The sequence below is a fragment of the Anabrus simplex genome, chromosome 7 (assembly GCF_040414725.1).
Source record: "Anabrus simplex isolate iqAnaSimp1 chromosome 7, ASM4041472v1, whole genome shotgun sequence".
In the NCBI taxonomy this organism is placed as follows: domain Eukaryota; kingdom Metazoa; phylum Arthropoda; class Insecta; order Orthoptera; family Tettigoniidae; genus Anabrus; species Anabrus simplex.
The window spans coordinates 33657170-33801348 of NC_090271.1; the positions used below are offsets into that span (position 1 = coordinate 33657170).

At 39.9% G+C, this 144179-nt stretch overlaps 1 protein-coding gene and 1 non-coding gene across 2 annotated transcripts; both read left to right on the forward strand.

The window, feature by feature from the left end:
- The first annotated feature begins 15250 nt into the window (after positions 1–15250).
- TRNAM-CAU (transfer RNA methionine (anticodon CAU)) lies at positions 15251–15323 on the forward strand. Its single transcript has one exon. It is a non-coding gene; the product is annotated as a tRNA-Met (tRNA).
- Positions 15324–25803: 10480 nt separating this feature from the next.
- LOC136876881 (uncharacterized) lies at positions 25804–119118 on the forward strand. Its single transcript, XM_068228478.1, has 5 exons — positions 25804–25926; positions 68832–69101; positions 98494–98829; positions 114619–114837; positions 117531–119118. The coding sequence occupies exons 1-5, from the start codon at positions 25834–25836 to the stop codon at positions 117816–117818; spliced, it is 1206 nt and encodes a 401-aa protein (XP_068084579.1). The 5' UTR covers positions 25804–25833; the 3' UTR covers positions 117819–119118.
- The last annotated feature ends 25061 nt before the right edge of the window (positions 119119–144179 follow it).

Here is a 144179-nt window from a genome sequence, read left to right on the forward strand (position 1 = left end):
AAGCAGCAATCTAGAAAGGAGTGAGGCAAGGTTACAGTTTGTCCACCCCCTTCTTCTTTTGAATGTTGGTATAGAACAGGCGGTAGAGGAAACCAATGAGGAATTTGTAAAGGGAATCACAATTCAAGGAGAGAAAATCAAAATCCTGATATTTGCCTGCAATGTAGTTATTTTATCTGAGACTGCAGAAGATGTGGAGAAATTGCTTAATAGTATGGACAGAGTCTTGGGGAAGGAATACAAGTTGAAAATAAATAAGTTCAAAACACACATAATGGAGTGCAGTCGAACGAAGTCAGGTGATGCAGGAAATATTAGATTAGGAATTGAAGTCTTAAAGGAAGTATATGAATATTGATACTTGGGTAGTATAATAACTAATGATGGCAGAAGTAAGGAGGACCTAAAATGCAGACTAGCACAAGCAAGGAAGGTCGTTCTTAAGAAAAGAAATTTGCTCATTTCGAATACCGGTAGTGAAAATGGAAGACTCCCTAGGCCTCCATTCACTGAACCATCGGGGTCGAAAAAGAACACGTGTTGACCAAGGAAGGTCAGATAGGAGAGATAAAAGTTAGGAGCCTGACACAAGTAAGGGCAAGTAATGTCTGGACCCACCTAAGGGCCCCGTGGTGGTCAACCAACGCTCTCAAGTTAAGAGCCCCTGAGGCCCCTTTTAGTCACCTCTTACGATGGGCACAGTATACCGTGGGTATTTTTCTACCTCCCCCACCCACAGGGGAAGCATTTGAAGTCCGTAAACTCAAACAAAAAGGAACCGAACTGAGAAACACTTCTAATAACAGTTAGAATATGCATTGTACTGATTGCAGTATCGTGGAACCATTGCTATCTGCTTTAATTCGTACCGACACAGACAGGCCTCAGGGCGGCGATAGCATAGGGCAGAGCTAGGACTGGAAAGGTAGTGACCGCGGCCTTAATTAAGCTACAGCCTGGTGTGAAAATGGGAAACCACGGGAAACCATCTTCAGGGCTGCCGAGAGTGGGGTTCGAACCCACTATCTCCCGAATACTGGATACTCGCCGCACTTAAGCGACTGCAGCTATCGAGCTCGGTGCCTAGTTTCTACGATGCCAGTTAGTGGGACAATATTGTTGGTGACAGTGGTCCTTTAATTATTGCGAGGAAATCGCTGGCCAGTCCAGTTGAACGACAACCCGTTCACACAAGCAAGCTATCACTACAGCAGCAGATGACAAGAAATGGCTAAGTGCGCAACGTCTGTAGTAGTGAGGAATTAAATTTATTTTGTAATTATATGTGCTGAAAATGCATTGCTGAGTCATGTAAAGTTTAGAACTCTAGCACACAGAATCAATGAATTAATTTTATCGGTAAACTCAGGAAGTGGCGCTTGACGAGCATTTTTGTCTTTGTACTGGTCTTCGTGCTGGTCCCACAAACACCGCCATTCCCTGTACAGCTCAACGAATTTTAAGTTAATATCGTCACCCTAGTTTGGAACCATGATTACCCGAACAGCATATAAATAATTTAAAAATTAAGGTATTTAAATTATGAAGATCACTCAGGCGGCTGAACCTCTTGGTTGGCACAAGCGAACAGGCACAAAATAAATGTACAGCTACTGGCCTGTCACGTTCACTGTCCCCGCAGTACTGAGCGCCGATTGTTGGAGGTTGCAGCTGGGCCCAGTTGGTTGTCCTCAGTCTACTCCTGGAGACGATCGATTGGCTGGACAATTGTGAGGGCAATCGCCCAGACAACTGGACCGAAGTGTTCACACGTAGCTAAACCTGTCCACTGTCTTCTGATAAATGTCTCCTAAACTGGCATCGATCGTGTGAACTAGCCATAAGCTTCCATAATTTCAGTTGACTGGTTACTTTTAGGTCGTTAACCTCATTAGCAGTTCGGCCCACCGATGAGTGAAGGTACTGAATAAATAAAAGACTACTGAATTGGACTCGCAAATCTATTCTTGTCGAGGTTAGAAGAACGTTAGACATGGCGAAAAGAGGTGAAATAGGGGAAGGAAGAGGGGGAAATCAAGAGACAAAATTGGGGCAAATAATCGTTTATACGAAGGGGAGTTAGGGATTGGAACTTACCAACGGAGATGTTCAAGAAATTTCCAGTTAATTTGAAATAATTCAAGAAAAGGCTAGAAAAACAACGGATAGGGAATCTAAAACCTGGGTGACTGCCCTAAATGCAGATCAGCATTGATTGATTGATTGATTGATTGATTGATTGATTGATTGATTGATTGATTGATTGATTGATTGATTGATTGATTGATTGATTGATTGATTGATTGATTGATTGATTGATTGATTGATTGATTGAGAAGAAACAATGCCAGATAGAGCTGATAAATGCCTTTTCAAAAAACACAATCCCTTCGAGTTCAGTCTCTGACTGTGAGCAAGTAGCCTCACAATCACAAACTGACATTTGCAAGAAAATTATGAGTTGGGACCATCCAACTTACCTTTTTTCTTTCTCTTTTCTGTATTTTATAAAATACTTTCTTCAGTAGATCTCGTTCACGTGCCTGAGGCAAAGTTCTATTTTATTTAAGATAACTACAGTCGAAATTGGTTATAACGACACATAGTGTTCCGCCAAATAACGGTCGTTGTAGGCTAAAGTTTCAAAAACCCGTTATAACAACTCCTAGGGTTCCACCAAATAACGGTCTTTATAGGCGATAGTTTCAAAAATCGGTTATAAAGATTCCTAGGGTTCCACCAAATAACGGTCGTTATAGGCGTTAGTTTCAAAAACCGGTTATAACGACTCCTAGGGTTCCGCCAAATAACGGTCGTTATAGGCGATAGTTTAAAAAATCGGTTATAAAGACTCCTAGGGTTCCGCCAAATAACGGTCGTTATAGGCGTTAGTTTCAAAAACCGGTTATAACGACTCCTAGGGTTCCGCCAAATAACGGTCGTTATAGGCGATAGTTGCAAAAAACGTTTATGAAGAATCTTAGGGTTCCGCCAAAAAAGGTCGTTATAGGCGATAGTTTCAAAACCGGTTATAGCGAAATCTAATGGACCGCCAATTAACGGTCGTTATAGGCGATAATTGAAAAAGTCGGTTATAGCGATTTCTAAGGGAACACCAATTAACGGTCGTTACAGGCATAGTTAATAAATCGGCTATAAGACTCCTAGAGTCCTCCAATTAACAGTCGTTATAGGCGATAGTTGCAAAAACCGGTTATAACTACTCTTAGGGGACCGCCGATTAACAGTCGTTATAGGTGATAGTTGCACAAACCGGTTATAATGACTCCTAAGGGACCACCAATTAACAGTCGTTATAGGCGATAGTTGAACAAACCAATTATAGTGACTTCTGAGGGACCACCAATTAACGGTCGTTATATGCGATAGTTGCACAAACCGGTTATAATGACTCCTAAGGGACCACCAATTAACAGTCGTTATAGGCGATAGTTGAACAAACCAGTTATAGTAACTTCTGAGGGACGGCCAATTAACAGTCGTTATAGGCGATAGTCACACAAACCTGTTATAAAGATTCCTGGGTGACCGCAAATTAACGGTCGTTTTAGGTGACAGTCGCACAAACAGGTTATAACGACTCCTAGAGGACAGCCAATTAACGCTCGTTACAGGTGATAGTACACAAACAGGTTATAACGACTCCTAACGGACCGCCAATAAACGGTCGTTATAGGCGATAGCGTCACAACCCGGTTATAAAGACTCCTTCAGGACCGCTAATTAACGGTTGTTATAGGCGATAGTGATACAAACCGGTTATAACAACTCCTAAGGGACCGCCAATTCACGCTCGTTATAGGCGATAGTGACACAAACCGGTTATATCGACTCCTAAGGGACGCCAATTAACGGTCGTTATAGGCGATAGTCACACAAACCGGTTATATCGACTCCTAAGGGGCCGTCAATTAACGGTCGTTATAGGCGATGATACAAACCGGTTATAACGACTCCTCAGGTACCGCCAACAAAAAAAACTGTTAAAATTAGTCTTTTGCCTTTCATTACATGTAATTAATAGTTTTACCATAAGCTTCGAATTGTGATATAATGCTAATTTATATATTTTGTCATCTATAAGCACTCAGTTTTCATAAATTGTGAGCAGTTGCAATGGCATTAAGAACAGACTATGACAACATTATCATCAATTTTTCAGAAAGTAGGCCCAATTTAGGGTACCAAAGCGTCAACAAAGTGATGAAATGATCTAAGAAGTGTGAACAGTTAAAATTAAATGATGACATGTAGGCTAAGGCCTAACACATCATTAGGCCTATTATAATAAGTATTAAAACTAGCAATTTAGGCTACATTTCTAGTAACAGGAATAAACGCGTATATTAGAGAACTGCCTTAGTAGTGTAACGGTTTATGTAATTAACTGCCATCCTGCCATTCCCGGTACTGCGGAAATTTAACAGTGGTAGGGCCTATGTGATCGAAATGATACATGCAGCTCACATCTATTACGGGTGTGCCTGAAAAAGAAAGAGCCCTACCGCCACGGGATGACGACACGAGAATACTGTTATAATGTAACACATTTTATTACAATTCGCTTTCGTCGCACCGACACAGATAGATCTTATGGCGACGATAGGAGAGGAAAGAGCTAGGAGTGGAAAGGAAACGACCGTGGCCTTAATTTATTAAAGGATATCCCCAGCTTTGCCTGGTGTTAAAAAGGGAAACCAAGGATTGCCGACAGTGTGTTCGAACCCACTATCTCCCGAATGGAAACTGATAACTACGTGACCCAGGACCCGCAGCTGCTTGTTCGGTGATATATATTTCACGTTATAATAATAATAAGAAGTTGAATAAGTTATACAAATTTTACCTTATTATTTTCTTTCTTTCTTTCTTTCCTAATCCGTTTGCCGTCCGGGGTTACTTTTCCCCTCGGAATCAGCTAGGAATCCCACCTCTACCGCCTCAAAGTTAATATCTTCGAGCGTGAGACTTGGGTCTGGGGGATAAAACTGGGGAGGAAGACCAGTACCTCGTCCAGACGGCCTCACCTGCTATGCTGAACAAGGGCCTTGTCGGGGTATGAGAAGATTGGAAGAGGTAGACTAGGAAGAGGAAAGAAGCGGCCGTGGTCTTAAGTTAGATACCAATCTGGCATTTGCCTGGAGGAGAAGTAAAAAACCACGGAAAACCACTTCGAGAATGGCTGAGGCGGGAATCGAACACCCTTTTTCCCCAGATAATTATTTATTTTTATTTTTATCTAGCAAAGGTTATACTAACCCCACACAGCTGCGAATGTTCTGTGGGCTGCCACCACGTCGGCAATTTTGAACCCACTTGCCCCCCAGTTCTTATCATTCTGGAATATAAATAACGTAGTCCATTTACACGAACGATTTCTACGATTTGGAGCGACAGAATAACCCTTGACAACTTAATCTCACTGCACTGTATAACACACAGTGGAGGCCTTCGTTCCCAATATGGTCGCTGCCGCAAAGAATTCTGGGAGCGTGACCTATATACTGTAGACCTTGAGGTTGTGGTGAGAGAGAAGCGACACCTATTCTGCTGAATATAAAGAACCTGTGGGAACTGGACGTTTTAAGGGTAGAAGATCCTATCTCTGAGACTAGATTTTCTTGAAACCGTACAGATGAAAGAAGATGGTAGATACGAAGTTCGACCTCTATGGCTGAAAGATCATCTGCCTTTGGAGCCAGCAAAAAAGTTGCTAGAAATTACGAAGAGAAAACTTGAAAGCAATGGGCACTTAGAAGAATATGATAAAGTGCTTCAAGGCTGGTTAGATGAAGGGATAACAGAAGAAATTCCGGGTGATCAAATTGGAACCTGTGAGCATTATCTCCCTCATCGAACTCTCATCAAGAATTCTGCAACATCACCTGTGAGACCAGTCGTTGATGCTTCTGCGAGAAGAAGCAAAAATTCGATTGTCTAGAAAAAGATCTCAATATCATCAAACGCATTCCTTCCCTCCTTCTACATTTCCAAAAGAAGTCAATTGGGATTATTGCTGATATTCGTAAAACGTTTCTACAAATTTCAATAGCACCAGAAGATAGAGGTTTTTTAGATTCATGTGGGGCAAAGAAGAAGTGAAAACATATAGGCAGAATCGAGTAGATTTCAGAGTGACATCGAGCCCTTTTCTTTACTGGCATCTGTGACTGAGCACATTTTAATTCAAGCCTTGCTAGATGCTCAAGATGAAAATAAAGTGGCAGTTGATATTATTAGACAGCTAATGGGCAATTTTTATGTTGATAATTGTGTGACAAGTAATTATCTCTCTCTTGCGCGCGGCTGTGAGCTTGCATCCGGGAGATAGTGGGTTCGAATCCCACTGTTGGCAGCCCTGAAGATGGTTTTCCGTGGTTTCCCATTTTCACACCAGGCAAATGCTGGGGCTGTACCTTAATTAAGGCCACGGCCGCTTCCTTCCAACTCCTAGGCCTTTTCTATCCTATCGTCGCTGTAAGACCTATCTGTGTCAGTGCGACGTAAAGCCACTAACAATAATAATAATAATTATTATTATTATTATTATTATTATTATTATTATTATTATTATTATTATTATTATTATTTTTGCTATTTGCTTTACGTCGCACTGACACAGATAGGTCTTATGGCGACGATGGGATAGGAAAGGCCTAAGAATTGGAAGGAAGCGGCCGTGGCCTTAATTATGGTACAGCCCCGGCATTTGCCTGGTGTGAAAATGGGAAACCACGGAAAACCATCTTCAAGGCTGCCGACAGTGGGACTCGAACTCACTATCTCCCGATTACTGGATACTGGCCGCACTTAAGCAACTGCAGCTATCGAGCTCGGTATTATTATTATTATTATTATTATTATTATTATTATTATTATTATTATTATTATTATTATTATTATTATTATTATTATTATTATTATTATTATCTCAATTAAGGAGCAGCTGGAACTATTTGTCAGAACTGATCAAGATGTTTTTTCCCAACACAAGTTTGAGCTCAGAGGTTGGGAGAAGACCGATACATTGCATCAAGATGATTTTAAGTTGTCACCCGTACTTGGAATAATGTAGAATCGCAAGTAGAATGATCTTCGTTTTAACTGTGAGCCCCTGGGAAATATTTCACGGAGAAGAGAACTAAAAGGATGGTGCTGACTACTGTCCATCGGATTTATGATCCAATTGGATTTTTGGTAGCCTTTATAATAATTTATTGCAGCCAGATGGCCATATAATGGGATACAACAATAGGTTTCAAGGTTACAAAGTAAGCATGAAATATTGTCACACAACATACTGCGATTTACAGATGCTCGAGGCGGTTTAGTCTTTGCTATAGTCAACTATGCTCTTTTCCCTTTTAGTACACAGTGTTATGTGGTATTTGTCGCACGGATTCTCACACAGAGAACATACACATTCTTTGTTCCCAAAGGTTTTCTTTCTTTCTTTCTTAACCTGGTTACGCTCCAGGGTCGATTTTCCCTCGGACTCAGCGAGGGATCCCGCCTCTGCCGCCTCAAGAGCAGTATCCTGGAGCGTGAGACATTGGGTCGGGGGATACAACTGGGGAGAATGACTAATACCTCGCGCAGGCGGCCTCACCTGCTATGCTGAACAGGGGCCTTGGTGGGGGATGGGAAGACTGGAAGGGATAGACAAGGAGGAAGGAAGGAAGGAAGGAACCGGCCGTGGTCTTAAGTTAGGTACCATCCCGGCATTTGCCTGGAGGAGAAATGGGAAACTACGGAAAACCACTTCCAGGATGGCTGCGGGGGGAATCAAACCCAACTCTACTCAGTTTACCTCCCGAGGCTGAGTGGACCCCGTTCCAACCCTCGTAACACTTTTCAAATTTCGTGGCAGAGCCGGAAATCAAACACGGGGGTGGCAGCTAATCACACTGACCACTACACCACAGAGGCGGACTCCAAATGTTTTACTGTAGAAAATATACGGAGTCTCTTGGGATACGGGTCACTCCATGTGAGATTTGTGCTGGACAAAGCGGAGACGGGACAGGTTTTTCTCCGGGTACTCCGGTTTTCCCTGTCATCTTTCATTCCAGCAACACTCTCCATTATCATTTCATAGCATTTATCACTCATTAATAAATCACCTTGGGAGTGGCGACCTCATTGTAATAACAGCCTATATATGTTTCATTCATTACATCCCTGACCCGGTCAATGACTGGAAAACAGGTTGTAGGTTTTCATTTTCTTGGGATACGGAAGTGCCTTTGGAAATGAAAACCACATTTGGGAAATGGGTTCGTGAACTTAAGCGTTTTAATTTGTACTTGTGAGTTGTCTGCTTTTGCAAGTGAATGATTCATATCGAATATCGTCCGGAACGAATAAAGCATATAGATGAGTATTTCAAAGGAGTGTGTACATTTTTAACGCTATTTACGAGGAGTAGCACATTCACAACGACTCAGCAACGGCGCTGATTTTACACAGATTAAGGCACTATACACATTTGTAGTCATTTTACACAGATACATCACTTAGATTGTCACAGCACGAACGTTTCTCCACTAGAGAGGCGGGTCCCAGGTGAAACTGAGATATTGAGGGATTACGACTGATGTAACGATGACAGACACTGAGCCTCGAGTTTGTCATATTCTTCCTGCACAACGAGAAAATGTGAGATAATAGTTAACAGATCTGGAAACAGCGAGAAAAAATATAACACCTACAGGATTTAAATTCTTTGAGAAGACTTGAGTCAGTTGACAAATAATGTTCACAATGCTAATCAGACTGAGCAGCATCTTCTATCATTTTCTAGCTTCTCGTACTAGGAAAATTATCGTATTGATTATTATTATTATTAGTGTACCGCCTGGTACACCTCTACGCCGCACATTTAAATTTTCCGTCTTAAAGTACTCCTCTATAGAAGAAAATCTGAACTTTAACTACCGTATCAACTCATAAGTTTTCTCAGAAGATGTCACTTCCATAAATTTTGTGATTACGAAGTTTTCTGTACTGTGTGGAGTTCAACTTGTTTTGTTTTCTATTGATCAAGAAGTGTGGACATGCTCTGATAGATATCTCTACATAAAACAATGACCATGCACCTGGTGCGAAGTGGAAGAACTTTCTTCTTCTTCTATCGATTTTGGCCAGCTGTGGACCACGTAAATAACTCCTCATGATTTCAACTTTCTTTGGCGCCAGTACTCCTTCATCCTCCTGCTTGCTGCTTCTTTTCTTTCAGCCGTCCATTGTTGTTTCTTCTTGGTCGCTGTTTCTGGCTCTAGGAAACCCTTAAATGTGTGTAACTTGTTTCTGAAGGTGGTTCTATTGTGGATGTCTTGATGTGAGATGTTCATTTCTTGCAAATCGTCCTTCGTGTTAACAAACCATTTTTCATAAGAGCTGCCTTTCCTATTGGGCTTATTGAAGTGGTTAAAGATTTTCTTGGCAAGTCTGTCATCAGGCATTCTTGAAGTATGTCCAAAAAATTTAACTCTTCGCTTTCGAATGACATCTGAAATCCTACTGCATGTTTTATATATTTCTTTGTTACTGTGTAATCGATATGTGTCAGTACATTTCTTTGGACCGAGGATTTTTCTTAGAATTTTTCTTTCCTTCTTCTCAATTTCTTCAATGCCTTTCCTAGTTGTTAAAGGCCCACCCCAGTGCTGTACTAACCCTCTTTCTTTTCCGTGCCACTGGTGTGTCAGAATGTGAAAGCTCCATACCTAAAAAAAAAAAAGGACGTGAAATTGCTTGTAAATATTATATACGGAAGATAATAACTATGTCAATAACTACTCCAATAACCTCTATTGGCTTTCCTAAGAGCAATGAATGTAGAAAGCAGATATCAGAAGGGTGGTACTCCTTAAACAACAATCTACGATCTGCGGGCAGCAACACTCTAGGCTTCATTCGCCGTAACCGCGCTAAGCGATTCCCGCAAAAAATATAGGTCAGACAACAATCGGGACTCAGGGTGACCCGAAGCGATATGAATAGAAAATGAAAAAAAACTTCCTTCGGGTCACCGATGGGCCGATCAAAACTAGCAATATGCCTCGATCCTTTGCTTCAATTGGAACACTATGTTGCCATTAGTTAACGGAAATTCGTAACTAGGACGTACTTACTTACTTCGCAATTCTGGGAAGTACGCACCGACGGATAAGAGTAAAATGTTTCGGGTCACATGGTGACCCGAACCGCACGGAACGTGTTAATCCCAGGCATTCTGAAGCATACAAGCACTCTGGTTGAATTACTGCCGGATAGTGGTGTAGTTTTGTCCTAATAGAGATCGCTTTCTTGTTGTATGTGTTTTTTGTAAGGTGGAATGCTAGCTCCATTTTTTTGGCTCTCTCGCGGTTTGCTTCTTTATCAAGCCCATTAGGTTGTATAATCTCACCAAGGTATTTGAATTTAACAACTTTATCTATCTTATCATTGTTTGTTGTTACTATGTATCTTGGGGCTTCTTTAATGTTGGTTATGAAATGTGTCTTTTCAAATGATATCTGCAGGCCAGTTTTCATTGCTACCTCTTTTAAAGTGTTAACTTGTATTACCGCCGATTCAGTATGTTCTGATAACAGTACAAGATCGTCAGCAAATGCTAAGTAGTTGATAGTGATGTTCTCTTTCTTGTATCCTATCCTTATTTGGTCTTTAATGCCTTTTTCTGCGAGTTCTTTTTCCCACTCTTTGATTACTTTATCCAGGACACAATTGAACAGCAGTGGGGATAGGCAATCTCCTTGTCTAACGCCTGTCTTGATTTCAAAGGGTTCAGATATCTCTCCCATAAACTTAACCTTTAAGTATGTGTTTGTTAAGGTCTCCTTTATTGGCTGTAATGTCTTGTTATCTGTACCCATTTCTCTAAGGATGTTAAACAATGTGCTCCTATCAACTCCTATCAACTGAATCATATGTTTTTCGAAAGTCAACAAAAACTGCTACATACTTCTTGCCCCTGGCAACTCTGTCCTTCAGTATTGCCTTGAGGTTCCAAATTTGTTCCACACATGATCGTCCCTTCCGAAAGCCTCCCTGGTATTCGCCGATTTTGTGTTCAACTTGTTGTTCTAATCTTGATAGCAATGCCATAGATAGTATCTTGTATGTCTCTTGAAGGACAGAGATGCCTCTGTAATTGCTGACATCTCTTCTGCCCCCTTTCTTGTGTAGTGGGTGTATTAAGGCTAATTCCCAATCATCAGGAATCTTACAAATGTTCCAGATTTCTTGCATTAACTGGCATCGGTTCTTGATCATTTGGGGGTTCACATGTTTCCATAGTTCACTCGTTATTGAGTCTTCACCAGCTGCTTAGTTGTTCTTAAGCTTCTTGATTAGATTTGTGATTTCTGTTTCATCTGGCGGTGTGGAGTCTGGGTTCTGCTGCATATGTTCTGTGGCGAGCTTCTCCTCTGGAAATGGGCAGTTAAGTAGCTGTTTAAAGTATTCTGCTAACAGTTGGCAATTTTCTTCATTGTTTGTTGCGATGGTGCCATCCTCTTTCTTGAAACACAAGCTCGGTGGTTGGTATTTAAAAAAAGGCTCCTCTTAAATGTCTTGTAAAAGTCCCTCGTGTTATTATTTTGGAAGTTTTGTTCTATTGCAGCCATTTTTTCTTTCTCGAATTTTCTTTTTTCTCCTCTTATGAATTTTGCGGTTGATTTTCTTTGTTCTTTGAAGCTGTTATAATCTTCCTCTTTCTTTGATGAGTACCACTTCTTCCATCTTTGTAGTCTGAGTGCTATTGCATGTTCACATCTTTCATTCCACCATGGATGTTTTCGTGATTTCTTGAGTAATGCTGTTTCTTTGGCTGCTCCTATCATGGTCTGCTGCATTTGCTTCCATTCAGTTGTTTCAATGTTCGTCAGTTCTTGGTACTTGTTGCTGTTCTGTTTTAGCTTTTGAGTGTCGAATCTTAGTACTCTGTTGTTTGTGCGTTTCTTCTTGCTGCTGGGAATAAACTTTATCTTTATGATTGTTAAATAGTGATCTGTTTCTATGTTGGCTCATTTCTTAACTTTAACATTCATGATTTCTTTTTGACTTCTATGGGAGATTGCAACGTGATCAATTTGATATTCTTCTAATAGTTTGTTTGGTGATGCCCACGTCGTTTGTTTCCTAGGAAGCTTCTTGAAATGAGTGGACATCAGTTTCAAATTAAAGTTCTTACAGAACTCCGTAAGTCTTTGCCCATTTCTGTTGGTTCTTCTATGAGCTGGGAAATTCCCCACTATTCTCTTGTAGACTTTTTCTCGTCCTACCTGTGCGTTGAAATCTCCAAGTAGTATTTTCACATGATTATCACGAATTTTTGATGTCACCAATTCTAATTCTTCCCAAAAGTCATCTACCTTTTGTGGGTTAGTTCGATTGTCATCATTAATTGGCGCATGAGCATTTATGAGGGTGTATATTTTCTTTGCACACTTAATGGTTAGTAGTGAGAGCTTTCCATTTGGAGACTGGAAGTCTATAACCGAATTTAGAATCTTTTTATTGATTACAAATGCTGTTCCTAAGTGTGGCATATTCTTCATGATCCTTATGCCAACCTTGCCTTTCAGAATTCTATAGTTGCTTGATTCCATCGCGATGTCGTCCGTGAATCTTGTTTCTAGAAGTGCCATGATCAGAATATTTTGCTGGTCCATTACGTATGTAAGTTGTTTAAGTTTTCCTGTTTTTAGGAGTGAATTTATGTTCAGCGTGCCAAAAAAGTGTTTCCGTTTAGGTCTTAATTTTGGTGTATTCAGTTTGGATGCGTGTGATGGCAATGGGTTTCCTAGATGCTCCGACTCATCTATGCATGGTGGTTTGGGCTCTCCAGAATCCGATGGCCCAAGTGCACTGCTTGTAGCAGTGGTGGATTTCCTCTTGAGGCTGCCACCTGGAGTAGTTTCCGTAAGAAATGTTTCCATCGTGCGAGTTAATGGGAGTTGTCGGGGGAGCCGACCGGGGTCAGCTCAAGATATCACTAAAGTTGTAAGCCTTAGGGTTGCTCCTTTCCAGCAGATGTGCCTGTATTGTAGCTCAACTGTAGGTGATAGATTATTCTTCACCTTCAACACCTTTGAGGTTATGTATTCTATTTCTGTGAAAGCTGTTGGTCGCCTTCTTCGTCTGTAACCCAGACAGGCGCCCTTACAGGGTGCTATCATCCGGAGCCAGATGAACCCTGGTTTTTTTACGAGGTGTTACCTTCCTCATCACATGCGAGATGAAACCCCGGGCTTGGGACCGGCACTGGCGGAGTTTGGAAGAACTTTATTTGAAGAAATTTTGTATTCATAAGTTTATTCTTTACTAAATTTCGTCTTTCATTTGTGGGTTGGCAATATAAATCTTTTCCTTCCGCCAGTTTTAAATTTAGCCAATCCAGAATTTCTGTAATTAATTTTTGACCAATCGTGTCTTTCTTCTTAAATTTTGATGTGTAACTTTTAGCCAGCCAATAAACGCCTGTGGGTGTGTCTTAATTATTCATGAAAGGTCTCGAATCTTCCACGATGGTATAAAAACTGCTGTTTTTCTTGTCTCTCGGTCACTTCTTCAACATCTAGCTCAGTGTATGGACGTGTAGCAGGGGGCGGGTAGCGCCTCTTCCTTCGGGCAGCAGTTCTTCAACAAGGTAATGGCCGTTTAACATCTTTATTTTCTTGCTAGCTCACCAGTTTAACCTTCGGGGAAGGTCCGAAAACTTTTGATGTAACCTATCTGTCCAAAAATGTAACTTTTGCTGTTTTGATGTAAAGTTTTCATATAACTTTAACTGTAAATTGGGGATAGAGAGTGTTTTACCCTCTCGAGCTCCCCTTCATTTTGCCTTGAGGTGCCTACGTTTTGGTGACCTTCTCTTCCTTAATGTGTTAAAATTTTTCTTATACAAGTCACCTCCCTAGGTTGGGAATAGCCCCTGCGTCATCGGCCTAGTGCCTCTTAGGTTTTAAAATGTATATTTAGGAGTGCTAATTCACGCCTCCATTCTTTTTGCATTTAGGGCCATTTAAGTTAACCAATTATTTTTCTATTAAGGCGCAGTAGGCTGGGTACAAGATACCCCTGTTTTCTTGTAAGTTGTGCCTTGAGGGCAATTTTTGGTAAAATCTGTTATGGCCTTTAGTAGGCTCAGAAAAACTGAGAGCGGGTCAGCTCGTTATTTGTGGTAAAAGCGCCTCTAGGAGGTCTGATATGGTTTTTGGAGCTAATGCTCCTCGTATGAAGGAGTATTCTGCCCTTTGAACAAATGTGTGTCTTGGTAAAGTTGGGCTAGTAGTTCAAGGATTGTGGAATTGGGACTCGAAGCCCAGAACTTGTTAAGACCCCGAAACTTGTGTTTTCGTTAGTAAAATTATACCTTGTACCTGATTATTGGATAGCTGTTAACTTGTTGTACTTGTTAAGCTTTCAAATTCTATTAAAAAAATTGTTAAATCTTGCTATGTTCGAAAATATAACCTTTATTGAAATTTTAATTCATCTTTCGGCCTTGTAGTTAGACCCATTCCAGCCCGCACCTTCTTTCACCTCTGCATTCCACGGGTATCCCCGTAACAATTATTATTATTATTATTATTATTATTATTATTATTATTATTATTATTATTATTATTATTATTATTATTATTATTATTCGTCGTTATCTGTGTACCCTCCAGGGTCGGTTTTTCCCTCAGACTCAGCGAAGGATCCCACCTCTACCGCCTCAAGGGCAGTGTCCTGGAGCTTCAGACTCTGGGTCGGGGGATACAACTGGAGAGGATGACCAGTACCTCGCCCAGCCGGCCTCCCCTGCTATGCTGAACAGGGGCCTTGTTGGGGGAATGGGGGACTGGAAGGGGTAGACAAGGGAGAGGGAAGGAAGAGGTTGTGGCCTTAACTTAGGTGCCATCCCTGAATTTGCCTGGAGGAGAAGTGGGAGACTACGAAAAACCACTTCGAGGCTGGCCGAGATGGGAATCGAAAACCTTCTACTCAGCTGATCTCCCGAGACTGAGTGGACCCCGTTCCAGTCCTCGTACCACGTTTCCAATTTCGTGGCAGAGCCGAAAATCGAACCCGGGCCTCCGGAGATTGCAGCTAATCACACTAACCACATCGCCTCTTCCATTTCCAAGCTTTAAAATTACAGCTCACGTGTAATCTGATAACGCATGATGTTAGATCTGGTTAACACTCTGTAGTTGTGCATAGCAAGCCCGTAGCCTCGGTAGCGCAGTAGGCAGCGCGTAAGTCTCATAATCTTAAGGTCGTGAGTTCGATCCTCACCCGGGGCATGAATTTATACTCTTTCAATATACTCTGTATTTTAAGGAAAATTTCCGAACCATTCGGAAACATCCCTGCTAGTAACATGACTTCTTTATTGGAACTCTAGATATAGACCTACTTTGGATTTTGTATAAGGCTTCGCCGAAATACATTGAAACCTTACGTACATAATAAGGGGCGATTTATCTACCAATTCAGTAGATCAGATCGAAACACTCTGTCGGCAGCCCTGAAGATGGTTTTCCGTGGTTTCCCATTTTCACACCAGGCCAATGCTGGGGCTGCACCTTAATTAAGGCCACGGCCTTTTCCTTCCAACTCCTAGGCCTTTCCTATACAGTCGTCGCCATAAGACGCATCTGTGTCGGTGCGACATAAAGCAACTAGAAAAAAAAAAGATCTGAACACAGAGATGTAAATACCAGTAGTTACTTTTGGGGGGTTTGGCGGCAACCGGTACCGGTGGCCCCCTGGGCTAGGCCTGAACCGGTGAGTGACGTCACAGCGCGGTGCGGGCTGCTAGCTAAGAACGCGCCCTTAACCTTACATGATGTTACACTGGCTATATGTCTAGGCTTAACTTTACAGACGCCGGGTTCGACCTTAGGCTGAAAGGCGTTAACCTTACAGATCCAACTTTGATGCCATAAAGTGCAAGCTGGACGCAACTGCTAACGTGATCATAGTCAAGAGTGTAAGCTTAATCTAACAGGTACGGATTCGACACCAAGCTTAACCTCACTGGTCCCGGATTCGACCCTAGGCTTAAGGACGTTAGCTTTACAGTCCCAAGTTTGATATCCAAGAATGCTAGCTTAACCTAACTGCCAACGTGATTATGGACAAGATTGCTAGCTTAACCTAACAGACTACAAGTTCAATACAATGGCTAACTGCAGGCCTAACGTTACGCTGACCACTCGTAAACATAGCGTAACCTAACCTCCGAGGACTTGGAGCTGAACTTGGAACAAGATGGTGGCTGTAAGGCTTAATACGTATGCTTTATTCATAGGGGCGTAACTCTGGAAAACGACTTAAGGGAGCTTGGAGGCGAACTTGGAACAAGATGGCGGCTATATGACTTAATACATATGCTTTATTCACAGGGGCGTAACATTGGAATGTGACTTAAGGGAGCTTGGATAAGAACTTTGAACAAGACGGTGGCTATAAGGCTCAATACGTATGTTTATTCATAGATTCGTAATATCGGAAGGTGACTTCGGGGGCTCAGAGCTGAACTAGGAATAAGATGACGGCTGCACATGGGACTAGGAAGACGGTGTAAGGCTTAATACATGTACTTTATTCATACGGGACGTAATATTTAGGAAGCATCTTTGGGGCTTGAAGCTGAACCTACCCTCCTAGGCTAACCGCAAAAAGAATGTAAGCTTAACTTAACAGAATTTAAGTTCTATACCTATACTAACCGCATAAAAAAGTGCAGGCTTAACCGTACGCTGACCAGGCATTAACCTAACTGAAAGCCTTCTCTATAAGAGCGTTGAACTAATAGGACTAATAGAACTAGTGAAATGATGTAAGACTTAATACATATGCTTTTTTTAATAGGAGGCGAAATGTTGAAAGACACCCTCAGGAGCTTGGAGCTGAACTCGGAACAAGATGGTAGCACGAGACTAGGGAGCTAGGCTTAATATATATGCTTTATTCATAAGGGGCGTAACGTTTGAAAGCGAGTTAAGGGAGCTTGGAGCTGATCTTGGAACAAGATGGTGCCCGTGCTGACGCGTAATGCGTTGTTCGTTTTTTAGTGTCTGGAACACTCAATGATTTATTTGAACTTTAGAGCTTATAGATTTGAACTCTAGAGACTTACGGTAGCTTACAATATTGTTGATATTAACCGGAGACTAAACCCTTGTGTTCAGATCCGAAAACTGTTTTGCGCTACTAGAGAATACATTATGTCCGCCTCTTGGTGTAGTGGTTAGTGTGATTCCTGGTTCTGCCAAGAAATTTGAAAAGTGTTAGGACGGAGGATGGGAAGATTGAAAGGGATAAACAAGGAAGCCTCGGAAGGTTAACTGAGTAGAGGGGTTCGATTCCCACTTCAGCCATCCTCAAAGTGGTTTTCCGTGGTTTTCCACTTCTCCTCCCGGCAAATGTCGCGATGGTGCTTAACTTAAGGTCACGGCCGCTTCCTTCCCTCTTCCTTGTCTATCCCTTCCAATCATCCCATCCCCCACAAGGTCTCTGTTCAGCATAGCAGGTGAGGCCACCTGGACGAGATACTGCGAGTGAAAAACCAACCCTGGGGGTTAAACGGATTAAGAAATAAAGATTAGGCTTAGTGAAAAGTTGACACGGTACTTAAATCTCTGTGTTCTTATCTGATCAAGTGAATTCGTAGATACATCGCCCCTTATTACGTATGAAAGGTTTCTTTTTTTTTTTTTTTTTTTTTTGCTTTACGTCGCACCGACACAGATAGGTCTTATGGCGACGATGGGACAGGAAATGGCTAGGAGTGGGAAGGAAGCGGCCGTGGCCTTAATTAAGGTACAGCCCCAGCATTTGCCTGGTGTGAAAATGGGAAACCACGGAAAACCACTTTCAGGGCTGCCGATAGTGGGGTTCGAACCTACTATCTCCCGAATACTGGATACTAGCCGCACTTAAGCGACTGCAGCTATCGAGCTCGGTGAAAGGTTTCATTGTATTTCGGGCGAAGGCTTATACAAAATGCAAAGTAGGCCTATATCTAGAGCTCCAAATAGAAGTCATGCCCCAGCAAGTATTTTTCGGAATTGTTCGGAAATTTTCCTTAAAATGCAGTATGCAGGGCTGAGTGGCTTAAAGGAACTCCTGCAGGACTAAACTTTCGGCACCTCACCGTCTCCGAAAACTACATTATTACCTTCAAAATACAGCGTTTATTGAAAGCATATTTCGATAGAAAAACTCATGCCCCGGGTGAGGGTCGAACACACGACCTTAAGATTATGAGACTTACCCGCTGCCTACTGCGCAACCGAGGCTGTGCGTTTGCGTTGCACTACTATGAGTGTTAACCAGATCTAACATTTTGCGTTATGAGATGACAAGTGAGCTGTAATTTTAAAGCTTTGGAAACGGAAGAAGTCCAGCTCTGTGGCGATGTGGTTAGTGTGATTAGCTGCAATCTTCGGAGCCCGGGGTCGATTTCCAGCTCTGGCATGAAGTTTGAAACGTGGTACGAGGACTGGAACGAGGTCCACTCAGCCTCGGGAGGTCAGCTGAGTAGAAGGTTTTTCGATTCCCACCTCGGCAAACCTCGAAGAAGTTTTCCGTGGTTTCCCCTCTTCTCCTCCGTGCAAATGCAGGGGTCGTACGTAACTTAAGTCCAAGACCGCTTCCTTCCCTCTTCCTTGTCTATTCCTTCCAATCTCCCGATCCCCTCACAAGGCCCCTGTTCAGCATAGCAGGTGAGCCCGCCTGGGGCGGTACTGTTCCTCCTCCCCAAAGTCTCATGCTCCAGGACACGGCCCTTGAGGTGGTAGAGGTGGGATCTCCTGCTGAGTCTGAGGGAGAAACCAACCCTGGATAGTAAATGGATTAAGAAAAAAGAAAATTGGAAACCAACAAAAGTCATCTTCAGTTGGAAATGAAAGAGTATTCCGAAAGAGCGAGGAAGACGGGCATTGTGTGTATCTTTCCCAGCCAGGCTATGTTGCTTAGAGACTTGCAGCGGGTTCTATAACAACGTGGCGTCACACTCGCACTCTACCAGTAGTAGTGATAGAGGATAATCTTCTTCTTCTCCTTCTTTGTCCGTTTACCCTCCAGGGTCGGTTTTTCCCTCGTACTCAGCGAGGGATCCCACTTCTTCCGCCTCAAGGGCAGTGTCCTGGAGCTTCAGACTCTGGTTCGGAGGATACAACGGCGGAGGATGATCAGGGGCCTTGCGGGGGGATGGGAAGATTGCAAGGGATAGACAAGAAAGAGGGAAGGAAGCGACCGCGGCCTTAAGTTAAGTACCATCCCGACATTTGCCTGGAGGATAAGTGGGAAACCGCGGAAAACCACTTCCAGGATGAGTGAGGTGGGAATCGAACCCACCTCTACTCAATTGACCTCCCGACTTTTCAAATTTCGTGGCAGATTCGGGAATCGAACCAGAGCTTCCGGGGGTGGCAGCTAATCGCACTAACCACACCACCACAGAGGCAGACGATAGAGGATGATCGAAATGAAGAATTGTGCTATGTTAAAGGAAGACATACGGTTTCCAAAGGCGTACTCTCGGAACACAATACATGAGCTTACATTTATATTGAGTTTCTTCATTCTACTGTAGGTACTATGTTAGGTAATTATCGTCCTAAGACTGACAGCACGTCAGCAGTTGGCACAGCTGTAGAAAGAATGGCTGCAGATAAGGAATAAAGCCAGACGGATAAGAATGTCCTCAAACTGGGCGTAATGCTGTATCTCGCCGAATGACCTGCCTATATCCAAAGAATGCAGAGAAGAGAAAAGAGGGAAAGATCAAAAATCTTCGGCAATAACGACATCCAGCCCATTGAAAAAGGCTCTCGAGAAAGATGAAATCAACCAGTGGCGGCCGAAGGTATCTGAAGCTGGGTGTTGCATCAAAATTTTCAATGTCACATTCTTATATATTGTCGCCTCTGTGGTGTAGTGGCTAGCGTGATTAGCTGCCACACCCCCCGCCGCGGAGGCCCGGGTTCGATTCCCCACTCTGCCACGAAATTTGAAAAGTGGTACGAGGGCTGGAACGGGGTCCACTCAGCCTCGGTAGGTCAACTGAGTAGAGGTGGGTTCGATTCCCACCTCACCCATCCTGGAAGTAGTTTTCCGGGAGAATATGTCCTCCTGCTTTTCTTTGATGCAAAATGTTGGTATTATTGTGGGTGGTAGAAATTACCGTTGCCACAGGAGAGAAAGCATGAATGAAGTCATAATACTTATTTGTCCAATCTAACGGGAACTTTAGGAATTGTTTCTCGATAGGGGGCTTGCTGGTCTCGCGCAACATCCATGGACCGACACTGGCGAGCGTGCTACCTAATGCTACGTACAGGCTTAGGTTCGTCCCTGCTGAAACTACATTGTGCCGCGCTGCCCGCTTGGGAGTTGCCGTAGGAAAACAAACCCCCTGAGTTTGTTTCGAAGCCGGCAGCCTTTATTGGTCCGTTGCGAAGCATTAGTACATGGAGCGACCAAATATTGTTGATTTTAACATATTTTAAAATACGTTAGGTTTTTTAAACTAAAAAATCAGAAGAAAAGACCACGAATGAAGTGTAACATGACTGGGAGTTGCGCAACACTGCGACAAAACCACGCGCATCCCACGGAATAAAAAAAACAGGAGGATGGCAGCAATAAAACGAAATTTTACTTTTGAAGAAGATGTTTAAGTGGAAGGTTTCAGCAATGGTGATGAAGACGACGTGGGCTTTATTTTTTGTAATAGTTTGTATTCTTCATAATTACGTGAATATCGAACTTAAAACCAAAGCATTGGACAATAGACTAATAACGAACGTGTTGAGATCGGTCGTCGAGAAAAACATACGTACATGAAATTTGCAACCAACAATGTCTACGCTGAATACATAGGCCTAAAAGCCTATTTTAATTAAATAATAATGTTTACAAAAGCATTCAGAAAGACAAAGGCAGCCACCATCCAGAAGCTTGGGGAGGCGGAAAACGCACCGACAAATTTAACTCCTTAAAGATGCATACAAGCTCCTCATTCATGACATCACAACACCGATGTCATCACTACCCCCAGAACAGAATGGCTCCCGTGCTGAACAAGTACTGACGCTCACGTCCCAAAACGAGACTGGATTCCGGAGAAAGCTGAAAACTGTTGCGTGATTTGCGGACTTCTCTACAACGTATGACACAGTGTGTCGGGAAAGACTTAAGCTCAAATTCGCGTGAATAGCCCCTGTATCATTTCACTAGCCTGCTGAGTAAAATGATCGCTATCCACTATTTTAAGGTCCACAGCAGAAATCAAGCTAACAGGTGGCGTACTCTTAAACACCTCCCACACGGATCTGTTCTATCTCCGATAATTTTTAACCTTTACACGGCAAATCTTCCCACAATAATTTGCTATAAGTTTATCTACGCCGGCAATCAGTCTATCACCAACACAATGCAAGACTTCTGAAGAATGCGAGATGACTCTAATAGTGGACCTGGAAGTTTTGAGAGGAATTTAATGAAAGGTCAGATGTTCACGAAACAGATCGAGGAAAATATAGCTGCAGTCCGCGCTAGTTATAAAGTTGATTAAGGCCACGGCCGCTTCCTTCCAACTCCTAGCCCTTTCCTATCCCATCGTCGCCATAAGACCTATCTGTGTCGGTGCGACGTAAAGCCCCTAGCAAAAGTTATAAAGTTGCACATTTATTAGCCGCGACAAGGAAACCATTTTCTGATGGGGAGTTTGTGGAGAACTGTATAGGTACTTTCTGTAATAGAAGAAATGTGTCCTGAAAGTAAACAACTGATAAATTCGGTCAGCTTATCGCGGAGCACAGTGACGAGAAGAACAAAAGAACTCGGGGCTAATTTGTGCTCACAACTACGCGAAAAATCTAAATTATTCGAGTGCTTTTCGTTGGCTTTGGATGAAAGTCGTGACGTCCGTGATACAGCACAACTTTTCATTTTTATTCGTGAGATTGAAAAGCGTGTGAAATAACTGAGGAGCTGGCAACTTCTTCACGAAGGTGCAGCCCGAGCATTTGCCTGGGGTGAAAATAGGAAACCACGGAGAACCACATTCAGGGCTGCCGACAGTGGGGTTTGAAACCGCTGTCTCCCGGATGCAAGGTCACAGCTGCGCGTCCCTAACCGCACGGCCAACTCGCTCAGTACAATTAAACAGAAGTACAGCATGATTATACAATTCAAAATCATTTGGTATTTGACTACACACTAACAAATTAACAGACACTAAAGAGACTGCAAGACTGACGAATGCGCGGAGCAAGCTGGTGAATCATACCTCAGTGCCCACTACCTTGGCAAAAAAAAAAAAAAGTACCCCAACTACCCTTCTTCACAGCACATGCAGTCTCCACTGCTTCCCATAGCGTTATACAACTCGGTTAGCCGCGACGAACTGCATTTTGTGCGTATTTTTGCCAATAATTTTGTTAATAATTAAAGAAAATAAAGGAAAGAATTGACAAATAAGACAACAAGGCTTGTACAAACAGCTTTTTTTTAATAATTCCCAGTTCCAGCTGGCTAAAGTGGAATAAAAATGGAATGTTTCCTCCACAAAGTGTGGGGACTTTCCCCCTCGCCCCCTCCCCAATCGCCGCTACTGCATCTAGCGGCAAGGATAGGAATTATGTCGACTGCTGAAGCTTCTCGCACTCTTCTAGGGCAATGATTAAATTATATTGGAGTGTGTTGCTGGAGTGAAAGATGACAGGGAAAACCAGAGTACCCGGAGAAAAACTGCCCTGCTTCCACTTTGTCCAACATAAATCTCAATTGGAGTGGCTGGAATTTGAACCATGGATCCCAGCGTTGAGAGGCTGGCGCGCTGCCGCTTGAGCCACGGAGGCTTTATTATTATTATTATTATTATTATTATTATTATTATTATTATTATTATTATTATTATTATTATTATTATTATTATTATTATTATTTACTATCATCGCAAAATATATGCTAACGGTCAAAACAGGCATTGTAGGCACTAATAAATGTGTATTTTGTAATTTTTATATGATTTTATTAATATTTCTTCTTTGTTATCAAACGAGTAGCTGCGTGGGTTGGATCACGTAGCTGTCAGCTTTCATGCGGGAAAGTGGGTTCGAGCCCGACGGTCGGCAGCCCTGAACATGGTTTTCCGTGCTTTCTCATTTTCACACCAAGTGAATGCTGTGGTTGTTTCTTTTACGTCGCACCGATACAGGCATATCTTATGGCTTAAGAGACTTAAGAGTGGGAAGGAAGCGGCCGTGGCCTTAATTAAGGCACTTGCCTGTTGTGAAAATGGGAAACCACGGAAAACCATCTTCAGGGCTGCCGACAGTGCGGTTCTAACCCACTATCTGCCAGATGCAAGCTCACGGGTGCACGGCCCTAATCGCACGGCCATCTCGCCCGGTGCTGTGGTTGTTCCGTATAAGGCCACGGCCGCTTCCTTCCCAACCCTAGTTATTTTCCAGTTCCACCGTCGCTATAGGTTTGACGTAAAAAAAAAATTAAAAAAAACTTTTATTCGTCATTACTTGAACTAAATGTTCCGTTTTTAAAACTTCACTCTACATGTTTAGCAGTTATAGAAACAAATAAGCGTTTTGGGAAATATCGTCAGCTTGGTCACAACCAGGTATCGGGTTTGTATGCAAGTGCATATTTTGTTTGCGATTATGTAGACCTCCAAAACCAACGAGGAAGTGCATTTGAAGGTGAAATTGGACGAATGATTAAGTTCAGTAGTGCCTGTGTACATATAATTGCATGTATTTGAAATTAGTCGTACAGGAAAGATCTTCATTGGGGAAATCACATAAATATGATTGTAAATAAAGGGTACAGATCTCTGCACATGTGTTTTTTGTTTTGTTTTTTGCTATTTACTTTACGTCGCACCGACACAGATATGTCTTACGGCGACGATGGGATAGGAAAGGCCTAGGAATTGGAAGGAAGTAGCCGTGGCCTTAATCAAGGTACAGCCCCGGTTTTTGCCTGGTGGACATGGTTATGAGGGTGTTCAGAGGTTGTAGTAAGGATGTAAAGGAGAGGGCATATAAGTCTCTGGTAAGACCCCCAACTAGAGTATGGTTCCAGTGTATGGGACCTCGCCAGGATACTTGATTCAAGAAATGGAAAAAAATCCAAAGAAAAGCAGCTCTATTTGTTCTGGGTAATTTCCAATAAGAGTAGTGTTACAAAAATTTTGCAAAGTTTGGGTTGGGAAGACTTGGAAGTAAGGAGAAGAGCTGCTCAACTAAGTGGTATGTTCCAAACTGTCAGTGGAGATATCGGTACCGTGGAATGACATTAGTAGACGAATAAGTTTGAGTGTTATGTTTAAAAGAAAGAAAGATCACAACATGAAGATAAAGTCGGAATTCAAGAGGACAAATTGGGGCAAACATTCGTTGTTAGGAAGGGGAGTTAGGGATTGGAATAACTTACCAAGGGAGATGTTCAATAAATTTCCAATTTCTTTGCAATCATTTAAGAAAAGGCTAGGAAAAACAGCCGACAGGGAATCTGCCACCTGGGCGACTGTCCTAAATGCAGATCAGTAGTGATTGACTGGTAGTGATTAATTGATTTCAAATTCGAATTTATTGTGCATGTTTTCAACTTTTATTGTGCATGTTTTAACATGTTTTACAAACAGTCTTCAACAGAATGTTCAGTAATTAATGCCGTCAACACTTTCGGCAATGAAACGGTTCCAAGGGAATTGGCACTTATCAAGACACATTTCCAAATCACACCTGAGTCAGTCAGGAAGCTAGAAACACGTGGTTTGCGTCTTGGAGATTCGTTGGACAACATGGAGAACGTGAAGCGTGAGATGGAAGGTGTCCCAGGAAACCTCGGACTTCGTCTGCAAACAGACCTTAAAGGACATCATGGTAGCTATACACAAATATTTGGCTGGTACTGATAATGTGGATCTAACACAATGTTTAACATCTACACTCGCTACCGAATTCAACTAGTGTCCTGTCACATCCGTAGATGTAGAAAGAACTTTCTCCACAATGAAGCTAGTTTTTAACAAACAAACGCCACAGATTTAAACCAGTAAACTTCGAGAAGACTGTTGTAGTGTACTGCGAAGCAAATTATGGACAGGAAAAGGAGGGTATGCAATGTAAAATGAAAGAAGAATGTGTGTTTAAGTGTGTTTTCTCACGTTTGTGTTTTGTAATTATTTTCTTACAACCTTACTACTTAAATTACCATGTGTATTAATACACTGTGTCTTATCCAGGAGACGTGTGCATATTGTTTTAACAGTGAACACTAATAAACTGATACGTCTTACAAACTATGCATGGATTGTTTGTACTAGCAGAACAGTCGCAGCTGTAAGAAGTGTACTTCGAAAACCGTTAATAGTTAGTGGAACGTAAAACAAATAATATTATTTATTAATTAGTGTGATTTTGTTTTGTTTTCCATTCAATTGTTTATTCCTGATCATTGGTGTTGGTGAATCGCGTGGGTCTAGTAAAGGAATGTTACGTTTGCATTTCATGCAAGTGTTTAATAGCATGATATTACGTGCATACTTCTTTCACCACATTTTGCAGCATAGCCGCATGCTCGCATTGGTGATTTATACAGCAATGTCTAGTCATAACACATCGAAACTTAGGTTTTCGGCCTTGCCAATAACATACGACTGTCTGCGAGGTGTTACGTAGCCGGTAGAGTGCACTGACACTGAATCCACAGCGTGCAGAAAGTTCGACGCTGAGACAGGGTTCATTCTGGAGTATCTGTTTAGACACGTCGAACATGGAGAAGCAGCTCTCAGGACAACAATCAGCAAGGAGGAAGTTCTTCAATTGGATGATGAACTGGTACTCCGCAAAGGAGGATTCTTTACAGGTGAGATCTTCATTATTATTGTTAATAATGGTGAATTAAGTTCGTCCGTGCTTTACGAATTTTATTGTTATTTCAGGAGTTAAATCTACCTGAGCCTTGCACATAGATAAATATTTCTGATTTTTTTTTTCTTCCAAGACATCTTAACCAATCACAGAAAATAATATGCCTTTTATTACAATCCTGTTTAGTTGAATGGGGGACACAGTCGTCGTACCTTGGAAGTTATGTTTGGGGCGTCCAGGTGCTTGAATACTTGTTCTAATGAACACCCTGGTATTTAACAAGGGAATTCGTTACGGGATTGCTGTTCAGAATTCAGAGATAACAGGTTGTTCTCTTTGTCCACATGCAAAGTTCATATACGTGCAGGCCTACGATGTCGATAACGGTTTTTTTTTTGTTTTTTAACTGTTACGTCGCACCGACTCAAAGACGTCTTATGGCGACGATGGGATGGGATGGGATGGGATTATATAGGGCAGCCTACACTAAATGTCCCTTCAAATATTAAGACAAACATTTACTTAGCATGTGTCAGGCCCATCCTGCTGTATGGCTGTGAGGCCTGGGGTATATTTTTAAAACACCTCTTTCCAAATTAAAACTTTGCAAAACAAAACATTACGAATAATAAGAAGAAGAACCCCGTTACTGAAATATAAAAAAGGGCCCTTTAAACAACAAGCATCATCATCAGAAATGTAAAAAGATACAAACCGAACTTCGTATTCCGCTTATTACATGTAATCAAAAAGTAAAGGTAACCAAATCTAGAATCCTCCTTAGTCAATCTACCAGTTCGGGCACCTTACTCTTAAAAGCAGGTCGTAAGGCCCAAAAAGCCGAATACTCGTCGCCTTAAACACCGCGGCCCTTGGTTAACGTACGACCTGTTTTAACTGGTTATCTCCCCATTTTTCGGCCTATTCCAAATTTGACATACTTTTAATTAACATCAAAATTAAACCCCAGAAGAGGCCTTTGTTACGAAGTTGAGTTCCCCACCCCCCTCTCTTCAGTCACTAAATTCAGCAACGTTATTTGACTTTCAAAATTATTAGCGTTGAGGGGGATGGGGGGGAAATACCGCCACCATGACAGACCGCTTTATTCCCCAGCCAGTGCAGTACAATGGAGATTTTACGATTCGTCAGGTATTTCTAGGAGACAGGACATAGTTTCTCCGCATTTATGTAAGTCCAAGTTCAGCCCGCCCCCTTTGTCATATAGGAGAAGAGTGAAACAATAAAATGCCAAAAATGAGAGATTATGAATGTATGTGTGTTCCAGTGTTGCTATCAACCAAAACTGATAAAAGTATGACTTACTATCTAGAAAAAAATACTGTGGGGTGAGAGACCTATAGACACCTGGGGTAGGGGTGAAATGTAAAAATAATCGAAAACGACCAATATTTGTGTCATATCCATAGTTTTCGGGATCGCTGAAATGAACTGTGACACTCCGGATGCCGTTTAAGACAAAGTTCAGGCCCCATCGGCATGGGCCACGAACTTACTGTACTACGCTGGCGTAGCAGGGGGAGAGGTGATACTCCCAAGTGGCGCGTGGGATCCTAACCGGCTTGCCGGTGGACTTGGGGGAAATAAAATACATCTAGCGGACCACACACACAACCCCCTGTGGGTGGGGGACGCAGACTAATAATACACCCACGGTATCCCCTGCCTGTCGTAAGAGGCGACTAAAAGGGGCGACCAAGGGATAATTATATTAGAACCATGAAACTACTTGTGATTAGTACCACCACGCGGAGAACACCATGGGTCGCTTTTACTTGCGCGCAGTACCACTATGTTCGGTACACAATAGGTTTGTAATTAGTAGCAAAAAGGAGTGCGCGACGGCTTTTACAGTACCTGTGATTAGTGCCACTATATGAGCGACACCATGGGATGAGGGGAAACCATGGTTCTGGCTTACCTATGATTAGTACCCACTATATAAGGAACACCACGAGATAGTACGAGTCCCTGTGGTTAGTACCCTTATGTGATGAACACCATAGGTTTGCGTTGCCTGTAAATGGCGCCACAATGTGCGAAACACCGTAGGTCTGTAATACATGTGAGAATTTCATTACCTGTGAATAGTACCATAATGTATGGAATACCGCGAGTCTACACTACTTTTGATTAGTACCGCAACATAACAAAACGCCATGGTTCTACTTTTCTGGCGGTAAGTACCATTATAAGGGGCCGACGACTTGTATTTTGGACCCCTTTCGACTACAAGCATAATCGATTCAGTATCCTGCTATAGAAGCAATCCCTTGGTCAGTAATACTATTGTTTTACGCCAGCTTCTGTGCATCTAAGAAACTATGGGTCGGTCCCACTGATTGTTTTAAATTCATATCCATCCATCCATCCATCCATCCATCCATTCTTCGTCCTCACGTTTTCAATTCTGGTCGGTGGAGGATTTTGGACTTTCAGTTTGTCATTTCATTTCGTCTCATTTCGTACCATTAGGGGCCGATGACCCATTTAAACAAGCATCATCATCATCATCATCATCAATCTGCATGGGGGTTAGAACGGGTGAAGAATAGAAAATGTCCAATGTGAACGAGTTTAAGGACGTATGTGTGTATGTTCTAGCAGACCTCTTAACCAAACTTGGTACACATATGACTTACTATCTGGAAGAAATTTCCATGTGGTAAGATACCCGTAGCACCCGTACAGGTGGGAGTGAATTATAAAAATACAGAAAGAGGGGTGACACAGACAACGACAAATATTATTGGACAGACCATACTTTCCGGGTTCACTGAGGTGAATGACAATCCGGATGTCGCTGAAGTCCATATTCTGTCCCCATCAGCAATGAGAGGAGAAGGGATGGAAAATAAAATATCCAAAGTTTCCAAAATTACGGATGTGTGAATGTTTTTCTTCCAGCATAACTCTCATTAAAAATTGGTACACGTATAACTTACTATCTGAAAAACATAGGCCTACTGTTGGGGTAAAATTAGGGCAAAACACACCTAGCACTCCTAGGGGTGCGGGTGAAGTGTAAAAATAAATGAAATTGACTGATATAAATGTCTAATACATTGTTTACGAGGTCGCTTAGTTGAACTGTGACACTCTGGATGGTTAAGTCATACTTCAGCCGCAATCAGTATGAAGGTTGAGAAGGGGTGGAAATGAATGTATGTGGGCAAGTTCCAGAATAGCGCTAAACGAAACTTGGTACACATACGACTGAACCACCAGGGGAAAAAAATCTTGTAGAGGAAAACATAATGGGAGGGGATGACTTGCAAGTAATAAACTTCATTTTCCGTATCAGAATTTGATCACTAAATTTTATAATATTTAAAATTCTTCCACCGTTTTGATGACTTGTAAAGAAAATATAAAATAACCAATATTAATGTCGAATCCATTGTTTGTGTCGCTGAGACGAATTGTGACTCTCTGGATACCGCTTAAGTCCACGTTCAGCCTCCACTGATAGGAGGAGAGGGCTGATAGGGGCTTACAAGTAAATAGTGTAAAATGACCGATATTAGAGTTGAATCCACTGTTTTGGGGGTGCAAGGCATATTGGTGCCAGTTTCAATGACAGATGAAATCGTGAACGTCATGTCTATAGCACGACGGGTAACACACTTATTAGCTTGAACGAATCAAATACTTCCCAGTCAATTCGAGCTTCCACATGGACGAAGTTCTACTCTAAAATTTAATTATCTAAGACATGGAATCAAATACATCAAAATAACTTTAAAACTACATAATAGATAGTAAAACATCAATAAGCACCTCAAAAAGGAATTCTATAAAAATTCACTTCATACATAACTGACTGGTAATACAAATTTTAAAGAAACTATCCGGGCAACCCGGATACTACAGCTAATTCTTTTATATATATATATATATATATATATATATATATATATATATATATATACCGAGACGATAGCTGCAGTCGCTTAAGTGCGGCCAATATCCAGTATTCGGGAGATAGTGGGTTCGAACCCCAAAGTCGGCAGCCCTGAAGATGGTTTCCCGTGGTTTCCCATTTTCACACGAGGCAAATGCTGGGGCCTTAAGTGTACCTTAAAGCCAAGGCCGCTTCCTTCCCACTCCTAGCCCTTTCCTATCCCATCGTCGCCATAAGACCTATCTGTGTCGGTGCGACATAAAACAAGTTGTAAAATAAATATACCAGTGGCAAAACTCTCTCATGACAAATTTAAATGGTGTGTATTTGTTGTGACGTTGTTTACATTATGTTTATTTCATAAAATAGTATATTTCATAAAATCGTCCTTGATTACGATTTCTCCGCCTCTGTGATGTAGAGGTTAGTGTGATTAGCTGCCATCCCCGGCCTCCCGGGTTCGATTCCCGGCTCCGGCACAAAATTTGAAAAGTTGTAAGAGGGCTGGAACGGGGTCCACTCAGCCTCGAGAGGTCAACTGAGTAGAGGGAGTTCGATTCCCACCTCAGCCATCCTGGAAGTGGTTTTCCGTGTTTTCCCACTTTTCCTCCAGGCAAATGCCGGGATGGTACCTAACTTAAGACCACGGCCGCTTCCTTCCCTCTTCCTTGTAGAAAATAAAAATAAGGAGCAGCCTCAGCTTTTTCCTTGTGTTAAAATGGCGAAACAGCAGGAAACAGATCTTCAGACTGCCGACAGTTGGGTTGAAATCCACCATCTGCCGATTGCAAGCTAAGGGCCACATGTCCCAAATCGCGCAGACAACTCGTTCGGTCGAAAAGTATAGATATTAAATAGAGCTTATTTGAGCTACATCTCAACTACAAAAATGTACGTATTTCAACAAATGTTAAATTGTCAGATGAAAATTAAACCTTTTTACTCTCGAGTACAATAAACTGGTATTACGAAAAAGAATATACCGGGAAACTTACTGTAAAATATATCTTACGGATGAAGTGAGTCACGGTTCATTATTTATAGAACAACTAGCTGGTGAACGCTGCTTCTCTACGGAATTATACATTGTATACAAAATTCTAGATTAAGTCTTGTACATGTTGTGAATAAGATTTTATTAAATTGCGTAATAACATAGTATTCAAAAAATTAAATTTTTAGGTGCCTTCCCCTAAACTATCATTTCATCCGGCGTTAATAAAGTTATTTATATCCTAGAATATAGTGCATTATTCTCCAACTTTACGTAATGATTTTCATTAAATTCTGTTCACTCTTTTCCTCGTGTCTCGGCATTGATATGGACTTAACAAGAAAAAGAAAAATACATGAATATGTTATCATAGCAGGTATGGTAACAGCCCGCCTGGTGATCATGATCATTGAGGCGTTAAAGTGTAAATGGTCTGGCACCATTGTTACCCGGTTCGAGTCCCATGGATCAAAAATATTTTCACCATCAGAATGTTGGCCGGTGGTATACAGTTTCTATCACTAGATTGCGTGCCAAATGCCTGTATTAAATTCCAAACCTCTCCGCAGCTCATGACGCTGTTGATGGTGATTCGTCCGTCCGACTTGAGCTGACCCACTGCCTTCGTGAAATACAGGCCATACTGTAGCAAGCGCGGGAAAGCAATCAGCTGATCGTTAGGGGGGAAGTTTAGCACGTGAGTTGGTTGAGTTATGTGAATTCTTCGCTGTTTTATTGCAATGTTTAATGTTGGCCGCATGTTTACTCCAATACAAATCAGACGGAAGCGTCGTCGACTGCATTATTAAGTGAAAAGTCCTCGATTAGTGAAGAAAACCTAGTGTGAGCGTGTATTCATGTGAGGCTATAGGTTAAGAATATCGCTCTGCCGTGTTTTAATTTTGTAGTTTATTTGTGTAATGTTATATCCCTAGTGTAAAATGAATTGATTTAGTGCATTCAGCGTTTTATTATCAACCACGATGTGTATATAATTGAATTAAGGTTATCAGTGAGAGAAATCACCATGCTAAGAGTTGCTGTGTGCATGGCTGCAAAGCAAATTATAAACGAGGAGAGTACACTCCAGTATTTGTGTTTTCTTATGATGAATAAAGAGTTAGGTTATGGAAGAAGGCTATTCCTAGGGAAAAATTTCTAGTGAATCACCACACAGTTGTGTGTATCAAGCAATTTCCCGAATACTAAATCCTGAGGGAAATAGTAGTGTCTCGTCCAGATGGTGAGTTAAAATGTCTCATTATATTAAGAACATGGGTAACATTAAATATATTTTTATGGAATCAGACTTACGGCTTATTTGAATTCGGTGTATCTGTATATTTAAGTCCAATTTATGCATTTTACCATTTTAGGTAGAAATGTATTGTGAAATACCTCTGCTGAGATTTTTCCCATTAAATTTCATATCATAGGCTATGGAACAGGGTTATTCCATGAAAATTTAATATGAAAATAATTGCATAGGCATTATTTGCTGTTTAAAAATCTATTTTTTTGAAACAGTAACTGAATTTCATGACAGTGACCGTAAATGTTTTGTTATTGTTGGAGGTTAGCTTACTCGTAACCTTTCTTGTACCCTAGGTACTGAATTGGTGGTACAGAAATAATTTACATTTGTAGTATATCATATTGGTAATTGGTTGCTTGTTTTCTATCAGTGTGTACGATGTGAATGTTCCAGTTGACTAGAAAATGGATAGAAACGCAAGAATATGCCCCAAAGTATTAGGCTGTACTCACGGAAACGAACGGATATACGCGAGAAGTATGCATTGTATGTCAGAACTAACAAATATTTATGAATAGTTTTTGGTTTTATAAGGTATTAATAGTTTCTTAAGTAATTTAAACGAGTGTGTAATTCAAGCGGAGCGGATGTGTATCGCCTCTAAGTCCCACACAAAGCGTGACGTCATCAGTGCTACAGTACGGCCTGGAGATCACGAAGGCAGTGGCAGACCCCTTGGGTGCTATTCGACAAGAGTAGGCCATATGCCGGCACCGGTTTTCACCCCATCTTCCTGCTATCATATATCACTTCATTCATTTCATCTCATTAACTCCCCTGATAAGGTTGACGTCAGGTCGTAAAAACCCGCCACGACAGATTCATCTCGTCTCATACCTGACCCATCGTTAGACATAAATGATCAGAAATTTAATTCTATATAACTTTCGTTATGTGCTATTATCGATAGGACCACTAAAAGATTTTTGAGAATTGAATTTTACGCCTTCCCCTGAACTACCATTTCACTCAGCGTGAATAAAATTATTTATAGCCTTGATTTTATTGCCTTATTTCCCGACTTTACATTTTTCGTGATGTGCGGTTCAGACAGACATGACTGAAATTTAAAAGTGCATTTCCTTGTTACTGTGGACATGACCGATACGGAAACGTCATCCTTTCTTAATTGTGACCAATAACCCCATGGCACTACATCCCTGAAGGGCCTTGGCTTACCAAGCGACCGCTGCTCAGCCCGAAGGCCTGCAGATTACGAGGTGTCGTGTGGTCAGCACGACGAATCCACTCGGCTGTTATTCTCGGCTTTCTAGACCGGGTAATTGTAACCAATGTTCAGACAAAACTCTTATATTAAAGACATGCCACTATAACGTACATTTTTAGTGTCATTTTAAATCCTGAGAAGACTCTGCCCTGCCATCGTTGCCATCCAAGCGTCAGTATACGTGATTGTGAGGACAACTGACAAAGAAGTTGGGATCCGTGATTCTGCAGATACATAAAAAGAAAACGATACTTTTTCAGTGTCGACTTTATGTAACGTATAAGCTTTTTATGTTCTAACTAGTGCTTTCGACAGATGTTGCATAAATTGGCCAATATGCCAATCCCTCAGAGTAAACCAACAACTATTCTGTTCCCCACGTCGAAGGATAGCGACCTGCAGTGGCGGCGCTAAGGACTGTCCCAGTCTTCACTTTTCAGATTATATTCAACAATGTCATCGATATGTTTCTTGCTCTCCTCATGTTCAATGCTTAAAAGCGACAGATCACGAAGGCGCACTTGACCCATCGTACTTCGTAAGAGTTCTTATTCATTTCAGTGTGGAGAAACTCCTTTCCGCGGTCGCTGTGGTGACAGGGACAGTGTTAATGTCTGACAAGCCACTTACAGGGTTTGTTTTAGGTCCGCTGTGTCTTTGATGCTTTTCTTGCTACTTATATTCTCAGATAATAATGATCTAAAGGACTGGGCTTGACTGAGGCTTTCTGTCCCTGAGAGATCTTAAGGGTATTTGTCAGCAAATCTTTGTATTTTCTCATCTCCTCTAGTTAATACTCATTAAATTCAGGGGCAAGAGAAATAAAAAAAACTCTCCAGAAGTGTTCGCAGGCTTGAAAATTAATCTTGTAATTGAGGAGCGTCGGAAAAAACTGATAAATCCAGAAAAAGCATTTATGAGAGAATGTAATAAACACTTATAAATGTTTCAAAAATAAGGAAACCATAATTTGATTTCATCGATTGTAAATGTTAAAAACATTAAGCTCTTTAGACTTTTTCAATCGTGAAATTACCAGCGTTTCACCCCAGTGTAGCAGTGGGCTCATCAGTTGGATTGCCACACCTTTCCAAGACGCTGTCGGCTAATGCGCCCTTGAGACACCACTGCAAGCCTCTTATGTGGGACAATGCAGTGACGGTGCACTAGGGGAAGCATGTGCCTCCACTTGTATAAATGCCTGCCTTTGGTCTATATACAAAAAATAACGTTCCTAGATGGAAACTTATAAAAGTTGTCTGTTCAAGTTATGAAAAAGAGAAAAACAGACTATACTAAACAGAGAACAGGAAATAGTATTCCGAGAGTTAAATCAAACGTGAAATATTAATTTTCAGCACCCTGATTTTCAACTCAAGAAAATGGATAGGTACCTACCTGGTTTTGATCAGACTGGCTGGAGTTATCGGATTTATTCAAGTAACGAATACATAAGCATTAACTCTTTAGAAAACCATTAGTTTATTGCAAACACATGTAGGTTTTTTTATAGGTAGGCCTGCACAAGAACCTCGTTTATCCGGATTAAATGGGACCGTAACTGATCCGGATTATCGAAAATACGGATAATCCGGAAAACTAAAAGACAAATAAAACTGAGCTCGATAGCTGCAGTCGCTTAAGTGCGGCCAGTATCCAGTAATCGGGAGATAGTGGGTTCGAGTCCCATTGACGGCAGCCCTGAAGATAGTTTTCCGTGGTTTCCCATTTTCACACCAGGCAAATGCTGGGGCTGTACGTTAATTAAGGCCACGGCCACTTCCTTCCCATTCCTAGGCCGTTCCTATCCCATCGTCGCCATAAGACCTATCTGTGTCGGTGCGACGTAAAGCAAATAGAAAAAAATAAAGTACATGTTACATATTCTATTAACATAAGTCGTACAGTAATACCTTTCTTCAATTATACAAAAAAATAACACTTTTCGTACATTTACGACTCTGTTTTATGCACTAAAGTAATGTCTGTTTTACGTTCGCATAGCGTTTGCGCGCAGCACGATCACGAAGACGTTTTACTAACAACAGTTCTGCCGGTGTGGTTTCAGTCGAGGATCTAAATAGGCCATCAGTTTGTCCAACTGCATTGTTACCTCTCCATGAGTCATTGTTTCTTCTGATGGAGCGCCGGTTTCATTTTCGAATTCACCATCAGTGAATTAATAGTGCGTTGCATTCAGAAGAGCGTGCGTTCGAATCCCACCCCGGCCGTCCTGGGAATGGTTTTCCACGGTTACCAATTCTCAATTCCAGACGAACGCCGGGACGGTACCTTCGATAGACTGTGGCCGAATTACTTCCAATTCCTGTCCTTAACTATCTTTGGTGGAAGAGGCATTCAAGAAGTTTCAATGCCGTAAAAGAAATGCTGTACAAGTAAAAATACATTTTTATAATTTTCGGTCCGGGTAAAAGAGGTTCTTGTGTATTAATGGTGAAATGCCATATTGCAAACTATAACATTCGCCATCGTCGTATCCATCCCTAAAGCAGGTTCCTGTAGTACAATTACCATCATTCGTCCAGTCATTTCCAAATTTCTTCACCATGAAAGCTATTACATTCTATTTATTTGAGCTATTACACTATTTAATGCCTCCAAATATTGAGGATTTCCTACTTACTTTAAAATACAAAACAAATTTCCTTTCATGAACGACGTCATTCCTACAAAGTATTTTACTTGAATAATGTTCGTCTCCTGTCCTTCCTTTGAAATATTCTGTATTTATTTAAATTACATAGTCTGACGTCTACTATACCAAGCACGTTTTTGTATGACTCCCCGGGAGGTTTATTGTTCCGTAATACATAGTTCTTTCCTAAAGGTAGCACAATGCTATGTTCTTTATATACAGAGTTATTCAGCTAAGTCATCCACCTCGAATATATTCTGATCCGTTAAAGATATAGGCATTCTGTTTTAAAATTATGTAATTCTATTAAGATCCTCATAAAAGACTGTACAATTAGTCTCCATAATAATAATAATAATAATAATAATAATTATTATTATTATTATTATTATTATTATTATTTTCTTTAGTACCACTAACTATTTTATATGGTTTTCGGAAACGCCGAGGTGCCGGAATTTAGTCCCGCGAGAGTTCTTACGTGCCAGTAAATCTAACACAAGTCTGACGTATTTGAGCACCTTCAAATACCACCGGACTGACCTGCCAGGTTGGGGTCAGAAGGCCAGCGCCTCAACCGTCTGAGCCACTCAGCCCTGCTGGCAATTCATCTCAATCACGTACTAATTACAGAGAAACCGAAAGCAACTGTTTTTAATGGGACTGTACTAATTTCACCCAGTATAACTAAGATTCGAGCGACGAGTTCAGTGATGTGTTCATTTTGCAAATCTGGTGAGTACTTTGGAGATTTTTCATATGAGTAGGCATTACCCAGAAAGCGATGAGCCACTTGCTCTGATGCTGTGACTCACACCTTGTTGATACATACATACCTCGCCATTATCTCGAGAGGGTCCCGAGAAACTGCAGTATGATGTACAGCATTTTGGGGTTACGAAACTTCTGTTTCGTTGATGTTAAATCGGAAAGTGACGAAATAACACTGTGAAACTGTGATAATTAAAGTGTTTATTGTCCTCATGAGTACACAGTATACGAAATGAAATCAACAACTTCAAAATACAGTACAATTAATGGCATGTGTCATTGGAAAAGTCCGGCTCCATGGCTAAATGGTTAACGTGCTGTCCTTTGGTCTAGTGTTGGCTACAGAATGCATGATTCGAAGCAGTGTATCGATTCATTCAAGTGTCCGAGTGAATCGATTCACAGGAACGGTGAGCTCACGGCACACGATTCAGCTTACTCCCAGCGGAGAGTGCTGGCGGGGAGCCGAGCTTCCGCTGCAGCGAGACAGTGATTTATGGCACACCGAAAGAATCGTGCGCACAGCACGGCTCAGTGAGACACAAGGTACACACGGCTCCTTATCGCCACACTGGACATTGGCGGGGAGCCGAGCTTCCGCTGCGAGACATACAGTGAAGTTCATTGCATTCACTGTCCTCTTCTTACAGGGAGGTTTAAATAATAGATGGATTTATTTGCAGTGTTAAAAAGTAAGTAGGTAGGTAGGCTATTAGGTTATACCATTTATTAGTTTAATGAATCTTAGTATTATAACTTAGTTGACATTTGGCAATTAATTAAACTCGACTCTAGCCTGCCGTATGGCTATGAGTTATGCTCATGACCACTCAAATGTACCTGTTTTATACTGGGGAGAACGACTCGGTAATCTCAGTTCGTATGTCACATCGTTGCACAAGACTTCAATAATATGTGGTCAGTAAGTGAACCGACTGACGCAATAACTTAATCAACAGTGTGTTGAATCAGAAAACCAGTGGGCTACTGTACATCTCGGGTAGCCTATACAAAATATGACGATTTAAAGAAATCCTCTGCTGATAGAAAATACATATTTTAAAAAATGACTGAGCGAGTTGGACGTGCGGTTAGTATCGCGTAGCTATGCGCTTGCATTCGGGGGATAGTGGGTTCGAATCCCACCGTCGGCAGCCGTTAAGATGGTTTTCCGTAGTATCGCCATTTTTACACCAGGAAATCTTAGGACTGTACCTTAAGGCCATGGCTGCTACCTTCCTAATCCCAGACCTTTCCCATCCTACGTCGCCGGAAACCTTCGATGTATTAGAGTGACTAGCTTTTTTTTTTTTTTTTTTTTTTTTTTTTTTTTTTTTTTTTTTTTTTTTTTTTTTTTAAAGAAAGGAGTTCAGATAGCAGCAGCGAACACTGAATGATGTTGCTGCTGTCTTACCAGTACCGTTGCCTACGAGATATGCAAGGCCGGGACATAGCTACTAATTTGTCGCTGAAAAAGCGGCTCGACCGTGTTCACGGTTTGGCCGCTAGATGTCAGGTTTCCGTTCTGTTCTTGGCGGACATTGTGATATGCGGAGTAATTGTGATGCTGTGTTGATTTTGTGCAATTTATTGTGAATATTGTTTCCGTCGGTGAGTGTCTGTGAAGTTGAGAAAAGGTGCACTCTGTACCTGTCTGTATTTCGGATGACACTATAAAAGCATGAAAATTGACGTTCCATAGTTTCCCTTCCGAGTGCGGTTTAAGGGAGAAATGGAAGCAAACTATTTCTTGGCAAGGTGATATAGTAGGAACTCTTTAGGTACCTAGCAATTCTTCTCATAAAACAGATTTCAGTGTAAGCACATCAATCAAATTTCCTTCTGTTTTCATTGTGTATCCTGTTCACAAACAGGAAAATGTCAAACGCAGGAAGCGTCCAGCTCCAAAAAATGATGTATTGCCATCAGAACTTAGTAAAAGTTCCGATTCAGATAACGATGAACATACCATATCTTCATACGTCAGCCACAAACGAAAAAGGAGTATAAGTCTAGTTTCTACAGGTATCTCTGTTAAATCTATAAAAAAAAATATACGGATGAGAAAATTAAATGCCAGATTACAGAAAATAATCTGTAAATTGAGAAGTAATATACGGGTAATGAAATCAGAAAAATGTTTTAGGGTACGGTATCTGAACTTGACCAAAAAGTAAACCAAATTGAAAAGCATGCTAAAATTGGTCATTTAGGAGCTTTATTCCTGTTAGGGTCGGTTTTTTCCTCGGACTCAACCTCTACCGCTCAAGGGTAGTGTCCTGGAGCACCAGACTTTGGGTTGGGGGATACAGCTGGGCAGGATGACCAGTACCTCGCCCAGGCTGCCTCACCTGCTCTGCTGAACAGGGGCCTTATGAAGGGGTGGGAAGATTGGAAAGGACAGGCAGGGAAGAGGGAAGGAAGCGGCCGTGGCCTTAAGTACTATCCTGGCATTTGCCTGGAGGAGAAGTGGAAAACCACGGAAAACCACTTCCAGGATGGCTGAGGTGGGAATCGAACCTACCTCTCCTCAGTTGACCTCCCGAGGCTGAGTGGACCCCGTTCCAGCACTCGTACCACTTTTCAAATTTCGTGGCAGGGCCGGGAATCGAACCCGGACCTCGGGGGTGACAGCTAATCACACTAACTACTACACCACAGAGGCGAACATAAATTTAATTTTACGGGAAGAAAAAAGAGAATACAGTGAAACGACGCTAAATATTTGCGTAACGGGCATAACATCGCTCTCCAAACAGCTGCTTCAATACGAATGCCAAAATATCAGATGTGCGGAGGAAAAGATTGGGTCGCTGATAATTGGTGAAAGGGCGATTAAACCCAAAGTTATTTATGACCACAATCTCTATACTCTGAAGCATAATTAAAGGAATCGGTAAGAAGTGACAAACTCGCTATCAGATTTCTCTGCTTCTTTCGTGAATTACTTATTTCGTTTAAGCATATTGTAAGAAATACGTTGTAGAAAATAAGTCAAACAATTGCTCTTGGTCTATCTTTGATCTCATATCCGTTTGCTGCCTTCTGAAATTACTAGTTTTAATGAATTTTTATAGTTTTTCATATTCGAACGTGTTGCAATGAACGGGCGAGACAGATCAGTAAAGAGAACTCTAGCGGCACTTGCCAGAAGTATCTCGAGGACGAGTCTAGTGTGCTGTATTTCCCGGCCTTGTGTATCTCGTAGGCAACGCCAGTACATACTACACAAATGCAGTAGGAGCGGTGACTCTAATGTGCCATGAATCGGATCACTGTATCGATTCAGTAACGTGAACGGAATTAAATGAATCGAATGTTCCATCACTACGGTTTGGTCACAGGGGTCCCGGGTTCGACTCGCGGCAGCGGCGGGAATTTTAACCATAATCTTGGTTAAGTCCTCTGGCACGGGGACTGAGTGTATGCGTCTTAATCATCATTTCGTCCTCATAACGACACGCAGGTCGCCTACGGGTGTCAAGTCAAAAGACACCTGGCAAGCCGAAGTCCTCGGACACAACCGGCACTAAAAGCCTTACGCCACTTCTTTTTTTTTTGAAAAAGTAACGGAGAACGTTGTTTTTGTTGTTTCTGTTCTCTTTGGTACTCCTTAAAGCCAACACGTAAAATCGATGTGCTTAAAACAGCCAGTAGTCGGAATGAGAATATCATAGGTCTACACAGCTGTTTAAACAATATGATTCGGGTATTTCCATTTTTCTTTTAGTAGTGTTTCATTCTCACCCTTTTCAACCACTTACATCGCTCATGAAAATGTACAGCCACTCAAAAAGTGGTCGAGGTATGTGTTTTATCAACAAGCCGTGAGTCATGCAGCAAACCCTCTACATCAGAGCGAGTGGCACATCGCTTTCTCTCCAAACTTTCACATACGAAACGCGTTAATATCTCAACATACTCGTCAGATTTGCAAAACAAGCACATCACTGAATTTGTCGCTCAATTCTTAGTTGTTCTATTGTGTGAAATCAGTATATTGCGATTTAAAAAACAAAGCTGCTACAGGTTTCTCGGTAATTGCGTCGAGATGGAGATGAATTGGACGGTGCTTTGAGCCTCTTAATACATTTTAGGAATTTGAAATTAGAATGTCTATATCTTTAAAGAATCAGACGATATTTGAGGTGGGCAGCTTAGCTGAATAACACTATTTTTTTCTCGTTTCGATCTTCTATGGACCATGCTATTTCAACTGCTTTCCACTGTCTTTCACATTTGCCCAATGTTCCCACATTCTTCTTCGGTGAGCATCCCTCCGTTCTTCGGTTCACTTCTTGCCGGTTTTCATTTTTGGTTATGGCTGAAAACTCAAGTTTCTTCTTCAAAGAGTCACGTTCCAAGATGTCCTCATGTGAGATCCCCAGTTCTTGTAGGTCTTTTTCCACCTCTATAAACCAGATCCCTTTGAAATCGAAATCGACTTTCAACCTATTAGGTCGTGTTACGTACATTTAGTACGTGCTGAAGAGATATTAAGTACAGAACAAAAATGGCCAAGCAGACACCAGTGGGATGCGAACCCACATCGAACCTGCCAAGTTGGGCTAAGAAGGCCAGCGCTCTACTATGGTCGGTCGCTTGCTTTCTTGGCTTACGCTGCCTGAACCGTCAAGTGCAAGCGTACGAATTGTAGAGCATAAAAACTTCTACAAAAAAGTCCGGGGTGGTATGTACTTATTTCGAACCGGCTGCCCACTAGAAGCGACTTTATGTTCTAGTCCGCGGTAAAAAGACATAACTCCTTAAGATTAAATACATATTTCGATATTATCCTCGAACTCCTCATCGAAATAAATTGTTTGATCTCCTCCACTATTTCATAAGTATTACAATAACCTTGTCAGGACATTATTTGCATGAATGGTTCAGAAGTTATGACCATTTTAGACTGTAGTGGTAATTCGGTCCCTGTTGTCTGCTAGCAAGTTGCCTCTACCTCGCCGCTAGAGGTGCTAGTGTCGCTCCAGCTATCAAGTGGATGAACCTTTCTCTTATTAGAGCTTCGCGACTGTATATATTCGACTGTGGTAGTACGGTAGGTGTAACACAACCTCTGGTCTTTTTCCAGCCCACATCCTTGCATGTGCTATCAAAAGATGTCAGGTTTTACATGTAGGCTCTTTCTTCTTTCTGCTTATGTGGTTTTTCCCTGACCCTTCAATACCATACCTTAACACCACCTAACCAATACAAACTCTTACCGTGGTAGCGAGTCTAACTCGGAAACCGGCAGATACTCCTTTATCACCTCCCACTCTCCCTACTATCTCTTTTCTACTCAGAAACTAATAGCATGTCGGAGGCAATGTAGATTTTGTCGGTTGCCACGCCGGGGGAGCGGGCTACGCCCCCCCCCCCCCGTAAAAAAAAAACAAAAAAACGGTAGGTGTGCGCATTGAGCTTGACCTTGCAAGGAGCACGCACGTGTTCCGCCTAGTATCAGTCGCCAGTCTGATGGCCGGTTTCTGGTACACCACAGTTACCTGTGAGTAGTGGTGGGCAAAACTCTCGTTCGAGATACTCGAGCCTGACGTCATTTTCTCGATGCATCTCGAGGCACGCTCCAATTGGACCTCAGCCAGGACGAATATGGTAGAAACAGAAATGATTAGCAAACATTGAACTCGAGCTGTTAGTATGGCTCAGTTGGCTAAACAGCATCGTTGGGTATTATCCTCCGCTACGTTTTGTGGTGGTTCGAATCTTCTCTTCAAATATTTTTGTTTGTTTTTATTTTGCAATCGGAGTTTCGGCTACCAAACACGCGCCTGTTCGTGCAGAAACAACCAAATCGCTAATAGAAGTAATTGTAACGTTACTGAACATACAAAATAACCAATATATAATAAAATCTCTTCCACTTGAACACATGCAATATACACCAATCATAATGTAAACAAACCTGATTACCTCGTGGCCATGTCATCAGATCAGTTAGCTTTGTATCTGTATTGCACTGAAAATAGTAGGCCTACTCATAATGTTATTTGTTTTACGTCCGTCCTAAATGCTAGTTCTTGACAGATGCCGGGGTGTGGGAATTATGTCCTGCAGGAGTTCTTTAACGTGCTGGAAGCCAACGACATGGAATTGTTACCTTTAAAACAGTACACTGACAGAAAATATTGAACACACTGTGATAAAAGTGTACGTGTTTCTACAGAGGGTTATCGCATTACTTTGTTTTGTGTTGTGCGTTTTGGTTATTACATATTACAGGCTTTGTTACTCTGGGTTTTGTGTTGTACGTTTTGGTTATTGAATATTGTAGGCCTTTTCTCTGTTGTGAAGATATTTCCACAGAAATAAGGTTGTTTGCGGTAATAAAACCGAATCAATCATAATTTAATTACCGGTTCTACTCGATAACGAGCCACCGGAGACCACGGGTACCTTCTACCAATATACACAGAAGGTTTCCCTCAACAGTTTCCGAAAGTTTGCCGACGGAGTTCGGCTTCATCCTGTGTATGTGCCTTCAGGTTGGATAATATTGTGGCTGGTCTTGAATGATCCTTTTCATGGAAACTATCAATTTGTTATCATACTTATATAAAAGTATCGATAGTCTAGAATGAGACTTAACCCGAGAACGAATCCCTTTTCAGATACATGCACACATACACCAGTATCTTTATGCCATTACCGGTATATTTTCCTTTCTGTTCAAATTATTACACAACTCGATGCGTCGTAAAAGAAATGGTTTCAATAATATGTTAAAAATATGTCACACTCATTACTATTTATTTCACAAACCCAGTCCCCGAACCATAGGAACTAATCAATGAAGAATAAAATGTTTTACCTAGCCGAGAATTGAACCCGGAAGCCCTTGGACCAAGCCCCAGCACGCTAACCATCTCACCGTGGAAGCGGACAGTGCATAAGTAAAATACAGGAAGTACAGGTAGTAAGTTGACTGCGAGTAGATTAAAAAGAACTGGGCGTATCGTCATTAATTGTTATAATGATGGTATTTGCTTTACATCCCACTAACTACTTATTAAGATTTTCGGAGACGTCATTAGTTGATCAGCAGGCGTAGTATAGTCGAGGAATAACATGCGCTTGATGTCCCGATTCAAACTTCGAGATAGGATTACCGGTACGAGTCATGGACTGCATCACTTGCTCGAAATGCATCGAGAGCTCTCGTTACGTTTCCCAGCACTGCCTCGAGACAAAGGACTCATGCGCCTGACGTCACTATACGGCATCGAGATAGCATCATGAGGCACGTACTGCATCGCTTGCTCAGAATGCATCGGGAGCTTTGCATCACGCGACCCATCACTACCTGTGAGTTACCTAAAAGCGCTTGTAACTTTAACTGTGCTGTTAACTTTAATGAGTTTTCGTAAACTTAAATCCAGATTTATAAGCCCTGGTAATAAACAGTACAGTTATCGTCATGTTTAGTACCTCTCGTCCTCCCATAGATGTCTCTACGCAAATATTTTTAGGGTTATTTTGGTAATATCTAGTTACTTTTACTAGCAGAAGTTTTCTACAATGAAAAATGGTTGGCAAATACGTACACAGTCATGTCAATCAGTCTGATTCAGCATGTAATAATCTCTCATAATATGAAAATACGTACAATCTAATGATGCAAAAATTAGGTACCGGTATATATCATTTCCTCTTCTTTCTTATTGACAGTATGCAGACATCGTCTTAAATTTCACCTTGAACCTTGTCGTCAATCAGATCACTTTTCATTGATCCAGAACAGAACAAGCGTAAACGAAAATCACATAAATGAAAACGTGCCGCACACTTTGGAACATATCATTCCGACACTGAAGTTCTGCACTGATAGTGCTATATCCATCTGTTCTCGCTGCAACTGTTGCCGGGTTTTTTATTCTTTTATTTTTATTTTTTACACTGACCACGCAACATGCATTGACAAAAATACTCTCGTAACTGCTGACGTGAAGTCCACTTGAGAACTTCAATCGAACGTAGCGAGCTAACCCTGACTCAGGGTGTGAAGTGTGTTGAAACAGATAAGATGATGACAAACTAAAGCTCCCTGCAAGACTTTTAATTAAAGAAGTCCAGATGTTTTATGTTTATTAGGAGTCTATGAGACCTCACGTCACCGGTTAAAGGATATAATAGCATTTAAAAAACAATGAAAAATCGATATTTATTATTCAGCGGGTTAATATTAAATGCATACAGGTACCTAAGATATTTATTATTTGGTACAAATGTAAATATTAATGGTAAATCCTCCATGATTTCAGATTGTGTTCACTACGGTAACTATTGGTGGTACTCATGATTCAAAGCATAACGAAAGAGATCTTAAACATTATAGCTGCACTGAAAGATCAGTTAGAGCCTGATGAAAATCCGTTCGACTCGAGTTCTATTTTATTTGAAAATTCATTGCCCGTATTGGAAGATATATCTACAGTAGAGGCGTCATGCTCCGAGGAGATTATAACCTAAACACCAGACACGTGTAATCAGTGACTAGAGCCAGTGATAACATGGAAGTAAACGTACTAACCGAAATATTGTCGAGTCTAGCACACCCAAGCACGTTAAAACTACAATGAATGGCTGTAAATATATTATAACCACTTCATTATCACTTACTAATGTTTACGAAAGTAATATAAGACCTTGTATGAAACGGTGCAATATTAATTGTTCAGCAATTTCCCAGTGAAGTCCCACGTTCACAAGTACTGATTCACGTACCTAATTGTAAATAAATTTGAAATTACTGGCTCAGTGCTCAATAAGACATGCGCGCACGGGAGTAGTTTTAACAGAGGAAAAGCTAGATGACATTGGAGCGAATCCTGAACGGTCACCGAATAAATTAGCACAAGTAGAGGTTTCGGTTTCTTCTGCACACAGAGCTACAAAACTGTTACACATTAAAACGTACAGGTTTACACGGACCCGTTGTTTAAAACCTGCTGATCCACCCATAAGAGTGAGATATTGTAAGTGGTATCTTGCATCATTGAATGATCGTTTATTTGACCCACAGCTTGTGTTAATTTCGTGTGAACACTTCGCTATTAGCGAGCCGAAAATCCTAATGTTGTTTATGAAGTCTCTCATTATGAAGGATGACACTTCCAGCATCTTTTAAAAGGTAAGATTCCATATAAGTTTGTATCACTGTCGTCTCGATCCTCCTATACTGCCTGCTCTATGCGAGGTTTTTTATGACTAGGCTCCGACAAAATTTCTCCGCTAGATGGCAGGCATAGACGCACGATGTTCCAAACTTATTCTAATGACGACAGCCTACAAAACACTATGCAGTATGGTCATATGTTCACTGAAGCTCGTAAATTACATCAGTAATATTAAATATCGGCAATATTACCTGTATGAAGTCACAGTTGGCCTCTTCATGCACAATTTAAAGATTTTCCTGGACGAAGGCTTGGAGTGGCACCGTGATTTTTGTGTTCTTGCCTACGCAATATCAGTTAATAAAGGGTCTTACGAACTTGGTTAGGATAATATCACTAAGAGTTTGCTGATGTTCTTTGACCTCAGACTGTAACAAAACACATTCTGAAAGGGAAGACGTCACAAGGGCTCGTACAAATACTTTAATATGATAATACCGGACAGCTAGCTGTTTTCAGTGAGAAAGTCGATAGTGCTGCTACCTACATGGCTTGGTGTGACCAACTCTTCAATAACGTATTGTCATCTGTATGATTCTTGGCGCACTCCAGTGTTGTTTATAATGTATCTGTGTTTGTCACTAAATAATCTTATATTGTAGTTATATTCCAAGAAAAGTGTTATGCGCTGAACAAATTACCCACAAGCTAATGGGCATGGGAACTGATAAGGACAGCAAGTATTAAAAAAGTTATGACCTGTTATCTGTGTTGAGGTTACATTCTATGAGCCTTATATTAAGAAAATCAATCAAATAATCTACTGAAATGTTAGTGGGACGTAAAAACAATAATATTAACATATACGGAACTCTAGTATATTCAAACTTGAGGGTCCACATTGTTAAACAGTACCATACATTTCACAAACGATAACTTGTGGGCCTGTAGCGTAATGGTTATCGCGGTAGTCTTGAAATTGAAAATTGAAGGCCATGAGTTTCGAATCCAGTCATTTTTTACTATAATAATAATAATAATAATAATAATAATAATAATAATAATAATAATAATAATAATAATAATAATTTTCTTTACGTCCCACTAAGTACTTTTACGGTTTTCGGAGACGCCGAGGTGCCGGAATATAGTCCCCCAGGAATTCTTTTACATGCCAGTAAATCTACCTACACGAGGCTGACGTATTTGAGCACCTTCAAATACCACCGGACTGAGCCAGGATCGAACCTGCCAAAATTGGATCAGAAGGCCATCGCATCAACCGTCTGAGCCACTCAGCCCGGCGTAAGAAAATTCTTCTTCTTTATCTGTTTACCCTCCAGGGTCGGTTTTTCCCTCGGACTCAGCCATGGATCCCACCTCTACCGCCTCAAGGGCAGTGTCCTGGAGCTTCAGAATCTGGGTCGGGGGATATAACTGGGGAGGATGACCAGTACCTCGCCCAGGCGGCCTCACCTGCTATGGTGAACAGGGGCCTTGCGGGGGCATAGTAAGATTGGAAGGGATAGACAAGGAAGAGGGAAGGAAGCGGCCGTGGCCTTAAGTTAGGTACCATCCCGGCATTTGCCTGGAGAAGGATGGCCACTTCCAGGATGGCTGAGGTGGGAATCGAACCCACCTCTATTCAGTTGATCTCCCGAGGCTGAGAGGACCCCGTTCCAGCCCTCGTACCACTTTTCATTTTCGTGGCAGAGCCTGGAATCGAACCCGGGCCTCCGGGGGTATTAGCTAATGACATGAACCACTACACCACAGAAGCGGGCAAGACAATTATTTCAGTGTATTACAGGCATAGGCTTGAGTACCAGTCCAACTAATTTAATACGTGTGTATGGTAATGCTTCATGCATAAATTTGTGAAATAGACTTAGGAAATTCTGAACACTTCTTCCTTGTCAAGAACATCCTAGTTCACTCACCGTAACCCCAATGTATTATACATATTATGTATTTCTGTCTTCAGAGGTAAAACAGAAAATTCAAAGTACAGCAAAAACGAGAGAGCAGCGTGAGCTGAGTTCTCCTGTAGCATTCGGGAAGATCGGCCGTATCGAAGAAGAAGAAAAAGAAGTCAAAATAATGGATCAGAACTCCTGTTCCTTAATTACAGCTTCTCTTTCCAAAAATTGTAATAAATCATGGATGTTGTTAAGTTATCTGCCCGCTCTGGCGCTTTGGCTGAATGGTTAGCGCTTCGTGCCCCCGTTTTTATGATGCCTTCATTCTTCGGAGTGTTGGATCTCTTCCATTTCCCTACTGATAAGTGTTAATAGAGGATGACTGGCCAGTTGTACTTCCTCTTAAAAATAATCACCACCACGGAAAGGTCAGCGTACTGGCCTTCAGTTCAGAGGACCCTGGTACGATTCCCGACTGAGTCGGAGATTTTATTCGCGTCTGTTAATTCCTGTAGATCGGGGGCTACGGGTTTGTGTTCGTATTCATACGCATCTTCAAATATATACAACACATCACACGAGAAACAACCACAGAAACACGAGGTAGTGAATATATATCCCTCCACATACGATTGGTGGTAGGAAAGGCATCCGGCCGCAAAACTAGGCTAAGTCCATACAACGTCCTTCGTCAGGCTAGAAAAAACTGGAGAGAGTAGGTAGTTGTTAAATATTTCCCCCAGAGGATGGTTGGATCCTCAAACAAATGCTGCTTTTAATTTTCAAGACATAACGAAAGGCACGGCTAACATAATGCTCGTTTAGAGGTTTATGAAAGAGGCATTTCATATTTTAAAATGTCATTCTTAATTATCATGATTATTCAATTTATTATTTTAACAAAAATATTTCCAATGAGTGTTGTGCATTCCTCTCAACTGTAGCATAGACGAGTATGCAGTTCACACCAACACGCTAGATGTCACCACCATCGCTGTTCGCACTCGACTCAATGGTGTTGAGATAGAGCTGTCCGGTATTGGTGTATTAAAGTATTTGGCTCGTATTACGCTCGTACGTTTGAAGGACTTCGACAATAGGGCACAGCAGCTTAAACGAACTCCTGCAGATACTTCACCGGAGCAACAAAACAAGGTTTTGGTCATCAAACTCCTCCTCTGTCCTGGTGCATGATCGGTTCCATTTAGCGGTGTCGAAGCTCTAGGCAGTGAGATGTTGCTGACGCAAATGTCACACTCCATCCTCTCCTCAAAAATAGAACCAAATTCCGGTACCCGCAAATTACGATTTGATTTCCTGCTTCTAGTTTGATTGAGATGTTATCGTCTAGATATTTGAGGTTGTTCAAAAAGTCTAAACATGAAGACGTTTGTTTCGTGATTGTCCGTCACAATTCTTATCACAAGGAATCCACTATCCTCCACGGCTTTAATCACCTTCTGAAAAAAATTCGACAGCCTGTTTCCAGTCATTCGACCGGGTCAGGAATGGAATGAATGAAGCCCCATCTAGCGGCGAGGATAGGAATCGTGCCGGCTGCCAAAGCCTGTCGCGCTCCTCTAGGGCAATGATTAATGAATGACAGATGAAATGATACAAAGAGTGTTGCTGGAATGAAATATGACAGTGAAAACCGGAGTACCCGGAGAAAAACCTGTCCCGCCTCCGCTTTGCCCAGCACAAATCTCGCATGGAGTGACCGGGATTTGAACCACGGAACCCAGCGGTGAGAGGCCAGCGCGCTGCCGCCTGAACCACGGAGGCTGCATCACCTTCTGAAATAAGGTGTAAAGGCACAGATGCGGGAGTAATCTGAGGATATCCAATTACTTCATTTATTAGGTCCTTGCCTAGATAAAGTCAACAGCCGCTTTTCTCTTAATTCCCTTCTGGACGGTATTTCATGGAGTCGTACCTTTTCTGGCTGCGAACCACCTTGCCGAGATTGACAAAATGGTACACAACAGTTGAATATTTCGGGGAAAGAATCTGAAGTTTCAGCTCTACAAAAAAAAATATTCCTTGCACAAACGGAAAGAAACCAGTACACCTTAAAATCACTTTTGAAATATCTATGAGCATAACATGATTAATTCACTTCACAGTTCTATACAAAATATATCTTGTACGAACGGAAGTGACCAGACACGTTTACTAATTGTACGAAAAAAAATCGGCTTATCACACACATTCATGCACCAGTAACACAGTGCTACACCCACACTGACAGCAAAGATTGTGCGTCTACTACTGCACTCTTGCGGCGACTTGAAGGAATATTGGTACCCACGCCATCCTGCGTTAAACTAGTGGCATAGAGCAGGCAGTATAAGAGGATCGAGACAGCGGTGGTTTGTATACACGCTTAAAGCAGGGTGGCCGCGCGCGACGTTAAGTTAGGCTGAGGCGCAGTCAGTTCGTTTCGCACAGTGGTAGAATGCGGTTCTACGTTCCTGATTGTCTCGTGTGCGACGAGTGCAGTGGACTATAGTGCAAGCCTTACGGAACATGTATGGCTCTTTTCGATAGTGGGGGTGGCGGTACTAACCGTTCACCGGACATGGACGTTTCTAGTAATATTGACCATGAAGAAACAGTGCAGTCAACCAATAATAGTGACATCACACCAGCTCTCGATGGTGAACAACCTTCATCCAATATACCATCTGAAAAGACCGTTCTACCCAATCCGTTTTACTACTATCCAGGACATCGCCGTCCGTATGTAATCTATGTGGAATCGGCTGATGAGAAAAATACCGGAAATATTCACTCCATGGCGCTTGGTAGACTATTCTACGATAATCAAATTGTAGGTATAACATCTATCAAACCGAAAGGTGCAAAGCGCATTCAAATTCTATTCGACTCAGTTGCCAAAGCCAACATTTTTCTAACACGCCCCATTTTGGCTTCTCATCACCTTAAAGCTCTCATCCCAGAATCCAGCTTGTCTTCTTCGCTAGGGGCTTTACGTCGCACCGACACAGATAGGTCTTATGGCGACGATGGGATAGGAAAGGCCTAGGAGTTGGAAGGAAGCGGCCGTGGCCTTAATTAAGGTACAGCCCCAGCATTTGCCTGGTGTGAAAATGGGAAACCACGGAAAACCATTTTCAGGCCTGCCGATAGTGGGATTCGAACCTACTATCTCCCGGATGCAAGCTCACAGCCGCGCACCTCTACGCGCACGGCCAACTCGCCCGGTCAAATCCAGCTTGTTTCGCATTAGATTAATTAGGGGAGTCGATAACCATTTAACTGAGGACATTATCAAATCCATCAAATCCGTTCCCATAGTTAAGGCACAACGGCTCCGCGGACGTGTCAGTTGATGTACAGACTGACTTTGTTCCCACGGGAACGATAAAATTAACCTGCAAATGCCAAACTTTACCTGAATTCGTTGCTATTTTCTACGTAATGCTAGAGGTCCAGACATTCATTTTCCGCCCTATTATCTGTGGGAAGTGTCAACGCTAATGGCACAAAGCCAAAAACTGGAGAACAAAACTACCGAGATGCGGTAACTGCTCCATGTCTCACGAAACTCATACATGCTCTGATGTAAGAGTACATTGTGGGCTGAATCACAGTGTAAGATCCGATAGATGTGAAGTTCATCAGCAACAAATCTCAATCAAACGCATGATGTGTGTGGACAATATTTCCTTCCAGGAAGCCCAAGACAAACTCCACCCGACAGGGTTTTCCCCCTCTTAGCGTCCCACATCTCTTTCCACAGCTTAGTGCAAGCAATTCGCCGTCTCCACGTGAGACTCTCCGCAAACGAAAATTCACTGAAGTGATCTACAGACCAATTCGACCAACTCCCCTGCCAGGCTATCACGGCGATATTACTAAATCCTATCTTGGAGCATGCTCCACGGGTATCTAGTTCACAGCCCCAACAGCCAAAGGTGTTAGTGGACAAGTCAACTAGCACAGCTTTCCATTCCGAGTGTCATCAGACTCCATCTGATCGCCCTACACTCCCGCGATTAACAAAGAATGTTCAAGCAGAAATACTACACGATTTCAAGCGCTTAGCAGAAGTTCTGGTTGAACAACCTCAATGGGCTCATTTATTAAAAGTCCTCTTCACCGAGATTAGTCAGTTGTTCGTAGAGGAGCATGGGAATACTGCAATGGAACAGTAGAAATATTACTCCAAAAAAGCACGAATTAATACTTCTCATTCAATAATATAATCCCCATATTATTATATTACAAGAGTCACCGCAAAAACCTGACTCCATTTTTTCAGTAAAGGGTTATAATGTTGAACGCCTGGATGATTGTTGGTATGGAGGGGTACTCACTTTAATTGCATCGCATATACAATATGCTAACGTCTTTCTATCTTATGATTCCTAAAACATACTCCTTGGCTGTGAGAGTACATTTCCTTATCGTGAACCTCTACTGTCCACCTTCCATACAAGGCAATGCCCTTCAATGGCATCAATATTTTTCCCAGTCTTCATCCCAAGACCGTTTAATAATAGCAAGTGATCTCAACGGGCATCACACTGACTGGGAATGTATCAATACTACAACAAAAGGTCGTAATATTTTAATGCAGTCTTAAATAACCACCTGTTTATTTTAAATTATGATTCCCCTACGCGGCTATCTCCACCCGGGCACCCTAATAGTGCAGTAGATCTATCAATTTGTTGCGAAAATGTAGTCTATAAATCAATGTGGTATACGCACAAAGATACTCATTCTCAGTGATCATTTTCCAATCATTATTGACATTACTACACAACTTCATCCTCAGAACAAAGCTTTAACACCTCAGCATAGAACACGGAATCTGCAAGATTTTGATTTCGGCCTATTTCATGATTATATTTTAAACCACATTAAATTCGCATCACAAACAGCCTCCGCCTATACTTGCTTATATCAACATATTCAAAACTACCTAGATATATATCACCCTTTTCATTTTCGCAACTATAGCAATACTACTAGACGTCTTAACAATCACTGGTGGAATAAGCAATGCGCCGCTATGGTGAAACGAAGAAGCAGCCTGCTCAAAAGTTCAAATCAAAATTTCACACCTGCCAATTATGTGCAATATAAAAAGTACACTGCCCACTTGAGAACATTTTTCAACGAAAGACGAAGAGAATCTTGGAAATGTTTTATTAACTCCCTCAATAGAAACACCTGTATTAAGGATATTTGGGCCACTATCAAAAAACTAGCTCATACGGGATGCATTAAACTCGACCAACCACACTTCGAAAGCATCTTCCAATTTTGACACCTTAACACCGGATTTTGTTGTCCAAGAATATAGGCAGAATACTACAATTCCACTTCCTGATAAATTTCTCACGCTCTCTCAACCTATATGTAACCTAGATTTCTTTAACATACTCCACAAGAAACCTACTTCTGCTTCTGGACCCGACTATATTAAAAAAAATGCTCTCCCATCTTCTTTACCATGTATACGAAATAATCGTAGCGTATTACAATCAAATACTAAACTCCGCTGTCCCTCCTTCTGCATGGAATATATTTACGCTCGTACCCATACAGAAACCAAAACTCTCGACCACAAATCTCATCGAAGGTAGAGGAATCTGTTTGTCATCTTTAAGGAAGGTCTTCCTCCAGTATTATGTTGTCTCGCTTATTGCAATTTGCTACCCGCATATCAATATGCCTTTATAAAAGGGAGAAGCACAACGGACCCTACTAATATATTAACGGATCTATTGCTAACAAAACAACGCAAACACGGAACAATTGCTGCTTTTCTTGATATCAAAGCTGCCTATGACATCGTGCCCATACACATGTTACTGTCACAACTTCATAACTTACACCTCCCTGATAACTTTCTCAAAATGCGCAAACATCTGTTATATTTTCGGCGAATGGAAATCACGTGCCAGACCTATACATCTAATGTACGATACGCGTCAAATGGGTTGTCTCAGAGCGACATTTTTAAGTGGTGGTGGTGGTGATTATTGTTTTAAGAGGAAGTACAACTAGGCAACCATCCTCTATATAACACTAATCAGAGTGAAATAATGGAAGGGGTCCGACACTTCGAAAAATGAAGATATCGGCCAAAGGAAGACAAGGGCCACGAAGGGCATGAAAATGAAAGACTCCCTAGCCCTCGCAAACCTAATAGCGTCGGGGTCTGAAAAGAACAAGAGTTGACCAAGGGAGGTCGGATAGGATAGATAAAAGTGAGGAGCCTGGCACAAGTAAGTGGAAGCAATGCCAGGACTCAGCTGAGGGCCCCGTGGTCGCCAACCCACGCTCCAAAGTTCAGAGTCCCTGAGGCCCCTTTTAGTCGCCTCGTACGACAGGCAGGGGATACCGTGGGTGTTATTCTACCGCCCCCACCCACAGGGGGCATTTTTAAGTGGCCTATTATTCGCTCTATACTTAAAGGATTTAGAATGTAGCGTAACAGGCGATGCAAGAATATTTATTACTTTATGCAGATGATAGTCATTTGTTCTTCTAATGAAAGTCTGGAAGTCTGCAGAAATATTATGACTAGAGCAATAATTAATGCTAAGGCATGGTTAAATGAGCACGGCTTGGAATTATCCTCTACCAAAAATGTGGCCATGATTTTTACGCATAAACGCAACTATAATACAGACTCTTTCAGAATTGCAAATATTACACTTCCGATCGTAAGGGTGCACAAATATTTAGGTACCGTATTTATTTACATAATAGACTATGTCCTGGAAACCCCATTTTGAGTACCTTTCGTGGAAGACTCAAAAAATTTACCAATATATTGAAATTGACAGTTCGGTGGAACTGGGGTGCTGTTCCCGTAACGGCTTTATTACTTTACCGGCATACAATACGCTCGCTTTTAGATTATGGCTCCCTTTAATTTTGATATTGCTTCCTCCACTCTTATGCATAAGTTCAGTGTAATTCAACATCGAGCACTACGATTATGTATAGGCGCTTTAACCTCTACCCCGACTAAATGCGTTACTTGTTGAAACATGTGATATGCCTCTACACTTGTATTTAGCTTCTAAATTTTTACTGCAAAGAATGGCGCTAGCTAGACATCCTATCCTACCCAAACTACAATTACTGGCGGAATATCGGCAACGTTCTCACCAGCAATCACGAACTCCTGCTTTGTTGGACGCTTTCCACTTGACGCGACAAAAATATTCAAAATATTTCGCTTCCACACAATACAATGCCATATAATATTATGCACTACAAACCTAATATTATAGCGTCTCAGCACATTTCCTTTAACAACAGCACAACGCAACCTTCCGGTATACCTAACCCAACACTTAAAATGGCGATAAATGATCTCAACCCTACTCTCATAATATATACAGATGGATCCAAACAAAATGTAGGCACGGGGGCCGCATATTAGGCTACATTCCACAGTTACAAATCAGTGAGCAGTATATTCTTCCAAACCATGCCTCAATATTTACTGATCAGGTTTTCGCTGTCCGACAAGCTTTGCTATACCAAAAACATCACATCACCAAAGCGATCATTTTTACAGATTCCTTAAGTGTGCTTCAAAGTTTAATGCCACACAAGTCCTATAAAAATTGGTACATCTGCAACATTCGACGCCTATTATTTGAACTCGATGACACTGGAGCTGATGTAACTTTAATATGGATAAATGGGCATTCGAACAACGCCGGTAATGACCAGGCTAATAAAATGGCAAAACAAGCTGCATCCGGAACAGGCATCAACGCTTCCATTGCCCTCCCCAAATACAGTAGAGAGCTAGAGACAATACGCGACACTTAGGGATTTAGCCTTGCTAAAATGGGAGATAATTCGACGGTGGCGCTCCTAGTGACTTGACCTGAACAAATCGCGCTAAATTCAAATATCAATGGAAATGTATATACGGAAATGGATAAATAAATTACGTCTAGAAAGAAAGTATTATTGAGATATTAACTTCGAAGTTGCTAAAGCAATTCTGGATAAATGAATGAAGAATTATTTAAAAGGTTGTTATTCAAAGACTGAAATTAGACACATAAACAAGATATGAAATGGGCTGCTGTGAAATGGCTTGATCTTTCATTTATGCATTACTTTTTTAGCTTTAGCATTCCTGCCTGAACTTTTACGGATGGATTTGTCTTTTTTCTCATTTAAAAAAAATTGTATAATCACATTAAGACACTTGTCAATAAAAATATCGGCACATTCCTTGCACACATGATGCAATGAATTAACATTTAAAAGCTGGACAATTTTCCTCTTAACATGAAGCCTACTAACAGAAAGAAAATCTATAAAATTCCTTCTTTAATCTGAGAAGAGGGATTAAAGAAAAGTATGAAAATGTTGTCGATAGTGATGCTTTGAGGAATATTTATGTACAATTAGAGTAAAAATGTAATATACACTTGGCTGTATAGTCAAGGATTTTTAAAGTCGCTGGCCCAGAAATGATCTGAACAGATCTTATAATTCTTATATAAGCGTCACGTCCCTTCTTTCTTGTACACCTTATCCAAATCACTTCTGTGACATTTCAAAACCCACAGATCACACCTACAACAACACATCAGTATTGAAGGTTAACTGCTGCACTATAGGCCTACAATAAAATATGCGTATTACATTTTATGCCAGTTAAAATATGGGTCGAGCAGGTCAGAAGATTATGAAGTGCTATAAAAATCTGTCACTGGAAAAATATATATGCAAACACAATATTACTTACATGTTCTTGTCACGAGGGAACCTGAAGAACGACCGCGCATTTTTCTCTACTTCGTAATTACTGCAGCCAGACACAGCTCATATCTTTCCCCTCATGTTGAGAGGAGATATCAAGGAATGACACACGCTACTATTTATGTCAACTCACTGAAAATGCACAAATAACACCAAAAACTTCACACAAAAATACACGTGCTCTTATGAGAGAATCAGTACTGTTCAGGTCTATCCGCTAGAGTGAGTTCCAATAGCTGTCCCTCGATATCTCGCTCATTGTCGCGTATTGTCTCTACTGTATTTGCCCTCCCCTACACAGATTTCACTAGCTATTCAACACAAATGGCTGGCAGCACAACTGGATACAATCGGCGAAACTAAATGGAAAATATTATCAGCTGCAACTGAGCATTGCTAGTCACCCATGGTTTTCAAAAACAAAATATTCACGCAGACGAAGTATTAGATTACACTTCAATCATGCTTTGACTCCGGCTTATAAATTCAAATTTAAAATGACGGATTCACTCATGTGTTCATGTAATAATAGCATGGCCGACGTTAATCATATTTTCTTTCAATGTTTCCCTTTCACCCTACATAGAAAACGTTTTTTCCACAATTTACACTCGCAAAAAATCAGAGTACGCACAACAGTAACTAGACTCGTTCATCAACCTACACCGTCAATTGTTCTTGCTATTCAAGAATTTTTGGATAACTGTAACATTCAACTCTAACTTCCTTTGACTAGTGAGTCTTATGCGCTTCTTAACTCGCATCCTCCTCTACATAACTGTAACCTATGACGTCGTCACATACTGTATATGAGTTGACCAGTGGCAGCTCGTGACAAAATTTTTAGGGGGTTCACAACAACATTTTTGTTCATGTCTCAAATCAGCAGAAAAGTAACATACTGTAGGTACATAAATCACTTCACCAAAAGTTCCTTGTACGGTTCCTTTTTCACAAAAAATATGGTAGAACCCCTGTAACCGAGGATAAATTTTATACTAGACTAATCTGTTAGTGTAGAACAAAGGTAAAATTCATAATAACTTTAGTACACTGCGGATATTGAAGGATGCGAGCACTATTCTTGGTTTTTAAATAGCACGAAGTTCACCTAGGCACGACGAGAAGCATGGAAATAATGTGCCGCATTTACCGGTCGATTTTTTAAAAATTGTTTCCGAATTGACCGCACTAGTCTCCACATTATCTCGGTTAATCAGGGTTCTGCTCTATCACATGTTAATTTTTTCTCGTCTTGGAAATTACAGACAACACTAGCAAAGGGAATTCAATACTCGCGTTTTTGTGTGCATGAAACTTTTCATGTTAATTTATTTTTGCACTCAAATGAGCAAGGTCTGTGCACCCAGCTAAATTCCATACACTTCTTTCTTTGTTGAACAATAAACAGGGCAAACAAAAATGCGCACTCCTAGACCACCATCCACAGAGCCACTTGCATGTTTCGTACATTTCTCAAACTTACGCCTATAGCCGCGTTTGTCAGTTTTTGTAAGGTTCTCAATAATCAAATCTGGTCTGACCGGTCCAAGCCTTATAATTTCTAAGTTACCCTGATAGGTTAATATTTCTTTCTTAATCTGCTTACCCTCCAGGGTTGGTTTTTCCCTCGGATTCGGCGAGCGATCCCACCTCTACCGCATTCAAGGGCAGTGTTCTGGAGCGTGAGACATTAGGTCGGGGGATACAACTGGGGAGGATGACCAGTACCTAGCCCAGGCGGCCTCACCTACTATGCTGAACAGGGGCCTTGGTGGGCGATGGGAAAATTGGAAGGGATAGACAAGGAAGACGGAAGGAAGCGGCCGTGGCCTTAAGTTAGGTACCATCCCGGCATTTGCCTGGAGAAGTGGAAAACTACTTTGAGGATGGCTGAGGTGGAAATCGAACCCACCTCTACCCAGTTGACCTCCAGAAGCTGAGTGGACCCAGTTCCAGCCCTCGTACCACTCTTCAAATTTCGTGGCAGAGCCGGGAATCGAACCGGGCCTCCGGCGGTAGCAGCTAATCACACTAACCACTAGAGCCTACACCACAGAGGCGGACGGTTAATATTTCGCTGGTTAAAATTAACTGAACTGAATTAATTTCCTCTTACACAAAGAATACCATGGTTACAAACCATACAAACAGAGAAGCAAAACACAACACTCAAATAAATTTCAATTGAGAAGATTTTCGAGTCACAAGGTAAAGCAAACTTCTTCCCGCAATTGCGAACACCTGTTCACGAGCTAGAAAATGCCTATTCAGAACTACTAGCGAAATCTGCCGGTAATGTAATGCAATAGTATCTCCTGCGGGGCTGTGGCTAACAGTAATAGGGGAGGTGGCGGACCCTTGTGGTCAACTGTAATACTGCCACTGGTTTGAGGATTGCTCAAGATGGCAAAGCACGTACCTTACCGTGCTCCTTGCTAATGGGAATATCAGTGCATAAACCATGACGTCATCTGCTTTGCGCATGCGTATAGTCTTCAGCACAATAGCGCATTACACAGTGTGCCCGCTGCACTGTCAGTCAAAACGAACAACTGTCGGTGTAACGGAGCTTCGATATAAGTCGAATGCTTTCGATCGATTGTTGAAATCAGGTCGAAAGAAAGGAAAGTTTTAAATTATCCATGAATGCGTAAAGTTGTATTAAAACTGGGTGTTCGCGTGCTCCTGTGCTCCTAAGAGCCCACCGCCACTGGAGTTGACTATGTTTGTAAGTATAGGAGATATTATAAGTAGAATTTTGTAAACAATATAAATTTATTAAGAATGATCTGTTTGTTTAATAGAAAAAAATTGTTAGCATAAATTGTATATTATTGTATTCTAGAAAAAAAAAAATTTCTTCTGTTGTTAATTTAAAATTTAGTGCTTGACAATAATGTATTTTAGTGTACCATTTGCCACCGAGGTAGACACCTCATTTGCAAATAAAGATTTTGATTGATTGATTGATTGATTGATTGATTGATTGATTGATTGATTGATTGATAAATGAACATACATCCTCGTCCGGTAACCCTAGTGTTTCTACAAGTGTTGAACAACTCTATCCATCACCAGTAAAACTCAAAGGTATGTTTCTCACACGTGTTGTGACTGGGTAATGGCTGTTCTGCAGCACCCAAAAAGAGAAGGCTGAGGAAGCTGCTGTAGCGCACGAGTACAAACATCGTGCGGTCGGTCTGAATTTATAAGAGACTGTAAGTATTTTGGGCAGCCACATTCTTTGCTATTGGCTTTACGTCGCACCGACACAGATATGTCTTACGGCAACGATGGGACAGGAAAGGGCTAGGACTGGGAAAGAATCGGCCATGGCCTTAAGGTACAGCCCCAGCTTTTGCCTGGTGTGAAAATAGGAAACCATGGAAAACCTATCTTCAGGGCTGCCAACAGTGTGGTTCGAACCCACTATCTCCCAAATACTGGATACTGACCGCACTTAAGCGACTGCACCTATTGAGCTCAGTACCACATTCTTTGGGGTGATGAACATGACTAATAATAAAAGATCCATACGGTACACTTACATAGAAATACCTGCAAGTGGTGTAAGAAATAAAATGTGGTAATTTCCAGGGCTTTGAGCTGGTACGGAACGGGTCGCTGTATCTGGGCGGGGGGGAGGGGGAGTTTTTGTTTAGCGACCTGGGGAAAGAATAATATGCACACATACCCTATAGGCCTACCATCTCCCGAAATATTCTGAATATAGGCCTACTTGTTCCAGAGATTAGGTTCACTAAGGAAAATGTTTTCGGAAATATTCAAAATACTCTTTCAGAGCGATCTTATTTCTTTCTGCTACATCATTTTTATTTACAGTATGTTGAGGAACGGAGAGGTAATCAATTTGGGCGGAATTCTTCTTCTTTGGACGCCGTCACCCTACGATGGTTGGCGATCAGATTATAACTTGCGAAACAACGGCTCTAAAGATTTCAAGGGAAGTTTGCCCATCCAAAGTTGCAAGTGTTCAGCCAGGAATTTCTCAGTCTGGCCACCACAGAGCGTTTTCCTTAAATTTTCCCCTCGATGGGTTAAGTTCATAATGTTCACTTCTCATGATGTACTTAACCTTTCGTTCCTTGATGAATGTTAGCTCTTTTTTCTTGTTTAACAAGTTGAGGACTTCCTCATTGGTCTTTCTTTCTATCCAGAATATTTGAAGCATTCTTCTGTACAAGTATGTTTCGAAAGCTTCAATCTGCCTCTCCAGCAAAGAGCTGAGTGTCCAACCTTCAAAACCATACAGAAGGGCAGCCACGTTCAAATTGTAGGCCTACATATCTAGAATTTCCACAGCTAGTATTGTGTTCCCCTGCCGGTGGGGCGGTAGAATAACACCCATGGTATCCCCTGCCTGTCGTAAAAGACAACTAAAAGGGCCCCCAGTGGCTCTTAACTTTGGAGAGTGGGTTGGCGACCACGAGGCTTTTAGCTGAGTCCTGGCATTTTTTCCACTTGTGCCAGGCTCCTCACTTTCATCTATACTATTCGACCTTCCTTGGTTAACTCTCGTTCTTTTCCGACTCGACGTTATTTGGTTCCCGAGGCCTAGGGAGTCTTTCATTTTCACGCCCTTCGTGGCCCTTCTCTTTCTTTGAACGATACCTCCATTTTTTAAATGACCGATCCCTTCCCTATATTCCCTCTGATTAGTGTTATATAGAGGATGGTCGCCTAATTGTATTTCCTCTTAAAACATAATCACCACCAGCTGGTATTGTGTCCTTTATAAAGTTGTAAATCAACTTTTACATCACTAGACCCAGAATGCCCCCCACCCCCACCCCCCACCCCAAATTTAATTTTCCTTACTAATTTAATTGGGTACTAGCTCCTTACATATAAAAACTCGCCGAAAAATTGAGTTCCAGTTACCCCAGAACTTCTTTGTAAACTATGTTTGTGGTATTGCATTTTGGGGCTAAGATGACGAGGCTGCTGGAATATGTGACTGTACATGTGAGAAACAGTCCTGTCATGTCGAAAAAAAAAATTTGGTTCCTTTATTTTTAAAGAAGATTCCAAGTACCTATTTTCACATCTGAAATATCTAAGTGGATTTTCCAAAAATAATAAAAATACATAGCGGTATTTCTTTATTTTTAAAGGAGATTTCAAATGCCAATTTCTTCTTCTGTAACATCTCCAGTTTTGGAGATATTTGTATCGTCATAAAAAGAATTCAACTCGGTCTTCACTTCTTTTCAAACTCCACCCCCTTAATTGAATTTTCCGAAAACAAAAACTCATGTTTCTTTATTTAAAAGAGATTACAAATACGGCACCAATTTTTATGTCTGGTACATGTTAAGTGTTTGAGATATACTCATTTAAAAATCTTCCCAATTTTTCAATTCTTTCTACACCTTTACGTGGATTTTTTTTTAAATACGTGTTTCTTTATTTTTAAAGGAGATTCCAAAAACCAATTTTCACATCTGTAGCATCTTCAGATTTTGAGAAATACAAATCCTCATAAGAAAATTCAAACACTTGTTTGGTCCTTTTCACCCTCCCCCTCCCCCCCCCCCCCACCTTAAATCGATTTTACAAAAACAAAACAAAATACGTGCTTCTTTATTTTTAAAGGAGATTCCAAATACTAGTTTTCACATCTTTAACTGTTAAGGTTTTGCAACTGAATATCCATAAATCCTCCCTTACACTGGAATATAAATGTATCCCCAGAATTTCATTTCTTTATGTCCAGTAGTTTTGGTTCGGTAATGAGTTGGTTAGTCGGGACATGTTATATAACTTAAACATGACATATTTCCTGGCATTGTGGTTTTAAGTTAAGACAGAGATTTAAAAGTGAATTAGAAGTATAACCAGCAATATGTTTTATGTTAATACAAACAAAGCTTAGTTGAGGAGGAAATAAACTGCATAGCATAAACACCTCATACATGACAGCTATGTCAGTTGCTTACCTATTTAAAATTTTCCCACATTGTCACACAAAGCTGTTACAAACGCGTATAAAATTAATGAAGCGCCAAAGCAACACTGCTCACTGATGATACGCTAGCAACAAGAATGCGATATGTAAGCAGCGTTGAATGATGCGAGGATCTGACCACAGCCCCACCCTATTATTGGAACTATTAAGCAAAATTCCATCATTAATGCAGTGTTTCCAGGGAGGGTCCACATCGGTTTGGGGCCCCCTAACGTTGGGCCCACTTGCATTGCTGTGTCTGTGGGGCAGTTATTTACGCCATTAACTCCTCTATATCTGAGTGATGAATGTATCAGGATATGTTGGTAAACTTTGTGGTATACGGTATGAGCATATTGCAACATGCTTTAAATATGTAATTTTGTTCAGATCCACTTAAATTTACCAGCATTTACGGTATTCCTGTCGATGTATAAAGTATCAATCAATCACTATTGATCTGCATTTAGACCAGTTGTCCAGGTGGCAGATTACCTATCCATTGTTTTCCTAGCATTTTCTTAAATAATTTCAGGGAAATTGGAAATAAATTGAACATCTCCCTTGGTAAGTTATTTCAAGCCCTAATTCCCCTTTGATTCAATGAATATTTGCCCCAATTTGTCCTCTTAGACACCACTCAAACTTATTTGTCTACTAATGTCATTCCATGCCATCTCTCCACTGACAGCACGGAACATACCGTTTAGTTGAGCAGCTCATTTCTGCAAAATTTCTGCAATGCTACTTGTTTGTCGGAAATCAACCAGAACAAATCGAGCTGCTTTTCTTTGGATTTTTTCCAGTTCTTGAATTAAGTAATCCTGGTGGGGTCCCATACACTGGAACCAACTCTGTCTTACCAGAGACTGATATGCCCTCTCCTTTACATCCTTACTACAACCCCTAAACACCCTCATGACCATAACCATGGGCAGAGATCTGTACCATTTATTTACAATCTTTCCTTATTTTAACACCTGGGTACTTACAATGATTCTCATAAGGAACTTTCACCCCATCAACACAGTAATTAAAACTAAGAGGACTTTTCCTATTTGTGAAACTCACAACCTGACTTTTAAACCCAGTTATTCATCATACTATTGCGTACTATCTATCTCACAACATTAGAGAGGTAATTTTGCAGTTGCTCACAATCTTGTAACTTATTTGTTACTCAGTACAGAATAACATTGTAGTGAAGTACACAACACACTAAATCTGCTTTAACTACACTTTATTTTACAACACAATTATCACTACACAAATGTACAAAAACAGCTCACTCCATCTTTACTTTTTTCTGCCGCTTTCCTCTCGGCAAAGATGAGTTATCTCCGGTTTTTAGTTCACTCAAAGTCCACTAGGGGCGGCCTACACCGCTCCCCCTCCAGTAACCAAGTTACGATACAAAGACAATATAAACATAAACAAAATATACCATAATCACAAGAATATTAAATATATGCAACATCATCTAAATAGCGAGTGGGGAACCTGACAGTCCTTCCACTACGTGATTTTGTTAACACTTTCTCCTTGCTGGGTTTGTCCGGGGAATCCGCGGTTGATCCATCAGGGGGGCAGAGTCCTTGCAAGACACCTGGTCGTTCTTCATGACGAGCTGTAGAAGTTTCATCATCTGCTGCTATGAAGTAGGCTGGTTTCAGGCGATCAATGGAGACATTCACAGATTTATTTTTTATGGTAACCGTGAAATATTTATCAGTTTTGGCAGTTACCAGGAAAGGACCTTCATATGGGGGTTGCAAAGGTTTTTTCACTCTATCGATTCTCAGAAATACATGAGTACATTTACTCAAGTCTTTATGGATGAACACAGTTCGGGAAGTTTTGTGCTTAACTTCCACAGGCCTGAGTTGCTGCATGTGCTGCTGAAGTTTGGAGACAAAAGTTTCTGGTTCGGTATGAGATGGAGGGTTATCAAAGAATTCACCTGGAAGCCTAATATGCGTGCCATACACCATTTGTGCAACTGAACTGTTCGAGTCCTCCCGGAGTGATGCGCGTAGACCTAGCAACACAGTTGGAAGGGTGTCTGTCCACTTTATAGAGTTGTGGGCTTTGATAGCAGTTTTTATTGTTCGATGCAGACGTTCAACTTTACCATTGCTCTGCGGATGATAGGGTGTCGTACGTTTAAGCTTCACACCACACAATTCGGAAAGATTCTTAAAGAGCTGACTTTCAAACTGTCGGCCTTGGTCAGTGACTAGATTTGCTGGGACTCCAAACCGCGTCACCCAATGATCATAAAATGATTTTGCTACCGTCTCTGCTGTTATATTTTGCAATGGTATTGCTTCCATCCAGTTGGTGAAGCGATCTATACATGTGAGGCAGTAGATATAGCCATCAGAAGGTGAAAGGGGGCCAACAATGTCTATGTGAACAGTGCTGAACCTCTCATCAGGTTCTTGAAAATGGCTGACTGGCGATTTGGTATGTCTTGTTATTTTGCTTTTTTGACATCCCATGCAAGCTTGCGTCCATTTTGTGACGTCATTCTTGATACCAGGCCAGATAAACTTGGAAGTCATCAGCCTAACAGTAGTCTTTTTCCCTGGATGCGCCATGTTGTGGATCTGAAGAAAGAATTGTTTGCGAAATTCTTTTGGAATGTATGGCCTTATGTTGTTTGTGGAGGTATCACACCACAGTAACTTTCCAGAAGGCAGTGGGTAGCTCTTGAACACGAGTGACTGACTTTCCTCTTGAAGTTGTTTAAGTTCACTGTCTTGACGTTGGCTTTCAGCGACTGTGTCGTAATCGATGACAGTCATAGATTCAATCCGTGACAGGTTATCCGCAACAATATTGTCCTTGCCACTAATGTGTTGGATGTTCGTTGTAAACTGGGAGATATACTGAAGATGTCGCAGCTGCCGTGGAGATGCCTTCTCATTTTTCTGATTAAATACAAAAGTGAGTGGTTTGTGGTCCGTATATATTATGAAGTCTCTTCCTTCAAGAAAATGTTTGAACTGCTTGACAGAGAGGTAGATTCCTAACAGTTCACGGTCATAGGTGCTATACGCTCTCTGTGTATCGCTTAACTTCTTCGAAAAGAATCCAATAGGTTTCCATCCTTTCTCTTCATACTGTTGCAGGACACTTCCTACTGCGAAGTCACTTGCATCTACTGCCAGGGCCAGCTGGTATGTTGGGTCTGGAAATGTAAGCAGTGCTGCATTTGCCAAGTCCTGCTTACATTTTTCAAATTTTGTGATAGCTTCTGGTGTCCAGTTAATTTGTCGCTTATCTTTCTTTTTAGCACCTTTGAGATAAGCATGCAAAAGAGACTGCGTTTCTGCTGCATCCTTGAGGTAACGTCTGTAGAAATTAACGGTACCTAAGAATACACGAAGGTCATGAACTGTCTGTGGTAGTTTGTAGTCAACAATCGCTTTCACTTTATCTGGTAAGGGTCTGGAGCCTTCTGTGGTGATTAAGTGTCCCAAGAATTCCACTTGCTCTACACCAAGTACAGACTTTGAGACATTGATTCGGAGGCCAAATTCATGTAGCTTCTCAAACACAATCTTAAGATGCTCACGATGTTCCTCTACTGATTCTGAAGCAATTAGGCAGTCATCAAGATATGGAAAAATAAAGTCTAGGCCTCTAAATACCTCATTAATGAAACGTTGGAAGGTGCTTGGTGCATTACGGAGTCCAAACGGCATCACATTAAATTCATATAAGCCAAATGGAGTGATAATAGCGGTTTTAGGTTTGTCTTCCTCTGCTACAGGGATTTGGAAATATGCCTTGAAGAGGTCGAGCTTGCTAAATATTTTCTTACCCCTCAAAATATGTTGAAAATCTTCAATCCGAGGAATTGGATATCGGTCTGGGATAGTTTGTGCGTTCAGTCGTCTGTAATCACCGCATGGTCGAAAAGTTCCATCCTTTTTGAGGACCAGTTGGAGAGGACTAGCCCATTGCGACTTTGATGGTCGAATAATTCCACTGTTTTGCATAAACTGGAATTCCTGTTTAGCAATGTGTAGCTTCCGAGGATCCAGCTGTCTGGGCTTGCAATAAACTGGTTGGCCTTCAGTTGGGATGAAGTGTTGAATGTCGTGTTTGATTTGATTAGGTAGTAAATTAGGTTTCGTTAAATCTGGGTAACTGGATAAGAGATCGGCAAACGTTTGTGCATTTGACATTGTGCTAACAACATTATCAGCTGTGATGGCTGTTACTTCACCCATGACAGAGAGTTTAGTCTCGCCAACAATTAACTGCTTTTTATTTAGGTCAATTAGTAAGTTGAACTTCTTCAGAAAATCAGCACCTAATATGCCCTTGCCAATTTTAGCTACTATGAAAGGCCACTGGAATTGTCGACGGAGTCCCAAATCAATATTCAGTGTTCTAAGTCCATAAGTTGGGATTTCTGTGCCATTAGCTGCAAACAGTTTAAAATCTGGGTCACAGTTTCTGTTACTGGAAGTGACAGGGATTATTGAAACATCGGCTCCACTATCCACTAGGAAGTGCAAACCCGTATTTTTGTCACGTACAAATAAACGGGGTTTACAGCAATCCTTAATACTTTCAGTAGTGGAGCTTGCTGCCAACTCTACTACTGTTTGGTGTTTTCCGAATTTTTCCACGAGCATGGAGGCTTGCATTTGTCAGGGAAGCACTTATTACCAAATCTGAAGTGGTAGTAACAGTACTTTCCGTTTGGGTCGTACTTCTTTTTGCTTCGGTTTCGGCTCGAACTTCGACTGCGGGGCCTAAAAGTGCGCATTGAAGCTATCTGTTGCTCTAGGGCGGCTATCTGTGCAGAGAGTTTCGAGATAGCGTCGTTACTTACGGACGCATCAGTACCGCTATTTTCCACACTGTAAAGTTTACTGCAGGGATTCATTTCAATGATTTTGTCGGCCATAATTGCGATTTTTTCCAAGTTTTCGTCCGATACGATTAGAACATGTTTGATAGAGTCCGGTAATTTCTCAAGCCACAAGGTACGAAGCACTTTTTCGGAAACATTCACGCCTGCTAAGGACTGCATTTTCCTTAAAAGCTGACTAGGTTTCAGATCGCCTAATTCTAGGCCTGTTACCAACCGTTTTATTTGTTTATCTTCGCTTTCCTTGAAGATATTTAGAAGGCGTTCTTTAGCCGCGGAATATTTATTCAGTTCCGAACTTTTGATAATGTCCCAAATGTTTTCGAGATATTTAGGTTCGAGCTGAGACACGAGGTAGTTAAATTTAGTGTCCTCTTGGGTAATTCTTGAGATAGAAAACTGAGCTTCCACTTGAAAGAACCATATTTCAGGTTTTTCTATCCAGAAAGGAGGGATCTTGATGCTTACCTTGTTAGCTTCACCCACCATGTGTCCTGAATGAGATTCGTTTGCCGTTGGCGTACCCGTTGTGTTGTTTTCATCCATTGTTCTTCACGCTTACACTACACTTATGCACTTCGCGATGTTTACTGCGCACTTCCGTCACTGAATCACGTCGGGGTCACCAATTATGTAGTGAAGTACACAACACACTAAATCTGCTTTAACTACACTTTATTTTACAACACAATTATCACTACACAAATGTACAAAAACAGCTCACTCCATCTTTACTTTTTTCTGCCGCTTTCCTCTCGGCAAAGATGAGTTATCTCCGGTTTTTAGTTCACTCAAAGTCCACTAGGGGCGGCCTACAACATCATCCTCAAAATGCCTTCTCCAATTCCACTTCTTTACTCATATCTTTTATATTTATAAGAAAACATAAAGGTCCAATAATACTGCCTTGAAGAATTCCCCTCAGGGCCAGAAAGCTTCGCCTGCCCTAATGCTCTGAAATACTGAGCAAGCTGGCTATACAGTTGAGGTTGCTTGGCTATGAGCTTGCATTTGGGAAATGGTATGTTCAAATCCCACTACTGTCAGCTCTGAAAATGGATTTCCATGGTTTTCTATTTTCACATGCCTTAAGGCCACAGTCACTTCCTTCAGTCTTAATCCTGTCCTATCACATCTGGTCATATGACTTGTCTGAGCAGATGTGACATAAAGACAAAATATGAAGTACTAGCCTAAGATTTTATCTATTCAAAGTGTGATCTGCCACAGCGTTCCATCCATTGTATGGCAAAATGTCGAGACAAAAGTTTTATCAGTATGGTATAGTAATATTATTGGCTCTGTATTCCAGGTTTGTGATGTTCTTGAGGTGACTGATATTGTCCAACTACTTACATCCACTGGCTTCAAACTGAGACATGTGGATACTATAGCTGCCTTGGATCAGAAACCTGTTGCAGGGGAAACTCAGGATTATAGTTGCCGAGTGGTTGTTTCTTGTGCCCATTCTGGCTTGCGTGCTGTACTGGAGTCTGGAGGTACATCTTGTCGTTGCCCACTGGTTGACAAATCTGATGGTCACTTTTGGGAAGTCAGGAGTTCAGGACCCACAAGTAGTAAGGTAAATTTCCTTATTCTCCCAAGTTCTGATATTGTACTATAAGAGTGAAAAAATTACTATATCACCTTTTTAAATAATATTTAAAATACTGATATTCTTCATACATTGCCCCCTGTGGGTAGCAGCATAGAGTAACACCCATGTATCTCCTACCTGAATAAGAATAAGATGGTAGAAGTATAGGAAATAGGTTACAGTAGTGTGTATGTTCAGTCCTCAACCCGAAGGCTGGTTGGATCCTCAACAGCTCCACCATCAGCTATCACAGATGGCCTAGACATCACTGAAGAGGCATACTAGGGAAATGAGGAGTGATGTAGTTTCCCATTGCTTTCCTCACCGAGCCAGAATTTGCTATTACATATCAGTCTATCAAGCCCACTGAAATGCATGTACCAACCGACCCTATGAGCAACATTTTCATACCGTTCATAGCAGGGACTGGCTGCATAAGGAATGGCATCACTAGCACCGCTGATACCTCAGTCACTTTCATATTGTCGAAGCCAATCAGTCAATCAAGCAATCAATCAATCGCAATCAATTGCTACTGATCTGCATTTAGGACAGTCGCCCAGGTGGCAGATTCCCTGTCTGTTGTTTTCCTAGCCTTTTCTTAAATGATCTCAAAGAAATTGGAAAATTATTGAACATTTACCTTGGTAAGTTATTCCAATCCCTAACTCCCCTTCCTATAAATGAATATTTGCCCCAATTTGTCCTCTTGAATTCCAACTTTATCTTCATATTGTGATCTTTCCTACTTTTAAAGACACCACTCAAACTTATTCGTCTACTGATGTCCTCCCATGCCATCTCTCCACTGACAGCTCAGAACATGCCACTTAATTAAGCAGCTTGTCTCCTTTCTCCCAAGTCTTCCCAGCCCAAGAACAAGACAGAGACATATCAATGAAAGTAACAAAACTCCTCTAGCCTATACCAGAAGACATAGTGCACTGTAAACACTAGGTCCTGCGAGCAAAGGCATATTACAGTAGAATGGAACAAATTTCATTCTCTAAAATCATTCAGTTAGAAATATAGACATACTGGTACCCTTTCTGAGGAAGTTACTGTCTTCTATGGTCATTGTTTATAGGAAACTGCAGACACAGTGGGTTGGGGAGGCAAAGTTTGTACGAAGCCAGAGAAGGTAGCATCATCCACTAATACTGGGAGGGCATCCTCCTACCTGTCGAAAATGGAAAAACCAGTAGGAAGGAGATCTGCATCAGGGCATGGTCCTTCCTGACATAGAAATAAGTTGTGGGAAACTTCAGTGATTCATTCTGGCTTGGAATTTTAATCTTCTAATGAGGAAATGAAAGTAGATGTGTCACTTCTGTCTTCAAATGCAGGTAGAAGTAATGTTTATGGTATAAGCAGGTTACTGCTGAAGTCTTACACTTCCACAAAACAGTCCACAGTGTTACAAAGGAACTGTAGGAGCTACGAAAAGCATATTCTTGCAGTTTGCTTTTAGCATAGCTTATCATCCCAGGACTAACCTAAATTACCTGACTGTCTTTAGATGCTTTAAGCTATTTTCAACAGAGCAGGCCAATTTCAACTGAGCATCTGATGGCATTTGTACTCTAGTTAGCTCTAATATTTTCAGCAAACTGATAATCTTTTGAGAACAGGGGCGGCTTTTCAGGTAAAGTAGGTGAAGTGCCACTTCACCACTTATTTTTACCATAATGAATTACTTAAATTTATTTTTCTTATGATATTTGTTGGTTTTACGGAAATAAAATGTTTTATTGTACGGCGTTTGGAGCACCTCATCACCTGATGAGAACCAGGACAACTCACAAAAGCGCCTGCTGTCGGCCACAGTACAGCACGTGAGAATGAGTGAAGACGAGAGATTCCGCAGCTGATTCTACCTTCCAAGTGCTCCCTCCTAGCTCTTGGCCTTGGCAGTTGCCATGACAACCATGATGTCACCCGCGTACTTCCTACATAGGGGAATGTGCTAGTGAAGTTGTCGGAAGAGCGGAATGTTTCGTCTTCCCTGCATCATCCTGTGTGAAGTAAGAGTACTTACCCATCGTGGTTCATTCGTAGTGTTGTGCTGTTTTATTTAAATATGTATCCTATTTATGACATAGTGTGCATTTTATTATAAACACCATTTTCACGTTGAAGAAACAAAGATCAGAATGAAGTTCTACGTTTTGATCGCCCTACTGAATCACTGCAAATTTGTGATACACAAGAAGTGAAACATTCCAGTAAATCTTACAATCTTAGTTTCAAACGATCGTGGTTTAAGGAATTTCCATGGTTGTGCTCCTCTCCAGCTCTACAGAAGTTGTTTTGTAGGGCCTGATTGCCTTTTATCAATAAAAATAACGTTTGGAATAAAGAAGGATTTTCAGCCCTTTGAACATTACACGTTTCTTACATAAGCACTCAGACTCTGTAGAACATAAAATACGGCAGCTAGATTTCAAGACATTGGAAACAAACCAAAATACGATCTCTGATGTCCTGAAGGAAAATGCCAGACTGTATATTGTAATTGTACAGTTCAGTGAAAATATACATTTAAATAGGCTTTTCCTTCAGTTTGTAATTGATGCAGTGCTCTTTAAGTAAGCAAGAATTAGCTTTTCGTGGTCATGACGAAACATTAAATTCAATAAATCGTGGTCACGTGCTGGACCCTCCGCCAGTCACAGGTACAAGGTATGAGTACAAAACAACCAAAAACAACACGTAGTTCCTAAATCTTGTCCTCCTCTGTGGTGTAGGGGTTAGTGTGATTAGTTGCCACCCTGGAGGCCTGGGTTCGATTCCCGGCTCTGCCACGAAATTTGAAAAGTGGTACGAGGGCTGGAACGGGGTCCACTCAGCCTCGGGAGATCAACTGAGTAGAGGTGGGCTTGATTCCCACCTCAGCCATCCTCGAAGTGGTTTTCCTTGGTTTCCCACTTCTCCTCCAGGCAAATGCCGGGATGGTACCTAACTTAAGGCCACGGCCACTTCCTTCCCTCTTCCTTGTCTATCCCTTCCAATCTTCCCATCCCCCACCAAGGCCCCTGTTCAGCATAGCAGGTGAGGCCGCCTGGGCGAGATACTGGTCATCCTCCCCAGTTGTATCCCCCGACCCAGAGTCTGAAGCTCCAGGACACTGTCCTTGAGGTGGTAGAGGTGGAATCCCTCGCAGAGTCCGAGGGGGGGGAAAACCAACCCTGGAGGGTAAGCAGATTAAGAAACAAACAAGTTCCTAAATCTGTCACTCGAAACCGAATGGGTAATAGCTCTTCACCATACTTTACAGCCACGAGCTGCCACTGTTTGAGAACCAAGCTTAAAACAGTCAACTGTTCTTGTTACGACCACAGTTTATAACTTGTATTCCTTGGATGTTTCTGGTTCCACGAACTACAATTATGGATTTATTGCCCTGAGGTGTGAGGCATTTGAGTGGGAAGCCCTGAGCACTTTTAAGGACGTGGCTCTCAAAGTAATCAGATCAAAATTAGATGTATGGCTTTTCAGGCGTTTGCTCTATTAACCAGCATTTCGTCTTAGGCCTGACACTAGACTCGTCAGAGTAGAATTACCATCCCAGAGTAATATCCAAAAGCAGATGTTGAAGTACCTTAGTGAGGAGAGCTTATGCACCTAAGATCTAGCTGGAGTACTTTCCAACTCACTGGTGAGGGAGAATAATAGTCCATTCTTAAGCCTGACAAAGATCATAAATTTGCTAAGAGATTTGTCTTGTAAATTTCATATGTATGATTTTTGAGAGGACTGAGGAACATATCTGCATTAAAGAGCAGCGGTCGGACAAATCTCACAATAAAAGATAAAATAGTTGAGCAAGTGTAGTCAAGATGGCAGCTAGAGGAGACACGCACAAGCTTAGTGCTGCTGCAGTTTGTGTTTGTGTGGTAATAATCGGAGTTGTTGCGCTTTACGGTTCTCTGCACGGGTCTATTCTAGTTAAGAAATCGGTGTGTGCAAGTGAAAAAGCGAGTTCTCCTTTTGCATGGCTACTAGCAGAGAGAAACTACTACATTCCGGCATTCTCTGACTGGATGCGCCATTTTCCAGACTTATAGGCGCCTCCCCACTAGCTCGGAGCTGAACAAGCCTAGGCCTGGTCGCTCAGTGATTAGGGGCTTGCTTTGCCTCCTACTACTGGCTGGAGATGTTCACTTAAACCCCGGTCCCACCACTTGTGAAATGAAAACAGACATAAACATCTATTGTCAGAATGTGCAAAGCCTAAACAATAAGTTATCTGTGAACTATCCCTGCCAGACTTAAGAGAAGTTGACTTGATTGGACTTACTGAAACATGGCTCTCTTGGGCTAGTGACAGTGAACTACCACTCAATGCTAATTACAGCATATTCCGTCGTGATCGCGCTACTCTAGGTGGTGGAGTGATGCTAGCAGTAAACAGTGCGTTACCATGTAAACGAAGGACAGATCTCGAACGGAACTGTGAGTTAGTGTGGGTGGAGCTACTCTTTCCTCGATGCCCTGTACTTGTGGGATGTTGCTACAGACCACCAAACAGCCCATTCTGTGACCTTGAACAGTGCCTGGACTCAGTCATTGCAGCGCTCCCTCATGGTGAAGTAATTTTAATGGGCGACTTTAACCTGTCTATAAAGTGGTCTTCTCCAACTACCGGACAGTCAGCTAACCACTGTGACACATACTTTATAGACAGTTTTATTAATGGCCTCGGACTGAAACAGTTTAACATGTACCCAACCCGTGGACCCAACACCCTGGACTTCATACTCTCCTCATTAGAACTTAAAACAATAACCCCAGCCAGAAACCTTTTCCTGTGCGACCACCAGTCCTTCGATGCTACATTCCTCCTTCCCCACCCCTTCTCAAAGCCTCACAGCAGGACATCCTACCGCCCTACCTACATCTGGTGCCATGCCGACTGGCCTGCAATGTGTCGTGCCCTGGAATGCCTTCCCTGGAGTCTTCTTGACCTGCTGTACGACTGGCTGCAAGCTGCAATTAAAGACTTCGTACCTGCACAACGGGATACTACTAGCAAACATCAACACTAGATATCACAAGAGACCAGACTGATACTATTTAATAAGAAGAGAGCTTGGCGCCTGTGGAAAGACTTCCCTAACCCACACACTCACAATACCTTCGTTAAAATCTGCCGCCACGCGAGGTTTATGGTCAGAAGAGACGACAAAACACACGCAGACACTGTCACTGAAAACGTCCGCTGCAATCCCAAGCGCTACTGGAGTCTCATCAACACACGGAGAAGGACGGAGCGGATTCCTATCAGCGTGAACCACAACGATGCAACAGCAGATGGCGCCAATCGCAATGAACTGTTCAACAGGTATTTCTTCTCCAACTTCTCCCCTCCCTTACAAAACCAACCACTCCCTCCCGTTGGTACAGCTTCAAACAGAACCTTATCAAGCATAACTACCACACCAAGTGAAGTTCATAACCTTCTTCAAACTCTTCGTACTAACAAAGCTACCCGTGCCGACACTATAGGTCCTCTTTTCCTAAAAAATACTGCCAGCACTCTTTGCGTCCCTCTCTCTAAATTATTTAACAGATGTTTTGCTGCGGGCTATTTTCCTATTACCTGGAAACTTCTCAAATCAGGCAACAAATTTAATGTTTCATCTTACCGACCAATCTCTATTCTCCCCACACTATCCTTTATCTTTGAAAAGATTATACACCAGCGTCTCCTCGCATTCACTTTGCCGTATATCTCAACCAAGCAGCATGGTTTTCTACCAGGTGGCTCTTGTCTAACAAACCTGGCCACTCTGCATAGCTTTGCATCACACGCCATTGCAGCTAAATCACAGCTGGATATCTGCTATGTAGATATTTCAAAAGCTTTCGATTCTGTAGACCATACTCTGTTGCTCCATAAACTCTCCGAACGATTTAATATACATGGCAGTCTTCTGACCCTTCTTGCTGACTTCCTACATAACCGTTGGCAGAGAGTGGTAATATCAGGCATTTCATCCTCATGGTTACCAGTCATCTCCGGTGTCCCACAAGGCAGTACTCTTGGCCCCTTGCTGTTTTCTTTGTTTATGGACGATCTGCCATCCGAACTCAACGAAACAGCGAATACCCTACTCTTTGCCGATGACTGCAAGATATTTAGGGAGATCAGGAATCCAGCAGATGCAGCTCTGCTACAGTCCTCACTTAATGCCCTCTCGAACTGGTGCCGTACTTGGAAACTTATCCCCAATCCACAAAAATGCAGCCACATGACCATAACACTACGTAAATCTCCTCTACAGACATCATATTACCTACTTGACAAGCCCATCACCGTGGTTACGCAACAGCATCACCTAGGTGTAATATTCGATACAAAATTACAATTTAAGACCCATGTAGAAACATATACAACCAAGGCTATGAAATTACTAGGCATTCTCTTATCGCTTCACAGAAATTTCTGACCCCATTGCTCTTCGTCACTTCTTCCTCACAATCATTCAACCTCTCTTAAACTACTGCACTCAGATTTGGATAACAGCCGCCCCCTCCAGTACTAAGCAGTTAGACAGAGCAGTGTCCTTCTTTGCTGCAATTGTAAGGAACAGAAACCCCAAGCTCAGAAATCTGCCTACGCAGCAGGTATTAATGGCAATTAACGTGTCACCGCTGCACATCAGGCGACAGGTAGCTGACCTGAGTTTCCTCCATGGGATCTTAAATGGATACTACCGCTCGGAACATCTTGTCTCACTCTTCTCTCTCCGCGTTCCTTCCTGCTCCACCAGAACCAAAGACCTTCCCCACACTCAGCACTCAATACTTCAACGATCTTTCCTAATCCACCTCCCAACACTCTTTAACAATATTAATAGGAGACAAGAGCTTGATATAGCATCAAATAAAAGTGTATTCGAGAGGTGTGTAAATAGTATCTTAAAGATAAGTTGATGTGAAGGGATTATACCGCCATCTTGACCCACGACGACTTGGCTATAAACATGGACATTCTCATGGTTTTCGATTTAGACAGTTATTAGTAGGCTGTGTACCTGATCTTGTTATATTTTGTTATGTTTGTTATATTTTATTATGAAAGTTTACATTTGTTAAATAGTCTGTTGACAGTGCAAGTGAAATTTGTTCAGTGTAGCTGTATCTTGTGCTTCGTGAATAAATAAATAAATAAATAAAATTAAAATTAAAATAAATAAAATTAAAATAAATAAAATTAAATAAAAATAAATAAAAATAAATATAAATAAAAATCAAATCAAATCAATAGTGTCTTCTCTCAAATATCTGGGTACCATCTTGGATGACCAATGTAACTCCAAAGGGAGATAATATCTAGAATTGAGCAGGCCAGGAAACAATTCATTACCATAAATAAATTCTTTGTGAGGTCAGATCTCAGTCTCCAATTACGAATTCGTATGATCCGCTGCTATATATTTTCTGTTCTCCTATATGGACGTGAAAGCTGGACTCTGGATCCAATCATAGAAAAACGTCTTGATGCCTTCGAAATGTTCCTGTATAGCCGTCTCTTGCGGATATCCTGGGTAATGAAAATCTCAAATGCCGAGGTCCTTCGTCGGATGAAAACGCAAAAAGAACTACTGCTCACCATAAAACAGAGGAAAACGCAATACCTAGGACATATCATGAGAGGTGAGAGGTATCAGTTATTACAGCTTATTATCAAAGCGAAGATACAGGGGAAGAGATCTGTTGGGAGAAGAAGAAATTCATGGCTGAAAGACCTTCGAAGATGGCACTGCTTTACTTCAGAAATGGCATTCCATTCTGCGCTGTCAAGATCAGAGCTAGTTACGTGGATCGCCCACCTCCGCTTGGAGACGGCGTCTTAAGAAGATCCAGCTGCATACGTCAATTTGGGTTCTCAGTAGATTGAGTATAATACTTTCTTACATTTTTCAGGACATCTTAGTTCCACAAAATACCCCTTACACTCTGGTTTGTATTCTTTTCCAAATTTCTTCAGTTATCTTTCCATCTTCTGTGATCACACTTCCCAAGTACTTGAAACTTTTAACCACTTCCAGAATTTTACCATTCAGTTTTATCTTTCTTCTCCCTTCCTCCCTTTGGCTGGTCATCACTATTGTTTTACTTTTCTCTGTGCTTACTTTCTCCCCTAATTTTTCTATGTCTTCATTTCATACGATCCGGCCCCATGGTGTAGGGGTAGCGTGCCTGCCTCTTACCCGGAGGCCCCGGGTTCAATTCCCGGCCAGGTCAGGGATTTTTACCTGGACCTGAGGGCTGGTTCGAGGTCCACTCAGCCTACGTGATTAGAATGACGGTGAGATGGCGGCCCCGGTCTAGAAAGCCAAGAATAACGGCCAAGAGGATTTGTCGTGCTGACCACACGACACCTCATAATCTGCAGGCCTTCGAGCTGAGCAGCGGTCGCTTTAGTAGGCCAAGGTCCTTCAAGGGCTGTAGTGCCATGGGGTTTGTTTGGTTTGTGTGTTTGTCTAGATTTCATGTACTTGTTTTTGCACTTCTGCTTCATCCTCACTGCATATCACTGTATCACCTGCAAACATGGCTTTGGTTGTCTGTCTTTCCAATCTCTGTTTAATATTCTTATGAATTTCATCAATGACTATGATGCATAGTATGGGGGATAGTACACTTCCCTGTTGGACACCAGTTTCAACTTTAAACCATTTTGTTTTTCCTGTACTAGTCTTCACACTATTAACACAATTATCGTACATAGCTTTTATCATTTGCAGTTCCACTCTGTTAACTTGTTTTCTCCTTAATGTTTCCCATACCAACTGTCTCGACACACTGTCATAAGCCTTCTCAAAGTCAGTGTCATCACTGTCTTTTCCAAACTCCCATCCCATCTCCATCATATGTCTTAATGTAAAGATCAGGTCAAATGTTCATCTGTCTTTCCTAAAACCATACTGTTCTTTTTACATTTCTCCTTCTAGCTTCCTCCTGAGTCTTCCTTCCAATACTCTCAAATATCTTGGCTATATGGGCAATAAGGGTGATCCCTCTGTAGTTATTGCCTTTTTTTAATCACCTTTTTTAAATATGGGGATAATTAAACCCTTTCCCCTTTCTTTTTGGATCTTTCTTCCTCCAAAGCCACTGTAGCCCTATTGGTCCTGCTGCTTTTACATTTCTGTAGTTGCCTCATCCACACCGGTTGCTTTACCGCTTGGCAGGTTCGATCCTAGCTCAGTCCGGTGGTATTTGAAGGTGCTCAAATACGACAGCCCCGTGTCGGTAGATTTACTGGCACGTTAAAGAACTCCTGCGGGACTAAATTCCGGCACCTCGGCATCTCCGAAGACCTTAAAAAGTAGTTAGTGGGACGTAAAGCAAATAACATTATTATTAAAAGTAGGAAAGATCACAATATGAAGATAAAGTTGGAATTCAAGAGGACAAATTGTGGCAAATATTCATTTATAAGAACGGGAGTTATGGATTGGAATAAGTTACCAAGGGAGATATTCAGTACATTTCCAATTTCTTTGCAATCATTTAAGAAAAGGCTAGGAAAACAACAGATAGGGAATCTGCCACCTGGGCGACTGCCCTAAATGCAGATCTGTATTGATTGAATTGAAAAATTCTTCTTTCCCCATTGTTTCTTCTTGCTCCTTCTCATCTACCAGTTCACTGTATTTAATATTTAGCAATTCTGAGAAGTATTCTTCCCATCTTTTTAGTATGTCATCTCTTTGCATCAACATCTGGCCTGGAGATGGCCATGCGGTTAGGAGCATGTAGCTGTGAGCTTGCATCCGGGAGATAGTGGGTTCGAACGCCACTGTCGGTCGCCCTGAAGATGGTTTTCCATGGTTTCCCATTTTCACACCTTAAGGCCACGGCCACTTACTTCCCATTCCTAGGCCTTTCCTGTCCCATCGTCGCCATAAGACCTATCTGTTGGTGCGACATAAAACAACTAGGAAAAAAAAGTTATCTGGCCTGTTTCAGTTTTTACAAATTTTGTTTCTTCCCTATTTCATAAACTATTCTTCACCAAACCATGCAAAACCTTTTTACTTCCCCCTTATATCCTCCTGTAAAGTTTCTCTGAAACTTTCCCAGCTCTTCAGTTTCTCTTCTTGTACTATTTTCTTACATTTTTGGCTTCTTTATATTTATGCCAATTCTCTGTACTATTGCTGCCTATCCACTTCCTCCAAGCCATTTGTTTCTCTTCAACTTTCTACTGCTTCCTTTACCCTGCTGTTCCACCAAAGTGTCTCCTTTTTCTTTTTCCTCCCTGATAGTCTTCCACAGGCGTTTACTGCACGCATTACAAATCCATTTCTGAAACATGTCCATTCCCCTTCCACACTGTTCAAGTCATCTTTGGGAATGTCTTTCTTCAGATCCTCTTGAAACTTTTCCCTTATTTCTTTCTCTTTTAACTTCTATCCCTTTATTTTTATTTTCCTTTTTTCTATTAGCTTTGTTATTTTACAAAGTCTGAATTTGGCTACCACCACTTTATGGTCTCCTTTGAAATCTACTCTTGGCATTGCTGTCACATCTTCCAGTTTTCTATATTTCTCCCTCTCCACCAATATCTTTTCTCCTAAACCACTTATTCCCAACAATTAATCCATTCCTTCTACAAAAATCTATTACCAAATCTCCTTCATCTTGGTTTCCATAACTATAGGGGCCAATTATCTCTTCTTTTCCCTGTCCCAACATGTGCATTCATGTCTCCCATTATTATAACCTCTTTGTCTTCAATACAACTTTCCAGTTCTTCTAGAAACCCGTCTAAACATTCATCTGCATTCCCCGATTGGAGTGCATAAACCTGTATAAAATCCTTCATTCCACTCTGAAGTCCAACTTTAATTATCCTGTCACTGATCTGGTCAATTTTGTCCACATATTGTGTTAGGTCTTCTCTCAATATAACACCACCACCATTTGTTGCCATCTTTTCCTCCACTCCAATATAATCTATACCCTTTCTCCAATTCTTTTTGACTTTTCCCCTTCCATTTTGTCTCACTTATTCCGATCATTGCTATGTCTTTCTTCTCCATATACGCTATCAGTTCTTCTACCTTGCCATTCAAAGTTGTGACACTGATGACACCAATTCTTGTGATGCCTGGTAGACCACTTTTCACAGTTCTCCCAGAGTACCGGGAACTGCACATCACTTCAGGGTGACGCCCTAGCATTTTTCGAGGCCTCGATTCACTCACACTCGTGTTATAGGCTGTTTGTACGATGGGTTCGCCATTCCCAAAGGCATTTTATTACCTTATGCAAGGTTCAAGTTAGGCCGTCCGTAACATGGAGTCAGATGCCTTTATTTTTTAAGCCACTCGTCTGGAGTACAGACGCTAGGGGTTTGCCCCTTCTGCCATCTCCACTGTACCGAAGTCTATCTTCTCCGCCATAGATGCTGTTGAGGTCTTCATCCATAACCTAAGGCAAGGACTTTCCATATTTATGACCCCTGGACAGACGGTGTCCCAGTATTTTAAAGCCCCCAGGAATTGGGCTACCTGTTGGTCCATGGGTTGTATTGGATATTTCAACCAGTCCTACGTACTGTAGGACCCCCTGTCCACCACCTGGGGACACGCTCTGTGGGGGTCAGGTTCCCCTGGTTACTTATTGGAAGTTAACTCCACCCACAAAGGCTGAGGTTATTTGCAGAGTTGAATAGTGATGTATATTGTGAAAATGAATGTACCATCCACCATAGCTGAGGTTTCAATGTTGCACGTTTTTCAGCATTAGGTTGTAGTAAATCTTCAATTTTCAACAGAGAAGTTGGAAATTTTATTGTGAATTCTTATGCATATGATATTGTCTAATTCTTTAGCAGTTGGGTTGTGGTAATGAAATAAATTATTATTATTATTATTATTATTATTATTATTATTATTATTATTATTATTATTATTATTATTATTATTATTATTATTATTATTATTATTATTATTATTAAGGCTCAAGTAATACATTTGGATAAGACAATAGGAAGTATTTTTCAATGTATATACTGTAGTAAATATAATATGCAAGTTTGCATCTATAAAACATGCCATTATCCTTCAGTTTTCCAGTTTAGTTTAAATTTAATCTCAATTGTTATCTCAACTTAATAACTTGAATTAGAATAGCTTTAAACCTAATTTTATTTATTTGATAATTTTATTTAGAACTAGCATGTCATCATGGCTTTGCCCGTTTTTATTAATTCAATCGTCAGATGTTTTTAAATCATTTAATTTAAAGCAAAATAGAAAGTAAAGATATTTATGAACACATCACTTTTACATAACTTGTATGAAATCAATCCTTTTATTTTTAATATTGTTGCTTTTAATATTTAAGATACCGGGTTGGCAGTTGGTACAAGTAATATCAAAACAATATAAAATACCATATTATATAAAAAGCAAACTTATTTTTCCATATAGAGCTTCTGGATAAATTAGATTATGTGTTCTTCCATTTGGAGCCAAGATGGATAGTGTTTGCCTTTCTTACTCTTGAACAACCCACATACAGTTGACAATGGTGGAACAGTTTTCGAAGATGGAGTCTTACAACTTCAAGTGATTGTCCTTGTAACTTTTTGATGCATGTAGCAAAATTCAAACAACTGGGGAATTGCAGACGTTTAAATTAAAATGGTATAAATAAACAGGATTTTTAAAAAAGTGTTATGAGGGTATTTAGGGGTTGTAGTAAGGATGTAAAGGAGAGGGTATGTTAGTCTCTGGTAAGACCCCAACTAGAGTATATTCCAGTATATGGGAACCTCACCAGGATTACTTGATTCAAGAAATGGAAAAAATCCAAAGAAAAACAGCTCTATTTGTTCTGGGTGATTTCCGATAAGACTAGCGTTACAAAAATTTTGCAAAGTGTGGGTTGGGAAAACTTGGAAGAAAAGAGACGAGCTGCTCAACTAAGTGGTATGTTCCAAGTTGTCAGTGAAGATATAGGCATCGTGGAATGACATTAGTAAACAAATAAGTTTGAGTGTTATCTTTAAAAGTAGGAGTGTTATCTTTAAAAGTAGGAAAGATCACAATATGAAGATAAAGATGGAATTCAAGAGGACAAATTGGTGCAAATATTCATTTATAGGAATTGAGTTATAGATTGGAATAACTTACCAAGGGAGATGTTCAATAGATTTCCAATTACTTTGCAATCATTTAAGAAAAGGCTAGGAAAACAACAGATAGGGAATCTGCCACCTGGGCAACTGCCCTAAGTGCAGATCAGAAGTGAATGATGGTACATCCAAAGGGGTGACTTGAATTGGAGGAATGAATACTACTTCACCCGCAGCATGTCCAGTCATGATTGGGACTTCAATAATATTCGGCGTCAGTTTCTTGACTGAGAGTAGTGTTCCGTTGCAGAGGGAAGGAGGATTCCTGAAAAGGATAATCAGTGCCACAATTGTCTGCTCAAAGATGTTTGAGGGTAGACCAGTGACTCAGTTGTTCAAAAGATCTGTCGTGTATTTGACAGCCTCACCTTTATTACATGTTGTGTTGATAGACTTGTAAATTGGCAGAACATTGAATAACTCTTGTAAATGTAGCTTGTTGATGTTGTTGACAGCTTCATTTCTTGGAGCAGGAGTTGCTCTTCGACACAACCATACTTGATCTGTGAAATGCTGTCTCTAATTGGTTCATTGAGATACAACTGCCTTTTAAATTGTGGTATAATATGTGAATTTTCTTCTTGCTGTAGTTTCTTAGGTATAATGATTTTGTTTGTTTGTTTGTTTGTTTGTTTGTTTGTTTGTTTGTTTGTTTGTTTGAGCACCAAACTCAAACCATATACAACAAAGAATAAGTTCAGCTTTTAACACTTGACAACTTTTCCTTTCTCAAAACTTCATTCTGGACGATCTTGCAGCCTGTTCTTCTGCAGATATAACATACTGCTTACGCTGCGATATTTTATTGATAGTCTTGTGCAGTTGTTATTTAGAATCCGTTTCTCTTCTCTATGTGCCGGCCCCATCGTGTAGGGGTAGCGTGTCTGCCTCTTACCCGGAGGCCCTGGGTTCAATTCCCAGCCAGGTGAGGGATTTTTACCTGGACCTGAGGGCTGGTTCGAGGTCCACTCAGCCTACGTGATTACAATTGAGGAGCTATCTGACGGTGGGGTAGCAGCCTCGGTCTAGAAAGCCAAGAACAATGGCAGAGAGGATTCGTCGTGCTGACCACAAGACACCTCGTAATCTGCAGGCCTTCGGGCTGAGCAGCGGTCCCTTGGTAGGCCAAGGCCCTTCAAGGGCTGTAGTGCCATGGGGTTTGGTTTGGTTCTCTTCTCTATTTTCAATTTGATCTTTTGTAAGTTTGAATTCAACTAAATCCATTTGTATTTCTTTAAACCATGTGTTTTTTGTTTTACTATTCCAAATGAAATCTAAAAGTAATTTCAGGAGTCTAGTATTTGGTAGCGGTATGTGTCCAAAGAATGCAACCCTCTATTTTTGCATCATGTTGGTGATCAATTCACTTTCCTTGTAAAGTACTGAATTTGGCAAAAGTCTCCACTGGCCATCAAACTGGTGCTTTTTTTTTTTTTTTTTTTTTTTTTTTTTTTTTTTTTTTTTTTTCATGAATAATTGTCTGAAGAATTCTTCTATCAACTTTCTGCAGTTTGTCTGTTGTTGATTGGGCATTCAGTTTAAATAATGTTTCACAAGCATATGTTGCTTCTGGCTTAACGATGGAGTAATAATGTTAAAATTTAGCATTAATCGAAAGAGACTATTGCTTGTAACTCGGCCAGTTAATTTGTTGTGCTCGTCGCAATTTTTGAGTTCTACTATCTATGGATGCTTTTTCGTTAGCATTCTAAGTTATATTCTCACCAAGATATTTTAAATTTGTCTACAACCTTTATTTTCTGAGTATTATGATAATATGTGAAGTGTCAACTTGAAAAGATGGCATCATTTCTGTTTTCTCAAAAGAAATTTTCATTCCAACTCCTCTACTTGAAATTTAGTTTCTTCAGTACTATTTTCTAATGGTAGATCAGCAAATGCGAGACAATTTAGTCTTATATTTCTTCCAATTTTAACAGTCAGTGGACATACCTTATTCTATTCACGCATACATTTTTCCAGCACACAATTAAACAACAGGGATAATCCATCTCCCTGTCGAAGACCAGTATGAATTTCAAATGGCTCAGTGATTTAATTTCTGAACCTAACTCTAGCTTTTGTATTTCTAAGAGTGAGCGAAATAAAGTTAACAAGTTTCCAATGTAAACAAAATTCAGTAAGGATATGCAATAATGATGCACAATGGATACTATCACAAGCTTTTTGAAAATCAACAAAAGTGATCACTAATTTTTTGCTCCTAATCCTTTGATGTTTTATAATCCATTTAAGACTAATAATTTGATCAGGACAGCTTTGTCCTGGATGAAAACCACCCTGATATTCACTAAATTCACTGTAAAGTTCATGAATTCTGGATTGTAAAATCTTAGAGAAAATCTTATAAGTGATATCCAGCAAAGAAATTCCTTGATAATTACTAGGATCTGATCTATTACCTTTTATGTGTAGTGGGTGTATAATTGCAACATTCCATTCTTCAGGCAATTTTTCAGTATTCCATATGTCAGATGTTTATGTAAATTCCAAACAGTCTGTACATTTGCATTCTTCCAAAGTTCTGCTACTAGTCAATTCTCACCCGCCGCTTTAAAATTTTTAAGTGAATCAATAGCTACACACACTTCATTGTAAACTGGTGGTATGATCTTTTCCAGAAGTGTTTTTATTTCTGGAATACAGATCAAATTCAAAATAATCTTCAGGTTCATCACTATTAAGTAGTGTTTTAAAGTATTCAGCCAAAATTATTGCATTGTCATAATCATTATGGGCCACCTTTCTGTCTGTATCTTTCATCAGAAGAGTAGGGGAAGTATAATTTGTTTGATATTGTTTAAATGTTCTATAATAGTCTCTTATGGTGATTGAAAATTTCATCAATAGATTTTAATGTTTCCTTCTGATGGTTCCTTTTAACCCTCCTGATTTCTTTGGCCGTTAATAGTCTAGCACCGTCCCTAGGACTTTGTTTTTTGTTGTTGGTCATTCAACCAAGCTTTATGCTGGCATAGTATTGCTAAAGCTTTAAATTTAAGTGGTCCCCAAATTGTCACTTAAAAGTGTTATGGATTTCTCAATGTATACTGGATTATTAATTACTGAACTAGGATCATAGATTCTTTTCCTAATGAATTTTTGCAGTTTATTTTTCCTTTTAGGAGTAAATTTGATTTTAATCTTTGAGATGTAATGATCTAAATCGACATAGACACTACAAAGAACCTTTACATTATAAATTTCTTTATGAAATTTACGATCCATAGCCACATGATCCAGGACTCGCCTAATTTAACATCAGGACATTTCAAAGTCATTAATTTAAGTGGTTTTCTTTTAAACCTTGACATCTCCAAAATTAGTCCATGGTTAATACAAAACTCAATTAACCCTTCACCATTCTTGTTTGTCAATTTGTGCTAGCTATCGCCCCAACACTACACGGAATCTCTCTCACGTCCAATCTTTGCAATGAAATCTCCAAGTAAAATATTAATATTAGTATCAGGTATATTCATTACTAATTGGTGAAGTTCATCCCAAAATTGATCCGTTCTCTCCTTATCAGCTCAGTTATTTTCATTTGTTGGTGCATGAACATGTATAAATGTGTATATCTTGTTCCCACTCTAATTGTTAACAATGCTACTCATGGGGATTTTGAGGGAAAATTGGTAATGAAATCTAGAATTCTATAGTGTACCAAGAAACAAACTTCAAATTGAGGAACATTCCTCATAACTCTTTCACCTGGAGGTCCTTTATAGAGATGATACCCACCTGATTCAATTGGGTTCTGATCAGTATTACATAATTCTTGAAGAGCTTGATCACAATTTTGTATTGATCCAAAATATAAATTAGATGCTTTAACTTGCCAACCTTCACCAATGAATTGATATTTAATGTTGCCAAATATGAGAACTTTCTTGGCTTGTTGAATTTAACTACATTCTTAGTTTGATTAGTCTGAATGATTGTTCATTATGTCCCTAGGCGCTCCGACTTGCCTTAATCTTCTGACACCCCACTGTATCTGAATGGTGTCTTCGCTTGGATGATTATATAATAGGTGTCCAAACTGGTGGATACTTTCAATAGAAGACTCGCCATATTAGGCTGATTGATCAATGATCAAGAGCCTGACCATGGTCAGGGTTTAAAATTCCAGATGTGATATGGAAAGGTGATGAATGAAATATGATATGATGAAAAATGAAATTGTGGAGTGTTTGATCAGCAGAGCTATTTTATTTCACTCAAGTCTCCCAGTAAACCAGCGAGGACCTCCCTATCTGCCATCTGGGATGCACCACATCGGAGTATCACCTCTCTGCCTGCTATGACACTGTAGTAGGTTTGTAGCTAATGCTTTTAATTACTTATGTTTGTAATTGTTGTTGCCTACTGAGAGTACTTGTGCAACAAATAGAAGATATCTGTTGGTTGGGGCATAGGATATTTCTATGGTACCCCCTGCCTGTCATAAGAAGTCACTAATAGGGATAACCCTGGACACTAAACTTGAGGCCTTGGAACCCCTAGTCATGTCTCACATTGCTTCCACGTACTTTCATCTTTATCAGACGTCACATAGTCAACCCTTGTAGTTTTCCATTCCCAACAGTATCTGGCTTCAGAGACCTAGCAAAACTTTCAAGAATATAGAATACATGCATGATATCTCCAAATCTTGCTCTGAGATGACCCAAACGTTAATAGGTTTGCGAGACCAAGGAAGTGGACTTGGCCTGTTTTTATGACAGAATGTCCTTCATGACATGAACCCTGTGTAGAAGAGTGTATTGAATAATTGCATATTTCTGCAGTGGTTGGCAGTGTGCTGTGCTGTGTGTAATTCGAATATATGAAACAGAACCCTATAAACTAAATAATACTATTACTGATTCTATGTACCAATAACTACTTTTAAAATCTTCAGAGACACCAAAGTGGCTTAATTTTGTCCCGCATAGTTGTTCTACATGCCAGTAAATTTACTACCTCGAGGCTTCGTGCCTGACCACATAGAAATATTGCTTCTACTGTCTGGGGTAATCGGGTCTACACACAGCTGAAGGCCGTTAAGCTGGTTTCTCAGTCATCAAGAGCCCATCTCTACAGTATTATTGAATTCTACATCTAATTATTATTATTATTATTATTATTATTATTAATAATAATAATGATGTATGGTATAATGTTTTTATATGATTGAACTATGCTGATGTATAAGTTGTTGATCAAGAGAATTGGGCACTGATGAAACCTTTAAACAAGGCAAAAAATGCCTGGTTGAATAAATAAGTAGGTATTTAACAGTTCTGATTAGCTGAGAGTCTAATCTTGGGATTATATAACATAATCCCCCAAAAAACTTTTTTTAAACCTGTTTACATTTCACCTTATGCCTTCTCTCAAACTGTGCCTTCCCCTTGTGGTATTTTTGAATTACTTTGTGAATGCTGAGCATCTCCTTCTGCATTCTGTGTACAGTCTTATACCATGCAAATTTGTATTTGTATTTCTCGCTACCATGAACTTTTTGCCTTAAACACTATTGTAAAATTATAAATGTTATAAAATAGTCCCAGGCCTCTGTTTGTGCAGACAAATATAAAGAACCACCAAAGTCGATTTTTATACAGTTTTATGTGTTGTATAGAATATTTATCAAAAAACATTTAGACATGTGAAATCTTAATCTATAATAAAATGGAGCAGAGTTGTAGTAAATTGATTGAAGGAAGTCTAATAAAGAAGAGTCGTAGGTGTGCTTTCTAGGTTTATCCTATGTAAACTGTCAATGATACACCCAGTACATGTGGAAGAATTGAGCACAAAAAGTTCTACAAAGAAGTCCTGAATGGTAAACTGAGTGGCCTAAAGTCATGAGAAGACTCTGAATGTCACATTAATGAGTTGTTCCTCCCTGAACCCTCAAAACGGCAGCAATACAGTGGGGCATACACTCTACAAGATGTTGGAATCGTTCTGGAGGGTTCTGGACCCATGCATCTTGCACTGCTACCCGCAATTGGTCTTACTCCCTGTGGGTGGGGAACGCAGACAAAGAATACACCCATGGAATCCCCTGCCCATCGTAAGAGGCGACTAAAAGGTGTGACCAAGGGATGATTGTATTTGAACCATGAAACTACTTGTGATTAGTACCATCATGCGGGGAACACCATGGGTCGCCTTTACTTGCGAGTAATTCCACTATGTTAGGTACACAATAGGTTTGTGATTAATAGCAACAGAGCGTGAATCAGTTTGGGTTTTACAGTACCTGAGATTGGCAACATCGTGAGAAACACCATGGGTGTAGGCATTGCCTGTGATTATTACCACTATATGAGCAACACCGTGGGTCTGCGATACCTGTCATTAGTACCCACTATGTGGGGAACACCATGGGAATACCAGCGCCCGTGATTAGATTAGTACACCTAGGTGAGGAACACCAAGAATTTGCGTTGCCTATGAGTGGCGCCATTATGCGAGAAACACCATAGGTCTGCGTTACCTGTGAGACGTACAATATTTGTGAATAGCACCATAATGTGTGGAATAGAGTATGCTACTTTTTGATTAGTACCGCAATATGACAAATACTATGGTTCTACATTACTAGTGATAAGTACCATTATGAGGGGCCGTTGAACTGGATTTTGAACCCCTTTAGAAAACAAGCATCTTCAATTCAGGATTATGCTTCAGAAGCAGTCTCTTGGTCAGTAATATGATAGTTTCTGTGAAAGTGGGGCATTACGGGTCGGATCCACTGATTGTTTGAAATTCATATCCATACATTCATTCTTCATCATCACGTTTTTTATTCTTGTCGGTGGATGATTTTGAACTTTTAAATTGTCATTACATTTAGTCTCATTTCATACCATTAGGGATCGATGACCTAGATGTTAGGCCCCTTTAATAATAATAATCATCATCATAATTGGTCTTGTATAGTTGGTGCAGGGTTCATGGAGCGTACACCAGCATTGACAGCATCCCATAAGGGCTCGATTGGATTAAGATCAGGGAATTCAGAGGATCAAACCATGGTCGTAACTTCACTGGAATACTCCTTCAGCCACCTGTGTCCCACCGCAGAGTGGAGGCGTGGCGCATTGTCCTGTCAAAACATGGCATCTCCATTGTGGCAGTATAAAGACAGCAGTGGGAATTCATTGAAATTTCTTAATTTATTGTTTTAAAAATTACTTTTTGTTGTATAAGATTTTGTTCTGTTTGGACCTTTGGACTTGGAAGAATTGCTTTGATCTTGTAAACCTGGATCTATCTAGATAATTTTAATTCTGTTTTAGAAACTCTTATTTATGTGTTGTATAAAAATTATCATTTATCTGTGAACTTTAATATTTTCGTTTTTGTCAAAATTTCTGCAACGTCCTATACTGCACGTGCAATTCGAGAAGTGTGTTCCCTGTTGCATAAACTAAAACTTTTCTGGAACATTTATTATCACTGTGTCAGCAAGAATTAAGAGACTTTTGAATGCAGAAAATAAGATTAATTGTAATTGGTGAATGTGAAAGTCGAAGGTAAATGCTATATTCTGATTGGTTCTCTTTGGTGGTTGCACCATTTCCTGTTGGTTGATCTTACCCCGCTCCTTCGGTGGAAGCAAGGTAGGATCTGTCTCTTTGATCATCTGACCATTTCAGCGAGCTCCTTCTTTGGTCCCCCTTGTGGAAAACCTGGCCTCAGGGTAAGCACTGTTTCTACATTTATTTCGGTTTTTAACTTCATTCAAATGTGAATTTTTTTTTTTTTTTTTATTTTTTTTTTTTATTATTTTTTTTTTTTTTTTTTTGGAGGAGTTTATCCTCTAGTTTCACGTTTACCACTAACTTTGTCTAAATGACTTAGATTTTCAGCTAAGATCTTATACTTTGTTTTGGAGGCAATACCTTTTCTTTCTTCCATAAGTATAGAAAATCTATGCACATTACCTGAAGTGTTTTAGATAGTGATGCAAGTTGTCTGTACCTCTGTGTTTGGTTTTATTTCTACTTTTGTGCAGACTGGGATTAGCCCTCATTTTAATTGACATGTATCATGGAACAGTGTTTCTTGTCATTCAAATTCAGTGATTAAATTTCTTTTAGTGCACTGCACATGTCTGCAGACATGGTTAAATCTTTAATTTCCCTTTATAAAATTCCTTCCATTTTGAGTTTTGATTTGTTTCCTATTTTAAAATAAATAAATAAATGTGTGTAATCCAAGGGGAATTACACTCTGTTTTCTTTCTTCTCAAAAGGCTATGTTCCATTACCTCTCAGGGTTCCGTGCCGCTTTCCACATCCATTCTGTAGTTGTCATGTTTCCTAACCTGTTTGTTTACATTTTGTGCTGTGATGTTTTATTGAACCTTAAGTTTTCTTTTACTGTGTTTAGAATTTTATTATTATTATTATTATTGGTGTTGTTATTTGTGTAATCAAATAGTGTGGTTACATCCATCAGGGTACTCTAGAGCCAGAAAGGGATGCAGATGGTCTGAAAGAATGTCCACATAACATGCACCTGTCAGCGCTTCCTGCAGCCGGACAATGGGGCCTAATTGTGACCATAAGAATGCCACCCAGACCAAAACTGATCCACGTCCTGCCTGAACACAACTTTGACACGCAGGATCCATAGCTTCATGGGGCATACGCCACACTCTCACACCCCCATCAGCTCAATACAACTGGAACCGGGATTCATCAGACCCTACCACACACCGCCACTGTTCCATGGTCCCTTGCTGATGTTTGCTGGCTCATGCACATTGTTGAGCTCTGTGTCGAGGTGTCAGCAAAGGGACACAAGTTGGTCATCGGCTGATGAAGCATATGCGGTGGAGTTACCTCCTTACAGTCCTGGTAGAAAGGGATTCCGGACTCACAACATTCAATGGGCGGTGATCTGACTCACAGCAACCTGTTGGTTCTGGGGAGGCGCTGTGATGTCCGTTCGTTAAACACCTGTGGTCTTTCCGTGTGGTAGCTTACACAGGTGGTAATATTCTCTCTGCAATATTGAAGATCCACCCTCAACACTGCTGACCTCAGAGACCCAAATTAGAGTGTAATCTCCGCAATGCTATGACCCATGCGCCGTGTGCCCATGATCATCCCATGTTAAAAGTTCGTTAACTCACGACGTGTTGCCATCTTCACGACACTGGTATCTGTCATTATTTATGAGCTTTATGTCCGTATAAATAGATTACACATAATATAGAAAAGAAAGGATTCCACCTGATCAATACAATTTATTATACTTGTAGTTCTTACAGTAGGCTACTGGTTTTGGCCTATTTGGCCATCATCAGCTGGCTAATGTTGATGTTTTGCATAAATTATATTGCAATATCTGAAAGAGGTTCCCTACTTCGATTGGCATATCCGGGTATGTATAATGGGGCATATAAGTTATGATTTATCATTTAAATTGTGGTCTGTAAGTATGAATGACCTTGAGGTTTAAGTTGTGATTGTAAAAAAACTTAACGTAAACTTAAGAGCTGATCAGTTGTACAAACACATAAAACACATTAAAATGTACTAGAAACATATGTAAAACACTGATTAATATTTATGTCTTGCATATATCTTCTTTCCTGGTAAAGTCTTGTGACTATGAAATATATCAGTTGATGCTAGTGTTCGTGAATGATGATATGATATAATGGAGTCTAAAACTTTGTGAGTTTAATTGTACATATCTTGCGTGTGCTTACTTCTTGTAGTTGTCGTCCTGTTAATCATAAATTTACGTCGGTTGATACTATGTTTGTAAGCAATGATGAGTTTCTATGATGTGTTGTATTTAGTTGGTTAATAGCCCTAAAAAACGACTACCTCAAAACAATAAGTAGAGCATAACTCGTGCCACAAAACCACCATGTGACACTCCCAACTACGCCTCTGCCCCCACAACTACCAATCCCCCTACCCCTGCGTCCACACCCCTCCTCACAGCCAGCATAAGCCCAAGACAAACCCGCAGCAGTAAGCAGCAAATTCAATCAATCAATCACTACTGATCTGCATTTAGGGCAGTCGTCCAGGTGGCAGATTCCCTATCTGTTATTTTCCTAGCCTTTTCTTAAATGATCGCAAAGAAATTGGAAAATTATTGAACATTTCCCTTGGTAAGTTATTCCAATCCCTAACTCCCCTTCCTATAAACGAATATTTGCCCCAATTTGTCCTCTTGAATTCCAACTTTATCTTCATATTGTGATCTTTCCTACTTTTAAAGACACCACTCAAACTTATTCGTCTACTGATGTCCTCTCGCCCACCTCTCCTCTGACAACTCGGAACATACCATTTAATCCAGCAGCTCGTCTCCTTTCTCCCAAATCTCCCTAGCCCAAACTTTGCAACATTTTTGTAACGCTACTCTTTTGTCGGAAATTGCCCAGAACAAATCGAGCTGCTTTTCTTTGGATTTTTTCCAGTTCTTGAATCAAGTAATCCTGGTGAGGGTCCCATACACTGGAACCATACTCTAGTTAGGGTCTTACCAGAGACTTATATGCCCTCCCCTTTACATCCTTACTACAACCCCTAAATACCCTCATAACCATGTGCAGAGATCTGTACCCTTTATTAACAACCATATTTATGTGATTACCCCAATGAAGGTCTTTTCTTATATTAACACCTAGGTACTTACAATGATCCCCAGAAGGAACTTTCACCCCTTTAACACAGTAATTAAAACTGAGAGGACTTATCCTATTTGTGAAACTCACAACCTGACATTTAACCCATTTATCAATATACCATTGTCCACCGTCCATCTCACAACATTATCGAGGTCACCCTGCAGCCGCTCACAATCTTGTAACTTATTTATTACTCTGTACAGAATATCATCTGCAAACAGCCTTTTCTCTGATTCCACTTGTTTACTCATATCATTGATATATATAAGAAAACATAAAGGTCCAATAATACTGCCTTGAGGAATTCCCCTCTTAATTATTACAGGGTCAGATAAAGCTTCGTCTACTCTAATTTTCTGAGTTCTATTTTCTAGAAATATAGCTACCCATTCAGTCACTCTTTTTTCTAGTCCAATTGCACTCATTTTTGCCAGTAGTCTTCCATGATCTACCCTATCAAATGCCTTAGATAGGTCAATCACAATACAGTCCATTTGGCCTCCTGAATCCAGGATATCTGCTGTATCTTGCTGAAATCCTACAAACTGAGCTTCAGTCGAATAACCGAAACAGAGCACTACCTAACCACAACAACAGTACACTTTCTAATTCACACGCGTCTTCAGGCATTCCTTCAGTCCACGATCCATCACTCATACATATTTATTCTTTTACAGATAACCATAATACCAGACACAATATAGACAAGAAAGGACCCACCACTGCCGTCAGAATTTTAACCAAACAAGACTAAGTCTTCATCTTATGCTTCTAACTCAAACGAACAAGATTGTACCTACCATGAAGCTAAAGTGGACTTATCAACGACAAGTGTCTTATTGCAATACACCTAGCTATTAACCGACTAAATACAACACATTAGGAAACTCATCATTGCTCACAAATATAGTATCAACCAACGCAAATCTATGATTAACAGCACGACAACTACAAGAAGAAGATATGTATAATTAAACTCACCAAGTTTTAGACTCCATTATATCATATCTTCATCATCATTCACGAACACTAGCATCAACTGATATATTTCGTAGTGATAAGACTTTACCAAGAAGAAGCAGAAGGAGAAGAAGAAGAATGCAAGACATAAATATTAATCAGTGCTTTACATATATTTTAGTACATTTTAATGTGTTTTGTGTGTTTGTACAACTGATTAGCTCTTAGGTTTAGGTTAAGTTTTTTACAAGCACAACTTAAACCTCAAGGTCATTCATACGTACGTACTGCAATTTAAACAGTAAATCATAGCTTATATGCCCCATTAGACATATCCAGATATGCCAGTCAAAGATGGGAACCTCTTTCAGATATTCCAGTGTAATTTATGCAAAGCATCAATATTAGCCAGCTGATGATGGCCAAATAGGCCAAAACTAGTAGCCTACTGTAAGAACTAAAAGTATAATAAATTGTATTGATCAGGTGGAATCCTTTCTTTTCCATATACTGGTATCTGTGACAGACTGCTCAGCTAAGCTGCAGAAAGCCGCAATGCTTAGAGGTCATACACGGCACATTTTATAATGGGAGACCCCTTTCAAAGACTTTTAGCCACTCAGTGTATATACCTATCTGCAAAAGATAGCCCTTGATACAAGTTCCTATGTCATAACTAAAAATTACCCTTGCAAACAGAAACCAAATGTTGAGGTTATTCTTGTAATCCCTATCAGACTGAGTTGTTCATTTGCATAAATGATCTTAAGATTTTTGAAAAAGTACAATTTGGGAGGATGTTTTAGGAGTTGGTCGTCTTTGTAAAAGTGTAGAAATGGTTTAAATTTATTTCCAAATTCCTGTAAATTCTCTAGAACAGATAAATGTCTTGGGTGCATTAATCACTTGTACCTTGAACTTCAACAATTATATTGAACAAATATGTTTAAAATATCTTGCAAAGACTTGGCTGCATAATGTATTTCACCTGCAAACATTGTACATCTATTGCTAGAATGTTGTACTCGTATATGGAAAACTAATTAAATTTTTCCAAATCTAGCATTGTCTGTCCATAAATTTTTGCATAATTTTTCTTACAAAATTGGTAACCCATATGATGGTATAGATTCTTTTTTTTTTTTTTTTTTTTTTATTTATTAGAAATACTCTTATATTGCAAACTCTTCAAGAAAGACATGAAAACATTTGTTTCATTCATAGACTACACAACTCTAAAATAATATGTTCCAAATTATTGCAGAAGGTGAACAGTTATTTTCCTCCTAGATACATAAGATTTAATCAGTTCTTTGAAACTAATTGAGATAGAACTAATTGAGATAGAACTAATTATGCCTTATTTAGTCCAATGCAGATATACTGATATTTTTGACTGCTTACCCTCTGCTTATGAAAAATGCCAGGAAATTCATGTTAAATTCATAACCATAAGAAACTTAGGTTATTTGACTTACGCTACTAGATTAAAGCAATTTTGTATTAATTCTCCATATGCCTTGTATAACAATTACTCAGTCATAAGCACCTCCAAGTAAATGTAACATTTTTTTTTTGCTATTGGCTTTATGTCGCACCGACACAGATATGTCTTATGGCGACGATGGGACAGGAAAGAGCTAGGACTGGGAAGGAAGCAGCCGTGGCCTTAATTAAGGTACAGCCCCAGCATTTGCCTGGTGTGAAATTGGGAAACCACGGAAAACCATCTTCAGGGCTGCCGACAGTGGGGTTCGAACCTACTATCTCCCGAATACTGGATACTGGCCGCACTTAAGCGACTGCAGCTATCGAGCTTGGTGTAACATGTTTTTAGCTGTCAATAAAGAATTAACACATGGGGTGGGGGGAAAAAGCAAGCTAACTGCTGACAGACCTTGAAGGATCATGGAAAAATCACTGCACTAAACTACATATCTCAAGAGAGAAAAAAAAATCTACAAAAAATCTTACAAGGTCTATCACAAGAAATTGCTCCTGAGGAAGTGTATATTGAGAAATGTAAGAATTCTTCATTCTCTTGCTTACAATTCAGTGTAATTACTGCTTTTATCCAATCCAAGAATCTCTCTATTTATGCCACATGCACAATATTTATCCTTACCTTAACTATACATTGTTGCTGCTCACTGGTTAAATGACATACAGTAGTTGGTTATGAATTTCTCTGTACTGGAGGTTTTAGGATCAAATTCTGTTGTTAGTTGGCATTAAGGGCGTTTATATGCTAGAGATTAATGTCGATAGATTTACTAGCATGCTATTTAGAGGCTGATGGTGGAATTATTTCTCACCCTTGTAAGTTACTTTTAATCGATCAGACAAATTAGATTTTTTTTAAAGCAGAGACCTTGGAAAAAAGCCATAAGATTCAATGACATTCATGTTGATGCCTTAAGCCAAAATTTTTTTCATTTATGAAAGACTATTTGGTGATTATTTACACTAAACTGATCAAAGATGATTTGAAAATATACCTGGAGAAATATTATATTCAGTTCTAACAATATATGGATTGTATGCCTACACATTGATATGAATTATGGAAAAACTGAAAAAGTATCTTAATGAATGTGTGTAATTTTCTGTATCTCAACTGTTAAGTCAGTTGAACAAATAACCTAGATGTTTAGCCCCTTAAAACAACAATCGTGAACAGTTGGTGCCAATTCATACTTTAATTTTTTTGGCTATTGGCTTTATGCCGCACAGACACAGATAGGTCTTATAGTGACACTGGGACAGGAAAGGGCTAGGACTGGGAAGGAAGGAGCCTTGGCCTTAAAGTACAGACCCAACATTTGCCTGGTGTGAAAATGGGAAATCATGGAAAACATCTTCAGGTCTGCTGACAGTGGGGTTCGAACCCACTATCACCCGAATACTGGATACTGGCCGCACTTTAGAGACTGCAGCTATTGAGCTTGGTCCGAGTAATACTCTCCTGACTTAAGTTTTCAGGCTGTTGGTAAAATATTTTGCTATTGATAATACAAGAACTACTTAAACAATTAAACTGATATAAAAAATTAAGTTCCCCGAAGGAAACCATAATTTAATTTCATAGATTGTGAATCTTAAAAACATTCATGGCATATCATATTACCTCTCCACTAGGTCTCTTCTTCTGGGAATTGTGATCTTCCTTGATATTATTTTGTAAAGGGTTCTTTATTCTCTCCTGAGGTTTCCTAGAAGTGCTAATAACTGTAGAATCAACACTCCTTTTCATTTTTAGGCCATTGGAGTGTCATTCCTCCACATGGTATTCTACCAGCTATCTAGCCAAACAACCACCTACTCTAGAGATTTTCTTTCTGGAAGTGCAATTTGGCCAAAGAACTGCAGTTTTTGTTAGACAGAAAGTGAACATAATCTAAATTTTCAGTTGGTTTTATGTTCTGTTCAAGAAGCATGGAGCATTCTTCTCCAACTCCACATCTCAAATGCATTTATTTTTTTCTTCAATCTGATGCATTAAAGATGAGATTATCATCGCCATAAGACCTATCTGTGTCGGTGCAACGTAAAGCAAATAACAAAAATGAAAAAAAAAAAAAGATGAGATTAATGCAAACTAGTCTCCTTCACTGCCTATATAAGGGAGCAACTGTGCCAGTTTTGTACCTTATAAGAGTTAATTAGCCCCATTTAGAATCAAATTCCTGTATGGTACCCGGGGATATCTTAGCAGTTCCAGAATATTAAATGCATATTATTAAAAATTTTCTTTTTTTCTCTCCTAATTTTGTCTATTTCTGCTGCTATGACTGGAAGGTTTTCCTGATTCTAAACAATGTTAATATTTTATTTCTGAATTCTTCCCAATTTCCCTTGGACTTGACAATTACCACTTTGATTCAATTCCTTCCCTGTCCATCATGCAAGAATTTTCTAAATTAAGAAAATAATTCTGTATTACATGAATTCTCTCTTTGGAGAGCTTTCAGCTACTTGAGTGGCCATCTTTAGCAATGGACTAACAAGTAACTTACATCAAATGGCAGAAGTTCAAAACTAGAAGCTCTAATCAAGGGCTTTACATGGTTCATTATGCGTATATCTTCCAGAACCTGAAGACAGTCTTGCTTGCTGCAACCTGAGAGGTTCTGCTATATGGACCAGGAAACATTGTTACCATTATGAAAGTATTAAAAGTTGGTTTAATTCTGTAAATTCTTGAGCATTACGAAGATCCATACTTAAGAATGTTCTAGGTGTAGATAATTCTTTTATGAATTATGCCTAAATTGTATGGAAAATACTTCTGAATTTTATTCAAAATAAACATATTGCAAAAACTTTTTGATCTGTATAAATGTCTTTGAAGATGTACGAAGGCATCAAATATCATAAAAGGCAAAATGACTGATATATATTTGTTTGCTTTAAAATTAAATGTTCGGTTAAAAGTTGCATCTGGCAATTGTTCATCAATCAGTCATTTTCCCAATTGTTTTCCATTCTGATAAATTTAAATTTTGTTTGTCAATTGTGCAAAACTACCTCTTTCAATTTGTTCTGGTTGTATTGATTGCACTGTTTTATTTCAGAACCATGGAAGTAAAACTGAGACTGGTTCATCCTTCTTTCCTGAAGTTCACTCTACAATTGCCAAAGTCGCCCATCAAGTAATTAGTTCCTTGTTACGTCTCATGGCTGAACCAGTTGAAAACGAGAGACGCAAATCAAGATCTTCGTATGGTTCATCATATGCAAATCTTCTAGTACCTGACAGCAGCCTTGCTCATTGTAATCTTGGAGGCTCTGCTCCACAGTTGTATGGCTCTCGAGATAAACTGGTGACTGATACCAGTATGACAGAGAGTCCAATACATTTCAATCGAACTTCTTCACATTCTGCAATAGAAGCTGCGGAAATTGACCAGGTAATACTAAAATTCAGTTCTCGGATTTTCTATTTGAATTGAGCACAAGACATCCTTTGCATGGTTAGTGTCTGAAACCCTTGTGGTGCAAGTCTTTTGATATACATTTTAATATCAAAAGGCCTACTCTTATTATAGAGTATTACTTCACATTACACCACCTTTAATTATCTACTGAAAAAGGTTTTGAAAATACATTTCCCTTTCTCACGTAGTTTCATTCTTGTGCCTGTAAAGCATGGCATAAATCTTAAAGGAAATGCCAAAATACAATATACCATTGGACTCTGAAAATATATGAAAGTTATCTCAGTGATCCTACTGCTACTGCATTAAATTAGGGATCTGTAAGTTCCAGATCCATTAGCACTTCTTAAGTGTGTAGATGCAACGGTAACTGAAAGAAGCAAATGTAAAGAAGATAAACTATCTACATTAGAGAGTGTAAAGTTTGACAGAAAAGTGTCTAATATTGATTAGAAAATTTTGCCCCTTACAGGAGCACTTCAGGATAAAAATGGTGGATTTGTAACTGAAAATCAGAAATGAGAAAGGATTAGATTTGAAAGCAAATTACAGTATTTTTGTTGTTTGCGGCAAGGCTGAATCAGGTGTCAATGCTTCGACCTTTACGCATGTGCAAGTTTTCTTTCTACGCCACTTATGTCAGAAGTTTGCTGCTGACACAGTTGGTGGTTATTTGTCATGGTTTCTAGATATAAACAATATCAATTCAAGTCCATTGCAAGTGGAAGCAGTAAATCAAAAATCTTCCCAGAATTGGAACAGAAGAAAGTCTAATTTAGAATGTTGTGAATATAATTTGTGTTAATGTGCCTACTGATAATGAATATGTGTGTTGCTATGACAGAGAAGCGATAAGTAAGGTTAAGGGAAGTCCAGTCTGTATTACAGTACATCATAATTTTGGTATTATTGTCATGAACCTTTATGTTGAAGACTCCACAAGAGCAGTTAAAGAAAAATACAATCTTCATGGGATTACATTGCATGCAGGCAATTTATATATTGTATCAATTCCTGGAATACACTGGGTAGAAGTCCTAGAAAAATTATACCTTCCTGTGCAGTTAGCAAAATAAGACAAATTTCTTGAAAGGGATGGCAATTACAGTGGATTTAAGGAGAGCATGTCTCATTGATGAGTAAGGACCCAAGACATTTTATATTTTTATGATCTTATCTTCCGCAATAACACAGCGTTCAGATTTTTTAAATTTATTGCCATCATCCTACTCGTGGATTTTTGCAACATGTTGGAGAGCAGATCAGCTAATCTTTGTCACCTCTGCAACTTGCAGATGACTGCCCCAGATGGTTTATCAGACTATTTTTCCATGTCATAATTTGTTCTGTATTTTGATTCAGATTTAAGTCACTTTGCAAAGCTCTTTACTAAATGCTATGTGATAAATTGATATTCAGCATTCAGAAATTTTTTGGAAAGAGTTCTTGTATGTCACTGTCATAGTCAAAGAGAAAGAGAAGTATTTACTTCATGGCGAGTAAATGTAGCAATGCTTTACAAGCTGCCTTCTCCATGTCCCCTTATACCATTCCTTTTTGGATCACTTTAAAATCTATATCTTGTTGGTTTTAAAATCAAACTTTCTCAAATTTGTCTCTAAAGACAGAAGAATCATTGCCTGTCCCCTGAAATCAGTAGCCGAATGTCCTTCAAGTAGTCTATTAAATTATGTTTTTGTTGTATAAAACTAACTGGCCCCACGGTGTAGGGGTAGCGTGCCTGCCTCTTCCCCAGAAGCCCTGAGTTAGATTCCTGGCCAGGTCAGGGAATTTTACCTGGATCTGAGGGCTGGTAAGAGGTCCACAATTGAGGAGCTATCTGACAGTGAGATGGCGGCCCCGGTCTAGAGAGGCAAGAATAACGGCTGAGAGGATTAGTCGTGCTGACCACATGACACCTCATAATCTGCAGCCGTTCGGGCTGAGCAGCAGTCGCTTGGTAGGCCATGGCCCTGAGCTGTTGCGCCATGGGGTTTGGTTTGATTTTCATTGTATAAAACTATATACAGTAGTTGGGTGAAGACATTTTTTAATTAAGTAAAATGTAGTTATTTTAATGAAACATTTTAGTGTTGTCCAAAAATTTCAAAGGGTTTTGAAATTGATCCCACTTTTAGTCCTGATGGAAGTGTTCTGGGCCCCCCCAACAGAAAGTTTATTTCACAGTTCTGATTCCCAAAAAACCTTGACCATTCTGGTATTTGGTAGGCGCTATACTATGAACCTAAGGCCTGTGTGTAACAGTAATTAGTAAAGCATGACTTGTTACAGGAATGAAATGGCAGTTGCAACATTGCCAAAAAAACACAAAATACTTTGAAAGAAACATTTCCCCTTGTCACTTGATTTTGTACTTTCACTTATCATCAATATCCCACTCCAGTTGCCTGGGTATGGTTAACAGGCCTCCTCCACTCCTTTCTGTTCTTCTACTTTTCCTGCTCCATAACTTCTGCCACATCCAATCCAACTTCTCTAATGTCCCTCCAAATCTGATCCATCCACCTTCTTACCAGGCGAGTTGGCCATGCGGTTAGGGACGCGCAGCTGTTAGCTCGCATCTGGGAGATAGTGGGTTCGAATCCCACTGTAGGCAGCCCTGAAGATGGTTTTCTGTGGTTTCCCATTTTCACACCAGGCAAATGCTGGGGCTGTACCTTAAGGCCACAGCCACTTCTTTCCCATTCCTAGACCTTCCCTCTCCCATCGTCGCCGTAAGACCTATCTCTGTCGGTGCGACGTAAAGCAAATAGCATCCACCTCCTTCTCGGTCTTCCAACTAGTCTCTTTCCCTTAACTTTTCTTTCCAATTCCTTTCTTGCTACCCATTCCTTTTCCATTCTTTTTACATGCCTGAACCATCTTAATCTTGCTTTATGTATCTTCTGTACTAATGGTTCTATATTTAGCTCTTCTCTGATTTTTAATATTTTGAATTCTATCTCTTCTTGTCTTTTTAACTGATGTTCTTAAAAATTCCATTTCTACTGCTTGGATCTTTCTGTCTTGTCTCTTATTAGTTACAGCATTTCTATTCCATATGTTACAATTGGTATGAAATGCTGTTTATATAATGTTAATTTCATTCTCTTGGGTACTTTGTCATCCCATAAAAGCTCTCTGACTTGAACAAATGTTGTATCTTTACTTAGTCTGAATTAATTTCAGGATTCACTTCATTTCTTCCATTAATAATGCTACCCAGATATGTAAACTGTTCTACATTCTCTAACCGTTCTCAGTCTTATGTTCACTTGGCTTCTCTCTTTTTCTTTTCCACAGTGCATGATTACAGTTTTCCTTCTACTAATTACCATTCCAAACTCCTTCATATTTTCATTCCAAATGTCCAGTCTCCTTTGTACTTCCTTTTCTTCCTTTCCCCAAATCACATCGTCTGCAAATGCCAAACCATTCACTTCATCACTACTGATACTCTGTTTTACATGTTTTATGATTTCATCTATCAATATAATAAACAATAATGGCAACAGTGCACTTCCTTGCTTGAGACTTTTTTTTGTATTAAATGTTTGTCACCACTCTGCACTTGTGCACTGCTTTTACTCTCATGATATAACATTTTTATCTTGTTAATTAATTATTTTGATACATTCCTTTTCAGTAGGCGAATCCCATATGTTTTCTCTTAACTGTATCATAAGCTTTTTCCAAATATAAACATACGAAGATGATTTCCTTGTTACTTTCCAGATGTTTATCCATTATCGTTCACACTGTAAATATAGTCTATTGTTGGGCTTTTGTTCTAAAGCCATATTGTTCTTCCTCTGTGTTTCTATTATATCCCTCAGTCTTTTGTCTATGACTCTCCGTTACTTTTAGCCCATGTGGTAATAGGGTTAAACCTCTAAAATTATCACATTTCTTCCCATTTCTTTTTTTGAACAATGGTACAATGCTTCCTTGTTGCCAATCTTCAGGTACCCTTTCATCCTTCCATATGGCATTGAGGGCTCGGTATAGGACCCTGAAGTCCAGTGCTTCCTACTGCCTTAATCATATCAGCATTGCTTTACCTTTGATCATTGCTTTCACTGCCCTTTCAAGTTCAACCATATTATCAGGTTCTCTTCTTTTTTGCCATCTTATTTGCATTTTCTTGACATCCTCATTATGAAGTTTTTCAAAATACTTTGCCATCACCTTCTGAAGACCCTTTTCATCATGGACTATGGATCCATCTTCTCTCTCTGCCTTAAATTTTTCTTGATTTATTCTTTTTGATTTTATTACTCTATATAATAGTTTCTGATTTCCTCGACTATCTTGCTCAATTTTGTTGGTAAACTCTCTCCAACATTTCTCCTTTTCTTCCTTGATAGTCCTTTTACTTGTAGTTTCAATCTTTTGCATCCTGCATGTATGTAACCTTTGTCTTATTCGCATCCCTCTGATAAGTTCTTTTTATTTTCCTTATCCATTTCTTTCTTCACCTTGTTCCTTTTTCTTTTTTCATTTTGTCTGCCCACCACTGTGTGTCTTTTGCCTTAACCTTTGCTTCCACAAATGTCCATCTTAAATTTTCCCACTCTTCTTCTCCACTTTGTATTTCTGTGTTAGGCAACTTCCTTTTTTATCCAATCTTGGAATGCCATTCTTTTATCCTCCTCCTCAAACTCTTCTTCTTCAGTACAATTTTAGGGATTTTTACTTGTTTTAATTTCACAATTAATAAACTATGATCACCTTCCATTATCTTCATATTCATGACTTATCTTCCCCATTCTCGGTCTGTTATTACAGAATCTGAGTGTGTTCCATACTGTCCATCCAACTATATTGGCTAATCTTATGGCTACTCCTCTTCAGTTTGTCTCAATCTTTATTTCTCCGTTAGTCAAAAGTAGGATCTTCTTTGGAGATTATAAAATAATTTTCTGAATCAGGTGGGTCACCCTCATTGCAGTAGTCAATTTTACAGACCATTTAGAATCAAAGTTCACATGGTATACCTGTTTCATTACTGCCATCACTGAAGTCTGGAACTCTCTCTACTGACTATTTCTTCACTTCTGTTTCTTGAAAATCCTGGCTCATGCTTGGTATGGATTCCTTCACAATTTTCTTTCTTTTATAATAAGAGACTGATGGGCAATTTGGATTTCTTTGGTTTCTCCCTTTAAGTACTGCTTTGGGTAGGTAGTTTCTTCAACAGTCCCTGAAATTTAATTTGGTAAAAACTTAATGAGTAGACACAGAGGTTTACTCTAGCGATGTTGTGCATAACTATGCTGGGGCTTCAAACACTGGTCACTCGTCACAAACAACTCAGAGAACAAATAAATTAATTGTTTGTCATTTAAGGGCAATTAATTTTCTATCCAAACTGCTCCGTTGAGCGCCATGACAATGATAAAATAACTGGGAGAGAGCACAGATTTAAAGCTGCATAAGTTTTTCCACTTTCTAGAATATAACATTTGATTGTGATTTCTTGGTTTGTTGTATGCATTGCCATTAATATTAATTTATGTAGAATATTGTTCTTAAAGTATTTATTTAATGATTTAAAGTATTCACATATTTATTCATAAATAAAATGTTATTATGCAAATTATTTGGTGAAAGGTACTAAAAAAGTCATCTCTAATCTCGTGATCAAAATATGGGTGAGTGCTCCTAAACACTATTGTCTGATTGATCAAATCTGAGGCAAACTAGTAGGGGGAGGGAATGGCAATAGTCCTGCTGATGGGTTTTGGCCTATCAAGAAATTGCTGCTCATCCTGAAAGCACCTTCAGATTGAGATTGCGTGAGGTCTTGGTTATTATTCTTGGTTTACTAGCCCAGGACAGCTACCTCACAATCATATATCTCAATTGTTCTTGTGAAGACTGAGTGGACGTTGAACCAGCACTCGGATGCGGTAATTTAAACCAGTTTCTGTAAGGCTGGGCGCACATTGAGGAGCAGTTGGCCACAGAGCAGGAGAGTGTGGGGCTGACAAAACTGCGAAGTGCATATGAGCGAACCATTGCCACGCTGTGTCTCATCTGTTGAAAGAAAGAAAGAAAGAAAGAAAGAGAAATAACTTCTTTTTTTTTTTTTTCAGACTGCAATGTTGGAGCATCCAGTGTAAATGGGATCCTTCAATGACTCCCCCTTTTCTTATTCTTCAAACATTCGTGATTCTTAATTATTTTGATAGTAATCTTAAATTTTCTTGGGCTGGTGACCTCACGATGTTTCACCTTAAGACAATCCCGACAAAAACCACCACCATGGCCAGTTTACAAGACTGAACAACATTTTCATGTTGGTAATGCTCGGCATTGATATGGACTAAGCAACAAAACTCTGTCATCATAGCTGGTACAGTAAAACAGTAGAAGACCTAAATGATTGGAAATTGTATTCTCTTTAATGTTTGTTACATAGTCTTCATTAATAGGATCAGAGAGAGGGACAGGGAGAAAACATTTATTTACAAATGTACTCCTAGATTTTCATCTAGTTGACAAGCTACGTGACACATGCGCACGAAACTGTGTTCTGAACACTGCACAGGGTAGGCAGAAGAGCCTCTCATCATGTGATGATATAATGAATTGCATGGATTACAGAAATCTGCTCTGTGCTCCACTGTGACAGCTGCTTCGCCCGCGTCCCAATGTACACACAGCCTAAGAAGCAGGCTCTCTAACCCTATGCAGTGGGGGGAAAAATGGTTCTTGCTTTATGATCTATCGCATTTGAGAAAATGTCTCTGGCTGTTCAATCAGTAGCAAGGAGTGATGGTGTATCCCCTTTAATGGTATTTATCAATAGACTCATAATGTTTCATTTCTGTTGGTATTGTTGTCCCTGAGATCAGTAAGATTTGAGTTGAAATAATTTACAGTCAGTCTTCCACAGTCAACTTTTTCTCCACACTATTAATGATGAAGAAAAAGAAAAAGTTGCTTCAAATTTTAAAAATTAGTGCAGCTGGTGTAACGAGATCCAGAGAACCGCTAAGTTTCAATGCCCTGTTTTCGACAGCACATACAGATGTTTTCACATAGAGGATGACTGCCTAGTTGTACTTCCTAAAACAATCACCACCACCACAATGCAGCTTAAAGGAACACTCAACAACTAGAAGGTAGTGCAGAAACAAATTTCATCAGGCATCAAAATTAGTGCAGAGCAAACAAAATCTTGGGTAGTGCTAGGGACCGCATGATGTCTAATAAGGACTAGAAAAATCACACTATGGCACAACAGCCCCAAAGGGCTATGGCCTATCAACAGACTGCTGCTCAGTCTGAAGGCCTGCAGATTTAGATGTCGTGTATTCAGTACAACAAATACTCTCGGCCATTGTTCTTGGCATTCTAGACCAGGGCCACGGTACCACTATCAGATAGCTCCTAAACTGTAATCTCGTAGGCAGACAAGCAAACCGTACTGCAAAAAATCATTGCAAACTATTTATGATCCCCAGTATAAGGGCCCCTTGTCTTCTTTAAGGCCTCTTTGTCTTTAAAACTATCCTTAAATTCATTCCTACAGTTGTAATACCTTAGGCCTTAAAAGCTATGATATTACAATATTATTCTTCTCCAATGGGAGAACCAGGGCCGGAACTAGGAGATTTGTCACGGGGGGGGGCAAAGATGATTTTGCTGCCCCCATCCCCCGATCTCCCTCCCTAACCCTCCCCCTACCACTAAAAGATAATACCTCCGTAAGCTATTTTTTTTTAGATGGGGCAGTTGAAATTACACACCATATGTATACTATTAAGTTTTCTTTATGAAGAACACTTATATTCACTTATACATATTAATACATACATTACACTTATATTGAAAAACACTTATACATGATTAATACAAATAATTTGTTTATAGTGTAACTCAATCGTAACTACGCAAACATTTATTATGTATTATACCTCAAAATTGAATTCTTCGAGCCTTCTTAGCTGCAAATGTACTGATGATGTCAAAGTTGATAAGGGATGTTCATTTGTGTTCACTTGATATTATAGTTAGTCTCTCCTGTCCCATTGTACTTCTCATGTAGTTTTGATGGCTCTGAGTTTGCTAAAACTTTGTTCTCCAGATGACACTGTAACTGGCAACGTGAGAAACATTCTCAGTGCAGTAGTAATGTTAGGGTAACCTTCCTCTAGTTTATTTTTATAAATAATACTTAACAGTTTTCATCAACTGATAAAGCGTGGTGCTTGAAACGTTCTATTTCAAATTTGCTGATCTCAACATTGAAGAATTCAGTGTAGATATTTGCCAATTCTTCTGCTTTCATTTTTAGACCTTTTGTTTGCATTTCTTCAATTTGAACCCCATTCAAAAATACAAACTTGCTCTTTATGTTGTCCAAATCCTTAAACCTGTCACAGAGTTCCATAATCATCTTTAATCACCTCTAATATAGCTACTTGGTACACATTCCGAGTACTTTTCGGAACTTCATCGCCACACAGCTCAGACATTTTGTTCAGTTTTTTGGTCTTTTTTCTGAGAACTCAGATGGTAGATAACTCATGCTAGCTAAGAATTTACCCTCAGTAATGGCCTCAGATGGAGCAAACTCTCTGCAAGACTTCAAGAGCGTTAAAAGACCTTGAAGGTTCCGGGCAGCCAAATCTGTTACATTTTTCTTTCCAAAAACTAATTGACATGATTGATCTTTTTGAAGAAAGCATGCAAAAACATGTGAAAACGTTGAAATTTCAAGTTTCCCAATATTTTTCAAAAGGGAGCTGGCCTCACTCTTGCTTTGAAGTGTTAAGAGATCATGGTTTTTAAGATCCTCTAGAGCCTGCACAACTTTACCGTAATGTTTATACACATCTTCGACTGCATCTTGCAGACCATCTTGTATTTCTTTCAGGTTTCAATGTCAGTGGCACATACTTTCGGAGAACTTCCCAGCATGAAGTTGAAGCCGCAAAAAAAAAAAAACATACTGTTCAAAGTTCCGAAAAAATTCTGAGCCTCAATAGTAGCACTCGCTGCATTAGCACCAACTAAATTGAGGGAGTGAGCAGCACATTGGGACAAAATATGCTAGCTCGTTCTCCTGAAGTAGTCTGGACTGAACTCCTTTATACTTCCCGGCCATATTTGCCCCATTGTCGTAGGATTGGCCTCTACAGTTCTCTAAGTTTAGTCCACCTTTGTCTAATTTTTTTTTAGGGTTTCTTAACTGAGACCTTCACCTGTTTTATCACTAACTGGGGAAAAAATCAATAAAACTTGCTTCTACCTCCGATGTATTTGTTTTGACGTAACGAACTACTTGAGTCGTTTGCTCACTGTGGCTGATATCTGGAGTGCAGTCAAATATTAAGGAATAATATTTCACATCCTAAATGTCTTGTATTATCTTTTGCCTTATGTTATTGGCAATAATTTCAAGGAACTCATCTTGTATTTTATGTGTGAAGAACGAGATTTGCCCTTTCTTATGCTGCTCAATATGTTGTAGAAGAGGGACATTGTAATGTGATATAAGTTCTACTGTGTTCAAGAACTTTTCACTGGATGGATCGCTAAAATCACAGTCTTCTTTAGTTCCTCGGAATGGACTCCCTTGCTTTGTTAGGAATAGAATAACATCGATAATGCAGCGCAATACCACCTTCCAGTGAGACTCTTCTTGATGGATCTGGTTTTGGAGTTCTGCATCAATACCTCCCTTTCCTACACAAAATTCTGAAGCTTTCCACGAACAAAAGCAAAGTTTCTTGTTGGATGAATTTTCATGTTCAAGCAATTTTTCACTGAGTTTTCTTCAATGAGTAAGTCCTTTTCCTTTAGCTATGGAAGGCACTTGATTTGATGCCAAGTGTGAAAACAGCCTGCAGGGAACACAATATATAGCTATCTTACTTTCACTATAGCCTAACCATGATTTCTTTACTTTTTCTCCATTTTTGAGAACTTAATAAATCAGTCTTTGGTTAAGTTACCTACTTCTCTGCTGCTATTACTTAAATGGTGGACAATCAGATTTTCAAAGCTCATTTTTGTTATGTAACACCTTTCAGAATCTGAAAATCTCTGTGGCCATGGACCAGGATCCCTAAATCAAAGGAAAACTTGGACGTTTCTTGAAGACCAGTTGTAGGGACTGGACGAGATAATAATTCATCTTCATTCGCTCCACCAGTAGGACTGAGTTTCTTGCAAAGTTCGACATGTTGCATGCCTTCCTCTCCAGCTTCGTCATCTAAAATATTAAAGCCAGGATTAAAATTCAATCAGTAATATGGTATATTACAAAATGAAGTATTAAAAAATTGTCTTAAAGTCCGATAAGGCACAATTAATTTGTCTCTCCTCTCATGTGCCATAATTTAATTATTGAAATAAAAATTAATATTAACTTACCTGATTTTTCTTTTGAGCCTTCATCTTCAAAAATGCTTCTGATGTTGGTGTTTGTGACAGCACATCGCTTTCTTTCTTCCTTCTTTCTTTGGCAAGTTTTCTATACGTGGCTCCACTGAGTCGTTTTCTGCCATCCATAATTTGGAAACTGATAAAAACGCAGCTCAAAGTGTACTAAACAATTCCGTTTTCTGAACGCTGATAAACGGTAACACGAATAACTAACCAACACTCCAAACACTAATAACTAAATACTAAATGCAAATAAAATAAAACAACTGTCGGTTCGTGTCAACACACAGGCAACAGTATATGCAGGCTACATGTGTAGCCGTCGATAACGATGACGACGACGACTGCAGGTGTCTGTTTAGTTTACTGTTTATTGGAAGCAGAGGGGAGCATGGAGAGAAAGGGGGTGAGATAGATGAGACGCTCGGCATCGCATCAGTCAGGCTGTTTTTGAGTCCCCGACCCCACTGCTGAGCGCTCAGGCTACTAATTATTCATTTCAGTAATAGGCATAACAGTTTAAGACTCACTCCAGACCCATGAATTACATTCATTCTAGTGTTGTGTCTTATAATGAAGAAAATAACTTGGTATACAGTGTCAGTGTAATAAAGTTGATGAATTGGGCAACAAAATGAAATAAAATTAAACAATATTAATTGTGGTATTATTATTTTGAAAAATTAAATAATTATTATTTTTAATAAACTTTTCAAATTTTGCCGCCCCCTGAAATCTGCCGCCCGGGGCATGTGCTCCCCCTGCCCCGCCCTAGTTCCGGGCCTGGGGAGAACGCTTTGGAATTGCAAAAAATGTATTTATGCATGACATCTGTTTTGACACTATAGGGCCTATCACTAGATTGTCTAAAGGAAATTTCTATATTGTTACCATTTTAGGTGACTTTTCTAAATTTACAGTATCTTACGACCCTTACACAATATTCTAAAAAAATGTCATTAACCTATAACTATGCATATTTTTCCTATTGTGATTCTGCAATAGTTAGTATCTGACAATGCCAGTGATTTTACATCTAGGCTAAGGCATTCCATGACTTTTCTTCCCTTTGGTATAAAAAAGTTACTACCACTCCTTATCATCCTTGAGCTAATATGGTTGAACAATTTCATTAAAATTTGATGGTTGCTCTTTCAATTTCTCAATATATCACAAATCTTGGGATTTCAAAATACTAGATTAACTGTAGCCTTTAACTCCTCCATTAACGAAGCCACACATTCTCTTGCTCATTTATTCTCAGGTCAGGACCTTAATTCCCCTTGTCATTAAATTGGGATATATCTCCTAATTTTTTGGCATCCTCTTCTCCCTCTTCCAAACTTGACTCGGAAAAGACACTGCAGACTTACCAGCCAATGCCATTAACCTCCTTTTACAGCTCCTGCTGGGTTAGGATATTTATGGTACTTCTCCATCTTTCTCTCTCCTCTTCCATCATTTCATCCGATTACAGGTTTCTTCGTCTAGCACTCCTCTTTATTGAATCGATCCACCTTGTTCTAGGTCTCCCCCTCTTTCTCTCAAACTTCATCTCCACCTGGTTTGTTATTCTTTTCTCCTCCATCCTCTTTACATGTCCAAACCATCTTAGTTTACTCCTGTCTCCTTTCTCACATCGTTGTTTCTCTATCTGACTTCCTTGTCTTTCCTGTCTTACTTCTTCACTGGCTTGACTTCTATTCTCCTCCCTACTTGTCACTCTCCAGCTCTCAGCCACATATGGGTGCATAATACATTTTATACATTATCTCTTTTCTCTTCCTAAATTACTTTGCAAACTCAATCGAACAGAATTACCCAAGTTGTCCATCCCATACAGTATAGCCAAAATCTAAGAAATCTTGGTATAATATTTGATGAACATCTGTCCTGGTCTGCCCAAACTATATCTCCGTGTAGGAAAATATACAGAACGCTACACTGTCTCAGTAAATTCAAATTCATTTTCCCTTTTAAACTAAAGAAAATTCTTGTTGAATCACTCGCATTACCTCATTTTGATTATATCGATATAGTTTACAACAACCTAGGAGTAGACTGGGGAAGGAAATTACAGTGTGCTCAGAATGCTTGTGTAAGATTTATCTGTGGACTTCGTTATGTTGACCATGTCGCACCATCTTACACACGGCTCAGGTGGCTTCGCCTGCAAGAACGATGCACACTTCATACTCTTTGCTTTTTGCATAATATTCTTAAAAGTTCTCAACCAGCCTATCTCCGTTATCGCATCAAGCTCCTCTCCACAGACCATTAAAAAAAAAAAATGCCCGAACCTGCAGCACAGTGTGTTTATCCCTTCCTATAGACAGAACAGCAATCTAAACAAAATCGTTCACTGTTACCGCAGCCAGACAATGGAATCTCTTACCAGTGGACATCAGAAGCATGTCCAGCAGCTCAGCTTTTACACATGCCTGTGTCATAGTACTAGGTAAACATGCATGAATCATCAAATTATGACCTGAAAAAACCTACCGCCTATCCATCATTTCCCTCTTCCTTTCACAGATCTTCTTACTAATCCTTCTCTTCACCTCTTAATTGAAGGCGATATTTCAGTGTACTGTACAAATGTATATATTTTCTAAAATTTCTCTTTAGTAGTTATAGTACTCATTATTCATATATTTTTAATGTACTCTACGTACGATGTGTATTATATAGATGATATGATTTTTAAAGTGCAATTACTTTTGTTAATACTATTACTGTTATTATTGTTATCATATTGTCATCAGTACTATTATTAAGTATTCTAGGTTAAGACGGGTTAATTGTAAGAAAGGGAGTACATCCCTAACTTTGCCAGAATAAATAAATTATTATTATTATTATTATTATTATTATTATTATTATTATTATTATTATTCCTTGGTACTTATTTCAGTTTCATACATTCTGGTAGAATGCATCACCCTATTGCACAGTCTTGCTAATCTCCCTAATCTCCATGTCCAGACCTGTATTCTGCATTAATTCGCTCCCTACATAAAGTATTTGGAACGGTCAACAATTTAAAGGCTTTCACCACCAATTTTCACAATGACTTTCCCTTGTCTTTCTCCTCCTGATATCACCATGGTCTCTCTTTTCTCTGCACTGATTTTCATACCATACTTATCAATTTCCTTGTTCATTGCATCAAGTTGTTCTACTTCTTTGCTGTTTGTTCCCCAGACCACAATATCGTTTGTAAGTAGTGATAACTTCACCTCCCTATTCTCATATGCTTCCTTTGTCTCTCTTACAATTTTATCCATAACCAATAGAAAACAAATGGCATATGGCTTTTAGTGCTGAGAGTGCCCAAGGACAAATTCGGCTCACCAGATGCAGGTCTTTTGATTTGACACCCATAGGCGACCTGCGATGAAAACGAAATTATGAAGACGACACATATGCCCAGGCCCTGTGCCAGCGGAATTAACCAATTGTTAAAATTCCTGACCCTGCCGGGAATTGAACTCGGGACCCCTGTGACTGAAGGCCAGCATGCTAACCATTTAGCCATGGAGCTAGACATCATTAGAAACAAGAGGCAACAGCACACTCCCCTGTCTTGGTCCAGTTTCATTTCTAAATATTCTGTCTTTCCAATGGAGTCTGTATGTTGTGACAGTTTTTGTACATTGCTTCTCCCAGAGAACACTATTGTATGCCTTTGTTACATCTATGTCATGACCAGATAATTTCCATATTCCCAATTCTTTCCCATTAATTGCCTAGTGATGAAGATTGGAGAGCAAGCACAACAGGATCAACAGGGAGATTCCCAGCTATTTTTACTATCTTTGGTAACACTACAACCAAAGCCTAACTTTAAAGTTTACAAGAAGTTCTCCTGGTCCATATATAAATCCTATCAGAACTTTAGTCAACAGTGCCAATTTTGCTCCTCAATGTTTGATTTGCCATAAATGTTACTACTCTACAAAGCAGTGTCAGCGTCTGAGCTGAAGATGTTCCAAAAATGGAATGAAACATCTATTAATATAGACAAGACATTAAGCTAAACATATGTAATAATTCATAGGTTAGCTAATAAATTTAAGTATTTGAAGGTGGAATCTTCTTTCAAACCTAAGTTGAGTCAACCCTAATATTGCATTCTACAATGATAATTATAAATTGTAATAATGAAGATGGCTTGTATTTTATCTTTGGACAAGAACAACTACAAACAACTGTCTTATGGTTTATTGCTGCAAATTGTCATGCTGTGTATTTTTGTGGACATCACAGTTTGCCTACAACAGTTAGTCAGGTCTTAATGGCTCTTTCACCTGAAAATGCAGCAAGGGCAATAGCATTAGTGGAGGATGAGCGCATTATACGCTATATAGCAATGTTATAGGCATGTCATGGTCTAACATTCCCAGAACTATTAAAAGGTATGGAGAGGACAATATCTACACCAGGAGACCCAGTTCTAATCATAGGTGAAGCACTAACAGAGTGCATTGATCACTTGCTCGTAATGCAAGTTCTTCGTGCTCAACACACAACAGCTGTGGAAGGCCAGAAATCGTTTGCAGCAAGTAGGGGGCATGAACATCAGCAAAAGGACAGTAAGGAAGAGGTTGTATGAAGCAGATTTGAAGTCCATGAGGCTCGCCACAGGACCCCTGCTTACACGTGAGCACTGTGCCTCTTGGATACAATTCGCCAATGTCCATCGAACCTGGACTGTGGAGCAGTGGAGCTCAGTGCTGTTTATGGATGGATCCCAATTCTGTTTGAGAGAACCAGATGGAAGGGAGAGTATGCTAAAGGTCTGGGGAACGTTATTCACCCTTTTAACAGAGGCGCCTACAGTCAAAATCCCAGCAAATGCATGTGGGATTTTTAGAAAGGTAAAATCTCATCCCTACAGTTCAGATTCCACATAAAACTGGAGGTCCTGTCGCAGTGATCATGATTTCAATAGCCATGTAAAACTAAAAGCTTGGTTACTCATTTATCTAAAAATATGTTAAATGCTTTCTTATATAACTTTCTGGACATGAGCAAAATATTATTACATCTTCCTATTTTTGCTTTCCTTGCTTGGTAATTTCATAAATACAGGATAGGAACATTAGATACTATTGTGGAGTTGCATTGGTGAACTTCTTTTTCTATGAATGTGTTTCTATGATTTGGATTTGTAAATACACTACCTGAGCTCAAACAATGAAAATTCCTTTCAATTTAAGTTTTGTCATTTGTTGATAAACATTTTGAATGAATATTGTTAGATTCTAGCATACTAGTCCTTGTATTTTTCATCTAAGAAGTGATATTTAATTTATTAATGTATTTGAGTGAACTAATAGCACATTTGTTTTGGTACAGAATTTGCTTCTGCCAAAAATGAAGAGCTTGAGTTTTGACCGCTCCTCTGAAATGGAGTGTGAGGAGACTGTGGAAATTCAGGCCTCTAAGAGCCCTCTATCTGCTGCTCCTTGCAAGGTTCCACAAGACCTAAAAATCTCTTTCAACAAACTAACAGAAAACGTACAACACAGCCTCAGCCTTATTGAATCAATAAAATGTGCATTGTTTTCTTCACAGGTAAGACTTGTACAACTCTCTGTATGGATATATCTCATCAATAAAAATGCTTTTTAGGTATCAAGAATAGTTAAACAAAAGTAGTTTCTGAATTTTATTTTCCAACAAATAAGTATAAAATTCATGGCCATGACATATCTGTTATAAAGCTCTAAATTAAGTTTATCTATACAAATTATCCTTTTAACACCTGAATATTAATTTCTGAAGCATGTGTGTTACTTATCAGATCCCTGATTTGTTAGATGATACTTCTCAGAATTTTCCTTACCAAAATCCCAAGAATGAAATTGGTGTATATAAACCTCTGTTAATGGATAATGTGGAAGGTGATAGGTGGATGGAAGAAATAATGATGATAATAATAATGAATAACTATGGAACTGATAACTGCCAATGTTACCAACATGTAAAGAAGGTGATGACTATCATATTTGTTGCTTAACAATTGTAGAGGATTTAAAAGTGAAAGTCACGAATAAATTGTCATGTAACAAAACTTCAATACAACTACTTTCATTGTTCAATACAATAGCTCTGACAACAGGCAAAGTTGAGTATCTATCAACCCATGACAACAATAACATCACTTTTTCTTCAGATTCAGATAGTGAGTAAAAACTGATTTAGCCATTTTTTGAGATAAGCTGTGAAGTTAACCAAGTAAGATAGCATAGCGAATAATTTAATGCCATTATACTCTTGTCTTTTTCAGTCTAACGTATGGTAAATCTAAATCATCCCTTTTCCATGTATCATATGAGTGTACATTTCTAAGAGATGTCAGATAGAGATTTTCTTTAATATTGAATATGCAGTGAAATATGGAAATGATGGGAATTATAATTTAAAGTTTTTGAAACATAGGCCTGCAAGACTCTCTACTGACCTTCCTTTTTAAAAAAATCTTATTGACTTCCATCAAGATATGAAGAAAAGTAATTATCAATCCAACATATCCTGAGGATGCCACATTACTTCTTCAGGAGAAAATGTTAAATTTATTGAAAATAGTTGAAGGTATCTACCTCGTGTGGGTTGATTTACTGGCACATGAAAGAACTGAGGGACAAAATTCAGACACCTCGACGTCTTCTAAAACTGTCAAAAAGTAGTTAGTGGGACATAAAAACAAATTATTATTATTATTATTATTATTATTATTATTATTATTATTATTTCATTAGATGTGTTAATACGATCACTGAATAATCTAATCGGTTCATCAAGCTATATATAATCCATTTTGATAAGCAGATGGGCATGGACAAAATGGTGGAACTGTTACATTTCAAAGCCAGTCCCATGGTGTAGGGGTAGCATGGCTGCCTCTTACCCAGATGCCCCAGGTTTGTTTCCTGGCCAGGTCGGGGATTCTTACCTGCATCTGAGGGCTGGTTCGAGGTCCACTCAGCCCTCATGATTACAATTGAGGAGCTATCTGACAGCGAGATGGTGGCTCCAGTCTAGAAAGCCAAGAATAACGGCCGAGAAGATCCATCGTGCTGACCACACGACACCTCTTAATCTGCAGGCCTTCAGGCTGAGCAATGGTTTCTTGGTAAGCCATGGCCCTTCAGGGCTCTTGTGCCATGTTTTTTTTGTCTTTTTTTCATTTCAAAAACCCATTCTTGTGGACAGCAGTATGACTTAGGAATGAAATAATTACAATCCAATCTATAATTAGAATCACAATGTTCTCTTCAAGAGAATGTAGTTAGAGAATGAAACAAATGGCATAAACCTTCAATTTTCTACCAGTACTATTAAGTAAATAATCAAGAACTTTAGAGTATAAAAATTATAGCTAAGAACTTGATTCAGGTGTCAGTGTCTTTCTCAGGAGAATATAACTTCGAGAAAAAAACTGCAAAGTACCAACCTTCATTTCTGTATGTTTTATGTATCCAGTCAGAACCGTGAACAGTAAAAATTACAGCTAGGAATTTAATCAACGTCAATAAGGCAAGGGAAATGACTACTAAAAAGTACATACAGTATGTGTCCTAGGCCCAAATTCATATGAATCTTCTGACTAGATGCTAGGTATGAATCCTGACATTTCTTCACACTCCTCCGACAGCTAGGTATCTGCTCTAATGTGCATATAAATACACCATAACTCTGTATGATTTAAAATGTGATATTTAACCAGTGTCTGAATGTTTTAAATTAAACCAAAGTTGTAATTTTTTTCTTTTCTTTTGTAATAGCATAGCCTGAATAAACAAAAGATTTTGGAAGGTACATAGGAAGGACACTGGTTAACATTACATGTAACCAAGTTCTCTTAACGGTGGTTTCATATTAGTGTTTCCTTAACTTGTCACTTAGGACAATCATAGTGTTGCAATTTACAATGTATGATTCAAAAGATAGAAAATAACTTTATTCTGTTTTTAAAACATTCTTAATACAGTTAATTTAGTAAATACTGAAACTCTGTAAAAGTTAATGCTACATCCATTATGAGCCCATTAGTAACATTTTTAGTAAAGTGAAAACAGGTTTTAAATATCTTGAATGGTTTGAGTTATTTGTTGTGAATTCTGTAGGTGATTGAGCGTGCAGTAGAAGGGATTCTAAATGGAATTTTTAAATAATATTAAACTTGTCCAGATTTAGACTTTCATTTGCTTTTTGCTTTAAGACATTATTAACTTCAATCCATGGCATTAATTTTTTGAATATAGGAAACTACAAAGAAACCTAATGCAGTAAAGAAGAGTGGGCCTGCACCAAAGAAATCGTACATAAAGACACCAAAAGGGTCAAAATTCAAGCTTCCATCTACAAGTGTTAATTCCTCAAAAGCTCAGGCAACAAGTGCAACAGTTACACCTAAGAGGCAACAAGTATTGAACTCTACCACCAGGGTTCCTACTCCACGTCCAGTTTTGAAGAAAGGTACAAGGACAATCGTAAAGTCTAGTCCTGTACCAATTGCCACGAGTACACCAGATACAAAAAGAAATATTTAACATAAATGCAGTATTTATTCCTAATATTTTCATTTTAAATACTCTATATTTCTTCAACTGGTATCATATATATCTGTATTATAACTGGAATTATGGAATCAGTCAGACCTCAGATATTGGCTGTTAAATTAATTTTTGTTTTGTTTACTGAATGTAATTACTTTCAAAATATTTTTCCAATTGTGTTGCAGCAAAAGTTAAAAAGAAAATATTACAAACCTAGAAAAGATACTAAAAGTTTTAGAAAAGTAGACCACCAAAACTCAAAAAATGCTTTCTATGATCATTTCCCTGCTATACCTTTTAAAGAACCTAGAATTAATAAGATTACTGGAACACTCTAAACATAAATTTACATTTTAATGTCAAAGATGGAGTCACCATATTCCTTTTTACCATGGTACTATTTTATTACTTTTTTCAAGTAAACAATTATAAGTTCAGTAGGACCACAAAAAAGAGGGGGGTAGCTGTAGGAAAGCTTGATGGCTCTCTTGCAGATGTGACATAAAGTGATATCTTACCAATTTTCAACTGGAGTAGAGGTTAAAATTTCAGTTAATCATCCTGGATATTCTGATAAATGTAAATATTTGTGTATGTGTATTTTTGTGGTTTTATGATAGTTCATTTTTATGTATGTGAAATATTTTACTGCATAAATGAAATGGTACCGGTATGTGTTTAAAGTGGGTGGGGACAACCCAGTAGCCACTTAATACATGTTCATGTTGTCTTGAAGTTCTGAGTGTTGTTGAAATGTGCACCTCAACCACAAATATCCATTTTAAAAGGTCCAAAAGGCCACTGATGAGCAAAAGAAGATAAGAGCATCATGTTCTAGCTTTTTCATGTGTATAGTGTAGTCTTAAGAGTGACTTTTGTATATACTTAAAAGTACATTTTACAGTATATTTGTCAAGTTATAAGAATACTTTTAATAAATAAGGAAATGTGTTTCTTTCCCTAGTGTTCCTGCTGGGTCACTAATGACCCACATCAAAAATCAATTTCCCCACTAAGAAATTATGCAAGTCTTTTGTAATCGAAACACTTTCAACCTATTGGGTCGTGTTACGTGCATTTAATACGTGTAGAAAAGATGTTAAGTACAGAACAAAATTGGTCAACCGGACACCAGTGGATCAGGAGGTTGTAAGTTCGGGTCCCACTGGCACTAAATGTATGTAACACGACCTAATAGGTTGAAAGTTGGTTTAGATTACAATGCAGTCATGAAAATTGAATATTCATTAAATCTTTATTATATTGGATCACATTGTACAATAAAATAGCGAGACCAGATATTCGAAACAAAAAAAAATTGGTTTGAATATTTCATTTGACATAGATGTTAATTCCCCTAGCGAATCTGGAATATTTGTTCCGAATGTGTAAATTCATAATACCAATATAAATGGTCCATTATTGGACATTATAAATTTTCCAGCTAACTCATTCCTGGTTGCCAGCATTTTGCCCTCGTGTGCTAGGTTGGGCTCATCAGTTTGTGCCTAGCACCCCTACCAAGACGCTGGCTAGTGCATACCGTGGAGGCCACTGTGCAGGCTACTTGGAGCCACCGGCAGTACCAATGCACTATGAGAGACTTTGTCTCATTACCTAAAATTGATGCCTGCTTAGCTATTAGATTTCATTGCTTACAAAAAGGGACAAAAACGGGACACTTCAGGTACAATCTACATAAAAGCTGAATAACATAATTATATTGCATAATTATTTTGAACCCAAGTTAAATACAGGAGTAAAGTGTTCAGTTAGTTACTGTATCATATTCAGAATTATTATATTTATGTGAATTCATTACAGTATATCCTCAAAGCTTTTCATCTTTCAGTCTTCATCCATTCCCTTTTCAAGATTCTCTCTGGGTAGGGTATTGTACCAAAGCCCCCCACCTTACTCGATCTTTCCACCACTCCTCTTCTAGTACTTTATTGCTATCGACTCTGCTATTTGCAACACAGTCCACAACACAGCCCCTCAATCTCATTCTATGCCATCCCCTAAGCCTTTTTGCAGTCTCTCTACCCATGAATGTTCTCTTTGGTATTCTCTCTCCTCGCATTCTCATCATGTGTCCAAACCATTTTAGCTTTGCTATAGCAGTCTCTTCTTGAGGTTTACACACTCGCACGCTTCTCCTTATTTCCTCATTTCGTATTCTATCTTGTCTTGTCTTTCCTTGTGTGCTCCTCAAGAACCTCATTTCAGCTGCTTGTATCTTACTTTGGTTCCGCTTAGTCAACATCCAGACTGCTAAAGCATAGGTCAGTATAGGTGTATAATAGGAAGAATATAAAACCTTCTTGCGCTTCATTGGCACATCTTTGTTCCATACAATCTCTCTCGCACACTGGTAGAAACTTGCAGACTGCTGTATTCTTAAATCAATTTCTCCATCCAAATTTCCATCTTGCAACATCATGCTGCCCAGATAATTAAAAATTTTCACTACTTCAAGAAGTTTGTTTCCTATTTTTATCATTCCCCTGGATTTTCTGTCACCTCTCATCATGATCAAAGTCTTGTTTTTTGCAGTACTAATCTTCATTCCAAAATTTCTTATCTACTCACTCCATAAATCAACTTGTCTGTACTTCCTCTTCATTATCTTCCCAAACTACAATGTCATCAGCAAAGAGCATAGACTTCACTTGCTCGCCCATCATCTTCTCCTTGATATTATGTAGAATTCTATCCATAATGATAATGAAGAGTAAGGGAGACAATACACTACCCTGTCTCAACTCTGAACCATTCTGTTTGACCCACTTTGGTTCTAACACAGCCTTCACAATATTGATACAATGCTATTACCATCTGCATTGTTTCATTCCCAATCTATGCCTCTGTCGATGTTTTCCATGCCAAATTTATTGGGACACTGTCATATGCTGTTTTAGTATCTAGAAAAGTTACTACCATGTCCTTCCCATATTCCCAATACCTTTCCATCATTTGACGCAATATAAATATTGGGTCAAATGTGGACCTGCCTCTTCTGAATCCATAGTGGTGTTCTGCCAATTTTTCCTCTACTCTCTTATTTGTTTATCAAAACAAATTCAAGGATTTTAACTGTATGAGGTATCAATGTCACTCCTCTGTAATTTTCACATTGCTTTCTGTCTCCTTTCTTGGAAATTGGTATAATGACCCCTTTTGTCCACTTTTCTGGAACAGTCTTTTCTCTCAATATCACTCTGAAGAGTCTATACAATCACTGTAGACAAACTGCTCTTGTTGCTATTATCATTTCTATGGTGACCTCGTCAATTCCAGCTGCCTTGCCTAGTTTCATTCTTTTAGCTGCCAACTCAATCTCTACATGAACACCTCACTTTCCTTATCTTCTATCTGCACTAAATCTGTGTCTTCAATTTCTCCTTGTACCGGGGAATTTTGCAACTTGTAAAACTGTCCAAAGTATCTTCCCCACCTCTGCAATATATCCTGCTTCTGTGTCATCACTTCCTCCTGTTCATTTTTAATGAAGTTAGCACCTTCATCTGGGTTTTTCTTCTTTTTTACCCACTGGAATAAGATCTTTTTGCTTCCAGTTGTATCTTCTTGCAAAGATTCAGTGAATTTTTGCCAGCATTTCTTTTTCTCTTCTTGAACCACCTTGGAGCACTCCTTCTTGCAGTGCCTGTATTCTGTTGTTCTGTTTCTCAGCCATCTTTTCCGAACTTGTTTCTTTTATTTATATCTTTCACCCTGTCATTCTATCAAGGCGTTTCTTGATCTTTCTTTCTTTCTTCCTTCCTTCCTTCCTTCCTTCCTTCCTTCCTTCCTTCCTTCCTGATAATCTTCTACAGGTCTTTTCTGCAGACTGCACCATCACTGTCTTAAAGTACGCCCATTCTTCTTTGACCCAATGTCTTCCTTAGGTATACTTGTTTTTATGTGTGTCTGGAACTCATTTATTTCCTTCTCCTGCAGTTTCCACACCCTTAGCTTTCTCTGCCTAATCTCGGCCATCTTTTGTATCTTTCCCATCTTTAACTTAGCTATCGCAACTCTGTGATCTCCTTCAAAAGATTCACTTGGGAGGGCTGTTACATCTACCAACATTTTCCTGTTACCTTTCTTGACCAAAATGTAATCTATCAGAGTTTTGATTTTGTTATCCAAGCTATATCTTATCTTCTGAATGTTTTTCTTTCGAAACCATGTGTTACCAATGATAAGCTCATTTCTTCTACAAAAATCTACCAAAATATCTCTAGCCTTGTTTCTCTTCCTATATCCAAATGGTCCTATAATCTCATCTCCTTTCCTTTCCTGACGTACTTGGGCATTCCTGTCTCCCATGATCACAACTTGTTTGTCCTGTATTTGGCCTTCCAGATATTCAAAGTGTTCCTCTAGATCTGTATCTGCATTTCCTGTTTGTGGAGCATACCCTTGAATTATATCTGTAACACCACTTTCAAGTCTCAATCTGACCTTAATCAACCTGTCATTTATATTTTCCACCAATTCTAGGTATTACTTTAGGTCTTATCTAATTATGAGACCTACACCATTTTGGCTTATCTTCCTCCACTATAGTGTAAGGTGTATCCTTTCTTTAGTTTCCTCTCACCTTTTCCTTTCCATTTGGTCTCACCAATTCCCAGCAATGCTATATCATTGTCAACCATAAAATCTACAATAAATTCCACTTTCCCTGTTAGTGTCGCTACATTGATGGTCGCTGTCTGCACGTCAGTTGTGGGGAACGCCCTAGCATTTTCTGAGGCTTCAGTACACTTATCATATAGGTTTTTATTGCGATGGGTTTGCCATTCCCAAATGCATTTTAGAGCTACTGACAGCTGAAACTTGTAGGCTGCTCCTAACATGGAGAACAGGCGCCTTCTGTAGCCGTTCCTCTGGAGTACAGACGTTACAGTTCATACGGGGTTTCAGTGGCATTTCCTCAACTGAGGGCCCATTTCCCTTCTATAAGGACTCCTCCCCCCTTAGCCATTGGTCCTTATAGTGGGTCACGCTCCTTACCACCGGCCGACGCTCTGCGTGGAGATACTGGCTGTATGGTTTACTCCATTACCATAGCAGATTTAACTGGCCAGACATATAACATTAAAAAATCAGTATCCTGCCAACACTCAAATTGTAATACCTCCACAAGCGCCACCAAGGCATGCCCTGCAGAATTCAAGACATAACTTTCCAGGTCAGTCCCTGCATTGGCTAGCTCCAGGACAATAAACAGTTGTTCGTCTGCAAACACATCAGAGGCATCGTTCTCTGAACCGTTATCTTTGTCAAACTCAAACCACAGAGAAAGAAGCCTAGAAGGATACTTCCCCTGGACACACCAACAGCGGATCAACTCCGAGAAACCTGGCGCAGTTCACTCAGCTCCATGGCTATGGCAATCTCTGACAAAATCTCTTCATATGTCTTCTGCAGTTCACCATTCACTTCCAGCTCTCCTTCTATTGGGATAATCTTTAGAACAGAAGGGGCACTGTTGGAGCACTCCAATGAGAATACCTCTCCGTATACTCCTCCACCAATCTTCTTGCACTTCTCCAAACACCAGTCAGGGAAAGCCTTGCTGGAAGGCAGGGGTTCAATCTGTCCACAATGTTGTAGCACCACATCTCTCGCTGTGATCACAGATTCTACTTCATCCATTACTTCATCATTACCAATAGAAGATCTGGAATTGTCAGATGCCACAGTGCTGACATCTTTGAGAACAGAGAGTGTAAATAAAGACATCACAGAAACCTAGAGACTTCTCTTCAATAACGGATATCCATGACATGCATCAAGCTCGTGTCCAAGCAGGAAATAGAAACAGGATTAATGTCCTCTGATTCACTTTCATCTAAAATCTGCTCTAAACTTGTATTGCTTGAATTCTGCTCAGGCAAGACAGTGTGATAAGACCTTCTGTGACTGTAAACATCTTTGTTTAGAGTCTACAGCATCTTCAGCATGCATCTGCTCCAATTCACTTTCTTCTAAAACTTGCTCCAAACTTATATCATTGGCAGTCTGGTCCCGCAACAGTGTCTTATGACCCATAGAAACAACATGCCGAGACCGTCTGCTGATATGGTGAGTCGCTCAGCTTGAATCTATTGCCCCAACAGTTTAGATTTGTTTTGATTCACTTTCTTCCAAAACCACCCTGAGATTCATGTCCTCTGCAGTCTCCTCTGATGAAAGTGTTGCCCTCTGACCCAGAGATGTGGTGTGACGAGACTGTCAACAGTTACGCGTCTTATGCATAGGGTTTAGAGCAGCATCACCAGACTTTCGAAGTATACGATGAGCTGATAATGTTCGGTTTATCCATAAACTAACTGGTGATGGCAACTTCTCAATGAAGTCCGAAGAGTTTGAAACATTTCCTAGAGCAGAATCATTACCTTTACTAAATTTTGTTTTTGTTTGGAGAGTACTTTTCATCCTCAGCAGTATTACATTCTTCCTTATCCAGCACATCAACCTCACTGGAATAGAATACACCACTGCCCGTAGTTTCCTCTTCTCCACTGGAGTAACTAAATCTGACAGGCGTACGCACCACCTGCAGCTGCCGGGACTGTCTTCTGAGTGATTGAGAGTCTTCATCACTCTCTGAGGAATTGACAATCAGCTTGTCATCATGCGTGTCACAATTGTCTTCCGAGCTTACACCTTGTTCTTCATCCTCTCCAAATAAGAGTGTCTTCTGCACCTTGGAGGACACCTTTGACTGCATAAACCCTGTCTCCGTTAACCTTGGGAGTTCTTCAGATTTTCCTGTCCGTAAAACCCTACACTCTTTTCTTTCAATGTACTAAGTGGTTCATCCTCTTCAGAATCTTAGTCTTTCTTCTTATTCTTTGCAATTAATTTTCTTCTTTGTTTAAAGGTCTTCTTTGCAGTTTTCTTTCTTGCTTCCCATGGAGGATCAGCAAGTTCACCAGGTGAACTCGAGCCTGGAGACTGTAGCAGTGATGGTTTGTCCTGCCAGTCGCAAAATCCTCTATGTGGCTTGGCCTCATACTTAACAGGCTGCAAGCTTGGTCCCTTACGGAGCATGTCAAAACTAGAATAAAGTTCAAATTCACTTTCCTCAAATATAATGTTCATTCTATTAACTAAGCTATTTCCAAAGGGTTGCAAAGGCATAGATCTGCTCCAACTTTGCAGGTGTGTCTTGACAGAATTTTCTTTATTTCCTGCAGTGGCTTTTATCTGTTTGATATTATCAGAATACAAAGCAGCAAAGATAGTTGGTAGTTCCTCTCGCCGCCTTCTGTTTGAGAACAGCCTTAGAAAAGGGCTTCTTGCGGTTTTTACGACCTGCAACTGCAGGCTTGCAAGTCTTCTCCACCAAATGAGGCATTATCCTGTAACTGGTACAAACAGCACAGATCACACCGCTGCGTAGTTTCTTCCATAAATAAAATAATGCATAAAAGTTGGCCACAATAAAAATGATTCCAACACATAATTAACGTAAATAACCGCACGATAAAATTATTATGGCACTAATTCTAACAAAATCTTCCAAAGAGTACTCCAAACTACAAACCTTCCAAACTTATCATGGAATTTTTAAATTACAGTATTCTCTCATACAAGGTGCGTTCCATAAATAATGTGACCAAATTCATAAAAAATCATTTATTGAATATATTCGTACAAATAAGCAAAAATCTTCAAAACGGCACCCTCTTGCGTCAATACACTTCTGGAGGCGGTGTTTCCATGCCTGGAAGGCCTTTTCTGGAATGTCCTTTAGAGCAGATGTAACATGTGCCTGGATTCTTTCAATCATGGCCCAATGTTTTCCTTTCATGACTCCTTTTAACCGAGGAAACAAAAGTCAGCAGGAGCCAGGTCAGGACTGTAGGGAGGCTGGGGAACCAATGGGGTGTTGGTCCTGGCCAGGAAGTCATTGACAATGAAGGCGCAGTGAATCGGTGCGTTGTCGTGATGAACTTTCCACGTGTCCTTGATGTCGCTTCGGCACCGCGAGACCCTCCTTTTCAGTCACAATGTGGAAAACTGTTGTTTTTGCCATGTTTAGAGTTTGTGCTATCAATTGAAGGCTCAGCCGTCTGTCAGACTTCAAACAATCTCGCACACGCGTCACATTTTCGTCGACTCACGAGGTTGATGGCCGTCCACTGCGAGGTTCATCGGTGATCTCCTCTCAGCCCTCCATGAACGACTTGTGCCATCGGAAAACTTGTGATTTGGACAAGCAATTGGTCCCAAAGGCCTGCTGAAGTAATGGAAACGTTTCGGTGGTGGACTCCCCAAGTTTAACGCAAAATTTGATAGCGTACCATTGCTCTACAGAATGATCCATTGTGCCGTGTTACATGAACTCGAAACAGGCTTGACGGAAACGCACATCCTGACTCTCCGGCAGCTCGCTGCCGAATGAGACAAAGAGCGTTTGAAGCTAACACCCCACTCCACCTAGCCTAGCAAGTTAGAACACGCTGCAGTGTACAGTTGCGTCAGAAAAAAATTGGTCGCATTACTTAAGGAATGCACGTTGTAAGTCAATACACGAAATATCAAAGTGTGTCTTGATAACAATCACTGCTTTCACAGTTTTGATTTTTTTTTTTTCATCTGACCACAGAGAACTCATGAGAGAAAAATTCCTGGGATTGTTATAACATTCAACTGACAGTAAGTTTTGGTGGGTTTTATTTTCTTGGAACACCTTAAACATGTCACACCACTTTTTGTCCATTTCAGCATTTGTATCCTTCTGCAACATTGTTTACATGACTGAATTCATCAAATAACTAATCTTAATGATATTGAATATGTTGCAATAAACATCACTAATTGCTTTTAAGCTGCTTTGAACTTCAGCCCAAGCTGGTGGAGTTCAAACTTAATCCAATGAAGTACTTTTAGTGGTTGGAAATTGTGAATCCATTTACTTAATATTCAAGGAAAGTATCATAAAATAAATTTGTAGTGGTTAGATCTTTTACATTAAACATGCCCTCATCTTTCATTTCTGAAATAATCAATAACATTTTAAAGGTTTGAAAGGTCTCGGCTTTCCTGCTTGTAATTTTCTATCTGAGCAATTCAGTTCTTTTACCACTTCTGTAGGAGAGTCTACGAATTATAGAGCAACTAAACTGAAACTTTTCATCAAATCACACTGTGAACAACTATTTATTTTACATAAAAAGACAGAACAATAGAACAGGCCATCATGGCAAAAACAAAACCAAAGAAACAGAATAGTCTTTCCTGGTCCCTACCAATGTTGCCACATCTACATTACCACTCCCACTTTGTAATTTTAATACCTACCTAAAATTGCAACTTTCTTTTATGCATTATAAGTCTAGTCTTTTTAGAGACTAATTTTTCTTCCTGAGCTGGTTGTAACCACTCCTGGGGTGTTACTGGCACATCAGTCCACATCGAGAGGTTCCTTCTGCTGGAAGAATTTGGGATCATCACAGCTTGAGAAAATCTCTTTATTTAATTTATTTGGTTTTGCTTTTGCCATGATGGCATGTTCTATTCTGTTTTAATGTGTAAAATAAATATTTGTCTGCTGTTTGATTTTATGGAAAGTTTCTTTGCTCTGTAATTTGTAGAATCTCCTAAATCTGATGACAGGACATGAACCTGCAGTTTTGATATGACTAAGCATATCTCTTCTATTGTAAATAGGTGGCTCAATGGGAGGACTCCTACAAGGAGTCAGAGGAACAGTACAATGAAAGATTTCCTGATATTTCACAGGTGGAGTTATTACACTACAAGAACTTGCATTACTTTTGTCATGTCTACTCCCTCTTAGCTTCAGTATGTCACTATAGGTGAAGGCCTTCCCACTACTATCTTCTCCAATATTGTAAGGACACTTTGGATCACCAAAAGAGTTTGTATTAATAGTAACAGCTTTCTGCATTATTAAAAGCTTGTCATTAACCAACTGCTATTGCTTCATTGTACAAATTGGTTTCACCTCGAATGGAAGTTCAAATATAGCCTTTCCTAATGGTTTCATCTTCTGAGTTGCATCAGGAGTAGAAAGTAAAGTACAGTGGCGTGGCGTGGCGTGGCGTGGCGTGGTGTGCTTCTTAATACGGACTAGTGCACTAGTCTGTGTTAAGCAACACACCATTGAACTGGGCAACTGAAAACATTCATAACTCTGCAATATTTGTTGCCATTTCAATACCTTATTGGCAGCAAACCACATCTTTACAAAAGTTTCAAATTAGGAATTGTTTTCCCATTAGCTGATCTTCATTTCTTGGTCAACATCAGGAACCTTTTCAAATATTACTGGAAACAAGAGGATTTATTATCCTACTGCAAACATAATGAAGTTTATAAATTGTAACCTTCCATTTTACAGTTAGGAACGCCCGATGGTCCAGGCACCATTCCAGGATTTTTTAATGTTATTATCTCTTAATAATGATTTATCGTGAACAATTTGATGCATTATTTGTCAAAAACATTGAAAGTGTAGTTTTTATTATTTCAAAGTTAATAGTGCAAATATATCTGATACAATCAAGTTGTTATGCATTGATGTACTTAAATATCTCTATCTCTGGAAATATTCAATCTAGAAGCCTACACTGAGTACTGGAAAGCCAACCATATGATAGAAAAAACAGATTTCAAAAAACAGATGGGAACATGCCTTCAAAAATTGAAGCGGACAGAAGGAAAAGAGAAGTTGTAGATGGAAAGACTCAAAATGGTAAAGGAAGACTCACAGATAAAAATATCGATGAACTCCGGCATTATTATGGAATGGCAATAAGAAACAACACCTTTGAAAAGAATAGTGTTATTAAACTAATGATTCTGCTGATCGACATTTTACTGCAAAACGCCGTGTTACAGCTGTTTTCGCTGTACGCCTTAACCTATATCGTAGTAAGAGCTACCACCCGATAGTCTGGCATTTTCAGTAATCCGGCACCGGGCCGGTCCCGAACGTGCCGGACTACCGGACTTCTGTACTGGCTCCTTCTACTGTACTATTATCCAGCTGGACCATGAACTCAACCTTCAAGATAAGAATAATATACCGTATGTCGGTCGACAATTTTAATTGTTTTTTAATTATTACCTTGTATTAATATTATTTTCAACTGATGGCCAAAATTAGAGCTGAAACATGTATAGATCTTAAGTGTCAAAACACTCTACTGTATTGAATAGGAGAAAACTTTCTAATAAACTGTTATACAACTAAGTTTAATTGTCAATATGGAAACCATGAAATTTATATCTTATGGTAAGATTTTCTTGACTGCTTTCCAGCCTTATTTGTGCACCATTATGTGTGTCTCTTACCAGGTAGCTCTCCACATTCATTCAACTTGTTTATAGATAGACTTCTACTTTGAAGTCATTCTTGAGGAACTTTTTCATGATGATAATCATCTTTATGAACAGAACTTTCTCTGCACTCAGAATTCTTCTGTGCTAACAACCTCTGGAGCTTTTCTCATAATGCTGATTTTTTTTTTTCTCTTTTAGAACTGAGTTTTGCCTCCTGTCATATGCTTTCTCAGCAGTACATTTTACCTTGACAATATATAGTCTACCTCTCCTCTAAAATTTAATTAAGATTGTCAAAGAATTTGGTAAAATAGCATATGTTTGTAAAGTAGCATAAATTAATTCAAAAGTTCAACCTAGAGAAAATATTGTGGCTGATGATGCTCAGAAAAAGAGCGAAACATGTACCATCTATAATAATTTAGTAAGGATGTGATCCTAACTAAGCTAATGAGTAGGTGGATTGCAATAAACCATTGTATTTTTACAACATACCACTTACAATAGAGTAAATTAATGTATTATTTGGGTCCACCTTTTCAATACGTCTATGAATATCTTAAAAAACGACGTAACTTCATCTCGGTTATTCTTTGAATATACATCAGCAAATTTAAGAAGCCAGAATTCCTTGACCAACAACTGAAAAATTTCCATCCCTATCAGTTTTTAATGCTATACAGTGCACTGGTCTTTAATCGTAAATAAACGACGTGACTTCGGCTCAGTGGTTCTTCAATTGGATACCAGTATCTTAAAGGAGCCAGTATATTCTAATCTCCTTATCCAGAAACTCAAGAATTCTTTTCTATAACATCTTTTTAGTGCACACTGGACTTTTTAATGCTATATGGCGCACTGGACTTCATTCATAAATAAACGACGTAACTTCGGCTCAGTGGTTCTTCAATTGGATACCTGCATCTTAAAGGAGCCATCATATTCCAGCAACTTAAGGATTCCTATCTATAACATCTTTTTAATATGCAGTGGACTTACTACGAATCTCTTTCAGAGAGTTATTTTTTAACATAGTGCTGCACAATATCTCGCATGGTATGTACTTTAGAGACCGTATGTGTCTTTACATTAATTTCTTCGTTATTTGTGTTTTAATTTTGCTTTAGGCTGACGACGACGTATTACTAGGTCGAAACTAGTCCCTAATCATTTATGTAATTTAAACTATTTACATTTTGTATTGAAAAGGTGGACCCAAATAATACATTAATTTACTCTATTGTAATCACAGTTCAATATGGATCTATCATTATGAAACTTATTTCATTTAATTACATACCACTTAGTCGAGCAGCTAGTCTTCTTTCTCCCAAGTCTTCCCAGCCCAAACTTCACAACATTTTTGTAACGCTACTCTTTTGTCGGAAATCACCCAGAACAAATCAAACTGGAATTTTTTCCAGTTCCTGAATGAAGTAAACCTGGTGAGGATCCCATACACTGGAACCATACTCTAGTTGGGGTCTTACCAGAGACTTATATGCCCTCTCCTTTACATTCTTACTACAACCCCTAAACACCCTCATAACCATGTGCAGAGATCTGTTCCCTTTATTTACAATCCCATTTATGTGATTATCTCGAAGATCTTTCCTTATATTAACATGTAGGTACTTAGTGATCTCCATAAGGAACTTTCATCTCATCAATGCAGTAATTAAAACTGAGAGGACTTTTCCTATTTGTGAAACTCACAACCTGACTTTTAATCCCGTTTATAATCATACCATTGCCTGCTGCCCATCTCACAAAAATATAGAGATCATTTTTGCAGTTGCTCACAACCTTGTAACTTATTTCTCTATACAGAATAACATCTGCAAAAAGCCTTACCTCTGATTCCACTTCTTTAAGCATATCATTTATATATGTAAGAAAACATAAAGGTCCAATAATACTGCCTTGAGGAATTCCCCTCTTAATTATTACAGGGTCAGATAAAGCTTTGCCTACTCTAGTTCTCGGAGATCTATTTTCTAGAAATATAGCAACCCATTCAGTCACTCTTTTGTCTAGTCCAATTGCACTCATTTTTGCCAGTAGTCTACCATGCTTTAGACATGTCAGTCGCAATACAGTCCATTTGACCTCCTGAATTCAAGATATCTGCTATATCTTGCTGGAATCCTATAAGTTCAGCTTCAGTGAAATAACCTTTCCTAAACGCAAGCTGCTTTCTATCAAACCAGTTATTAATTTCACATACTGTATGTGTCTAATATAATCAGAAAGAAGGCCTAGAAATCTAGAAGAAACTTCTGGACATTCCTGTTACCGAAGAACATACCAACAAAAAGTTGACTGTTAAAAAGACAGGAAACATTTCAGAACCTTCAATTCAAGAAAATAGGAAAGGGGCTATACCTTGTTAAAGGAAAGGGTGGGAATCATGGGTGTAGTTCCCAAAGATCGTAAGTTCCAATTGATTGTAAACGTGTGCTATATGAATAAAGGGAAACATCTATTCTAATGTGTTGTGATCGTGGATTCGTAAGGGGGTGGGGGTGATGGAATAATGTTTTCAAGAAGGGGAACTAAGACTTATGAAAAGGAAGATTTGTTCACTCTTCCTCGAAATAGACTGGATAATTTGCTTGCATCTTGCAATGACAGACTTAACTATGACAATAATAGAGCTGACTGAATCTGCAATAGCCAGGTCCTGGAGTGGAATGGATGACGAGATGGTGCTAGTTGACAAAGAACAGAAATCTACTGTTTTCAAAAAACTACCTCCTGCTGGTGAGAAAAGTAAACTACAGGGTATTAACAAAGTAATCCACAAGCATTATTCTTGAAAGTTTGAAAAGTGCCTGCTGCAGCTGTGAGTGGTAGGCTTTGCATCAAAGGCAAAGTAAATGGAGTAACCAATTCATTGTCCTGTCATTGTTGCCAGATGTAGGAGATTCTACAAATTATAGAGCAAACAAACAAACAAACTAACTTTTCATCAAATAACACAGCAAACAACCATTTACTTTACACACAAAAACAGAACAATAGAACAGGCAGTAATGGAAAAATAAAAAATTAGAGTAAACAGAATGTTTTTTTTTTTGTTTTTGTTTTCTAGTCTCTACCAATGTTACATCTACAACAATTTCAGTTGCCAAAATGTTTTCTTTTTCTGTTTCCATTATTGTTGCTGAGAAAATTTTCAGCTGGCTTTGAAAGAAATGGAGCCAAAGGAGTTGATTGTTGATCTTTAAAATATTATTTCAGCACATCAGAGAAGATTTTAACTTAGTTCACTTCGCATTTGAGTATATACTACTCAAAAGTTACTCTCATTGGGACTTGTTATCTCAATGACGAGAGGTAGTCAACGGGAGACCGGTTTTGACTAGTATAGGGGAGGAGAGCTTTTATTATGAGTTTAGCTACACTACTGTTCCGTAATACGGAAGAATACAAGTGTATTCTCTCCATGAACATAACCCATGATGGTTTGCACTTAAAATTAGGACTCATTACGACTTTATGTAAGGAGTAAAGTAGGAAGTGTTAAAGGCAGGAAAAGCATAAGTAGGACCGGAATTCAACAACAGATGAGGCAGCCGGTATGAGAGATCCACCCATCAATAGCTTCAAGATAAGTCTACATATGGTAAGCTAAAGACACAAGTTACTGCAAGTCTTCGTGCAACAGTTCATTTTCTTAGAGTTAATTTCATTCAATTTTTCTTTTGTTTCTGTAAGTTCAGATTTCGATAATACACAGTTACGTCACGTTTATCTTAATAAATAGCTGTTTTAATTTGTATGTTCTGAAATTATTATTAATGATCCTTAAATTCCAAGTTAGTGTAATTAATGATTTGTGTCCCGTCACCCTACCCCTGGGAGTTTTTTGAATCTCATTACATATTATTAATAATTATCAACTTTCGTTTTAAAGCCATAAGCTTGAAGGCTAATGTATGTATGTATGTATGTATACAAGCATGTTCTAGGTAGTGGTGAAACAAGATGGTTATCATTACCACTGGCTGTGAGTAGAGTTATTGATATGTATGTTGGATTTAGAAATTATTCATTCATTCTTAATGTAGCCTTTATCTCCTCATTCTGGGTACCCAGGGGGACGGAGTTGAAAACATTAGTGAGAGAGCTGGATTTATGCATTTTGAATACAGGAGAACAAACTAATTTCAGTGTACATTATGGCACATACTCTCGCATAGACTTAAGTTTATGCAGTCGAACGTTGGTACCGCTGTTTCGATGGGATACACATGATGATCTCTCTGACAGTGAGCATTTTCCCATTGTTCTTACCTTGTTGAAACAGAAATCCGTCGAGACTCCTCCTCGATGGATTCTTAAACATGCCGATTGGCCAAAGTTCATGTTGTGACGTACCCACTAAGCCCACAGATGTTTGACAAAATTATAATGTGGCGGGTCACTTTAAATAAATAAATAGTATCTCATTGTTTCTCCATAAACAATATCCCATGGGCGCAGATATTTGTATTAATTTAAAAATGACCTATTAGTGATTAAATATATACATCTTATCAATTAATTATATAGTTCAATAATTGAAAACATGCAGTGATGTCCCAAACATCACAATGTCACTAACTGACTTTAACGACGTGATCAGGCGGACTGTAGACGGAGATATAACTTACATTACACAAGTTATTCTTGCACCTGCTGCTGCTGCTGCTGCTGCTGCTGCTGCTGCTGAGGAGTCCATTCCATCATTTTCAGGGGCTCCTCACTGAAAACTCGTTCCTTGGTGGAATGAAGAAATTGCAGCAGCTATCAAAGAACGCAATCACGCTCATAAACGCTATCGTAGGCAGACTACTGTGGCTAATTTTGTAGCATTTAAGAAACTCCGTGCTAAAGGACGAGTTTTCATTTGGCAGAGTAAGAAAGCTTCGTGGGAGAGATATGTCATCTATGATGTCACATACTCCGTCATCTGAAGTGTGGACTAAACTTCGACGTTTTTCGGGTATCAAAGGATCATCTTCTGTACCGGGAATTTCCATTGAAGGCAGTACCGTCACTGAGCCGCTCTAGATTGCTACCCATCTAGCCAGTTATTTCGCGAATCCTGGCCCCTTAATACCATAGTGATTTCCTCGCTCTGAAGTGGGAGGCAGAACGTTATCATCTTAGTTTTACCACTCAAGCTTCGGACGACTATAACGTAGTGATGGGCAACGCTCTCGCTCGAGACTGACGTCGCAGATCCCGAGAATCGCGCGTGCCCATCTTGTGCTCCCCCCCTCCTCCCCCACATTCACTCCCTATATCTTCCTTTCTTTTCTCACCCTGTCCTCCGTCCTCAGCTCCTTAACTATTGCCCTGGTCTCCCTCCTCATCTCATTTGCTGCTTGTCTGGCTCCTTCTACGATCGCTTCGAAGATAGTATGCGCATCCTTCTCTGCCCTGCTGATTTCTTCTTGCTGCAAGCTCTGTTCTAATGCTTTCAGATTCGTCACTGTCCAATTTTGGGACCAATTTCTGTGTCTCACTACCAGTGTCTGGCCCCTAATATACTCTCTCAGCCCCTGCCGTTTTGCCCTCACTAAATGCTTCTTCAAAATTCTGAAATTCATTATCTCCTCTCTTCCCAAATCCCTCTCAATCCCAATTTTCTCACTCCGTAGATTACCAGCCTTCCTTATCACTATATCTGTCATCAATGAAGATAGCAGCGACACTTTTATGGGTCTGCGCCTCTCACCTTGCCTATCCTCTCCACATTGTCAATGTCGGCCTCACTGAAGTTGATTTTCATTTTCTGTTGAATGGCATCCACCACTTTGTAGATAATGTCTACTTTCGTTTCCGTCTTGTCTTCCTCCACCCCATAAATAAATATGGATTTCTTTTTGCGGTCCTGGTTGCAGACTGCTATTTCTTTCTTCAAATTTACCACCTGTTCTTCCATATTTATTATTTTTTCCTTTAGTGACACCAGTTCTTCTCGCTGTCCTCCATCTTTGCCTTAGTATCTGTCGTGCATTCTGGATCCACTGTCTCGTCTTTTCGTGCCCTTGGACTTGCTCCTGTAGCAATTTCTTCAGCTGCTCAAACGGGCATAACTCCTCCACTACCTCCTTTACCATCTTCCTTATAATTTCAATGTCTTCCCAGCACATGTTGCTACTACTCTGTGGGCCCGGGATTTACCTCCACTCCTCCAATTACCAGCAGCACAGTAACCACCATTGCCGCAAGAAGCACCTTCCCCTTCATTGCCATCTCTACCTTACATTCTTTTTTTTATAAATCGTTCTCTTCCTCATTCTTCCCTGTCATCTCCCGATAGTGACCCTGTACTGTTCAATGCAGATCATCTTCCGAGCTTCTTCCACACACTCCACTTGACCCGACCGCACCCCCACTCTTACACCACTCCACACAGCCGGCACACACCACACGACACGTCTGATCTCTTTGCTGGTTTAAGCTAGACTGGAATACTCCATAACATTGTAAGGAATTATTTCCCCTATCACCAAAAATATCGGTAAACACAAGCAGTGGTCATATGTTATTGAATGTGGGGTCTGATGATGTACACCTACCTGATGAAAGAATTGGAGCAAACTGAAGCATTTTAGATTACACATTCCACTCATGCGTAATGGTGGTTGCATATGCAGCAAGGCGTATCTTGCCTCTTCTCAAGTTCGAATAATGCACACCTCTAGTATCCAGGTACGTATACCTACAGTAGCCGTCAGGTCCTGTACTTAAATCACACATTCGTGTACCTACCAGTGCATACAATGCCAGAATGGGTATCCTTTATAATTGTTACACTGCTTCAAAGTAGACCTCTGTAGAAATGAACACCCTAGTCTCTTGTTGACACGTATTTACGAAATGGAGAAGGCCCATGGTTGGCTATTCGCATACTCGGCACAAACAACATTGAGCTCCGACTACATGTAGACCTACAACACGCTGCTCGCCGCGCAATGAGGGGACAACGCTCTCGAGATCTCTCGAAATTTCTCGCGAGAAATAGGGCCTGCGCTAGTCTCGAGAAACCCCGATAAATCTCAAACCTCGTCTCAGACTGCCCATCACTAGCCAGCAGTTAAAAAGAACTTCACTCCAATTGGAAACTGACAACCCCCACCTGTACATCTTGACCACCCTGTAACTCGTAGATACATGCACGATAGGATGCAATATTAGAGATTTAACGTACTTCAGTGTGCTCTTTCGAATGGTGTTGTAAATCGGTTTCAAGTTTTCTTAACATTGATTGATGGTCCCTTGTACGAGTAAGATTTCTCGAGTTAGATTTTAGATAGCAAACTGAAAACTAGACCTTGATCATACTGTACTTGTTCTTATTGTAAGATTTTGTAGTGTACTGCAGTCTGAATATCAACATAACTCAGTTATACCAGTGCCCTTACAATGACAAGTCATGCATGCGCGCACCGCACAAGCACCTACATTGGGTTCTGTCTTCATTTTGTAACTATAACCCCACCCCATCGGCCGATCCTGCCTAAACTACTGGATGACATCAAGTGTATATTTTTCTTTTTTCAGGTAGCTGTTTATTTATGTTCATTGTTATTTTATGTCCAACGTATTGTGTTATATATTCATATTATTGTTTTGATAAAGGATATTCAAGCCCGGTGGCTATAGTTGGATTGCGAGGTTTGATACCTCTGTTCTTTGTTCGGGGGTTTGTTTCCCATCATTAGAATCTGTGACTTTCTGGAGGGTAAATTTAGGGCGTCCCAAACAATTGTTCTTTATTGTATGTGTATGTGCGACTGTAAAGAGACTGTTCCTAATCGTAGCCCATTCGCCAATCGCCGTTCGACTAATCTTTTTTCCGTTACAAACTTGTAAATTTCGTTCATGCTCCATAATTCACTGAACTTTCTATAACCGTGTTTGTGACCCGTACTTTTAAATGAACAGTGTTATCATAAATAATTGTAAATTACTGTGTGCTGTGTTTTATATGGGGATGCTTCATTTCTTTTTGAATTGCGTAGCTGCCAGACAAAACCTCCTATGTGAAATATTTTAGCTAATAACATTAGCCGGCAAGGTTCTGTCTAGTGATGGGCAGTCTGAGACGAGGTCTCGAGATTTCTCGAGATTTCTCGGGATTTCTCGAGACTAGCGCAGGCATTATTTCTCGCGAGAAATCTCGAGAAATCTCGAGAGCGTTGTCGCCACAATGTGCGGCGAGCAGCGTGTCGTAGGCCTGCAGGTGGTCGGAGCTGAATGTTATTTATTCCCAATAAGCGAATAGCCAACAACGGACCTTCTCATTTCCGTAAATACGTGTCAACAAGCGACTAGGACGTTCACTTATACCGAGGTATATTTTAACGAAGTATAACATAATTATAAAGGATACACATTCAGGCATTGTATGCACTGATGGGTACACGAATGAGTGGTTTAAATACAGAACCTGACGGCTACTGTAGGTATACGTAACGGGATACTAGAGGCGTGCATTATTCGAACTCGAGACGAGGCAAGATGCGCCTTGCTGTATGTACAATCACCATTACGCGTGAGTGGGATGTGCAATCTAAATTTCTATAGAGTATTCGCGTCATAATTAGGTAGGTACTTCGTTATATGGCGGTGCAATGTGAACTGTGTCGAACTGTACGCGACAACTTGAAAACGATGTCCGAAACGCAACGTAACTCGTGGATGTCGGTTATTTTTAAGAGATGTCGCATAGCACAGCCCACTGTTTTGCTTATTCAAAAGAAGTAAAATACATCGGCAGGAAAACTTCTGGTATGATCCGGCACTTACAAACGCATAATATCAATGAAGAGGAATCGTCACAGAACACCTCCGGCCCGGTCTGAGTCACAAGAAACTACCCTGCCGACAACGATTGTGAGGCATTCAGGTAGGGCAACATCCTAATAACAATTATTAACAAATTATACGGGCTATTCAGCTAAGAAGTCCACCTGACATAACTCGTGAACAGTTTAAGATACTGGCATTCTGTATTCACTTTCGTTAATGGTAAGGAGCTCATAGTTCAACATGCAGTGCTTTCATAGGATTTTGACAAAATTTATCGTCACACACGTTTCCATGTGTGAACTGTTGATAACTATCAAGCCTACACTCGTAGTTACTGGGACGTCGCACAGCTCGCAGCACACGAGAATCGGTCTCGAGAGCGTTGCCCATCACCCCTGTTACACGTTCCACTCATGTGTAATGGGGGTTGCGTACAACAGCAAAGCACATCTTCCCCGTCTCAGGTTCGAATAATGCACGCCTCTAGTATCCAAGTAGGTGTACATCCTATCTACAGTTATTCACAAATTATGCATTGTTATTCAGCTAAGAAGTCCACCTGACATAACTCGTGAACAGTTTAAGATACTGACATTCTGTTTCCACTTTAGTTAACGGTATTAAGGGGTTCATAGTTGAACATGCAGTACTTTTCCAGGCTTTTGACAAAATTTATTGGCTCACACGTTTTCATAAGAGAACGTTATTTCACGCAGTAACTACCAATGATATACTATCAAATTTACAGTCGTAGTTACTGGTACGTCGCACAGCTTACACTACAGGAGGATCGGTCTCGAGATTCTCGCGAGAGTCTCGAGATCGGCGACGTCAGTCTCGAGAGGTCTCGAGCGAGAGCGTTGCCCATCACTAGTTCTGTCATCTAAGATGCAATACTGTGTGAATATTGGCAAGACATTCTTGTTCTTCATAATGTACGTGCTGCGGATCAGTATATCTCCAAAAAATAATATCACATAGGAGGTTTTATCCCGGCAAAGATTTGAACTTTGTTTTTAGTATAAATAACCAGATTTTACCCCTTATTATGTCGAGTTCTCGTTCACAAAAATGTATTTTAGAACGTGTCCTAGTATTTTTGTGGTCATTTTAGTTAGACCTATATTTCAACCCACATTCTGGACACACTACGCAGCTTCTCCGTTGAGCCTGGCCAAGTAAGGACAGGGGATAAGGTACAACACTTATGAACTGATATTCTAATTTATGGCATCTATGGCTGAAAAATGCCCTCATATGTAAAAGAGGAATACTATATAGGAGGGATACTGACTGGAAAATGACTGGGGATTTAAATGAGACTATGGAGTGGGCATGTTGGAAACTGGCAGTGATTTCTAATCCTAATGGCTAGGTAATAATAATGGCGTATGGCCTCCGGAGAGGCCTGGTGCAGGTTTTTTCCTAGTAGACGGCCTATTAGGCGACCTGCATGTCTGTGAGGATGAGGGCCCTACCTAGGATGATTTCTAATGTTGAATACGCCACATACACCCAGCCCCCGAGCTACTCAACCAATTAAGGTTAAAATCCCCGACCCGTCCGGGAATTGAACCCGGGACCCTCTGAACCGAAGGCCAGTACGCTGACCATTCAGCCAACGAGTCGGACAAATGGCTAGGTAAGAGATAGGGATCTGCGCTCAGATGGCTTTCACTTAAACCACAGTGGTACCGGTACATGTAAGTTAGGAAAATTGTTTAGAAGGGTTATAGGGAGGTACATTCAGGGAAAACGGGTGGTCTAGGGAGTAGTGATAAAGGTACAGGGATCCGAAAGTCAAGTAGGGATGGCATAAAAATGTTAGTGTTGAACTGTAGAAGTATTGTAAAGAAAGGGATAGAATTAAGTAATTTAATAGATATATACTTACCGGATTTTGTAATAGGAGTTGAGTCATGACTGAGAAATGATACGAAGGTAATCCCAAATATGTCTATTTTTTATACATACATAGACCTGTTTATTCCTACAATTGTTTACATATGAATGGGTGAAAACCATAACGGTATAAGTAACATTTCTTTAAAAAATGAGTTAAGTGCAGGATGTAACTCCAGGAGGATGTATCCTTTCACCAACCAGGAGATACAAGTGATAGCGGTAATATTCTGCGCTCTAGTGATGGGTGGTATAACTACAAATACCATGCTTTATATGAGTGTTGAAGATGTTTAAATGTCTTTTTCTCTGAATGATCAAAATGTTACTTATACCGTTATGGTTTTCACCCATTCATATTTTACAGCTTGAATATTTAGCTATTTTTCTACATAATCACTATTTCGGTCAATGCATTTTTGTAGACGCTGTGACAGTTTTTGTATGCTCTTCAGTGGCGGCTCGTGGCTGTAAAGTATGGTGAAGAGCTATAACCCGTTCGGTTTCGAGCGACAGATTTAGGAACTACGTGTTGTTTTTGGTTGTTTTGTACTCGTACTTGTGACTGGCGGAAGATCCAACACGTAACCAAAAATGTATGCAGACCGGAGCGCTGTGTAACGTCACAGCGCGGCAACCATGTGGTTGCCTTTGCTCTACAATGCAAAGAAGAAATAAGATCTGACCGGGAAACTTGTCTGGCTCCATGGCTAAATTGTTAGCGTGCTGGCCTTAGGTCACAGGGGTCCCGGGTTCGATTGCCGACAGGGTCGGGAACTTTAACCATCATTGCTTAATTTCTCTGGCACGGGGGCTGGTTTATGTGTCGTCTTCATCATCATTTCATCCTCATCATGACGCGCAGGTTGCCTAAGAGCGTCAAATCGAAAGATCTGCACCTGGCGAGCCAAACTTATCCTTGGACACTCCCGGCACTAAAAGACATACGCCATATCTCTTTTTTTTACCGGGAGACTAACAATATGGAAGCGTGGCATCCTCGGGAAGAGCTGGACATTTTGCCGTGTTTTCATTTACGACGCACAACTGTTTACTGACGCTAGAAACCGAAAAAGTTATAATAGTAAAGAAAATTTATATTTACATTAATTGTTTTTCTTAATAATTGAACTCGCCTATTTTTTGTACATCAAGTCGATCCTCCGGTCCTTTAAAGATGCAAACTTGTCGGTAATGTCTTCATAGAATGGTTGTTTGCTTATGTAATGAGCGTGTTATGTTCAAAAGGGCTGAAAATCCTTCTTTATTCCAAACGTAATTTTTATGGCTAAAAAGCAAGCAGGGCCATCAAAAGAACTTCTGTAGAGCTGGAAAGGAGCATAACCATGGAAATCCCTTAAACCACGTTTGAAACTAAGATTGTAAGATTTACCGGAATGTTTCACTTCTTTTGTAGCACAAATTTGCAGTGATTCAGGAGGGCGATCAAAACGTAGAACTTCATTCTGAGTTTAGTTTCTCCAACGTGAAAATGGTGTTTCTAATAAAATACGCACTATGTCATGAAGAGGATACGTGTTTACATAAAGCAGCACAACACTACGAATGAACCACGATGCGTAAGTACTCGTACTTCACACAGGATGACGCAGGGAAGACGAAACATTCCATTCTTCCGGCAACTTCACTTGCACATTCCGCTATGAGGAAAGTACGCTGGTGACGTCACGGTTGTCATGGCAACCACCAAGGCCAAGCGGTATGAGGAAGCGCTTGGGAGTTAGAGATAGCTGCGGAATCTCTCGTCTTCACTCAAAGTCACGCGCCGTACTGTGGCCGACAGCCGGTGCTTTCGTGAGTTCCTCTGGTTCTCATCAAGTGATGCGAGCTCTTGGTGCTTCAAAAGCCGCACAAAAACATTTTCTTTCCGTAAAACCAACAAATGTCACAAGAAAAATAAATTTCAAAAAATTAATTCTGGTAAAAAGTAAATGGTGAAGTGGTATTTTACCTACTTCACCCGAAAAGTCGCCTCTGATGCCCATGTCATACCAGCTCGCCGCCATGCTGTTCTGGAAGTTGTTAACCTGCTCATTCACCTCGTCTGTGCTGAAAGGCTTTCAATCCAAATGTTCTTTCAACTTAGGGAACAAGTGATAGTCACTGGGCGCCAAGTCAGGATTATAGGGTGGGTGGGTGATGATGATCCACTGAAACTGTTGCAAGAGAGCACAGCCACACGAACAGAGTTCTGTTTTTATAAAAAAAATAGGAGACCTTATTTTTGGGACTACCCTCGTACATGGATGCAGACATTTTCGCATGGAACTGGAGTGTGTATCGTAGAGATAGAATGGGAATGGGATTCATTCTGGTGAAAGAACAACTTATAAGCTACGAAAAAGTTAAAGATGACACACATGAAATCCTAGGTGAAAGGCTCATCTCTAAAGATAATAGGCAACTTGATGTCTTTGGAGGGCACAGATCGGGAAAGGGTAGCGCTGACGCTGATTCAGAATTACTTGATAAGATAATCAGCTATGTTAAACTATATGGAAAGGAATGTGATTGTAGCGGATAATCTCAATTTACCAAATCTCAATTCGGAAGGTAATGTGAATGACAGGAAGCATGACCAATAAATGGCAAATAAGTTAATATGGGAAGGACAGCTGATTCAGTAAGTGATGGAACCAACAGAGCGGGGACTCTTAGGGCGCATGCACCAGTGGAATTCACGGTGCAAAAGACTACTTCGCTTGGTTGACCAGAGTGCAGACCCTGACCCCTCGATTTGGAGCAATAGTGCTTTGTCTCTATTTCCCCACACCTGTCTCCCTCTTCGCCACTTGCTCTGTAGCCGAGCCGCCGCGAGACGACGCGCTGGTCCGAGTCGAGCCAAGTGGGGCCGATGCACTGTGCACAGGACCTCTGCGCCGCAGTTTGCACGCGTGAGATTTTTGGCTTTTGAGAGGCCCTGAACTAGAGGGAAGAATATTCTGGACGTGGTGCTGGTAAAACCAGGTGAGCTCTACAGAGAAACCAAAAGTAACAGATGGTATTAGTGATCACGAAGCTGTTTTTGTCGTAGTTAAAAATAAATGTGATAGAAAGGATGGCCTTAAAAGTAGGACTATTAGGCAGTACCATATGGCTGATTAAACAGGCATGAGGGTGTATAAATTATAGTAACTGTAGTCGGTGGAAAACGGTAAATAAAAATTTAAACAGACTATGGGATGGGTTTAAAGCAGATTCCTGCAGAATGGCCCAACCCATGAGCTGCTTCGGCAATAGACTGCAATGAGCTTGGAAAGGCTCGAACATACGAAGCCCGTGACCGTCATCGCACGGGCCGGTCTGGGCCAGCGCTATGTCATTCGTACGCGGTGAGCCACGGACAGCGCTGTGGTAGGTCTATGGACTGACTGCTTCAATGTGTACACGTGCAGTGTACTGCGTGTCAGCGGAGTGCGTTGCATTACGGTCGAGTGAAGACGATCAGGTTTGCTGTGGATTCAGTTTGATTTCTCCGTCTATCCTGTTATCGGAAACGAATGTGGACTGTAGTTCCAAAAGCAAAGAAACCGTTGCAAAAAACTTGAAGTAAAAAAAAAGAAGAAACAAAGGAACTAAAAACCGCACAATACAAGACTTCTGAATCGGATTCTAAACGTAAAAGTCGTATTTCGTAGGTATTCAAGCTTGCAGTTGACGGTGATGGGAAAGACGTTAATTTTGTGTACTGTACGATCTGCGGTGAACTTTATGTACACACTAGAAGTTACCCGCTGCATCTCGCGTGGATTTCGTAATTTTATAAAAGTAATCGTTCCTCGGTACTGTACTAAGTCATTATCTGAAAATCCCTAAAGTATAAAACCTCACTGAAAAATTGAATTTCATCTCCTCAGAAACTCTTTGTAAACCACGTTTGTGATGCCTTTTGGGGCTAAGATGACCATGCGACATAGAACTGTACACGCGAGAACGTCTTCTCTCAAGGAAAGAAATAACACTTTTTATTTTTAAAGGAGATTCCAAATACATATTTCCACATCTGTAACACCTTCAGGTTTTGAGATTTAAGCATCCGCATAAAAATAATTCAACACCTTTATCAGCCATTCTTCCACCCGCACCTAAGTGGATTTTCCGAAAAAAAATACATCTTTATTTTTTAAAGGACATCCCAAGTACCAAGCTCCATGTCTGTAACATGTAAAGTTTTGATATACACTGTAGATATTCCGGTACACATTTTAAAAAATTCACCTGCTTTTTCAATTCTTTTCAGTCTCTTAAGTGGCTATACGAAAACAAAAAATCCGTGCTTATTGATAAAGG

What these genes read in the sequence shown, in the direction of transcription:
- LOC136876881 (XM_068228478.1), top strand. Translation starts at nt 25,834, where the DNA reads ATGGAGAAGCAGCTCTCAGGACAACAATCAGCAAGGAGGAAGTTCTTC. An exon ending in CAGGACCCACAAGTAGTAAG is followed by an intron (nt 69,102 to 98,493) that starts GTAAATTTCCTT and finishes GTTTTATTTCAG; the next exon opens with AACCATGGAAGTAAAACTGA. An exon ending in GTGCATTGTTTTCTTCACAG is followed by an intron (nt 114,838 to 117,530) that starts GTAAGACTTGTA and finishes TTTTGAATATAG; the next exon opens with GAAACTACAAAGAAACCTAA.